General features: G+C 42.4%; 3 protein-coding genes, 1 non-coding gene and 2 pseudogenes across 6 annotated transcripts; 4 read left to right on the top strand and 2 right to left on the bottom strand.

The window, feature by feature from the left end:
* The first annotated feature begins 25,897 nt into the window (after nucleotides 1-25,897).
* On the top strand, nucleotides 25,898-27,064 carry LOC133096991 (heterogeneous nuclear ribonucleoprotein A1-like; annotated as a pseudogene).
* Nucleotides 27,065-66,930: 39,866 nt separating this feature from the next.
* On the bottom strand, nucleotides 66,931-84,352 carry PTPN18 (protein tyrosine phosphatase non-receptor type 18). 3 transcript variants are annotated; one of them, XM_061198978.1, is made up of 16 exons: nucleotides 84,244-84,352; nucleotides 81,989-82,097; nucleotides 81,718-81,753; nucleotides 81,551-81,627; nucleotides 81,376-81,471; nucleotides 81,224-81,262; nucleotides 70,983-71,051; nucleotides 70,177-70,239; nucleotides 69,813-69,955; nucleotides 69,353-69,419; nucleotides 69,197-69,274; nucleotides 69,015-69,104; nucleotides 68,668-68,756; nucleotides 67,787-67,995; nucleotides 67,273-67,347; nucleotides 66,931-67,047 (listed from the first exon to the last, which is right to left on the bottom strand). In XM_061198978.1, exons 1-16 carry the CDS (start codon nucleotides 84,334-84,336, stop codon nucleotides 66,980-66,982), a joined length of 1,401 nt encoding a protein of 466 aa, XP_061054961.1. In that variant the 5' UTR covers nucleotides 84,337-84,352; the 3' UTR covers nucleotides 66,931-66,979. The 3 variants fall into 3 exon arrangements, with proteins under 3 accessions (XP_061054961.1, XP_061054966.1, XP_061054976.1); XM_061198983.1 differs by lacking the exon at nucleotides 81,718-81,753; XM_061198993.1 differs by lacking the exons at nucleotides 81,224-81,262; nucleotides 81,376-81,471; nucleotides 81,551-81,627; nucleotides 81,718-81,753; nucleotides 84,244-84,352 and having other exon boundaries at nucleotides 81,989-82,008.
* Nucleotides 84,353-88,024: 3,672 nt separating this feature from the next.
* IMP4 (IMP U3 small nucleolar ribonucleoprotein 4) lies at nucleotides 88,025-94,895 on the bottom strand. Its single transcript, XM_061199008.1, has 11 exons — nucleotides 94,536-94,895; nucleotides 94,241-94,360; nucleotides 93,987-94,095; nucleotides 92,282-92,365; nucleotides 91,457-91,566; nucleotides 91,246-91,378; nucleotides 91,006-91,160; nucleotides 90,829-90,923; nucleotides 90,636-90,709; nucleotides 90,394-90,555; nucleotides 88,025-88,252 (listed from the first exon to the last, which is right to left on the bottom strand). Exons 2-10 carry the CDS (start codon nucleotides 94,241-94,243, stop codon nucleotides 90,443-90,445), a joined length of 876 nt encoding a protein of 291 aa, XP_061054991.1. The 5' UTR covers nucleotides 94,244-94,360; nucleotides 94,536-94,895; the 3' UTR covers nucleotides 88,025-88,252; nucleotides 90,394-90,442.
* A 117-nt stretch (nucleotides 94,896-95,012) lies between these two features.
* On the top strand, nucleotides 95,013-99,226 carry CCDC115 (coiled-coil domain containing 115). The gene is made up of 5 exons (XM_061199019.1): nucleotides 95,013-95,152; nucleotides 95,224-95,327; nucleotides 95,415-95,497; nucleotides 96,155-96,286; nucleotides 97,828-99,226. The coding sequence occupies exons 1-5, from the start codon at nucleotides 95,042-95,044 to the stop codon at nucleotides 97,938-97,940; spliced, it is 543 nt and encodes a 180-aa protein (XP_061055002.1). The 5' UTR covers nucleotides 95,013-95,041; the 3' UTR covers nucleotides 97,941-99,226.
* Nucleotides 99,227-99,932: 706 nt separating this feature from the next.
* Nucleotides 99,933-100,004, top strand: TRNAE-UUC (transfer RNA glutamic acid (anticodon UUC)). The gene has a single exon. It is a non-coding gene; the product is annotated as a tRNA-Glu (tRNA).
* Nucleotides 100,005-109,364: 9,360 nt separating this feature from the next.
* Nucleotides 109,365-109,884, top strand: LOC133097024 (glycine cleavage system H protein, mitochondrial-like; annotated as a pseudogene).
* Nucleotides 109,885-144,179: the final 34,295 nt, after the last annotated feature.

The following is a 144,179-nucleotide window of genomic DNA, read 5'->3' on the forward strand; positions in this document are numbered from 1 at the left end:
TGACTTGCTGCTCACTTTGTATGTGCTTACCTGTACTATGTATCCTTGGTGAACTTTATGTAAAATATCAGTATGTCATTTTGATGTACCATCCTTTGTCTCAAAAATGTATATGACTATGCCTTCTAACAGACGGAACAGTTCTCAGAGCTTTCTGAGAATCTGCTGCCTGTGTTATAATCCTCAGTTTGGCTCAGATAAAATTCTCTTTTTTCTTCTTAACTTGATAGTTAGTTGAATTTTCATTGACATTTTCTTGGCGTAGTCTGCAGGATATCAGAGGCACCCACCAGAGAGCACCTGGAGTCTACCCCAAACCAGTGCTTGGTACAAGCAGGGGCCCTTTGAGCCTCACCTATTTCTTGGTATCTTTCAGGTGCTTTAGTGAGTTCTGATATCCAGACATCATTACTTTAAATGACGTCCTGAATTTTACTCGAGCTGTTTTTCTTGGGACTTGGAATCCTAAGAGGGTACCAGTAAATTTCCTAGGCAGGGACCTCGGGGGAAATTTGGAGTGAATTGGGTTGGCTGTCCTTTTTAAAAATTGGCTTAAATTGGAAAGATTATGTATATATGGTCTGAACAAACTGCTAGTGAAACGAGAGACTGAGCCTGCTCAGCTCCAAAGAAAAGGGACATCTGCTCCTTCGGCCACAAGGCATTCTCAGGTGACTGAGACCCTAGCGGAAGGAAGTGTCTGAGGATCAATCCTCGTGATGTGTAGCAGTCCCATAGAGAATCCCACCACAACCATTAAGTAAATTCTGCCCCCCAGGGGGCATACTAAAGGATGATCACCTGGTGCCCTGAGCACCCATGGCAGTTTTAGACTGTTGGAGGGAGAAATCGAGACACATAAGAGAGTCAAACCAACCCAAGGGTAACTCCTTGGGGAGCTAGACTCAGAAGCAGCACACGTTTGATTCATCACGCTGTCCTCAGAAAGTTGTTCAGATCATATCTGAATTAGGCTGCCAAATTAATAATGGGAAACCGTGCCTCAAAGGCCGAACAGCTCCCGGACGTGCAGCCACTCACCGGAACTTCAGCTGGCTTCATGGATGGAGCTCTCTTGACATTCTAGAGAAAGCCAGCTTGATAAAACACCTTTTCAAAATTCTGATCTGGAGAAAATAAAAGTATTCCTAGGAGAAAACTTGAAGTAATAACATCACCTGAGACTACAGCCTTAGCTCAATTAATAGAACTTAAAACTGGAAGGAAGAAAAAAAAAAAAAGGAAATGGGCTTTTTAAAACTCAGGCAGGAAAATTATGAGATCTCTGTGTCTCTGGATATATATGGTCTGTGTGTATGTTTTAAGTATGATATGCCCCTACCTTAAGATGGTATTATTAAAATTAATTTGTAAAAGAGCTCTCTTTAACTGACTTAAAAGTAAGTGCTTACAAATTTTGATTTGTACAAACCAAATATTTCTAAATGTAACTTAGGTAACTAAATGTAACATAAACTAGCCCCAAATTGTAAAGGATCACGTGATCTAGGATTATGCTTTAATGAATAAAAACACGTTTAAATCGAGGATTTAATTAATATAAAAGTCCTTAGAGTCATCAACATTAAGTATAATACTTTTATTGTACCTAGGTTTACTGAAAGTCAGTAAGCTCATGTCATCTATGTTGCAAAATTTTTCAACAAAATAATTAATAGTATGATGATATTTTCATAAGTAATAAAAAAGATAAGTGGGATAAAAGCTTTTGGGTGAACTCTTTAATAATAATATGTTATATGGTATGTCTACCTAAAAACAGTTTCTCCAGATTTTTGGCAACTTGAAACTTTAGAGTTCTGCTAAATTAAATTAAATGATGGAAATTAATTGAATGTCTAGATCATTTTTAATAAGATAAAATACTGAAATATTAATTGCTAAAGAAGTCTATGTTTACCTACATTTGATCTCTTATTACAGAGAGACTACATATGTTTGAAACTTAATAAATGTATTTTGTGCTTTATTGAAAGATCGTACTATGAAATGGCATATATTTCTAGAAATTAATTTTTAAAAGGGAATCTTGAGAAAAGAGTTTTATGCATGGTCAAGACTGACTAAAATCAGATTAAATTTAATTAAATAAATGAAATTTAATATTAAAAGTAAAATGATTTAAAACTAGAATTTGTTTTTTTTTCTCTGTTGAGAGGACAAAGTTTCTTGAAATATTGATCTGCTTTCAATAACAGATTGTAAAGTTTCTTTACCAGTAACTTTTTGCACTTCCCTTTGAAAGCTTTTCTTGTCATTTTGGTTATATGAATAAGTATTGTTTCACAGTGACTTATGATCCTATTTGGCCAAATGTTTAAAACCTTTTGATATCTTTGACAACCTTTCTCAAGTCAAATTCTAAATTCAAAATTCTTCTGACCTCCAGGTAACTTTGGGATGCTTCAAAGGGCCCCTGAACATCCTAAAGAGAGGTATTAAACTATTTAGGCTTAATTGGTATATTAAATTACATGGGAAACATTGTCAAATGAGTAATAATAAATCTAAAGTTATATTGTATAGATAAATATTATTAACATAAATGTTCTAGAAATTATGTGAAGTTCCTAAAATTTGAAATGTCCTGGTATGTTGTCAGTCATAATTCTAGTTACCTTAAAATGTTGTATGTCTCAGAAATAGCCAAATTTCCTTGACAATCACATTGTAATTAGGTCTTTAACCATGCTTTGTAAGTCTTTTGTCATTTAGAGACAGTTATTGTCTTATTCTGGTGCTTTTACAAAAATGCTTGTGGATAACTTGCTTTTATGCGCCAAAACTAAATTCGACTTGGTAGCAAAAGGACTTCCACCCTGTATAAGGCTTATTTCAGAAACAGCTCTCTCACGTGAGGCTACTTAAAAGTAATAGGGTCTCCTTTAACAATTTATGTCCCACACTCAGTTGAGTCTCTTCTAAACTTTCACCACACTCAGCACAATTCTGTAAACCAGCTAACTTCTTATGACGTATTGTTGCTTTCTGCACCTAATACTTCCTTGGTTCCGTGTAATAACCTTAACCTTGCAACTTTGCTTCCAGCACTACAGAAAGGAGACAACCACAACTGCATTTTGTTAACACATTACCTTCTTGCTTCCAGGAATGACTTATAATAACCCCAATTGATAAGACTGATCTAAGTTAATTTACAGATGGGTCCTACTTAAAGGATGAACAGGGACGTTATTGAGCTGGATATGCAATAACGTCCACAGTGGACATAATTGAAAACTTTTATTTGCCAGAAACAAAGTCAGCACAACAAGCCGAATTAATTGCCTTAACTCTAGCTTGCCAACTAGCTAAAGAGCAGATAACAAATATTTATACTGACAGTCACTATGCTTTTGAAGTGGCACACAACTTTGGAATGAGGTTTTAACCTCCACAATACAACCTACAAAAAGATAAAAAACAGGTTGCAGAATTATTAATTGTTATGCAACTGCCAAAACAGTTGGCAATTATTAAAACAACAGGGCATTTCAAATCTGACACTATGGAAGCTAAAAGAAATCAGCACGCTGATGCTGCAGCCAAACAGACAGCTTTAAATATTCATCCTGTCCAGTCTTGAGAATGTCCACTGCTCTCCATTAACCCTGCTAACCCAATAAAATATTTCTTTCTAGAGGCTCAAGAAATCACCATTAAAGAAGAGAAACACACATGGCAACAAAAAGGGGGAATTTTGACTCCACCACACAAATATGGTTTAGACCTGATGAAATGAAACAAAACTTATAGTGTCTATTGAAGCCCAATTGCCATGACTCCAACATGTACATTATTTAACCCATTAGGCATCTGAGAACATAGTTTTATGTGGAAAACAATATATTGGAAACTTGCACTCACAATGGTTCAAAGGAAATATATTACATTATTGGCAGGGTCTTACAGAGATACTTAAAAAAATGGTGAGTACTTTTAGAGCAAGCTCCCAGGAGATGAAAATAATCATGGATTACAACCTGGAGATTTTATTTATTGGAAAGAACACAAAATGAAAGATTCTTTGCAGGCAAGATAGAAAGAACTTTTTAAGGTAGCATTAACTAATCCAGGCACAGCCAAAGTGAAAGATGTTAATTCACGGATTCACATCTCTCATTTTTAAAAAAGGCCCCTCCACCTGAATGGATTTTAACCCCTGTTTTTAACACCTGGCTTCAACTAAGACAGGCATCACCAAGCTAGAACAAGAAGACAACAATAGTTGTAGAACCAAAGGTCAGCTGAACCAAAGGTCCAGACCAGGCCTGTAAGATGCATCCTACCAGTTCAATTTTACTGTTTACCAAATGTCTGTCTCTCTATCAATCAAAATTAAAATAACATACAAAGGAATCCCCATAAGGTTATCACTGCTTTTTCAGCAGAAACTCTTCAGGCCAGAAGGAAGTGGCAGGATATACTTAAAGTAATGAAAGAGAAAAAACTACAACCAAGGTTATTCTACCCAGCAAGGATCTCATTCAGATATGACGGAGAAATCAAAAGCTTTACAGACAAACAAAAGCTAAGAGAATTCAGCACCACCAAGCCAGCTTTACAACAAATGCTAAAGGAACTTCTCTAGGCAGCAAACACAAAAGAAGAAAAAGATGTACAAAAACAAACCCGAAACAATTAAAAAATGGTAATAGGAACATACATGTCAATAATAACCTTGAATGTAAATGGATTAATGCTCCAACCAAAAGACACAGACTGGCTGAATGGATACAAAAACAAGACCCATATGGGTCTCCAAGAGACCCACTTCAGACCTAGGGACACATACAGACTGAAAGTGGAGGGATGGAAAAAGATACTCCATGCAAATGGAACTCAAAAGAAAGCTGGAGTAGTAATACTCCTATCAGATAAAATAGATTTTAAAATAAAGACTGTTACAAGATATAAGGAAGGACACTACATAATGATCAAGGGATCAATCCAAGAAGAAGATATAACAATTATAAATATTTATGCACCCAACATAGGAGCAACACAATACATAAAGCAAATGGTAACAACCATAAAAGGGGAAATTGACAGTAACACAATAATAGCAGGGGACTTTAACACCCCACTTACACCAATGGACAGATCATCCAAACAGAAAATAAATAAGGAAACACAAGCTTTAAATGACACAATAGACCAGATAGACTTAATTGATATTTATAGGACATTCCATCCAAAAGTAGCAGAATACACTTTCTTCTCAAGTGCACATGGAACATTCTCCAGGATAGATCATATCTTGGGTTACAAGTCACGCCTTGGAAAATTTAAGAAAACTGAAATCGTATCAAGCATCCTTTCTGACCACAATGCTATGAGATTGGAAATCAATTACAGGGGAAAAAAATTGTAAAAAACAACAAATACATGGACGCTAAACAGTACACTACTAAATAACAAGAGATCACTAAAGAAATTAAAGAAGAAATTAAAAAAATACATAGAAACAAATGACAATGAAAACACGACAACCCAAAACCTATGGGACACAGCAAAAGCAGTTCTAAGAGAGAAGTTTATAGCAATTCAATCTCACCTCAAGAAACAAGAAAAATCTCAAATAAACAATCTAACCTTACCCCTAAAGCAACTAGAGAAAGAAGAACAAAGAAAACCTAAAGTCAGTATAAAGAAAGAAATCATAAAGATCAGAGCAGAAATAAATGAAATAGAAATGAATAAAACAGTAGCAAAGATCAATAAAGCTAAAAGTTGGTTCTTTGAGAAGATAAACAAAATTGATAGACCCTTAGCCAGACTCATCAAGAAAAAGAGGGAGAGGATGCAAAATTAAAAATGAAAAAGGAGAAATCACAAATGACACCACAGAAATACAACGGATTATAGGAGACTACTACAAACAACTATACTCCAATAAAATGGACAACCACGAAGAAATAGACAAATTCTCGGAGAGGTACAATTTTCCAAGTCTGAACCAGGAATAATTAGAAAATATAAACAGACCTGTCACAAGTAATGAAATTGAAACTGTAATTAAAAATCTTCCCACATCAATAGATGCACAGAAAGCTTTTGACAAAATTCAACACCAATTTATGATAAAAACCCTGCAGAAAGTAAGCATAGAGGGAACTTTCCTCAACATAATAAAGGCCATAAAAGACAAACCCACAGCCAACATTGTCCTCAATGGTGAAAAACTGAAACTATTTCCACTAAGATCAGGAACTAGACAAGGTTGCCCACTCTCACCACTATTATTCAACATAGTTTTGGAAGTGTTAGCCACAGCAATCAGAGAAGAAAAAGAAATAAAAGGAATCCAAATCGGAAAAGAAGAAGTAAAGCTGTCACTGTTTGCAGATGACATGATACTATACATAGAGAATCCTAAAGATGCTACCAGAAAACTACTAGAGCTAATCAATGAATTTGGTAAAGTACCAGGATACAAAATTAATGCACAGAAATCTCTTGCATTCCTATACACTAATGATGAAAAATCTGAAAGTGAAATTCAGAAAACACTCCCATTTACCATTGCAACAAAAAGAATAAAATATGTAGGAACAAACCTACCTAAGGAGACAAAAGACCTGTATGCAGAAAACTATAAGACACTGATGAAAGAAATTAAAGATGATACAAATAGATGGAGAGATACACCATGTTCTTGGATTGGAAGAATCAACATTGTGAAAATGACTCTACTACCCAAAGCAACCTACAGATTCAGTGCAATCCCTATCAAACTACGACTGGCATGTTTCACAGAAGTAGAACAAAAAATTTCACAATTTGTATGGAAACACAAAAGACCCCGAATAGCCAAAGCAATCCTGAGAATGAAAAATGGAGCTGGAGGAATCAGGCTCCCTGACTTCAGACTATACTACAAAGCTACAGTAATCAAGACAGTTTGGTACTGGCACAAAAACAGAAACATAGATCAATGGAACAGGATAGAAAGCCCAGTGATAAACCCATGTACATACGGTCACCTTATCTTTGATAAAGGAGGCAAACATATACAGTGGAGAAAAGACTGCCTCTTCAATAAGTGGTGCTGGGAAAACTGGACAGCTACATGTAAAAGTATGAAATTAGAACACTCCCTAACACCATACACAAAAATAAACTCAAAATGGATTAAAGACCTAAATGTAAGGCCAGACACTATCAAACTCTTAGAGGAAAACATAGGCAGAACACTCTATGACATAAATCACAGCAAGATCCTTTTTGACCCACCTCCTAGAGAAATGGAAATAAAAACACAAATAAACAAATGGGACCTAATGAAACTTAAAAGCTTTTGCACAGCAAAGGAAACCATAAACAAGACGAAAAGACAACCCTCAGAATGGGAGAAAATATTTGCAAATGAAGCAACTGACAAAGGATTAATCTCCAAGATTTACAAGCAGCTCATGCAGCTCAATAACAAAAAAATGAACAACCCAATCCAAAAATGGGCAGAAGACCTAAATAGACATTTCTCCAAAGAAGATATACAGATTGCCAACAGACACATGAAAAAATGCTCAACATCATTAATCATTAGAGAAATGCAAATCAAAACTACAATGAGATATCATCTCACACTGGTCAGAATGGCCATCATCAAAAAATCTAGAAACAATAAATGCTGGAGAGGGTGTGGAGAAAAGGGAACCCTCTTGCACTGTTGGTGGGAATGTAAATTGATACAGCCACTATGGAGAACAGTATGGAGGTTCCTTAAAAAACTAAAAATACAACTACCATACGACCCAGCAATCCCACTACTGGGCATATACCCTGAGAAAACCATAATTCAAAAAGATTCATGTACCAAAATGTTCATTGCAGCTCTATTTACAATAGCCAGGACATGGAAGCAACCTAAGTGTCCATCATCGGATGAATGGATAAAGAAGATGTGGCACATATATATAATGGAATATTACTCAGCCATAAAAAGAAACGAAATGGAGTTATTTGTAGTGAGGTGGATGGAGTTAGAGTCTGTCATACAGAGTGAAGTAAGTCAGAAAGAGAAAAACAAATACAGTATGCTAACACATATATATGGAATCTAAGGGGAAAAAAAAGTTCATGAAGAACCTAGTGGCAAGACGGGAATAAAGACACAGACCTACTAGAGAATGGACTTGAGGATATGGGGAGGGGGAGGGGTAAGATGTGACGGGGTGAGAGAGTGGCATAGACATATATACACTACCAAATGTAAAATAGATAGCTAGTGGGAAGCAGCCGCATAGCACAGGGAGATCAGCTTGGTGCTTTGTGACCACCTAGAGGGGTGGGATAGGGAGGGTGGGAGGGAGGGAGATGCAAGAGGGAAGAGATATGGGAACGTATGTATATGTATAACTGATTCACTTTGTTATAAAGCAGAAACTAACACACCATTGTAAAGCAATTATACTCCATTAAAGACGCTTAAAAAAAAAAAAAAGACACAGACCTGCTAAGGAATGGACTTGAGGATATCGGGAGGGGGAAGGGTAAGATGTGACAAAGAGAGAGGGTGGCATGGACAGATATACACTACCAAACGTAAAATAGATAGCTAGTGGGAAGCAACCACATAGCACAGGGAGATCAGCTCTGTGCTTTGTGACCACCTAGAATTGTGGGATAGGGAGGGCGGGAGGGAGGGAGATGCAAGAGGGAAGAGATGTGGGAATGTATGTAAATGTATAGCTGATTCACTTTGTTATAAAGCAGAAACTAACACACCATTGTAAAGCAATTATACTCCAATAAAGATGTTTAAAAAAATTAAATAAAATAGAATATTCCATTTGTAATTTTTGATGGCAAAAGTAATATGTGTTCATTGTAGATAATTCAGAAAATATAGAAAAACATAAATGTAAAAAATTTCACTTGTTATTGCACCACCCAGAAATAATCCCTGAGAAAACTTTGTGGTATTGCTTTCAGATAGATTTATAATTTACACGTATGTTAAGAATGTACCAGAATACACAAATAAATATATCATGAAATTTTCCCACTTTTCACATCATTTATGATGTTATCTTAGTAGTTAAACTAGTTAAACTAGCAGGATTTACCAATATATATTTAACTTATTACCTATTATCTAATTAATATTTTTTTCTAATTTTACATAATTAAATGGATGCATACAAGAATAGCCTTCTAAACAGCTATCATTTGTTAAGCATTTATTATGCTTTAGTTACTATGCTAAACATAGGACATGCATTGCTTTGATTATTTTTTTAATTTATTTTATTGAAGTGTAGTCGATTTACAATGTTGTGCTAATTTCTGCTGTGCAGCAAAGTGATTCAGTTATACATATATACATATTTTGATTATCTCAACACAATTTTTGATTTGATATTATTAGTCCATTTAATGGATCAAGAAAATCCATCTGGCTCAGATATATCCAGTGCCACAGAACCATTAAATAAAGGAGTGGGAATTAGAACTCAGGCTTTGTGATAAAGTCCTATACATGGAATTTGGGGGTCAGGGATATGAATATTTATAAGCCTTTTGAGACATTTAATAACCAAATTGCTCTCCAGATGTGAATTTACACAAGCAGTAAACCAAGTGCTTTTATTTGTAACAGTTTCCAGGGAAGGAGATTCTACAGCATCTCTTGACTATCTCTTGATTGTCTATTTTGATAACACTTCCAGGCAACAGACTCTTCTCTGTAGATCAGCTAAGCTCCACTGCTCCTGGCTTCAGTAATTCTTTTAAAAAGTGAAGGACAAACCAGTTTCCTTAATACTTATTCTTTGAATACTGTAAAACAATAGTTTAAGACATTATGTTCATTTATTGATATATTCACATGATATCTTTTTCTAGAAAATTGTTGGATGGTCTTGATAGTCCTCAAACATTTTTGTTCTATTCTTTATCTTTCTTATGTAGGGTGCATTTCTCATCTCCTTTCATTTTTTTTTCTTTTTAAGCTCAATTTAAAAACTGCAAAGATCTAAGTTAGATATAATACTGTAGGAATTTTGAGACCAAAACTGATGGTAATGGAAAAACAATTTTCTGACTTTTGAAAGTAACTGTCTTTTCACAGTTGCATTTCTTCCTCCTGAGCTCTACCTGTTGAATCTTTATCCTCTGTGCATATGTGGTGCTATTTTTTAATCTCATTCCTGGTGAACTTCATCTTGTTTTTTGGTTTTTCAGGGTTTTCCCCTTTGAATCGTTTGTCTAGGTCATCCAAGTGACTGAATTCCACATCTCTTCCAAGATGTTAACTCCCCTGTCTCACTAGGCAGCATCCATCAAGGTAGATGGGTGTGTTCTCCATTCTATCTTCCAGGTCAGTGACAAAGAAATGAAACCACACTAATTGTGGGGGTGACCCCTGGCCATGGTCTCTGGGGAGTGATCATGAGCCATGCATGGATAACTCAGCTTTGGACACAGAGATATAAAGTTGTCAGCCAACTACAGCCCCATGAAACTTGCTACTGGCAATTCAGATGCTTATTTTCAGAAACACAAGAATGAAAACTTGAACAGCAGTTCTCTCCTGGAGGTAAAAGAGCTCTGCCTGCCACCCCCTTACTCCGTGACTTTGGGCAGCCCAGATCCTTACTGTGCATGAGCTCCTTCCAGCAATTGAAGGGCTTGGATGGCTTTACTCTGAAGTTCTACTTGGTTCTAAAACTCCCCAGTTCCCATTGAAAACCAACTTATTTTTCCAAAGAATACATACAATGGCCAACAGGCCTAAGAAAAGATGCTCAACATCAATAATCACGAAGGAAATGCAAATCAAAACCACAATGAGAGGTGGGGCTAATGGTGGACTCTGGGAGGGCTCACACCAGGGAGTATTTCCCAGAACTGTTGCCGGTGTCCTTGTACTCACGGTGAGCCACAGCCAACCCCCGCGTCTGCAGGAGACCCTCCAACACTAGCAGCTTCCATGGACCCCTGATTGCTGCTTGAGGAGAATTGCCCTGTGAATTTCACTGACCAACGATTGTGATATAAGCAGCCGTGTGGATGACAGGCTCTTGGTGCTACAGCCAGGCGTCAGGGCTGTGCCTCTGAGGTGGGAGAGCCAACTTCAGTACACTGGTCCACAAGAGACCTCCCAGCTTCATGTAATATCAAATGGCAAAAATCTCCCAGAGATCTCCATCTCAATGCCAAGACCCAGCTCCACTCAACGACCAGCAAGCTACAGTGCTGGACACCCTATGCCAAACAACTAGCAAGACAGGAACACAACCCCATCCATTAGCAGAGAGGCTGCCTAAAATCATAATAAGGCCACAAACACCCCAAAACACACCGCCAGACGTGGACCTGCCAACCAGAAAGACAAGATTCAGCCTCATCCACCAGAACACAGGCACTACTCCCCTCCACCAGGAAGCCTACACAACCCACTGAACTAACCTTAGCCACTGGGGACAGACACCAAAAACAACGGGAACTACAAACATGCAGCCTGCGAAAAGGAGACCCCAAACACAGTAAGTTAAGCAAAACGAGAAGGCAGAGGAATTCACAGCAGATGAAGGAGCAAGGCAAAAACCCAACAGATCTAACAAATGAAGAGGAAATAGGCAGTCTACCTGAAAAAGAATTCAGAATAATGATTGTAAAGATGATCCAAAATCTTGGAAATAGAATGGAGAAAATAAAGAAACATTTAACAAAGACCTAGAAGAACTAAAGAGCAAACAAACAGTGATGAACAACACAATAAATGAAATTAAAAATACTCTAGAAGGGATCAATAGCAGAATAACTGAGGCAGAAGAACGGATAAGTGACCTGGAAGATAAAATAGTGGAAATAACTACTGCAAAGCAGAATAAAGAAAAAAGAATGAAAAAAATTGAGGACAGTCTCAGAGACCTCTGGGACAACATTAAATGCACCAACATTCGACTTATAGGGGTCCCAGAAGAAGAAGAGAAAAAGAAAGGGACTGAGAAAATATTTGAAGAGATTATAGTTGGAAACTTCCCTACTATGGGAAAGGAAATAGTTAATCAAGTCCTGGAAGCACACAGAGTCCCATATAGGATAAATCCAAAGATAAACACACCAAGACACATATTAATCAAACTATCAAAAATTAAATACAAAGAAAAAATATTAAAAGCAGCAAGGGCGGGGAAACGGAGGAACCAAGATGGCGGAGTAGAAGGACGTGCCCTCACTCCCTCTTGTGAGAACACCAGAATCACAGCTAGCTGCTGGACAATCATCGACAGGAAGACACTGGAACTCACCAAAAAAGATACCTCACATCCAAAGACAAAGGAGAAGCCACAATGAGATGGCAGGAGGGGCACAATCAGAGTAAAATCAAATCCCGTAACTGGTGGGTGGGTGACTCACAGACTGGCAAACACTTATACCACAGAAGTCCACCCACTGGAGTCAAGGTTCTGAGCCCCACGTCAGGCTTCCAAACCTGGGGGTCCGGCAATGGGAGGAGGAATTCATAGAGAATCAGACTTTGAAGCCTAGTGGGAATTGATTGCAGGACTTCGACAGGACTGGGGGAAACAGAGACCCCACACTTGGAGGGTGCACACAAAATAGTGTGTGCATCAGGACCCAGGGGAAGGAGCAGTGACCCCGGGGGAGACTGAACCAGACCTACCTGCTAGTGTTGGAAGGTCTCCTGCAGAGGCAGGGGGTGGCTCTGTTTCACTGTGGGGACAAGGACACTGGCAGCAGAAGTTCTGGGAAGTAATCCTTGGCGTGAGCCCTCCCAGAGTCTGTCATTAGCCCCACCAAAGAGCCCAGGTAGGCTCCAGTGTTGGGTTGCCTTAGGCAAAACAACCAACAGGGAGGGAACCCAGCCCCACCCATCAACAGTCAAGTGGATTAAAGTTTTACTGAGCTCTGACCACCACAGCAACAGTCAGCTCTACCCACCACCAGAGCCTCCCATCAAGCCTCTTAGATAGCCTCAACCACCAGAGGGCAGACAGCAGAAGCAAGAAAAACTATAATCCTGCAGCCTGTGGAACAAAAACCACATTCACAGAAAGACAGACAAGATGAAAAGGCAAAGGGCTATATACCAGATGAAGGAACAAGATAAAACCCCAGAAAAACAACTAAATGAAGTGGAGATAGGCAACCTTCCAGAAAAAGAATTCAGAATAAGGATGGAGAAGATGATCCAGGACCTCAGAATAAGAATGGAGGCAAAGATCGAGAAGATGCAAGAAATGTTTAACAAAGACCTAGAAGAATTAAAGAACAAACAAACACAGATGAACAATACAATAACTGAAATGAAAACTACACTAGAAGGAACCAATAGTAGAATAACTGAGGCAGAAGAACGGATAAGTGACCTGGAAGACAGAATGGTGGAATTCACTGCTGTGGAACAGACTAAGGAAAAAAGAATGAAAAGAAATGAAGACAGCCTAAGAGACCTCTGGGACAACATTAAACGCAACAACATTCGCATTATAGGGGTCCCAGAAGGAGAAGAGAGAGAGAAACGACCAGAGAAAATATTTGAAGATATTATAGATGAAAACTTCCCTAACTTGGGAAAAGAAATAGCCACCCAAGTCCAGGAAGCACAGCGAGTCCCATACAGGATAAACCCAAGGAGAAACACGCCGAGACACATAGTAATCAAATTGGCAAAAATTAAAGACAAAGAAAAATTATTGAAAGCACCAAGGGAAAAATGACAAATAACATACAAGGGAACTCCCATAAGGTTAACTGCTGATTTCTCAGCAGAAACTCTACAAGCCAGAAGGGAGTGGCATGATATACTTAAAGTGATGAAAGGGAAGAACCTACAACCAAGATTACTCTACCCGGCAAGGGTCTCATTCAGATTTGATGGAGAAATCAAAAGCTTTACAGACAAGCAAAAGCTAAGAGAATTCAGCACCACCAAACCAGCTCTACAACAAATGCTAAAGGAACTTCTCCAGGCAGGAAACACAAGAGAAGAAAAGGACCTACAAAAACAAACCCAAAACAATTAAGAAAATGGTCATAGGAACATACATATCGATAATTACCTTAAACGTGAATGGATTAAATGCTCCAACTAAAAGACACAGGCTTGCTGAATGGATACAAAAACAAGACCCATATATATGCTGTCTACAAGAGACCCACTTCAGACCTAGGGACACATACAGACTGAAAGTGAGGGGATGGAAAAAGATATTCCATGCAAATGGAAATCAAAAGAAAGCTGGAGTAGCTATACTCATATCAGATAAAATAGACTTTAAAATAAAGAACGTTACAAGAGACAAGGAAGAGCACTACATATTGATCAAGGGATCAATCCAAGAAGAAGATATAACAATTATAAATATATATGCACCCAACAGAGGAGCACCTCAATACATAAGGCAACTGCTAACAGCTATAAAAGAGGAAATCGACAGTAACACAATAATAGTGGGGGACTTTAACACCTCACATACACCAATGGACAGATCATCCAAAATGAAAATAAATAAGGAAACAGAAGCTTTAAATGACACAATAGACCAGATAGATTTAATTGATATTTATAGGATATTCCATCCAAAAACAGCAGATTACACGTTCTTCTCAAGTACGCATGGAACATTCTCCAGGATAGATCACACCTTGGGTCACAAATCAAGCCTCAGTAAATTTAAGAAAATTGAAATCATATCAAGCATCTTTTCTGACCACAATGCTATGAGATTAGAAATGAATCACAGGGGAAAAAATGTGAAAAGCACAAACACATGGAGGCTAAACAATACGTTACTAAATAACCAAGAGATCACTGAAGAAATCAAAGAGGAAATCAAAAAATACCTAGAGACAAATGACAATGAAAACACGACGATCCAAAACTTATGGGATGCAGCAAAAGCAGTTCTAAGAGGGAAGTCTATAGCTATACAAGCCTACCTAAAGAAACAATAAGAATCTCAAGTAAACAATCTAACTTTATACCTAAAGGAACTAGAGAAAGAAGAACAAACAAAACCCAAAGTTAGCAGGAGGAAAGAAATCTTAAAGATCAGAGCAGAAATAAATGAAATAGAAACAAAGAAAACAATAGCAAAGATCAATAAAACTAAAAGCTGGTTCTTTGAGAAGATAAACAAAATTGATAAACCATTAGCCAGACTCATCAAGAAAAAGAGGGAGAGGACTCAAATCAATAAGATTAGAAATGAAAAAGGAGAATTTACAACAGACACAGCAGAAATACAAAGCATCCTAAGAGACTACTATAAGCAACTCTATGCCAATAAAATGGACAACCTGGAAGAAATGGACAAATTCTTAGAAAGGTATAACCTTCCAAGACTGAACCAGGAAGAAACAGAAAATATGAACAGACCAATCACAAGTAATGAAATTGAAACTGTGATTAAAAATCTTCCAACAAACAAAAGTCCAGGACCAGATAGCTTCACAGGTGAATTCTATCAAACATTTAGAGAAGAGCTAACACCCATCCTTCTCAAACTCTTCCAAAAAATTGCAGAGGAAGGGACACTCCCAAACTCATTCTATAAGGCCACTATCACCCTGATGCCAAAACCAGACAAAGATACTACAAAAGAAGAAAATTACAGACCAATATCACTGATGAATATAGATGCAAAAATCCTCAACTAAATACTAGCAAACAGAATCCAACAACACATTAAAAGGATCATACACCACGATCAAGTGGGATTTATCCCAGGGATGCAAGGATTCTTCAATATACGCGAATCAATCAATGTGATACACCATATTAACAAATTGAAGAATAAAAACCATACGATCATCTCAATAGATGCAGAAAAAGCTTTTGACAAAATTCAACACCCATTTATGATAAAAACTCTACAGAAAGTGGGCATAGAGGGAACCTACCTCAACATAATAAAGGCCATATATGACAAACCCACAGCAAACATCATTCTCAATGGTGAAAAACTGGAAGTATTTCCTCTAAGATCAGGAACGAGACAAGGATGTCCACTCTCACCACTATTATTCAACATAGTTTTGGAAGTCCTAGCCACGGCAATCATAGAAGAAAAAGAAATACAAATTTGAAAAGAAGAAGTAAAATTGTCACTGTTTGCAGATGACATGATATTATACATAGGGAATCCTAAAGATGCCACCAGAAAACTACTAGAACTAATCAATGAATTTGGTAAAGTTGGAGGATATAAAATTAATGCACAGAAATCTCTTGCATTCCTATACACTAATGATGAAAAATCTGAAAGTGAAATTAAGAAAACACTCCCATTTACCATTGCAACAAAAAGAATAAAATACCTAGGAACAAACCTACCTAGGGAGACAAAAGACCTGTATGCAGAAAACTATAAGACACTGATGAAAGAAATTAAAGATGATACCAACAGGTGGAGAGATATACCATGTTCTTGGATTGGAAGAATCAATATTGTGAAAATGACTATACTACCCAAAACAACCTACAGATTCAATACAATCCCTATCAAATTACCAATGGCATTTTTTACAGAACTAGAACAAATCATCTTAAAATTTGTATAGAGACACAAAAGACCCCGAATAGCCAAAGCAGTCTTGAGGGAAAAAAATGGAGCTGGAGGAATCAGACTCCCTGACTTCAGACTATACTACAAAGCTACAGTAATCAAGACAATATGGTACTGGCACAAAAACAGAAAAAATGATCACTGGAACAAGATAGAAAGCCCAGAGATAAAGCCACACACCTATGGTCAACTAATGTATGACAAAGGAGGCAAAGATATACAATGGAGAAAAGACAGTCTCTTCAATAAGTGGTGCTGGGAAAACTGGACAGCTACATGTAAAGAATGAAATTAGAACACTCCCTAACACCATACACAAAAATAAACTCAAAATGGATTCAAGACCTAAATGTAAGACCGGACACTATAAAACTCTTAGAGGAAAATATAGGAAGAACACTCTTTGACATAAATCACAGCAAGATCTTTTTTGATCCACCTCCTAGAGTAATGGAAATAAAAACAAAAAAAAACAAATGGGACCTAATGAAACTCCAAAGCTTTTGCACAGCAAAGGAAACCATAAACAAGACGAAAAGACAACCCTCAGAATGGGAGAATATATTTGCAAACGAATCAACAGACAAAGGATTAATCTCCAAAATATATAAACAGCTCATTCAGCTCAATATTAAAGAAACAAACAACCAAATCCAAAAATGGGCAGAAGACCTAAATAGACATTTCTCCAAAGAAGACATACAGATGGCCAAGAAGCACACGAAAAGATGCTCAACATCACTAATTATTAGAGAAATGCAAATCAAAACTACAATGAGGTATCACCTCATACCAGTTAGAATGGGCATCATCAGAAAATCTACAAACAACAAATGCTGGAGAGGGTGTGGAGAACAGGGAACCCTCTTGCACTGTTGGTGGGAATGTAAATTGATACAGCCACTATGAAGAACAATATGGAGGTTCCTTAAAAAACTAAAAATAGAATTACCATATGATCCAGCAATCCCACTACTGGGCATATACCCAGAGAAAACCATAATTCAAAAAGACACATGCACCCCAATGTTCATTGCAGCACTATTTACAATAGCCAGGTCATGGAAGCAACCTAAATGCCCATTGACACAGGAATGGATAAAGAAGTTGTGGTACATATATACAATGGAATATTACTCAGCCATAAAAAGGAACGAAATTGAGTCATTTGTTGAGACGTGGATGGATCTAGAGACTGTCATACAGAGTGAAGTAAGTCAAAAAGAGAAAAACAAATATCGTATATTAACGCATGTATGTGGAACCTAGAAAAATGGTACAGATGAGCCGGTTTGCAGGGCAGAAGTTGAGACACAGATGTAGAGAACAGACATATGGACACCAAGGGGGGAAAACTGCGGTGGGGTGGGGATGGTGGTGTGCTGAATTGGGCGATTGGGATTGACATGTATACACTGATGTGTATAAAATTGATGACTAATAAGAACCTGCAGTATAAAAAAACAAGCAAACAAAACAACTAATACTAAACTTTCATTGGGTTATTTGTATGGAAATATGTTAAAATAAATGTTTCAGACATTACATGAAATTTCTAAAAATCTTATATGTTCTGGTATAATGTTATAAGTCATAATTCTAGTTATTACTTTAAAATGTATATCTCAGAAATAATTAAATTTCCTTGTCAATTGCACTATTATGAACTTTCATCAAATCTTTAACTGTGGTCATTTTTAAGTTTTTTGTCATTAACAGACAGTTCTGGGTGTACTCTGATGCTTTTGCAAATATGTTCCTATAAAAGGGTTTCATCTTCAAGGAATTCACAGAAAAGACTCTGACAAGTACAGGTTTCTGGTAACTGTACTGCTGAACTGAATGAATAAGCATTTTCAGAACTCTAATGAAAAACTGATGAACTCATAAAAGTGCTAACAAAAGATCAAGATGAAAAAAAATTTAATTACATGGGACTGAGTGAACTGATGAGGATGATTATAATTTTTGTGACTTTCTGTTTGAATTTTAAAAAAAAATCCCACAAGGACTCAGAGGTAAAGAATATACAAATCAATTTTCACTGCAAAGTAAAGGAGCTGTTACAATGGAGGATTACTGGACTGAATGTCAATATTATGACATAATATGAGTGTGTTTCGTGTTTGGTAATTGCAATCATTGTTGCTTTTGTTGTGGTCATCCATTTACAATGCTTGGTGTCAGTCTATTTATCTCTTATAAAAAAAAAAAAAGCAGCAAGGGCAAAACAACAAATAACACACAAGGGAATCCCCATAAGGTTAACAGGTGGTCTTTCAGCAGAAACTCTGCAAGCCAGAAGGGAGTGGCAGGACATATTTAAAGTGATGAAGGAGAAAAACCTACAACCAAGATTACTCTACCCAGCAAGGTCTTATTCAGATTTGATGGAGAAATTAAAACCTTTACAGACAAGCAAAAGTTAAGAGAATTCAGCACCACCAAACCAGCTTTACAACAAATGCTAAAGGAACTTCTCCAGGCAGGAAACACAAGAGAAGGAAAACACTTACAATACAAACCCAAAACAATTAAGAAAATGGTCATAGGAACATACATATCGATAATTACCTTAAATGTAAATGGATTAAATGCTCCAACCAAAAGACATAGACTGGCTGAATGGATACAAAAACAAGACCCGTATATATGCTGTCTACAAGAGACCCACTTCAGACCTAGGGACACATACAGACTGAAAGTGAGGGGATGGTAAGAGATATTCCATGCAAATGGAAATCAAAAGAAAGCTGGAGTAGCAATTCTCATATGAGACAAAATAGACTTTAAAATAAAGACTATTACAAGAGACAAAGAAGGACACTACATAATGATCAAGGGAATCAATCCAAGAAGATATAACAATTGTAAATATTTATGCACCCAACATAGGAACACCTCAATACATAAGGCAAATACTAACAGCCATAAAAGGGGAAATCAACAGTAACACAATCATAGTAGGGGACTTTAGCACCCCACTTTCACCAATGGACAGATCATCCAAAATGAAAATAAATAAGGAAACACAAGCTTTAAATGATACATTAAACAAGATGGACTTAATTGATATTTATAGGACATTCCATCCAAAAGCAACAGAATAAACATTCTTCTCAAGTGCTCATGGAACATTCTCCAGGATAGATCATATCTTGGGTCACAAATCAAGCCTTGGTAAATTTAAGAAAATTGAAATCATATCAAGTATCATTTCCGACCACAATGCTATGAGACTAGATATCAATTACAGGAAAAAATCTGTATAAAATACGAACACATGGAGGCTAAACAATACACTACTTAATAACCAAGAGATCACTGAAGAAATCAAAGAGGAAATCAAAAAATACCTAGAAACAAATGACAATGAAAACACAACGACCCAAAACCTATGGGATGCAACAAAAGGAGTTCTAAGAAGGAATTTTATAGGAATGCAATCCTACCTTAAGAAACAAGAAACATCTCAAATAAACAACCTAACCTTACACCTAAAGCAATTAGAGAAAGAAGAACAAAAAAAACCCCAAAGTTAGCAGAAGGAAAGAAATCATAAAGATCAGATCAGAAATAAATGAAAAAGAAATGAAGGAAATGATAGCAAAGATCAATAAAACTAAAAGCTGGTTCTTTGAGAAGATAAACAAAATTGATAAACCATTAGCCAGACTCATCAAGAAAAAAAGGGAGAAAACTCAAATCAATAGAATTGAAAATGAAAAAGGAGAAATAACAACAGACGCTGCAGAAATACAACAGATCATGAGAGATTACTACAAGCAACTCTATGCCAATAAAATGGACAACCTGGAAGAAATGGACAGATTCTTAGAAATGCACAACCTGCCGAGACTGAACCAGGAAGAAATAGAAAATATGAACAGACCAATCACAAGCACTGAAATTGAAACTGTGATTAAATATCTTCCAACAAACAAAAGCCCAGGACCAGATGGCTTCACAGGCGAATTCTATCAAACATTTAGAGAAGAGCTAACACCCATCCTTCTCAAACTCTTCCAAAATATAGCAGAGGGAGGAACACTTCCAAACTCATTCTACAAGGCCACCATCACCCTGATACCAAAACCAGACAAAGATGTCACAAAGAAAGAAAACTACAGGCCAATATTACTGATGAACATAGATGCAAAAGTCCTCAACAAAATACTAGCAAACAGAATCCAACAGCACATTAAAAGGATCATACACCATGATCAAGTGGGGTTTATCCCAGGAATGCAAGGATTCTTCAATATATGCAAATCAATCAATGTCAAACACCATATTAACAAATTGAAGGAGAAAAACCATATGATCACTCAATAGATGCAGAGAAAGCTTTCGACAAAATTCAACACCGATTTATGATAAAAACCTTCCAGAAAGTAGGCATAGAGGGAACTTTCCTCAACATAATAAAGGCCATAAAAGACAAACCCACAGCCAACATTGTCCTCAATGGTGAAAACCTGAAACCATTTCCACTAAGATCAGGAACAAGACAAAGTTGCCCACTCTCACCACTATTATTCAACATAGTTTTGGAAGTGTTAGCCACGGCAATCAGAGAAGAAAAAGAAATAAAAGGAAGGAATCCAAACTGGAAAAGAAGAAGTAAAACTGTCACTGTTTGCAGATGACCTGATACTATACATAGAGAATCCTAAAGATGCTAACAGAAAACTACTAGAGCTAATCAATGAATTTGGTAAAGTACCAGGATACAAAATTAATGCACAGAAATCTCTTGCATTCCTATACAATAATGATGAAAAATCTGAAAGTGAAATTAAGAAAACACTCCCATTTACCATTGCAACAAAAAGAATAAAATATGTAGGAACAAACCTACCTAAGGAGACAAAAGACCTGTATGCAGAAAACTATAAGACACTGATGAAAGAAATTAAAGATAATACAAATAGATGGAGAGATACACCATGTTCTTGGATTGGAAGAATCAACATTGTGAAAATGACTCTACTACCCAAAGCAATCTACAGATTCAATGCAATCCCTATCAAACTACCAATGGCACTTTTCACAGAACTAGAACAAAAAATTTCACAATTTGTGTGGAAACACAAAAGACCCTGAAGAGCCAAAGCAATCTTGAGAAAGAAAAACAGAGATGGAGGAATCAGGCTCCCGGACTTCAGACTATACTACAAAGCTACAGTAATCAAGACAGTATGGTACTGGCACAAAAACAGAAATATAGATCAATGGAAAAGGTTAGAAAGCCCAGAGGTAAACCCACGCACATATGGTCACCTTATTTTTGATAAAGGAGGCAAGAATATACAGTGGAGAAAAGACAGCCTCTTCAGTAATTGTTGCTGGTAAAACTGGATAGCTACATGTAAAAGAATGAAATTAGAACACTCCCTAACACCATACACAAAAATAAACTCAAAATGGATTAAAGACCTAAATATAAGGCCAGACACTATCAAATTCTTAGAGGAAAACATAGGCAGAACACTCCATGACATAAATCACAGCAAGATCCTTTTTGACCCACATTCTAGAGAAATTGAAATAAAACAAAAATAAACAAATGGGACCTAATGAAACTTAAAAGTTTTGCACAGCCAAGAAATCATAAACAAGATGAGAAGACAACCCTCAGAATGGGAGAAAATATTTGCAAATGAAGCAACTGACAAAGGATTAATCTCCAAAATTTACAAGCTGCTCATGCAGCTCAATATCAAAAAAACAAACAACCTAATCCAAAAATGGGCAGACCTAAATAGACGTTTCTCCAAAGAAGATATACAGAGTGCCAACAAACATATGAAAGAATGCTCAACATCATTAATCATTAGAGAAATGCAAATCAAAACTACAATGAGATATCATCTCACACTGGTCAGAATGGCCATCATCAAAAATCTAGAAACAATAAATGCTGGAGAGGGTGTGGAGAAAAGGGAACCCTCTTGCACTGTTGATGGGAATGTAATCTGATACAGCCACCATGGAGAACAGTATGGACGTTCCTTAAAAAGCTAAAAACAGAACTACCATATGACCCAGCAATCCCACTACTGGGCATATACCCTGAGAAAACCATAATTCAAAAAGGGTCATGTACCACAATGTTCATTGCAGCTCTATTTACAATAACCAGGACATGGAAGCAGCCTAAGTGTCCATCAGCAGATGAATGGATAAAGAAGATGTGGCACATATATACAATGGAATATTACTCAGCCATAAAAAGAAACAAAATTGAGTTTTTCGTAGTGAGGTGGATGGACATAAAATCTGTCGTACAGAGTGAAGTAAGTCAGAAAGAGAAAAACAAATACCGTATGCTAAGACATATATATGGAATCTAAAAAAAAAAATGGTCATGAAGAACCTAGGGGCAAGACGAGAATAAAGACGCAGACCTACTAGAGAATGGACTTGAGGAGACGGGGAGGGGGAAGGTTAAGCTGGGACAAAATGAGAGAGTCGCATGGACATATATACACTACCAAATGTAAAATAGATAGCTAGTGGGAAGCAGCCGCATAGCACAGGGAGATCAGCTCGGTGGTTTTTGACCACCTAGAGGGGTGGGATAGGGAGTGTGGGAGGGAGGGAGACGCAAGAGGGAAGAGATATGGGGACATATGTGTATGTCCCCACCTATACTCCAATAAAGATGTTAAAAATTAATTAATTAACTAATTAATTAATTTTTTAAAAAAACACAATGAGATATCACCTCACACCTGTTAGGATAGTTTATTAAAATATCAAAAGACAACACGTGTTGTCAAAGATGTGGAGAAATTGGAACCCTTGAGCACCGTTGGTGGGATTTGTAAACTGATGCAGCCACAGTGGGAAACAGTATGGAGGTTCCTTAAAATTTTTTAAATAGAACCACTATATTATCCAGCCATCTCACATCTGAGTGTTTATCCAAAAGAATTGATCTGGATCTCGAAGAGATACCTGCACTCCCGTGTTGATTGCAGTGGTATTCATAATAGCCAACATAGGGTAGCAACCCAAGTGTCCACTGAAAGATGAATGGATAAAGAAAATGCAGTCCATATGTACAAGGGAATATTATTCTGCCTAAAAAAGAAAGAAACCTTGTTATTTGCAACAACATGGGTAGACCTGGAGGACATTATCTCAATACTAAGTGAAATAAGCCAGACACAGAAAGACAAATACTGTATGATTTCACTTATATGTGGAATCTAAAAAAGCTGAACTCATAGAAGCAGAGAGTAGAGTGGTGGTCACCAGGGACTGGGGTAGGGGAAATGGAAGATTCCAGTCAAGGGTATCGAGTTTCAGTTATGTAGGATGAATGGGTTCTGGAGATCTAATGTAAAGCATGGTGACTATAGGTTACAACAGTGTGCAGTATACTTGAAATTTGCAGAGGGTAGACCCTAAGTGTTCTTACCACACACACACACACACACACACACACACACAGTAACCTTGTGAGGGGATGGATGTGTTCATAAGCTTGATTGTAGTGACTATTTCACAATGTGTATATATATCACATCACCAATTTGCACACTTTAAGTATATACAAAAGAAAAATGAAAAAGAAAACTGACCTATGCCACAAAGGTCACTGTCTCCTTGGAGACCCATGTCTTCGGGCTTCACCCTCCTTCCCATGTTTGCATGTCCTTCTCCCTCTCTCACTGTCCCCTCACAGGTGTGAACACGCTCCAGCTCCTTGGGCTTTGCTTCATCTCTGGTTACCACTCTCTCTCTTTCTTTCTCACCTCACATTCTCCACTTGGTGATTTACACTCACTACTGGTCTGAATGTTTGCATCCCCCAGATTCATATGTTGCAACCTAATCCCCAATATGATGGTTTTAGGAGGTGGGCCTGTGGGAGGTGATTAGGTCATGAGGGTGGAGCCCTCACGAATGGGATTAGTGCCTTTATAAAGAGACCCCAGAGAGCTCCCTCACCCGTTCCACCATGTGAGGACACAGCAAATCAGCAGTCTGCAATCTGGAAGTGGGCTCTCACCAGACGCAGAATCTGTTGGTGCCTTGACTTTGGGCTTCCAGACTTCAGAACTGTGAGAAGTAAATTTCTGTTTATAAGTCAAAAAAAAAAGTTATTGTTTTATTTCTAGCTATGTATTTGCCCCAATGTTTAAAATGAAAAGAAAACTCTTTAGTTTTCAAAGTATACTTATTGGGGGCAATTTTACTGACTGTCAGATTTGTCATCACATTCCTTGGTCAATACAAGGCCAATATAAGTCCCTCATAAGTCTTTTCACTGACTTTTCAGATGTTCCCATAATCTATAAAATGTTTCCCCATCAACATATACCTCCATGTTACCACATTCAATTAATCTACTCAATTCTGAAGTTTCTATGATGAGAAAATGATGTTGCAAAACCAAACGGTTCTTGATTTTTAAAACTACTTTGCAGGGGGAAACATGCTATAATCCAGACAATGTTGTGCTTTTATATCAGATGAGTTCTCTAATATAACCATCTAATGACTCACATACAAAATCAAATTTCTGCATTGAAAGGTCCCCTTTCTAGTCTAAATGAAATCTTTGGTAAATGGTTCAGTTCTGGGGATTTGCAGTTTAAATCTCTGCTTCTGACTCTGTTATTGTTGTTGGCTATATTGATTGTGTTCTATATCATTTATAGAATCAATCTCTTGTGCCTCTCAACGTATATTCAAAACTCCAACTAAAATAATAATGTCTAAATGACTTGAAACTATTGATCATATCTATAGTTCTATAAAAAGTAATGGGCATGCACAATGCACATATGGGATAAAATTGGCATAAGTCCTATTGGACAACCTAGAATTGACTTTCAGTCCTTGCCAAGCATTCTACTAGACTAACCCCCTAAAAAGAAAGAAAGAACTGGGGCTGTTAAGACTGGCATCGAGGGACATGATGGATCCAGGGCAGGTAAGCAACTACCCTGGCATCAGGGGACAAAATTATTTGCTCACCTAATGCTTTCTATTGAAAGATTAATGACCAAAAGGGGGAAGATGATGAAATAAAATTTATGTTTTAAAGCAGGACAAGAAAAAATTAAAACATAAAATTCTCTCTCTCTGTTTCTTTGGGCCTCCTCCCTTCCTCCCTAATGTGCAGTGTGTGTCTGCCTTACACATTAACTAGAGTTCCTCAAAGATGGGAGTGCCTGCTCAACTGTAAAGATCAATTTTTTTTCTTTTTTCTTCTGATGCTAGCAATGTTACTTCTTAAAGGAATAGTGTTCTGCTTTCTGCCCGTGGACGCCACCAAGTAAGCATCGTTAAAGTCTCCCCCCTCTACTGCTGTCATGTCTAATTCAGAGTCTCCCAAAGAGTCCCAACAGCTGTGGAAGCTCTTTGTCAGAGATTTGAGCTTTGGAACAACCAATGAGAGTCTGAAGAGCCATTTTGAGCAAAGGGGAATGCTCATAGACTGTGTGGTAATGAGGGATCCAAACACCAAATGCTCCAGAGGCTTTGGGTTTGTCACATATGCCATTGTGAAGGAGGTAGATGCAGCCATGAATGCAAGGCCACACAAGGTGGATGGAAGAGTTGTGGAACCAAAGAGAGCCGTCTCAAGAGAAGATTCTCAAAGACCTGGTGCCCACTTAACAGTGAAAAAGATTTTTGCTGGTGGCATTAAAGAAGACACTGAAGAATATCACCTAAGAGATTATTTTGAACATTTGGGAAAAATTGAAGTGATTGAAATCATGACAGACCAAGGCAGTGGCAAAAAGAGAGGCTTTGCTTTTGTAACTTTTGATGACCATGACTCTATAGACAAGATTGTCATTCAGAAATATCACACAGTGAATGGCCATAACTGTGAAGTAAGGAAAGCCCTTTCAAAGCTAGAGGTGGCTAGTGCTTCATCCAGCCAAAGAGGCCGAAGTGGTTCTGGAAACTTTGGTGGTGGTCACTGAGTTGATTTTGGTGGGAATGACAACTTTGGTTGTGAAGGAGACTTCGGTGGTCAAGGTGGCTTTGGTGGCAGCTGTGATGGTGGTGGATATGGTGGCAGTGGGGATGGCTATAATGGATTTGGTAATGATGGTGGTTGTAGAGGAGGTGGCCCTGGTTACTCTGGAGGAAACAGAGGCTATGGAAGTGGTGGACAAGGTTATGGAGACCAGGGCAGTGGCTATGGAAGGAGCAGAAACTATGACAGCTATAACAACGGAGGAGGTGGAGGCGGCTTTGGTGGTGGTAGTGGAAGCAATTTTGGAGGTGGCAGAAGCTACAATGATTTTGGCAATTACAACAATCAATCTTCAAATTTTGGACCCATGAAAGGAGGAAACTTTGGAGGCAGAGGTTCTGGCCCCTATGGTGGTGGAGGCCAATACTATGCCAAACCACGAAACCAAGGTGGCTATTGCAGTTCCAGCAGCAGCAGTAGCTATGGAAGTGGCAGAAGGTTTTAATTACTGCCAGGAAACAAAGCTTAGCAGGAGAGGAGAGCCAGAGAAGTGACAGGGAAGCCACAGGTTGCAACAGATTTGTGAACTCAGCCAAGCACAGTGGTGGTAGGGCCTAGCTGATACAAAGAAGACATGTTTTAGACAATACTCATTTGTATGGGTAAAAAAAACCTCAAGGACTGTATTTGTGACTAATTGTATAACAGGTTATTTTAGTTTCTGTTCTGTGGAAAGTGTAAAGCATTCCAACAAAGGGTTTTAGTGTAGTTTTTTTTTTTTTTTTTTTTTTTGCACCCAAGCTGTTGATTGCTGAATGTAATAGTCTGATCATGATGCTGAATAAATGTCTTTTTTTAAAATGTGCTGTGTAAAGTTAGTCTACTCTGAAGCCATTTTGGTAAACTACTCCAAGAGTGTGAAGTTAGAATTCCTTCAGGGTGATGCCAGGTTCCATTTGAAATCTATTTACAACGTGCTTGGGTGGAGAAACCACTGTTTTCAAAAACCCTGGTGTAGTTGAACTGACAGTTACTGTGTTGTGACCTGGAGTTCACCGTTAAAATGGTCACCCAAGCAAAGTCATGGAGTTTTTTGGTTATTAATATGATTGTTGGGACTCTTATGCAATATATCTAAATTGAATTATGGTACCAGATAAAGTTACAGATGGGAATGAAGCTTGTTTATCATCTATTATCATGTGTAATCAAAAAATGATTTAATACCCTCTTAAAAAAAAAAAAAGAATGGTGTTCTTTCCCAACTCTGTAAAGGGTCATGATGACTTGCTGCTCACTTTGTATGTGTTTACATGCACTATGTATCCTTGGTGAGCTTTATGTAAAATATCAGTATGCCATTTTGATATATCATCCTTTGTCTCAAAAATGTGTATGACCCTAGCACAGGGAGATCAGCTCTGTATTTTGTGACCACCTAGAGGGGTGGGATAGGGAGGGTGGGAGGGAGGGAGATGCAAGAGGGAAGAGATATGGGAACATATGTATATGCATGACTGATTCACTTTGTTATAAAGCAGAAACTAAACCATTGTAAAGCAATTATACTCCAATAAAGATGTTAAAAAAAAAGATACACAAAAAACAAAAAATAAACAAAAAATAAACAAAAAACAAAACAAAACAAAAAATGTGTATGACTATGCCTCTGACTTCTAACAGGCAGAACAGTTCTCAGAGCTTTCTGAGGATCTGCTTCCCATGTTATAATCCTTAGTTTGGCTCAAATAAAATTCTCTTTTTTCTTCTTAATAGTTAATTGAATTTTCATCAACAATCTGAAGATGGAACATGCTCTGTATGTCCAAAATGGGTATTTACTAAACTGAAGGGTTTAGCAAAATTCCTAGAAGAGTCTGAAGTAACGTTAAGATCTTCATCTGAGACCCAAGGCCTTGGGTCAGTTCTCAGGGAAGCCTCTAGATGTGGAGGGAGAGTCTGCCTCTCGGGTTAACGTAGTTGGTTCCTTCCTAGTTGTGGAATCCTGACTGGTCCTTGAATGGCTCATGTTTCATCTTATCTACCCATGGGTGATGATATTCACCTCTCAGAATTTCTAGGAAGATTAAACAAGATGAGAAAAATCCTAGACATAGGATACCCTTGGCACATTAGTCACAACCAGTTCCCAACCTCCCCCTCCTCTCTCCTTCCCTCTCTCCTCCCCTCTCCAGGGCTGACGTCTCCACAGGACAGGATGCAGAGGGACTGGAGCTCAGCCGACAGGGGATGGGCAGATGTGGAGGGAAAATGTGGCCACCACCTGCACCAGGCCTCCTGGGTCATGTGCCTGGTGGGGACTGCAGAGTTTGTCTCCCCCTCCCTGCCACACTTCCTTCCTGGCCCAGACTCACCAGTCACTAAACAAAGACAGAGACATTCAAAGGATAAAAAAGGCTAGTGTTTCTGTCCCAAATGTTCCAGGTGGAGGGCCTGTGTGATCAGACAGTGGTTTTCCTCAACATCCAAAAAATCCTGTATAATGAACATAAATACAAGGAAAATTATTTCAGCACATGCTTTCTGAATATTTTTTTTGTTATGGAGCTTTTTCTATGGGCTAGATGCTTCACACATATTATCTTGTTTAATACTGTAAGGATACATTTTTAAATGAATTATTCCTGTTGTTAAGAGGGAAGGAGACCTTTCCCCCACCTTTCCTAGACCATTTCTGGGAGAAGCTTAGTGATTGTGAATCTTTTCTCTAATCTTTTGGTATGTGTATAAATTTTTGTAAGGATAAGCCATTTGCCAGTTTGATAACCCAGAAATATTTTGCAGTTGACTGGGGTTCATCCCTTTTGAAATGTAAACACCTGAGAAGGTGACACCTCACTCTCTTGTCACTGTAGAGTTTAACCTAAGTTCCTTTCTTGGAGCTGTAACCATCTGCTAGCAGGGAAGATTGTAACAGAGATTTATTATCCCCTTGGATAAAGGCGATTAACTAGACCAAGTTGTTCCTTGATTTCCAAGTGAGTTTAGTCAAGTCCTCTATGGGAAGGTGAGGTGTGTTAACCATGAGAGTTTATGTATGTCATGGTTAAAAATAGGGTGTCATAGAACAGCTGTGGCAGCTTGGCTGTATAAGTGGGTAGCATATCTGCCTTTGCTATCTCTCTTCACAGATAACCTGCAGTGCACTGTACTCTGATATGCTTATTCACTAGTAAAACTGCTTGCTTTCTTCTCTGTTTTGCAGAGAGCACTCTGTTTTGGTAGGAATTTACTTCCCCAACAATAATCATTAGAGCCTTCATTTTACAGATGAGGAAACTGAGGTGAGGAGGTGAACAGGCCAGGGGGTGTCAGAGCTCAACAAGCTTCCTGAACAACAGTTCACCCAAGGCTTTCAGATGGCCTTGCTGGTTACATTGACAGCACACTTCATATCTCTGTGACTGGACTTAATAAGATCTTCAGCTGCAAAAAGCCTGTGGAAGATTTGCTTTGTAAATTGTGAAGTGCTACAAAAATGTCAGGCCTTCTTATGATGCAGGGCATTAGGTGAACACCATGGACTTGAGAACCCCTTCACCCTGTATAACAGGAAGCTTCCAGGAGGATGGAGAGTCTAGCTTGGGCATTACAAATAAAATCAATAGAATGATTTTATTTAATGATTTGTAATGTTTGTATATTTGTAATTTAATGATTTGTAATAAAATCACACTAATGTAAAGTTAAGTTTTCTTTTAGGTAAGTTACTAAATTTAGCTGGACTTCAGTTTTTTAATATGAAAAAAGTAGACAAATTCTAACACAGCTGACCAGAACCGTATTAGAGGGTTCTAGGTACTTTCACACAAAGCATTTTGCTGCAAACATTTCTGCCTCATAACTAATTGGCCATAAGGCAATTTTGCCATGAAAGATAAAATAACTGGTTGATAGTTTAGTTTCAACGGGTTGAAATCCATTAGCATTTCTTCCAGTTAATGATGTTATAAGTGGCTTTATCAAGCTGAAAGATGACAATGATCTGCCCCAAGGGTTGGTTTATTTTGAAACACACTACACTGGAGGAGAAAGAGGCCAAGGATCTTGAAGGCACAGGGTTGAACCCACATTCCCCATAGAACTTTGGAATGTCTATCAATGGACATGTGACAATATGCAAAGAACAAACACTGTAGAAGATTTCATGATGCAACACAGAGCTCAGGATGCATAAACATGCATCCTAGTGTTTGGAAACTGATGTCTCTCTTAAGGAAGGAAGACATTTTAGTGATAAAGAAAAAAGTGTGATGACAAATGAGAAGACAACAAATAAAAAATATATATGTATAAAACGCTATGAACAAAAGACTTGGAAGACAAGTGCTAAGGTACAACCCACAGAATAAAATCAGTTATTTGTGCAGTATTGCCATGGATCTACACACATTTTATTTACTGCTACTTTAACTTTTAAGGTGAAATTGCCTTATTTGTTATTTGGCAGAAATGTTTGTGGCAAAGATATCTACAGCAAAGACACTTATGATGAAAATACCAGACAGGGTATTAGAAATCCCAAACCTCTCAATTCTCACCTGATGTTCTGATGGTAGACCACATTGTCAGAACTTTGGAAGCCATGAGAACAGAGATAAGGAGACAAAGTCTCCTGACTAGTCATCATCTAGCACTTTCTAAGTAAAAATATGTTCCATGCCTTTCTGAGAATGGCCACACACGTTGGCATCCCATGTGTGGCACTGGTCCCACTCCCAGAGGTCCTGATTAATTGGTCTGAAGTGCCCCTTCCTGTGGGTGTTTTTTAAACCTCTCTAGATCATTGTAACATGCATCTCCTTGCTAAGCAATGTCTGCCCCTCTTCCCGGTGGCTCCCTTCCATCAGAAGGCAATCCTCTGTGAGGTAGTGCAGAACAAACGTCATTTCCAATCTGGCAAATCCGTGATTCTGAGTCAGGACGTGTTCAGGGGCTGACTTAACTGAAAATCTAAGAGGACCAGGGAGGAGACTGGGAGAGGAAGGACAGAAGACCAGCTGCTCACTGCCCAAGGTTTAGAGGCTGTAGATGAGGAGTCAGGCTTGAGGAAGTGACCAGTTTAAAAACAGGCAACTGGGGGAGCTGTTGAGTGGCGGTTGAACCTAAGTCAATCTGACTCCAAAATCTTCCTGAATCCAACAATCACGCAAATAGCCTTAGAAATTGTGAAGCTCTGATGGGCCATTCGTGGGCCTTACTTCCTTGTGTCGGTTCTCCCATTTTATCTTCACCGCAACCCTATGAAATTGGTACTTTGTCTCCATTTTCTAGAAAAGAAGATTGGAGACATTGAGATGTTAGTAACGTGCCTGACAACACACAATCAGGAGCAAGCCCAGAAAGTGTGGCTCTGGAGCCACAGCATCCAGGGTGGCAGCCACCACCCACATGAGGCATTGAGATGTGCTGTAAGTGTAAAATTCTCACCAAATTTTGAAGACTTAGTACTAAAAATAAGTAAACTGTATAATTAGTAAGTGTTTATGTTGATTACATGTTTAAATTATAATGTTTTTGATACATTGGGTTACATAAAATATATTATTAAAAGCAATCCCAGATCCTTCTTTTTGCTTTTTTAATGTGGATACTAGAATATATAAAAACGTGGGTTGAATTCTGTTTTTAGTTGGGTAGTGCTGCTCTGGATCCTGTCCTTCTAATCCCATAGGGCACTCAGAGCAGAGGATGCTGGCATTTCTGGGCCATTTGGCTTCATCACCAAGTAACTTCATGATCCTGAGTAAGGCACTTTATACACCTGAGACTCGATTTCTTAATCTGAAAAATGGGGGAGGAAATATCCTCACCACAAGAGCTGCAAGAACCAAGCATGATAACAGATATACACATGGAGGCAGCGACAGAGCCTGGCCCTGATGGAAGGCTGGCTGTGCTAGAAGCGCAGGACACGCTCTCTTCTGAACAGCACTTGGTGCAGACATCTCAGCGCGGCCAAGTGGTGAGCACATAGCCCAGGACTTATGTGCTTCCCAAACTGCTGGACTCACCTCTGCGAACTGTGAAATCAAGTTATTGGGATGTGACCAGCCTAAAAAAAAACGTTGGAGGGAGGGGCAAGATGGCGGAAGAGTAAGACGCGGAGATCACCTTCCTCCCCACAGATACATGAGAAATACATCTACACGTGGAACTGCTCCTACAGAACACCCACTGAACGCTGGCAGAAGACGTCAGACCTCCCAAAAGGCAAGAAAATCCCCACGTACTTGGGTAGGGCAAAAGAAAAAAGAAATAACAGAGACAAAAGAATAGGGACGGGACCTGCACCAGTGGGAGGGAGCTGTGAAGGAGGAAAGGCTTCCACACACTAGGAAGCCCCTTCGTGGGCAGAGACTGCGGGTAGCAGAGGGGGGAAGCTTCGGAGCCACGGAGGAGAGCGCAGCCACATTGGTGCGGAGGGCAAAGCGGAGATTCCCGCACAGAGGAGCGGTGCCGACCAGCACTCACCAGCCCGAGAGGCTTGTCTGCTCAGCCGCCGGGGCGGGCGGGGCCTGGGAGCTGGGGCTCGGGCTTCGGTGCTAGCCGGGAGGGAGTCCGGGAAAAAGACTGCAGCTGCCAAAGAGGCAAGAGAATTTTTCTTGCCTCTTTGTTTCGCGGCGCGCAAGGAGAGGGGATTCAGAGCGCCGCCTAAACGAGCTCCAGAGACGGGCGCGAGCCGCGGCTATCAGCGCGGATCCCACAGCAACAGGGACGCAGAGGGAAAAACGGAGAGATTCCCGCACAGAGGCTCGGCGCCGAGCAGCACTCACCAGCCCGAGAGGCTTGTCTGCTCACCCGCCGGGGCGGGCGGGGGCTGGGAGCTGAGGCGCGGGCTTCGGTCGGATCCCAGGGAGAGGACTGGGGTTGGCTGCGTGAACACAGCCTGAAGGGTCTAGCGCACCACAACTAGCCGGGAGGGTGCACGAGAAAAAGTCTGCAGCTGCCGAAGAGGCAGGAGACTTTTTCTTGCCTCTTTGTTTCGCGGCGTGCAAGGAGAGGGGATTCAGAGCGCCACTTAAACGAACTCCAGAGACGGGCGCGAGCCGCGGCTATCAGCGCGGACCCCAGAGACGGGCATGAGACGCTAAGGCTGCTGCTGCCGCCACCAAACAGCCTGTGGGCGAGCACAGGTCACTCTCCACACCGCCCCTCCCGGGAGCCTGTGCAGCCCGCCACCGCCAGGCTCCCGTGATCCGGGGACAACTTCCCCGGGAGAGCGCACGGCGCGCCTCAGGCTGCTGCAACGTCACGCCGGCTTCTGCCGCCGCAGGCTCGCCCCGCCTCCTCCGTACCGCTCCCTCCCCCCGGCCTGACTAAGCCAGAGCCCCCGAATCAGCTGCTCCTTTAACCCCGTTCTGTCTGGGCGGGGAACAGACGTCCTCAGGGGACCTACATGCAGAGGCGGGTCCAAATCCAAAGCTGAACCCCGGGAGCTGTACGAACAAAGAAGAGAAAGGGAAATCTCTCCCAGCAGCCTCAGAAGCAGCGGATTAAAGCTCCACAAACAACTTGATGTGCCTGCATCTGTTGAATACCTGAATAGACAACGAATCATCCCAAATTTAGGAGATGGACTTTGGGAGCAGGATATATTAACTTTTCCCCTTTTCCTTTTTTTTGTGAGTGTAGATGTGTATGCTTCTGGGTGAGATTTTGTCTGTATAGCTTTGCTCTCACCGTTAGTCCTAGGGTTAGGTCCGTCCGTTTTTTTTTTTTTTTTTTTTTGGCTTAAAAATTTTTTTTTCCCTAATAAATGTTTTCTTAATAATTTTTTCCTTATTTTCTATTTTTAAAAAAAAATTTTTAATAAGTTTTTTCATATTTTTTATTTTAAAAAATTAAAAATTTTTCTTAATAAATTTTTTCTAAATAATTTTTTTCTTATTTTTAGTATAAAAAATTAATAAATCTATTTTTAAAAAATTTAAAAAAATTTTTTTTTCTTAATAAATTTACTCTTAATAATTTTTTTTCTTATTTTTTATTATAATTGCTTTATTTTATTTTATTTTATCCTCTTTTTTTCTTTCTTTCCATTTTTTCTCCCTTTTATTCTGAGCCGTGTGGATGAAAGGCTCTTGGTGCTCCAGCCAGGCATCAGGGCTGTGCCTCTGAGGTGGGAGAGCCAACTTCAGGACACTGGTCCACAAGAGACCTCCCAGCTCCACGTAATACCAAACGGCGAAAATCTCTCACAGATCTCCATCTCAACATCAAGACCCAGCTTCACTCAACGACCAGCAAGCTACAGTGCTGGACACCCTATGCCAAACAACTAGCAAGAGAGGAACACAGCCCCATCCATTAACAGAGAGGCTGCCTAAAATCATAATAAGGCCACAGACACCCCAAAACACACCACCAGACGTGGACGAACCCACCAGAAAGACAACATCCAGCCTCATCCACCAGAACACAGGCACTAGTTCCCTCCACCAGGAAACCTACACAACCCACTGAACCAACCTTAGCCACTGGGGACAGATACCAAAAACAACGGGAACTACGAACCTGCAGCCTGTGAAAAGGAGACCCCAAACACAGTAAGATAAGCAAAATGAGAAGACAGAAAAACACACAGCAGATGAAGGAGCAGGGTCAAAACACACCAGACCTAACAAATGAAGAGGAAATAGGTAGTCTACCTGAAAAAGAATTCAGAATAATGATAGTAAGGATGATCCAAAGTCTTGGAAATAGAATAGACAAAATGCAAGAAACATTTAACAAGGACGTAGAAGAACTAAAGAGGAACCAAGAAACGATGACAAGCACAATAAATGAAATTAAAAATACTCTAGATGGGATCAATAGCAGAATAACTGAGGCAGAAGAACGGATAAGTGACCTGGAAGATAAAATGGTGGAAATAACTACTGCAGAGCAGAATAAAGAAAAAAGAATGAAAAGAACTGAGGACAGTCTCAGAGACCTCTGGGACAACATTAAACGCACCAACATTCGAATTATAGGGGTCCCAGAAGAAGAAGAGAAAAAGAAAGGGACTGAGAAAATATTTGAAGAGATTATAGTTGAAAACTTCCCTAATATGGGAAAGGAAATAGTTAATCAAGTCCTGGAAGCACAGAGAGTCCCATACAGGATAAATCCAAGGAGAAACACACCAAGACACATATTAATCAAACTATCAAAAATTAAATATAAAGAAAACATATTAAAAGCAGCAAGGGAAAAACAACAGATAACACACAAGGGCATCCCCATAAGGTTAACAGCTGATCTTTCAGCAGAAACGCTGCAAGCCAGAAGGGAGTGGCAGGATATACTTAAAGTGATGAAGGAGAAAAACCTACAACCAAGATTACTCTACCCAGCAAGGATCTCATTCAGATTTGATGGAGAAATTAAAACCTTTACAGACAAGCAAAAGCTGAGAGAGTTCAGCACCACCAAACCAGCTTTACAACAAATGCTAAAGGAACTTCTCTAGGCAAGAAACACAAGAGAAGGAAAACACCTACAAAAACAAACCCAAAACATTTAAGAAAATGGGAATAGGAACATACATATCGATAATTACCTTAAATGTAAATGGATTAAATGCTCCCACCAAAAGACACAGACTGGCTGAATGGATACAAAAACAAGACCCATATATATGCTGTCTACAAGAGACCCACTTCAGACCTAGAGACACATACAGACTGAAAGTGAGGGGATGGAAAAAGATATTCCATGCAAATGGAAATCAAAAGAAAGCTGGAGTAGCAATTCTCATATCAGACAAAATAGACTTTAAAATAAAGACAATTACAAGAGACAAAGACGGACACTATATAATGATCAAGGGATCGATCCAAGAGGAAGGTATAACAATTGTAAATATTTATGCACCCAACATAGGAGCACCTCAATACATAAGGCAAATACTAACAGCCATAAAAGGGGAAATCGACAGTAACACAGTCATAGTAGGGGACTTTAACACCCCACTTTCACCAATGAACAGATCATCCAAAATGAAAATAAATAAGGAAACACAAGCTTTAAATGATACATTAAACAAGATGGACTTAATTGATATTTATAGGACATTCCACACAAAAACAACAGAATACACATTTTTCTCAAGTGCTCATGGAACATTCTCCAGGATAGATCATATCTTGGGTCACAAATCAAGCCTTGGTAAATTTTAAAAAATTGAAATCGTATCAAGTATCTTTTCCGACCACAACGCTATGAGACTAGATATCAATTACAGGAAAAGATCTGTAAAAAATACAAACACATGGAGGCTACACAATACACTACTTAATAACGAAGTGATCACTGAAGAAATCAAAGGGGAAATCAAAAAATACCTAGAAACAAATGACAATGGAGACACGACGATCCAAAACCTATGGGATGCAGCAAAAGCAGTTCTAAGAGGGAAGTTTATAGCAATACAAGCCTACATCAAGAAACAGGAAACATCTCGAATAAACAACCTAACCTTGCACCTAAAGCAATTAGAGAAAGAAGAACAAAAAAACCCCAAAGCTAGCAGAAGGAAAGAAATCATAAAGATCAGATCAGAAATAAATGAAAAAGAAATGAAGGAAACAATAGCAAAAATCAATGAAACTAAAAGCTGGTTCTTTGAGAAGATAAACAAAATTGATAAACCATTAGCCAGACTCATCAAGAGAAAAAAGGAGAAGACTCAAATTAATAGAATTAGAAATGAAAAAGGAGAAGTAACCACTGACACTGCAGAAATACAAACGATCATAAGAGATTACTACAAGCAACTCTATGCCAATAAAATGGACAACCTGGAAGAAATGGACAGATTCTTAGAAATGCACAACCTGCCGAGACTGAACCAGGAAGAAATAGAAAATATGAACAGACCAATCACAAGCACTGAAATTGAAACTGTGATTAAAAATCTTCCAACACACAAAAGCCCAGGACCAGATGGCTTCACAGGCGAATTCTATCAAACACTTAGAGAAGAGCTAACACCTATCCTTCTCAAACTCTTCCAAAATATTGCAGAGGGAGGAACACTCCCCAACTCATTCTACGAGGCCACCATCACCCTGATACCAAAACCAGGCAAAGATGTCACAAAGAAAGAAAACTACAGGCCAATATCACTGATGAACATAGATGCAAAAATCCTCAACAAAATACTAGCAAACAGAATCCAACAGCACATTAAAAGGATCATACACCATGATCAAGTGGGGTTTATTCCAGGAATGCAAGGATTCTTCAATATACGCAAATCAATCAACGTGATACATCATATTAACAAATTGAAGGAGAAAAACCATATGATCATCTCTATAGATGCAGAGAAAGCTTTCAACAAAATTCAACACCCATTTATGATAAAAGTCCTGCAGAAAGTAGGCATAGAGGGAACTTTCCTCAACATAATAAAGGCCGTATATGACAAACCCACAGCCAACATTGTCCTCAATGGTGAAAAACTGAAACCATTTCCACTAAGATCAGGAACAAGACAAGGTTGCCCACTCTCACCACTATTATTCAACATAGTTTTGGAAGTGTTAGCCACAGCAATCAGAGACGAAAAAGAAATAAAAGGAATCCAAATCGGAAAAGAAGAAGTAAAGCTGTCACTGTTTGCAGATGACATGATACTATACATAGAGAATCCAAAAGATGCTACCAGAAAACTACTAGAGCTAATCAATGAATTTGGTAAAGTAGCAGGATACAAAATTAATGCACAGAAATCTCTTGCATTCCTGTATACTAATGATGAAAAATCTGAAAGTGAAATTAAGAAAACACTCCCGTTTACCATTGCAACAAAAAGAATAAAATACCTAGGAATAAACCTACCTAAGGAGACAAAAGACCTGTATGCAGAAAATTATAGGACACTGATGAAAGAAATTAAAGATGATACAAATAGATGGAGAGATATACCATGTTCTTGGATTGGAAGAATAAACATTGTGAAAATGACTCTGCTACCCAAAGCAATCTACAGATTCAATGCAATCCCTATCAAACTACCACTGGCATTTTTCACAGAACTAGAACAAAAAATTTCACAATTTGTATGGAAACACAAAAGACCCCGAATAGCCAAAGCAATCTTGAGAACGAAAAATGGAGCTGGAGGAATCAGGCTCCCTGACTTCAGACTATATTACAAAGCTACAGTAATCAAGACAGTTTGGTACTGGCACAAAAACAGAAATATAGATCAATGGAACAGGATAGAAAGCCCAGAGATAAGCCCACGCACATATGGTCACCTTATCTTTGATAAAGGAGGCAAGCATATACAGTGGAGAAAAGACAGCCTCTTCAATAAGTGGTGCTGGGAAAATTGGACAGGTACATGTAAAAGTATGAAATTAGAACACTCCCTAACACCATACACAAAAATAAACTCAAAATGGATTAAAGACCTAAGTGTAAGGCCAGACACTATCAAACTCTTAGAGGAAAACATAGGCAGAACACTGTATGACATAAGTCACAGCAAGATCCTTTTTGACCCACCTCCTAGAGAAATGGAAATAAAAACACAAATAAACAAATGGGACCTAATGAAACTTAAAAGCTTTTGCACAGCAAAGGAAACCATAAACAAGACCAAAAGACAACCCTCAGAATGGGAGAAAATATTTGCAAATGAAGCAACGGACAAAGGATTAATCTCCAAGATTTACAAGCAGCTCATGCAGCTCAATAACAAAAAAACAAACAACCCAATCCAAAAATGGGCAGAAGACCTAAATAGACATTTCTCCAAAGAAGAGATACAGATTGCCAACAGACACATGAAAGAATGCTCAACATCATTAATCATTAGAGAAATGCAAATCAAAACTACAATGAGGTATCATCTCACACCGGTCAGAATGGCCATCATCAAAAAATCTAGAAACAATAAATGCTGGAGAGGGTGTGGAGAAAAGGGAACCCTCTTGCACTGTTGGTGGGAATGTAAATTGATACAGCCACTATGGAGAACAGTATGGAGGTTCCTTAAAAAACTAAAAATAGAACTACCATATGACCCAGCAATCCCACTACTGGGCATATACCCTGAGAAAACCATAATTCAGAAAGAGTCATGTACCAAAATATTCATTGCAGCTCTGTTTACAATAGCCAGGACATGGAAGCAACCTAGGTGTCCATCATCGGATGAATGGATAAAGAAGATGTGGCACATATATACAATGGAATATTACTCAGCCATAAAAAGAAATGAAATGGAGGTGTTTGTAATGAGGTGGATGGAGTTAGAGTCTGTCATACAGAGTGAAGTAAGTCAGAAAGAGAAAAACAAATACAGTATGCTAACACATATATATGGAATCTAAGGGAAAAAAAAAAAAAAAAAAAAGAGGTCATGAAGAACCTAGTGGCAAGATGGGAATAAAGACACAGACCTACTAGAGAATGGACTTGAGGATATGGGGAGGGGGAGGGGTGAGATGTGACAGGGTGAGAGAGTGTCATGGACATATATACACTACCAAATGTAAAATAGATAACTAGTGGGAAGCAGCCGCATAGCACAGGGAGATCAGCTCGGTGCTTTGTGACCACCTAGAGGGGTGGGATAGGGAGGGTGGGAGGGAGGGAGATGCAAGAGGGAAGAGATATGGCAACATATGTATATGTGTAACTGATTCACTTTGTTGTAAAGCAGAAGCTAGCACACCATTGTAAAGCAATTATACTTCAATAAAGATGTTTTAAAAAAAAAAAAAAAAAAAAAACGTTAAAGTACTTCTCCAGTTAAGGGGAAGAATTGTTCTCAGGAACTTTTGATTTACAGTGTGTGTGTGTGTGTGTGTGTGTTGGGGGGACGGGGAGGGGGGGAAGGTAATGGACTGAGATCCGAAAACCCTTTCTTACTGTGGAGAATGGAAAATAACCTTTGGAAGCCCCTGGAATTGATACGAAATAAACTTTTTACGGGGCTGGCAGAGGAGCAACACAGAGAAGAGACTGATGAAGGGCTGCCGGGAAAGTAGGCGGAGAACTGGGAGAGGGGCTCCTGTGGGCGCAGGAGGGCAAGGGCTGCAGGGCGGGCACCAGGCGGGCCTGGACCATGTCCCCTTAGGTAGCAAGGGGCAGGGGCGACCGGGGCCAGGGGCCAGGCGACCAGGCCAACCCACGGAGCCTCACCACTGACCCTGAGAGCGCAGACTACATGCCCATCCGGCTCTCGCCAGCCCGGCTCGGGGGGCCCGGAGGCCCCGCCCCGCAGACCCCGCCCCCTCAACGGGCCCCTCCACCGCCGGGTCCCTGGGTTGATGGGCCTGCTGTCCTTACAACCACTCCCCCGTTACCTGAAGTCTCTTTCAGGGAGTCGGTTTGGCAATATGGAAGTCTTACGTACCTAGCGGATGAACAGCCGCTGTTCAGAAAGTACCTCTGCCTCCGCGGGAGCGAGCTTCGCTGAGCAGCTCTGGGGGCTCGCATGGAGTCTCCTGTCGGCGCAAGGCGACCGGGCGTGCACTGGAAAACGCGGATGGCGAGAGCTTCTCACAGGGCGTTGCACAGGCTGCAGGTCTGCACGGGAGGCTGTTGCAGCCTGGGTCGCCTGACGGGCAGGGCCGGTGGGCGGGGACCCCGGTGACCTGCGGCACTGGGTGGGAGAAGCTGCCCCAGGGCTGCGTCTCACGGGTCTCCTGGCCAGGAAGCCCTTGCCTGTGGCATGCAGGTGGCCTCCTGGGTTTCAGGCAGGTGTGGAGGGCAGGTGTTGGTGTGACACAAGACCCCATCACTTTGGAGAACTCTTTTGGAAAGATGCAGGGTACCTTAGCATATCAAAGGCTCTTGTGTTTATTTGAAAATACAACTTTTTAACAGAAAACCTCATTCCTCTTTTTCATGTGATAGCAATTGACATCTGTAGTAAGCAAATTAATGACCCCCCCTAAGATGTCCCTATCTGAACCCTGGAACCTGTGAATATGTTAGTTTATACAGCAAAGAGGAAATTATCTAGGTGGGCCCAATGGAATCACAAAGGTCCTCAAATGTGGAAGAAGGAGGCAGAAGGTCAGAGTCAGAGAAGGAGATGTGAGGATGGAAGCAAGGTCAGAAAGAGAGATCTGAAGATGCAGTGCTGCTGGCTTTGAAGATGGAGAAATGGAGAAAAGGACCTCAAAGCCGGAAAAGGCAAGGAAATGGCCCTCTGGAGCCTCCAGAAGGGAATACAGCCCTGCTAACACCTTGATTTAGCCTAGTGAGATCAATGTCGCACTCCTGACCTACAGAACTATAAGATAATTTGTGCTGTTTTTAACTACTAAGTTTGTGGTAGTTTGTTACAGCAGCAACAAGAAACTAAAGCAACATCCTACATGAGGAAACACTGGTCTACAGCATACTCCTGGTCTATCTAATGTCTCAGTCAAAAAGTCAAACAGACGCTAGGCCTGCATGCTCCTGAATAAAGCTGGGTCCTTATCGCCATCACTGCTCTCCGAGCACTCACAAGCCACCATTCACAACCCACGTCTGGGATCCCGCCTTCAAGTCCCTTGGGTGCACAAAGAAAACCTGACTCATCCTGGTTAGTGCAAAGGTCACATTTCACATATAAAACAATGAGCATAGAATGTTCCAGTTGTTTAAAAAAGAGGGTTACACACACTACTTGTACATACTTGAATATTTCTGAATGGATAGATGAAAAGCTTGCTAGAGAGAGGGCCTCAGTTTGGGGTCTGAACTAGGAGGGAGATTCTTTGTACTGCACACACTTTTGTGTGTGTGTTTTTAAGTATTTGTATAGTTTTACCAGGTACCATTTCTTTACATGATCATGTGCTCTTTTTCCTGTAAAACACAAACAGCTAAGGAGAGAAAAGAAGTGCAGAATACAGTGGAGGCATGTGGATCAGGAGCGGCTTACATGAAAAGGCTTGGGGGAGTCCTCATTCAGCTGTGGGTGCCACATGAGCCAACATGGTGATCTATCTGTTATATTTCCACTGGGAGCCTCCCTTACTAAGCCATGTTGCCCTCCTTTGTTGGAAGACATGATATTCAGGGTTCTGCAAAGGCACTGTGACCCACATAAGCATGGTGGTAACTGATGAAACTGCTCCCCTGGGCAGTCCACCTGGGCAAGAGAGCAGGTGTGAGAATCCAGGTGTCATGCTCTCCCATGGACACTCCCTTACAGACTGACAGTATGTCGTCTAGGCCTCCAACTTCTTACCTCAACTTGAGGAACACTGGACACTCAACCTCAAGCTACGATGGAAAATAAGACCAGGTACGAAGCCCAATATGAAAAGCTTCCGGTAGTGAGAGTTTTTCAGCACTGGCCAAAATCACAAAAGGAAGTGGTAAAAATCCACTTCCACAGATCTCAGTAGCAATAAGATAGAGCTTTGCCTGCTGGGAATCTCAGACCTGTGTGTGAGGTGCGTCATCCCCACAGACACCCTTTACTGTGTTGTGGAACCAGCTGCTGCAGCTGTTGTGGACAGAAGGTCAGGAGCTTGTGCTCACTATTTCTACAATGTTAGCTAGCTTTACCATATCCCCGTCTTCCTCACCCTATGATGTTTTTTAACATCACTGAAAAAAAATAAAATAAAAGGTTGTCAATGAAACAGTGTGTGCTAATGCAAACAAACAAATAAAAAAGGTAAAAGTAATAAGTAAAATCTACTGAATGACATTTGTTTAGAGCAGAGCCCTTTTATAATGATGTGTTCTCCAGGCTAACATATCCCTGGCTTTCCCTATATCCACCAACTTTATAGAGGAAAACAGAGGGACCAGATAATATAGAAATATAAGACAGGACTAGTATCCCCACTTTTAGTAGTAGTTTCTTACTTTTTCTAAGTATAAAGCAGATGTGCGCTGGATGCTGGGGCAGCTGCGGCCAAATTTGGATGCTGAGACTGTCACCTAGCATCTGTGCTATTTGCTTCTAAGAGTTCTCCCAGAGTTGGTGTTTTGATCCAGGAGGTTAATTCCAAAGAATATTTATCTTAACACTTAATTTGGGGTAAGAGTCTTTATAAGGAAAGAAACAATCTTTTTCATTCTTGTGAATAAATTCTTGCTAGCCTGTCATCTCTAACCCCTTGGTTTTCTGGCTGGTGTCTGTTGCTGAGAGCCATGCCAGAGCTGGAGGCCCAGCACTTGCTCAGTGCAGCTGCTGGCCATTTGCAGCCTTGCTGACCCAACACAGGGCTCAGAGGCAAAGCCACAAAGAGGTTGTGTCCCCGAAGTACCTCTGCTGATTAGAGTCCTATCTAAACTTAGTTTATTAAACAGAACCAATGTTCCAAGCAAAAATGTAGTTCCTCTAGTCTCCTGTGTTCCCTGGCCTGTGATGTGTGTGATCCTGGAGGTGATGAGTTGATTATGGAGACTTTGATGCAAAGTATGTTATGTTAATAGCTTGGTATTAATTTTTTTTAATTAATTTATTTATTTTTGGCTGCGTTGGGTCTTCGTTGCTGCTCGCAGGCTTTCTCTAGCTGCGGCGCGCAGGCTGCTCATTGCGGTGGCTTCTCTTGTTGTGGAGCACGGGCTCCGGACACGCAGGCTTCAGTAGTTGTGGTGTATGGGCTCAGTAGTTGTGGCTCGTGGGCTCTAGAGCATAGGCTCAGCAGTTGCAGTGTGCAGGCTTAGTTGCTCCGCAGCATGTGGGATCTTCCCAGACAAGGGCTCGAACCCGTGTCCCCTGCATTGGCAGGCGGATTCTTAACCACTGTGCCACCAGGGAAGTCCCAGTATTAATTTTTATATGCATTAAGAAATTATAACTAGCCTAGCAATCCCACTACTGGGCATATACCCAGAGAAAACCATAATTCGAAAAGAGTCGTGCACCCCAGTGTTCATTGCAGCACTATTTACAATAGCCAGGACATGGAAGCAACCTAAATGTCCATCGACAGATGAATGGATAAAGAAGATGCGGCACATATATACAATGGATTATTACTCAGCCATAAAAAGGAATGAAATTGGATCATTTGTAGAGACGTGGATGGACCTAGAGACTGTCATACAGAGTGAAGTAAGTCAGAAAGAGAAAAACAAATATCGTATACTAATGCATATATGTGGAATCTAGAAAAATAGTACAGATGAACCGGTTTGCAGGGCAGAAATAGAGACACAGATGTAGAGAACAAACATATGGACACCAAGGGGGGAAAGTGGCAGGGGGGGTGGAGGTGGTGTGATGAATTGGGAGATTGGGATTGACACATATATACTAATACGTATAAAATTGATAACTAATAAGAACCTGCTATATAAAAAAATAAAATAAAATCCAAATATAAGAAAAAGAAAATATAACTAGCAAAATATTACTATTATAGAAAGAATGATTAGATTCAAAGTCAAATCAGAGAAAAGTGTTAAGAAAAATAGAATTAAAACATAGATAGCCATGACAAACATGACGAGTTATAGGCCAGTGACTGATGCTGGGAAATGCAGGGTGTGTGTATGTGTGGCAGGGCGTGGTCTTTTGCAAGTCTCGCACAGGCCAGTCCATCAGATAGCACATAGTGAGCTCCTTCACTCTGAGGCCCCTGCTTCCACCCTCTCCACCTCCCTACACTTTATCTCTTGATTTGTTTGGTTTAGGGTTTTTCATTAGAAGAGTCTCCTGCAATTTTACCTCTCTTACACACCACTATTTTCAGTTTTCCATATTCCCTTCCAGGAAGAAGCCACTTAAATGAGGCTATTTGCATGCATATTTTTCCATGGTTGTTGTTATCATGCAGATAGTTTGCATATGGCTTTATTTCATTAAATATTATATCAGAAGCATTCTCCATGTTGCATATAGTTTTCATTTTTAAGGGTTGGTTGTTTCCATTTTTTTAAACTAAATATTATTGGACACATAGCTCTTGCCTTCTACTGAACTTTTAGGGGTTTGGGGGAATAAATTCAGGTAAGTGGCAAAAATGGGTCAGAGCATATAAATTTTCATCAATTCTTAATTGTCCACACCCACTAACCTTGAGGCTTCTTAGCCCATAAAAATGATGATCACCTTTGTTCTTATATGCAAAAAACGTTTTCAAAGAAAGGGATAAAAAAACACTCAGTGGAAAAATGACAAAGGATATGAATGTTATCTCAGAGAAGAAGAAATACATTTGGCTAGAGGCATATGATAAATTCTCAACCTCAATGATCGTTAAAAATTTGCAAATTCAAGAAAAAAAAGTTACCTAGCAAGGTCTGAAAAGTTTGAGGAAGGTAAGGTTGGGGAAACAGCCACGTTCATTACATTTTTGCAGACATGTCAATTGACAAGATTTTAGGGGAGGATAATTTGACAATCGCTGCCGAAACTTAAAATGTGTATGCCTTCTGACCCAGCAATTCTACTTCTAAGACGAGATCTTGCAGACTCACAAAAGTACACAAAGGTAAATTAGCAACTGTATTTGTGTCAATATAAGTTTTAATAGTGAAAACTGGAAGGATTTTAAATCTCCACCCATAGGAGACCTGGTTGAATAAATCAGGGTACATGTACTTCAAAAGCACTGCCACAGACAGGAGGAGGGGTCTGCAAGTGTAGTACAGACATTTGCCAGGGTCAAACCCAAGAGACGCCGCTGGTGCATGTAATGTGAGCACAGTTGAGCCCATTTGTATTAGCATGGGGAGAGGGAGGCGTGTATGATTCTTCACTTTATATCCTTCATATTATTTGAATTTTGTATAAAAAGAACATAATACTTTTGAAATATAAAACATTAAAGAAAAAAGGAAGCCTCTTAAGAACAATCAATAACATATATATATTTTTAATGTATTTAGAAGGAGTCACTTGGAAAATTATTGACGAAGGGACCACAGTATTTTCTTTCTCATTAGAACTTGCCAGTGAGCACATTCTTTTTCCCTTAGTGAGGCCTCTAGTGACCAAAGTATTAGCCTAGTTATCAGAAAACTAGCATTCTGCTTCTCTCACTGAATAAGTCACTGGATTCCACACTGTGCTAGAAGCTGGCTGAGAAATTAAAAAATCTTGTCATTTATGGATGAGAAAAATTGCAGCACAAAGAATGCGGCTGACTGCCAGAGGGCGTTGAGAATGCAGTCTGGGAATGCTGGCCAGCACTGCGTCCAGGGTTTCTCTAGCCTTGTTCTCCACTGCAGGGAAACAGGACTTGTGTGCCAGACCCAACTTTATGTGCATGCTAGCCTCCAAGCTCTGGCCACTGTCTACAGAGGTTAGATGCAAGTCCATGTGCAAACATTTCTGTGCCCCCTGTCCTGAGACCCTTTGCTACACCTTTGACTGACTCCACCCAGATCCGTGCCTGCCAAAGGCCAGCCTCCAGAGCAGTGCTGTCCAGTATCACTTCTGACCATGATGGGATGTTCTGCACCTGCATTCAACAGGCTACCACAAACCACAGATGCTTACTGAGCGCCTGAAATGTGGGTAGTGCAACTGAGGGACTAGGTTTGTGGGGTTTTTTTTACTTTTAATAAATATACTTTTAAATAGCCACGTGTGGTTACTGGCTACTGTATTGGATAAGTGACGCTCTAGAAGTGCAGCCTTCCCTGGGGTCTGATTGAGAACTCTGACAAATCCAACAACACCATGTTGGATTGCGGTTAGCTGGACAAAGTAAATCATTTATCAGGGAATTCTGTATGCAGTACAAGAAGGAAGAATAGAAAGCAAAGAAATAATGGGAAAAACAGAAGAGAGGAACGAGAGAGTGCCTGTTTTTGAAGTGTGGCAAAATCATGGGGCCTCCAGGGTTTGTGGTTACATCTGAATGGCCATGGTCAGTGCCCCAGGCCTGTGTGAAGTCTGGTTTTGCAGCCACCAAGAAGGGTCTTTGCTGCTTCCGGCCTCTCAGCATAAACTGTCAGAACTAGAGCTCATGTCTGTGCCTTGCAATGGGATCAGCCTAACCAGCATTCTCTGTACCTAGATATGCAACCCAAAATGTTATTGGATAGTTTGGTAAAAAGAGTCATTACCTCCCATATGATGGCTTATAAATCTTGATGTGCATAGAATGGATTTGCACAAAATGAAGAATAGCTTAGTTTCTCCATGATCCCGTCTGGTGTAGAGTGGGGATGATGCTTGCAATAACAACAATAGGGGGTGGTAGAGGAGTGACCAGCTCTGCCAGTCAGCTCTTGTTTCTCCCTTGGGTTCCTGTACCATCTGTGGTATGCATCAATATTTCCCAAAATGAGCAACGAAGGGGACCATTTTCAAGGCAAGTACTCTTGAAAACAACTGAGAATTCATGCAGGGACCCCATTTGAGACAAGACTTCTCCAATTTGAGAGTAGAATTGTAAGCCAATTTCAGTTTACATATTTTTTCACATTTAAAAAATGCACCCATTCTTATTCATTTGTTTTGGTCACATGTGTAACTTACAAATATAGTCGTTAAGGTAGATGATAGGTATATAGATAGCCATTTTCTACCTTTATAATTTTTTAAATGTTTAATTTTTTAATATTTGTGAAATTTACATTTGTTAATGGTGGGAAAGAGAGCTGCCAATTTTTTTCCCCAAATTTGTAATCAGTTCTCTAAACATTAATCTATTCCTTTTTTCCACCCATATAAGACACCTCCTTCAACATTTACCATATTCCCAGATGTACATAGGCTTTTCCTAGATCTAAGATTTTTGTTCCATTGCTCCATCTATCTCTGCCAATTTAATTGATATAGTTTTCAAAATTCCTCAAACTCTCCTAGTTCATTTTCTCTCCCAGATGAATATTAGTATCCGTTTGTCAAGTTTAATTTTAAAATCCTTTAGGTAATTTGATTGGTGATGTAGCATTTTCTAAGCCTATAAAGAAGACAATATGGTGGGAAGCTAAAGGTTACCATGGATCTTGCCTCCTCCTCCCCTACCAACCACCATTTCCACACAGCCTCCTGCTGACCCTGACACACCACACATCGCTGGCAGAGAACAGCACTCCTCACACAGAGCACATCCTGTTTCTACTCACCCTGTGTTCCACAGGAGGACATCAGGGCCCCGCTGTGACACCAGGCCAGCCCCTGCATGTCATGGCTGCTGTGGTCTTTCTTGCTGCCTTTTAACCCAAGGAGTCCACTTCTGGGGATCAATCCTAAGCAAATACATATTCATGCAAGTGAACATGTATGTACACCTCAACATTATTATTAATAGAGAAAATACCCCCTAAACATAGGCACAGTAAAGATGTTCTGTGAAGCAAATATATGCCACTAGCCATGCTGGGCAGACCAAGTGTGGACCAGCCGGTGGAGTGCTCAGCCATAAGTGGCCACCGTCATATGGAGCTTGGCGCTGCCCTCATAGTGATGTCTACAAAGACTGCAGATGGCCTGGAGACACTTCAAGAATAATGTTAAATAGAAAAGTGAGGCATACAGCTATAGGTATAAATATATAAACGTATATAATCATATCAACAATGTAAAAGGAACTTATTTATTCATTCAATAAATATTTCTTGAGTATTGACTCTCTAGGGGAGGGATCCACTCCTAGTCCATCTTTTTCTCGGTGACTTACGGTGATATTAAATGGAGATGGCACAGAATGACCTTAAGGAGAGGCTAGCTAAGCTCCTGGACAAGGCTTTGTGAGATGTCACCACAAGCTGTTCAGGTCCAGAAACTGGATTTTTTTCCCCAGGTACCCAAAATTGATGAGGCTTCTGAGGACCAAATAATGATGATAAACTAATAAGTCAAGAATTGCCAAAGATGCCTTGTGTATCACTTTCTTCAATGCTAATGCAGACCGAATTCTCCAAAAAGTGGAGAACTCAGTGATTCCTCAGGAGCTTTCTGGTCCCAGAATAACCTAACTCAGCCTTGGAAGAGACCCGGCTGACCCTGAATTGGAGCCAAATGAGTGTCATGGAGGAAAGCCACGCAGGCCCCATTGGATGAGAGATCAAGCCCCGTGGCAGGGCTCCTGATCTAAAAGATCCACTTTGAGGGGGCTCCAAACAGGCCATGTCCTATCAAGTAACACATTGTGTGTTTTACCTCTACTGTGTAAAGCAAATCATCCAAACTTAGAAACGTAAACAGTAACACTCCCTATCTCAGTTTCCCTGAGTCAGGAATCTGGGTGTAGCTTTGCTGGCTCCTCCAGGACAAAGCGGCTCCAGTGGCTCAGGCCACAACCTTGCATTTGTGTCCATACATCATCCACAATGTATATTTTATACTTTGCATACTTATTTCCAGCAAAGCCTTTCCGTGACTAGACATCTAAGCACAGGAAGTTTCAACGCTAGCTTTTAAAGTCTGAGTATTCAAATAATTCCTGACCCGCCCACTGGATTCGATGAGATCCGACCATGCAGATGGCAGGTTAGCACCCTGGCCGCAGTCTGTCCGGTGGGGTCGGTGTGGGTGGGCTGAGTGGGCTCTCCCAGCACCCTGCACAGCATTCCCTTCCTCCCAAGCCTCGCTCAGACGGTAGAGCGTCTTGCTCCTGGAGTGTGCTTAGTGCTTGAGGCCTATATCTCTTAGTGCCAGAACCCTGTCTTACAGACCAGAGGCCAGACTGGGGCAGAGGCTGAGCACAGTCACTCCCCCTACCCCTCCACGCACCACCTCTTGGCGCCCCACGCTCTTCCCTTCACACATCTGAGGCGCTGGCCCTGTGAGTGTGAATGTGGGGACCAGACTCAGCGTGGCCAAAGGCGCTGAAGCCAATTCTATTCCTTAACCTAGAGTACACCCCGTGGAACCAGAAACAAGGCTGGCGACTCTGACACTGGAAGCCCCCCGCCTCTGCTCTGCTCTCCCTCAGCCGGGACTCAGGTGCAGCCTCGCCGGGCGTACTGCAAGAGGCCACCAAGGATGTGGGCTTGTTTCCTGCCCACATGCTGGGAACATCTTCCCTGGTCATCCTCAAAACACACATGAATTGCAGTATAAATAAGACGTGATTAATCAGTCAGTCCTGCTAGCCCTAGACCCACAGGACAATACCCCCTGCTCTTTCTGCCCTGAGGGGCAAAGATGCTCTGTGATAAATGCACTCTGTCTCTATCAGTGTCAGCTGCCAGGAACTCAACTCATGAACCTGATTGCCTACAAGCGACCATCCCGAGTAAGGCAACCAGGCTCCTTTCCAGACTGCATCTGCACTCCCATTGCTGTGCCTTCATCCTCGTTCACATCCACTGATGCCTGTCTCCCAAATGATGTCTTTGTCACCTCTACCTGCCTCCTTCTCTCCCATTTCCCTCATCCAGAAAACATGGTTGTTGCTAGTTCTAACATACCATGATTTTTTATCTTTCCCTTCCCCAAACACCATGCCCTCAATTCCACATTAGAGCTAAAATTACCAATTCATCTTAGAATCACAAAACTCAGTTGCTTAAAAGAAAACAATAACATGGGTCTCTTTGAAAAACTGAACATATCAAGAAACTTAGAATTTGGGGAAAAGGCAGAAATAGCTGTCCATAAAGGTATGGCATGGCCTCAGAAGGACGCTGTGCAGGAGCTCTGTAGGTTTTAGCTTCTCCTCTGAAATAGGAGAGGAAAGGGGGGCACGGGTGACGGCTGGTCCAGTACACACCTGAGTCTCCCCAGTGGGGCGCCAGCTCACCCAGACAAGTCTGTCTTTCATGATACTTCCAGGAGAATGTTTTATTCGGCTGCTTTTAGCAATCACACAGCACTGTCCCAGAGGGTGACCCCCTTCACGGCCAGACCCTCCCAACACCTCAACTCCAGAGAAAACCATTTTTAGTGAACTTTTGAGAATATATCCAGAGAGTAGACTCCTAGTGAACTGGTTTGTTAAAGGGTAGGCATTATCTAATAATTATTGAAAACAGTTACCTCAATATATTTTCCTGTTGGCAATATATGAAAGGACCAATTCACATGTTATGGGGTCCCTGTGGTGCCGTTTCGATGACCAGCTTTCACTGGTAATTAACTTAGCCCACAAGTAACTGAACTCAATGAGTACAGCTCAGCCCAGGTGTCATTTCCTCAGGAGTCCCTTCCTGACCCACTCCTCCTTCCTCATTTTTTACTGGACCAAGATACACTCACCCTTGCTCCCCTGCATTGTTTATTGTACTTTTCATACAGATAGGAAAGTGCTTCCTTGTCTTTCTCTTCCCCTCCTCCCTCTGTCCTGTGGACACTGTAGAGGTTTCCCCCACATAGGACCCATGTTAGTGTCCCTTCCCTCACATCTGAATACATCTGTCATATTTGGGGGAAACAGAAATATGGCTGAGTCTTCTCTCCTAAGCTGTGATGTATTGATCATGAAGATTTCTTCCACCCCCCAGAACAAACCCAAACTGAGAAACAAGAAGCCAACTAGAATATTCAAAGCAATTGTTTCCGATGTGTTTTTTCCAATACCACCAAACAATTCTGCAATTCTCAGCCGACACTGATTAGGTGTCCCACAAATTAAGCTCAATTCTGACATCAACCTGCAGATGGCATCTGACCCCACAGGGTAAGGGCTCAGTCTTACCCAGACTGCCCCCCGACTTGAAATGCCAATCGCAAGTCCAGGCTGCTACCTGTGCTTCTGACCAACCGGTGATCAGTTGGAGGTCCCCCAAACCCCCTACTTGGGCTCAATTAATTTGCTAGAGTGGCTCACAGAACTCAGGGAAACAGTTTACTTACTAGATTACTGATTTATTACACAGGATACAAAAGGATAAGAATATACAGCCAAAACAAAGAGATACACAGGGTGAGATCTGAAAGGGTCCTGAACACAGGAGCTTCTGTCCCTGTGGAGTTTGAGGTGTGCCACTCTCCCAGCATGGGGATGCATTCTGGGTAACCAGTCTGGAAGCTCTCCAAAGCCAGAAGTTCAGGGATTTTTATGGAGGCTTCATTGTGTGGGCATAATTGATTATATCATTGGCCACTAACGATTGAACTCAATTTCCAGCCACCCCCTATCCCCCCATACCGCCTTCCCAGGTGAGAGGTTGGTGCTGAGTGTTCCAACCCTCTAATCATCTGATTGGTTTCCCTGGCAACCAGCCTCTAACCTTAGTTACCTAGGGGTTTTCCAAAAGTCACCTCATTAACCTAAACTCAGGTGTAGTAGAAAGGGGCTTGCTATGAATAGCATGACACCCATTTCACCTTTATGGCCCTGAAGTACCTTCAGGAACTGAGGGCAAAAGACCAAATATTATAATAAAAGGTGCTCCCCTTGCTCTTATTGCTTAGGAAATTCCAAGAGTTTGGGGAGCTGGGAGCCTGAAACAATAGAGAAGTCCAAAATAAATATTTATTACAAATCACAATGTCACATTGTTGATAATTTTGATGTTCCTTGATTTTAAAGCATCCACTGTACATGTGACAATGCAAATTTGAAACATTTTTTGGAAGCTGTAGAGCTGCTGATCCCACACTCTCACTGGGGCCCTTGACCTATTTCAAGGTCAGGGTGGAGAAAGTTCAACTTTAGGCTTTTAGGCATGACTACACTGTAGAGTTCTTTCTCACCAACAGCTCTTATTAAATTCAGTAAATATTTATTGACCCCAAACTCTGCTAAACCTGTGGGGGAACCCAAAGATTTTTTAAACTGAGGTCTTGCTCACCACGATAAGTTTAACAAGATAAGGTAAAATTCCTACGTCTGCCACTTGGAAAAAAGTCATGGTAGTCAGCCTGTTAACGTTGTCAGTAGTCATCAATCCCCAAATAGCCAGCCAGCCAGATAGATAGACTTCTTGGAGAAGTCATCCTCAGAGGGAAGGCTGCAGGGCCATAGGTTTGCCTGAGACCTGTGGAATCCATTGAAATCACTTTTCAAGTGCCTTTGGTATTTATGTTTGGACACTCTTCTTAGCTCTTAAAGCCTCTGAAATTGATTAGAATGCTGGTGTGGCTTTACAAACACTTGTCTTTCTCATATTTTCTTAAGGATTCATGTCCCCTGGACCAGTTTGTATATTCTAAAAGAAATGTGCCGTAAAGTAAGCGAATAAAACAATTCCCACTTACTAGATAATTTATTCATATGTTGACCTTGTATTTGGACTAAATTTAGCTATTATCAAACATTGACCAATGAACAATAGCTGCCTAGTGATTTCTTCCATGACTTTCACCGAGGCTGCAATTGGCATTCTGCAGGCTTTCCAACAAGGCCAATTTGCAGGAACACGACTGAGCAATTCCACTTACTGAATTGAAATCCACACTTACTGAGCACTGCTCTGTGCAGGGTATGCTCCAAACATGTAGGCAGCAAAGAGGAGCAAGATGCATCCCTGACACACAGAACTGTCCTGCGTCCCCAGGATCCTGCCAGCCCAGGGAGGGATATGACAAGGGCTGCCACCAGCTGCTCTGGGGAATAGAAGCCGAGGGGTAGGGTGAGAGAATGCTCCATCCTTCACTGGGCAGGTGAAATGGGAGCTGGGTCCTGTGGGATGAGAGAAACTGTGACTGAAGGAGGAGAGTAGGGAGCCCTGGGGAGACAGTGCATTTTGCCGGGAGTGCTGGCTTTGCATGTGGAGGTGAGTAGAAGGTGAGAAGACGAAGTGGGACCGGGCCCAGGCCAGCCCAGTTATGAAAGGCTGTTAGACTCTCAGTAGCCCCAGACCTCAGCGACCCCCTTCTATGTCAAGATTTGAGAAGTTCGCTGAGGACCCAAGGGCTAAACAGAAATTCTTCAACTCTTTCTTTTGGCTGCATGGGATCAGATATCCACTGCCCAAAGTCCAGCAGCATCTTTTAGTACCATGTTTTGCTTCTGAAGGTAATGAGATACATGTGCATCGGGGGGGGGGGGTGTTGACTGAAAAGAGCATTAAATTAAGAGTTAGGAAACCAAAACAAAGTTTCCATCACTGTGTAAAACACCTCTGCACCACTGGGATTAAAAACAACACATGTAGCCACAGATACAGGGCCTCGTTTTTTTCTCAGCGATGTCACAATCTAAAATAAGAAATAAACACCTTATATAGAGAAGAAGTAAAGTCAGAAGATGTTGAACACAGAAAGGAGGGAGGAATCACCGCGGGGTGTGTGGAGGAGGTGTCACCTGATACCACCCAACTTATACACTGACCACAGTGCATCCGTGTTTCATGGGTGCTGGCGGAAGACATGAGACTACCGATCAGAGACCAAGGGGCCCCCATCATGCTTGCATCCCCTGACCCCACATCCCACTGAGGCACCTGAGAGACAGGTACCACTCACACAAACGGCTGCATCCCAGCTGAGGAACACTGAGCTCAGAGGGAGCCACTGCCTCCCTGAAATTTTCCTGCTGCAAACATAGCTCTGAGAAGGGCTATTCTTGGCACACCCAATATATGAGTTTCCTGTGGCTGCCATAACACATGACCATAAACCGGTGGTTTAAAACAACAGATCTGGGGTCCAGAGGTCTTTACTGCAGGTGTCAGCAGGGCTGGTTTCTTCTGGAGGCTCCACGGGAGAATCTGTTCCGGGCCTCTCTGCCAGCTCCTGGTGTTTTCTTTGGTGTTGCTTGGCTTGTAGATGTGTCAGTCCAATCTCTGTCTCCATCTTCAATAGCGTTTTCTCTCTGTCTCTGTGTCTCAAATCTCCCTCCCCTTTCTCTTGTAAGGACATCAGTCAGTGGGTTTAGGGCCCATCCTAAATCCAGGATGATTTCAGGGCACTTAACTTAATTACACCTGCAAAGACCCTTTTTCCAAATAATGTCACCTTCACACGTTCCCAGAGCTAGGATTTAGACATCTGGGGCAGGGGAGGGGCAATATTCCACTCACAGCCAGCAAAGATGTTCAGGAAAGGAAGAGGCCCACAGAGGACGGCTCTCCCAATGCTGAGTACCTTCTCAACAAGAGGAGGGCTGTGTGTCAGCCTGAGGCAGTCACTAACATGGAAAGGCTAAGGGCACATTTGAGACAAAGTGTGATATTTTACTAGAAATTGGGAAGCTTAGGAATAGTGTGACATAAATTAACTTGCACATCTACTAAGTGCTAGACACTGTTCTAGGAGCCGGGCATAGAGCTGTTAACAAAACAAAAATTCCTGTCCTCATGGAGTTTACATTCTGGTCAGGAGAGACAGATAGAAAACAACATAAAGAGGTAAAATTTCTAATATACTAGAAGTGGAATGTGAGAGAAAAGCTTCCAAGGCAAAGAGAATAGCCAGTGCAAACACCTGAGGCAGGAGTGCGCTTGTGAACAGACAAGGAAGGAGGCCAGTGGTGAATCCATGAAGCCTCTGAGGGTGGCCCTTCCTTGCGAGCTATCAGGTTAGCTGCCCCAGTTTCATCTATATATGACACCAGACCTCTGAATCAGAGAAACAGCTTATCACTCGCAGTAAAAACAGCAGCCAGAATAATCATCTTGAGTCAGTTTCCCATGCCCCTGCTCCCCACAAGGGGATGCCGGTGTCACCTGTGCATGCCAGGGGTTTGCATCACAGGAGAGAACCCCTGAACTAAGGAGGCTTTGAGATTTTATCAAGGGGGCTGCTCCTGACCTGCCCATCCTCTCCCCCAAAAAGAAATCATTCACTGTCCTGTGATGTAAGTATCTTTGGGAAAGAGAGAAAAGGGTCTCTCAGCATATTACACTGGGATACATATATATTACCCAGGGAAAGTGGACTTCCCTCCTGGACAGCTGGGTGGAAGGTGGCAGGGTGGGGATTCACTCCAAGGCACTTCTGGTCCCCAAGGATGTGGGAAGGTGGAGGCAGGAAGGCCAGCCCTCACTCAGAACAGGGCATGACTGTGCTGGACGTGGGACCCTGGGGCACCACAGCAGTGCCGGCAGGACCTGAGCCCACCATACACAAATACCTAAGTGAGGAAGGTCTGAGCAAGTGAAAGGAAGGCAGAGTGGTGGGTGGGAGCACCTGGCCCCCAGAAAGTCAGTCCTCTGTCAAGTTTCTTGTGCTTTTTTTCAATCATACTTTATGCATATCCAAGGAAAACATATCTATATATAAAAATATAAAAATATTTTTTTCTTTTTTTTTAATGTAAGTTAAATCGCATACACTTTTCTTTCTTTTTTAAAAAATTATTGAGATTGGTTCAAGATGGCGGAGTAGAAGGACATGCTCTCACTCCCTCTATCACAACTAAATGCTGAACAGTCATCGACAGGAAGACACTGGAACTCACCAAAAAAGATACCCCACATCCAAAGACAAAGGAGAAGCCACAATGAGATGGTAGGAGGGGCACAATCACAATAAAATCAAATCCCATAACTGCTGGGTGGGTGACTCACTAACTGGAGAACACTTATACCCAGAAGTCCACCGACTGGAGTGAAAGTTCTGAACCCCACGTCAGGCTTCCCAACCTGGGGGTCCGGCAACGGGAGGAGGAATTCCTAGAGAATCAGACTTTGAAGGCTTGTGGGATTTGATTGCAGGACTTCGACAGAACTGGGGAAAACAGAGACTCCACTCTTGGAGGGCACACACAAAGCAGTGTGTGTATCGGGACCAAGGGGAAGGAGCAGTGACCCCATAGGAGACTGAACCACACCTACCTGCTAGTGTTGGAGGGTCTCCTGTAGAGGCGGAGGTGGCTGTGTCTCACCATGAGGACAAGGACACTGGCAGCAGAAGTTCTGGGAAGTACTCCTTGGCGTGAGCCCTCCCAGAGTCTGCCATTAGCCCCACCAAAGAGCCAGGGTAGGCTCCAGTGTTGGGTTGCCTCAGGCCAAACAACAAACAGGGAGGGAACCCAGCCCCACCCATCAGCAGATAAGCGGATTAAAGTTTTACTGAGCTCTGCCCACCAGAGCAATACCCAGCTCTACCCACCACCAGTCCCTCCCATCAGGAAACTTGCACAAGCCACTTAGAGAGCCTCATCCACTAGAGGGCAGACAGCAGAAGCAAGAAGAACTACAATCCTGCAGCCTGTGGAAGAAAAACCACATTCACAGAAAGATAGACAAGATGAAAAGGCAGAGGGCTATGTACCAGATGAAGGAACAAGATAAAACCCCAGAAAAACAACTAAATGAAGTGGAGATAGACAACCTTCCAGGAAAAGAATTCAGAATAAGGATGGTGAAGATGATCCAGGACCTTGGAAAAAGAATAGAGGCAAAGATTGAGAAGATGCAAGAAATGTTTAACAAAGACCTAGAAGAATTAAAGAACAAGCAAACAGAGATGAACAATACAATAACTGAAATGAAAACTACACTAGAAGGAATCAATAGCAGAATAACTGAGGCAGAAGAACGGATAAGTGACCTGGAAGACAGAATGGTGGAATTCACTGCTGTGGAACAGAATAAAGAAAAAAGAATGAAAAGAAATGAAGACAGACTAAGAGATCTCTGGGACAATATTAAACGCAACAACATTTGCATTATAGGGGTCCCAGAAGGAGAAGAGAGAGAGAAAGGACCCGAGAAAATATTTGAAGAGATTATAGTTGAAAACTTCCCTAACATGGGAAAGGAAATAGCCACCCAAGTCCAGGAAGTGCAGAGAGTCCCATACAGGATAAACCCAAGGAGGAACACGCCAATACACATAATAATCAAATTGGCAAAAATTAAAGACAAAGAAAAATTATTGAAAGCACCAAGGGAAAAATGACAAATAACATACAAGGGAACTCCCATAAGGTTAACTGCTGATTTCTCAGCAGAAACTCTACAAGCCAGAAGGGAGTGGCATGACATATTTAAAGTGATGAAAGGGAAGAACCTACAACCAAGATTACTCTACCCAGCAAGGATCTCATTCAGATTCGATGGAGAAATCAAAAGCTTTACAGACAAGCAAAAGCTAAGAGAATTCAGCACCACCAAACCAGCTCTACAACAAATGCTAAAGGAACTTCTCTAAGTGGGAAACACAAGAGAAGAAAAGGACCTACAAAAACAAACCCAAAACAATTAAGAAAATGGTCATAGGAACATACGTATCAATAATTACCTTAAACGTGAATGGATTAAATGCTCCAACCAAAAGACACAGGCTCGCTGAATGGATACAAAAACAAGACCCATATATATGCTGTCTACAAGAGACCCACTTCAGACCTAGGGACACATACAGACTGAAAGTGAGGGGATGGAAAAAGATATTCCATGCAAATGGAAATCAAAAGAAAGCTGGAGTAGCAATTCTCATATCAGATAAAATAGACTTTAAAATAAAGAATGTTACAAGAGACAAGGAAGGACACTACATAATGATCAAGGGATCGATCCAAGAAGAAGATATAACAATTACAAATATATATGCACCCAACAGAGGAGCACCACAATACATAAGGCAACTGCTAACAGCTATGAAAGAGGAAATTGACAGTAACACAATAATAGTGGGGGACTTTAACACCTCACTTACACCAATGGACAGACCATCCAAACAGAAAATTAATAAGGAAACAGAAGCTTTAAATGACACAATAGACCAGATAGATTTAATTGATATTTATAGGACATTCCATCCAAAAACAGCAGATTACACGTTCTTCTCAAGTGCGCACGGAACATTCTCCAGGATAGATCACATCTTGGGTCACAAATCAAGCCTCAGTAAATTTAAGAAAACTGAAATCATATCAAGCATCTTTTCTTTTAAATTTATTTATTTATTTGTTTATTTATTTATTTATTTATTTATGGCTACATTGTGTCTCCGTTGCTGCGCGAGGGCTCTCTCTAGTTGTGGTGAGCGGGGGCTGCTCTTCATTGCGGTGCGCAGGCCTCTCGTCACGGTGGCCTCTCCTGCTGCAGAGCACGGGCTCCAGGTGCACGAGCTTCAGCAGTTGTGGCATGTGGGCTCAGTAGTTGCGGCTCACGGGCTCCAGAGCACAGGCCCAGGAGTTGTGTTGCACAGGCTCAGTTGCTCCGCAGCATGTGGGATCCTTCCGGACCAGGGCTCGAACCCATGTCCCCTGCATTGACAGGCGGACTCTCAACCACTGCACCACCAGGGAAGTCCCCAAGCATCTTTTCTGACCACAACACTATGAGATTAGAAATCAATTACAGGGAAAAAACCGTAAAAAACACAAACACATGGAGGCTAAACAATACGTTACTAAATAACCGAGAGATCACTGAAGAAATCAAAGAGGAAATCAAAAAATACCTAGAGACAAATGACAATGAAAACATGACGATCCAAAACCTATGGGATGCAGCAAAAGCATAACTAAGAGGGAAGTTTATAGCAATACAAGCCTACCTCATGAAACAACAAACATCTCAAATAAACAATCTAACCTTACACCAAAAGGAACTAGAGAAAGAAGAACAAACAAAACCTAAAGTTAGTAGAAGGAAAGAAATCATAAAGATCAGAGCAGAAATAAACAAAATAGAAACAAAGAAAACAATTGCAAAGATCAATAAAACTAAAAGCTGGTTCTTTGAGAAGATAAACAAAATTGATAAACCATTAGCCAGACTCATCAAGAAAAAGAGGGAGAGGACTCAAATCAATAAAATTAGACATGAAAAAGGAGAATTTACAACAGACACAGCAGAAATACAACACATCCTAAGAGACTACTACAAGCAACTCTATGCAAATAAAATGGACAACCTGAAAGAAATGGACAAATTCTTAGAAAGGTATAACTTTCCAAGACTGAACCAGGAAGAAATAGAAAATATGAACAGACCAATCACAAGTAATGAAGTTGAAACTGTGATTAAAAATCTTCCAACAAACAAAAGTCCAGGACCAAATGGCTTCACAGGTGAATTCTATCAAACATTTAGAGAAGAGCTAACAACTATCCTTATCAAACTCTTCCAAAAAATTGCAGAGTAAGGAAGACTCCCAAACTCATTCTATGAGGCCACCATCACCCTGATACCAAAACAAGACAAAGATACTACAAAAAAAGAAAATTATAGACCAATATCACTGATGAATATAGATGCAAAAAACCTCAACAAAATACTAGCAAACAGAATCCAACAACAATTAAAAGGATCATACACCATGATCAAGTGGGATTTCTCCCAGGGATGCAAGGATTCTTCAATATATGCAAATCAATCAATGTGATAAACCATACTAAGAAATTGAAGAAAAAGAAGAAAAACCATATGATCATCTCAATAGATGCAGAAAAAGCTTTTGACAAAATTCCACACCCATTTATGATAAAAACTCTCCAGAAAGTGGGCATAGAGGGAACCTACCTCAACATAATAAAGGCCATATATGACAAACCCACAGCAAACATCATTCTCAATGGTGAAAAACTGAAAGCATTTCCTCTAAGATCAGGAACAAGACAAGGATGCCCACTCTCACCACTATTATTCAATATAGTTTTGGAAGTCCTAGCCATGGCAATCAGAGGAGAAAAAGAAATAAAAGGAATCCAAATTGGCAAAGAAGAAGTAAAACTGTCACTGTTTGCAGATGACATGATACTATACATAGAGAATCCTAAAGATGCTACCAGAAAACTACTAGAGGTAATCAATGAGTCTGGTAAAGTAGCAGGATACAAAATTAATGCACAGAAATCTCTTGCATTCCTATACACTAACGATGAAAAATCTGAAAGGGAAATTAAGGAAACACTCCCATTTACAACTGCAACAAAAAGAATAAAATACCTAGGAATAAACCTACCTAGGGAGACAAAAGACCTGTATACAGAAAACTATAAGACACTGATGAAACAAATTAAAAATGATACAAACAGATGGAGAGATATACCATGTTCTTGGATTGGAAGAATCAATACTGTGAAAATGACTATACTACCCAAAGCAGTCTACAGATTCATTGCAATCACTATCAAATTACCAATGGCATTTTTTACAGAACTAGAACAAAAAAATCTTAAAATTTGTATGGAGACATGAAAGACCCCTAATAGCCAAAGTGGTCTTGAGGGAAAAAAAATGGAGTTGGAGGAATCAGGCTCCCTGACTTCAGACTATACTACAAAGCTACAGTAATCAAGACAATATGGTACTGGCACAAAAACAGAAATATAGATCAATGGAACAGGATAGAAAGCCCAGAGATAAACCCACGCACCTATGGTCAACTAATCTATGACAAAGGAGGCAAGGATATACAATGGAGAAAAGACAGTTTCTTCAATAAGTGTTGCTGGAGAAACTGGACAGCTCCATGTAAAAGAATGAAATTAGAACACTCCCTAACACCATACACAAAAATAAACTCAAAATGGATTGGAGACCTAAATGTAAGACTGGACACTATAAAACTCTTAGAGGAAAACATAGGAAGAACACTCTTTGACATAAATCACAGCAAGATCTTTTTTGATCCACCTCCTAGAGTAATGGAAATAAAAACAAAAATAAACAAATGGGACCTAAAGAAACTTAAAAGTGTTTGCACAGCAAAGGAAACTACAAACAAGACGAAAAGACAACCCTCAGAATGGGAGAAAATATTTGCAAACAAATCAACGGACAAAGGATTAATCTCCAAAATATATAAACACCTCATGCAGCTCAATATTAAAAAAACAAACCACCCAATCCAAAAATGGGCAGAAGACCTAAATAGACTTTTCTCCAAAGAAGACATACAGATGGTCAAGAAGCACATGAAAAGCTGCTCAACATCACTAATTATTAGAGAAATGCAAATCAAAACTACAATGAGGTATCACTTCACACCAGTTAGAATGGGCATCATCTGAAAATCTACAAACAACAAGTGCTGGAGAGGGTGTGGAGAAAAGGGAACCCTCTTGCGCTGTTGGTGGGAATGTAAACTGATACAGCCACTATGGAGAACAGAATGGAGGTCCCTTAAAAAACTAAAAATAGAATTACCATATGACTCAGCAATCCCACTACTGGGCATATACCCAGAGAAAACCATAATTCAAAAAGACACATGCACCCCAATGTTCATTGCAGCACTATTTACAATAGCCAGGTCATGGAAGCAACCTAAATGCCCATTGACAGACGAATGGATAAAGAAGATGTGGCACGTATATACAATGGAATATTACCCTGCCATAAAAAGGAACGAAATTGAGTCATTTGTTGAGACGTGGATGGATCTAGAGACTGTCATACAGAGTGAAGTAAGTCAAAAAGAGAAAAACAAATATCATATATTAATGCATATATGTGGAACCTAGAAAAATGGTACAAATGAACTGGTTTGCAGGGCAGAAACTGAGACACAGATGTAGAAAACAAACGTATGGGCACCAAGGGGGGAAAAAGGCGGGTGTGTGTGTGTGTGTGTGTGTGTGTGTGTGTGAGAGATGAATTGGGAGATTGGGATTGACATATATATACTAACATGTATAAAATAGATAACTAATAAGAACCTGCTGTATAATAAAATAAATAAAATAAAATTCAAAAAAATTATTTATTTATTTTTTTAGCTGCATTGGGTCTTCATTGCTGCGCACAGGCTTTTCCTCTAGTTGCGGCGAGTGGGGTCTACTCTTCGTTGTGGTGCATGGGCTTCTCATTTTGGTGGCTTCTCTTGTTGCAAAGCACCAGCTCTAGCTGCGCGGGCTTCAGTAGTTGTGGTGCATGGGATCAGTAGTTGTGGCTCGCAGGCTCTAGAGCGCAGGCTCAGCAGTTGTGGTGCACGAGTTTAGTTGCTCCATGGCATGTGGGATCTTCCCGGACCAGGGATTGAACCTGTGTCCCCTGCATTGGCAGGGGGATTCTTAACCACTGTGCCACCAGGTAAGTCCCTTTTTTTTCATTTTACCATGTGATTTGGAGATTCGTCCACACCAGTGCATAGAGGAGTTCTCCCTTTTTTAAACAGCTGCATAAGATTCCATCACAGCATTTATTTAACCAGGATCCCAGGGAGAACATTAAAAATGTTTCCAGGACTTCCCTGGTGGCGCAGTGGTTAAGAATCCGCCTGCCAATGCAGGGGACATGGGTTCGAGCCCTGGTCTGGGAAGATCCCATCTGCCAAGGAGCAACTAAGTGCGTGTGCCACAACTACTGAGCCCACATGCCACAACTACTGAGGCCCGCACGCCTAGAGCCTGAAGAGAAGCCACCGCAGTGAGAAGCCTGCACACCACAACGAAGAGTAGCCCCCACTCGCCGCAACTAGAGAAAGCTCGCACAGAAATGAAGACACAATGCAGCCATAAATAAATAAATAAATAAATAAAATAAAATGTTTCCAGTCTTCTGCTACTACAGTGAATAACATGGTGTAACATGGGTTAATATTTTACATTTAAATCTTTGATGCATTTGGAATTTATCTTGCTGTTAGGTATATGGCTCAAACTTCTTTTTTCCTAAATGACTACTTAATCATCTCAATAACCTATGTTGAATAAAACATTTTTCTGCCCACTGATTTAAAATGCAACAGTAATCAAAGACTGGAGCCACTAGATTTTAAGCAGGAGAATGTATAATTAAATTTGCTTTCATTTATTTTTGTCTTGGGTAGAGGGTGTTTTATTGTTTTGTTTTTTGTGGTTTTTTTGTTTGTCTGTTTGGTTGGCTTTCAGGGTTTTTTTGCAGAATCTTAGTTCCCCCACCAGGGATCAAACTTGTGCCCCCTGCAGTGGAAGCACAGAGTCTTATCCTCTGGACGACCAGGGAAGTCCCATGTCTTAGTTAGAGCTTTTGATATAATCATTTCAACTATATGGAATTCTGTTTTATTCTGGGGATAAACCCTGAAAAAATAAGAAATCTTCCCTTCTATGTCCATTGTAAAAATCCAGATTCACAGTCATATACGTGGCAACCCTATGATAAATATAACTTTATTGTCCCATTTTATAGACTGGAAAACTGAAGCAGTGAGAAATTAAGAAAGTTGCTCAATGTCTCACTAGTAAGTGACCGAGTCCAAGCTATTCACCATTATGATACAGACCTGCTTAGTTTAAAGAAACATCAAATGATGGAAAGATGCCTCTTCCTTCTACCATTGGCCCCCTCTACTCTGAGACACTACTGCTTTTTCCCTCTGGTCTCCAGAGTGCAATGACTTAATATTTCTGGCTTTGAGGTTGGTTTACACTCTAAATGACACCTTCAGCTTCCTCTGCTATCAGCAGCCCCGGGGCCTCCTTCTTGCCTCTTTCCATCAAGATCTCCTCCAACTTTCACCTGTTTCCCATTGAGCTGGGGAATCTCTAGTTTCTCTGCAATTCCTGGTTTCTGCTGGTCGAACTGCTTCTTGTGCAGAGACTTTACACACTTGAAAAATTAAGTCACTGTCACTAAGCACTGTGGTCAGGGAAGGCAAGTTTCATCCTCCTTCTACCAACACTCAAAGGGCAAATGATTTGTCTCAGGACCTATATTGAATGCAGGGCCCTGGAGCTAATTATGGCCGAACATTTATTGAGCAGATGGTAGGCTCTTTATATTCTTTCACTGAATTCTCACAGTAACTGTGTGAGGGATGTGGCCTGGCTGAGCAGGTGGCAGGTGGAGGCCTTGGTGGTCCATGCTCGTCACAGACACAGGACAGCTTTCCAACAGCCTGGGGAAGGCACTGTGTTGGGGAGGAATGACTGGGAGTCCGCCTAGATAAACCTGACATTGTCAGACAGACACTGCCAGAAGGAAGATCACGTCGGGAGGGAGGCTTACAGAGCAGCATCAGGATTTTGAAGCATCAAGTGTAAATTTACTCATCTTTTTGTCTACCTGGCGTTCCATCTCGTTTGAAGGTTATCTGGCTGGGTGGCCCAGTGTCTGTCCAGCTGGAGATCTGTGTGGCTCACTGAGTGTCTACCTGTCTAGATGGGGTCTGTCTGGCTGCTGTCTTTCTGGCTGGGGGTCTGCATGTCTGTCCAGCCATGGGTTTGTCTGAGGATCTTCTTTTCAAGTTGGGAGTCGGTCTGTCTGGAGTTTATTTTTCCAGCTGAGTCTACTTGGAGGTTTACCAGTCTATCAGTATGAGGTCCGTCCATCTGACTGTGAGGCTAGAGGGCTGTCTTGCTGGCTGCAGATTTGTCTGCCAAGCTGGTAGTCTGTGTGCATCTGCTGTCCAGCTCCAGGGCTGGAGGCTTGTCTGGCTAGAAGCCTGTGTGAACAGCTAGGGGTCTGACTTGTTGGGGTCCATTCATCTGTCCAAATGGGGGGGTCTACCCGTTCATCTGGTTTGGGGGTCTGTTCATCCAACTTGGGATCTAGCTGGCCAGTTGGCTTGGGGTCCATTTATTTCTCTGGCTGAGGATGGTGTCTCACTGTGGCTGGGAATCTATCTGTCCGACTAGGAGTCCACCCATCCAATAGGGTCCTATGTATCTGAGGGCTAGGAGCCCATCTGGCTAGCAAGGATTCCATCTACCTGAAGGATTTGCAGTGTGTGTCCAACTGGCAGATGGTCTGGGTAGTGGAGGATCTGTCTGGCTCATGATGCTTTTTCTATATGAGGGTCCATCTGCCTATCTGACCAGTTGACTGCCTGAGTGTCCACCTGGCTGTCTTCCCAGCAGAAGATATATCAATTTCTCTGCCAAAATGGGGGGTCTGCCCACCTGTCTGCCTAGTTGGAAGTCTGGCTGCCTGGGTGGGGTGTCTGTGCAATCAAGGGTCTGTGTGGCTAGTATCTGCCTGGCTGGAGTCCAGTTGGCTAGTTGGGAGTCTTTGTGACTAGGTCTGTCAGGCTGTCTGCCCACATGGGGGTGGGTCTGTGTAGCTGGGAGGTCTGTCTAGCTGAGAGGACATCTGTGTCTATTCAGCTGGGGATCTCTTTACATCTACCTGGGAGTCTGTCCAGCCAAGGGTTTATCTGGCTGATGTCTGTCTAGCTGCTTAGCTGGGGGAAGGGGTCTGTCTTTTTGGTGGTCTCTTTTGCATGGGGTGGTCTGTTAGGCTGTTGGTGGGTCACTCTCTCTGGCTGGAGGTCCACCCACGGACTGTCCCTCTGAAGGTCTGGCTGTCTAAGGGAACTGCTATCTGCCTGTCCAGGTTGGGATTCCATCTGTCTGCCTGCCCATCTGGGGATCTTCTCACCTGTCTGTCTGAAATCAGTCTGCTTGGCTGTTGTTATGCCTGGCTTCCATCTGTCTGAATGGTGGAGGGCAACGGGGGTCCACCCATCTCTCTGTGTAATAAGCTGAGTGTCTGAGTGAGGGAGGCTCAGATACTGAGATGAACCAGTCCTTCAAGTGGTGAAGGGGACAGTCTCCAGAAGCCTATCTGTCCATCCTCCCCTTCACAGCCGGGAGCCCTGCCCAGACTCTTGGGGTTGAATTTATTCTTGAATATGCTCAGTGTAACCTCACCAGCCATCGTCAACCAACTACCTCCCCAAGCCTCACGCCTTGAACGCTATGATCACTGAGGCAAAGCCCCCATATTTTCCACACTGAGAAACGTTTATTTTGATTCAGCCCAGCAACCCCATTCCCAACACTTCACAGAGTAGAGCACGGCTCTCAGCAGTCCAGGAACCCATGTGGACCAGGCACCCAACAGGCAGGCAAGGGCGCTGCACTCACACGCGGGTCCACTCGGCAGGCGGGTCCCGGGGTCCTTTAGGCCTTCCAATGCGCAGGTTGAAGCCTGGAAAAGGAAGGGCACCGTAGGGCTCACGGAGAAGCTGAGGTGCAGAGACGTAGGCAACTCGTGGAAAGTCACCCCCAAGCCTCCAGGCCCTCACGGTTTGCTGCAGACACATCCACAGGTCTCCGAGGGCGTGTGTTTTCCTGCCACCATCTCAAAACCCCAAATGCCTGGGATTCAGTTAAAACTGCAGAGAGTCCCAGCGACCCAGGCTGTCTGACTTACCTAGCCCACCAGTCTGAGCTCCATCTACCACGTCCTCGTAGGCGCCAGGCCCTGCTGGGCTTTGGTCAACAGGAACTGCGGGCAGAAAACCACCCCTAACAGGTCGGCTCAGGCCGCCCCTCGAAGTTCCGGAGAGCCGCTGCGAGGCAAATGCGCATCCTCCCAGACCAGAGAAGGCAGGCTGGGGGCCGAGCGCCGGGGCCCAGCGGGAGGGTGCGTGGCCAGGGGCGTGACCAAATCGGAGACCTCCGCCCAGACTAGGTGGCCGGGCCAGAGACCGCGGTTTGGCCTGGGATGCTTCCGGGCGTGACCAGAGGACGGGCGGTTGTCCCAGAGGCGTGGCCGGAGAAGCCAGGACGTCAGCCTCCGAGGCGTGACCGGGCAGGACTCGGTGGAGGGGGGTGGGGGTCCTCCTGGCCTCCAGGCTCTCCAGACCGCAGCCACAGGGGGTCGGGAGACGGAGCAGGTCGGGGCCAGCCCTCCCCAGCCCCGCGCCCGGGCCGCGTCGACTTACCGCGGCCGGGCAGCGGCTCGCGCCCGTCCTCCGCGTGCGCCTGGGGCCGCCGGGCGCGCGGCGTCACCTGGCTGTAGAGGGGCGTCTCCTCCGCGCCGCGCGCCCGCGCGCCCGCCCCTGCCCCGGTGCCCGCGGGGGCCGCGCGCTTCTGCACCACAGCGTACGTGTCGGCCATGGCGAGGCCCGGGGGCCCGGGCACCGAGATGCTCCTGCGGGTGGGGAGGAAGTGAAACGGCGGTGCCGAGGCTGGGGAGGGAGGGGGCAGCGCGCCCGGCGCGCAAACCACCGGCTTCCTTCCCGCCCGAGGCGGCGCGCAGTTACGGAGCGAGGAGGTGGAGGTGGTAGCATCTCTGGGGAAAGGGGTCTCGTCTGTGTGTCCCTAGCGCCCAGCAGGTTGGGTGGATGAAGGAAGGAAGGGGCCAGCCTGGCAGGTGAATGGGGCAAGATATTGGTGTTGAGGATTGGTCATTTCTGTTTAGTTGTCTGTTGAATAAATGAATGAGGAAGTGACATCTAAAGAGAAGGAAGGGAGAGTCTCAAAATGGAGGGCTGGTCTCAGGACCAAGGGCTGAAGTCTCTGCCGCACCCGACATGAGGCCTTACAGTTGGGCGGCCTCAAAAAATATCTGCTGAATTAATGAGTGGAAAAGCGAGGAGAGGGCTAACCTCGGGAGCTAGCCTGAGGGGCAGAGGCAATGGGATCTCTGGGATTAAAGAACCATCTTGGGGAGGGTTCCCAGAGCTCAACTGAGAGAAAGGGCCAGTGAATATTTGGTGAACTGAACGGCAAGGAAGGGGCTGGTGTTTCAAGGGTGAGGAAAGGGCCAGCCTCCAAGAACGAGAAAGTGAAAATGGAAGACTGAGGGGAGGGGGCTGGGTACCTGAGGACCCCGCCGGATGGGCGGGCTATGGCAGGAAGGGTGTGGGAAGTCCGGAGGGAGAAGGCATCATCGTAGAGTGGGGCACAATTCTGGGGAAAGGCAGGAGGGAAAGGCATGAGGCTTCGGAGGACGCTGTCCAGGCTCTTAGTGGCGGTCACTGTGGGCTCTGCGGGGGAAGCTTAAGAGGGGACAGTGATAAGGGAGCACGGAGGAGGACAAAGGTAGATATCATAGTGCGTCAGTCCCCACTCCCGGAGGGAGTCCAAGGGCTGGATGCTGCGCTGGAGGTGGCCATAGACCTCTGCTCTGGGTCCTGGTCTCTGAGGATTGGAAGGGGGCCTTGGTACCTCCTTGAGGTTCTGGTAGCGAGGGCTGGCATTTTGGAGCGCTGAGAGGAACATCTGAGCCACTGTGTGGTACAGGAACCTGTACTGCTCCTGAGGGGGTGGGAGAGGGAAGAGGGGTCATCGAGAAGGGAAGACCAGAACAGGAGGGATATGTCCTTGGAACGAGGAGACCCGGCTCCCACCTCTGTCTGTATGGCTGCAGGCCGCTGCCTCCGAATCTCGAGGACCACATTGAAGAGGCTGAAGTTAGGTGGGATCATCTAGGGCAGAGAGATGGGCACGTGAGCAGGACCTCATAGGCACAGGACCCACACTGCGCTTGTATGCCCTCTTCATACCTGGGTCAGGAGCAACTGTCTCACATAATCCACGGTGCACAGGACACCTGTTCGCCCACAGCCCGCGCTAACAAGTGAGAATCAGAGTGAGCTTGGTCAGGGCCTGCCTGCAACCCCTTTTAAAGGGGGCATTTGGGGCTGGGGGTGAGGACCTTAATGGAGTGTCCCCTGCAGCACTTTTTGATTCCCAGAATCCCAGGTTATAATTTGAAAGGAAAACCTTTTTAATTGCTTATATTTGTTGAGCATCAACTGTGTACTTACTCCCTAGCAGACAGTCTGTGCTCAATAAATACTAACAATTTCAGCTGCAACTTGAGCAAGTGTGGCCTCAGGTTTCTTGAAATAGGCACTCAGACTGTAAGACTGGCTCCAAGCCCTGCACTATCCTCCCTGTCCCCCTCCCCCACCACCATCCCCTCTGTCTCACCGGACCCCCATAAAGCCCATTTTCCTAAACCTGCAGTGGACACAGAGGGGGCTGGGGCCAGATCCCTGGAGGCGCCGGGCTTCCTCCACCATGGCGAGCATGTGGTCAGGATTGCTAGGGACCCCTCTGTCTGGCCAGGACATATACTGCAGCTGGTACACAGAGCGGGATTCCTGAAACACAGGAAATGAGGGGCAAAGAATGAAAAAAGAAAGAAAAGCATTTATTGAGCCCCTATTACATGTCAGCCCTAGTTCTCCACATCCTCCATTTAAATGCAACAGATAATAACTGAAGAGATGGGTACTATTGTTAATGCACATTTTACAGATGAGAAAACAGAGACAGGAAACAGCTCTCCCTATGTGGGAGTCTCCTCCTCCCCTTTCAGTACCTTCTGGAAGGTGACCTGAAGGGTCCTGAGCGTGATGTCTGCATTCAGCCATGTCTCCCTTGTCTGTGGATATGGGGCATGTGAGAAGGGGCAGAAAACAAAGATCACAGGTGCCAAAAGACATATTTACAAAAAACAAAGTATTTCTGATTAAAAGTCAAATACAGGGAGTTCCCTGGTGGCCTAGTGGTTAGGATTCTGGGCTTTCACTGCCGTGGTCTGGGTTCAATCCCTGGTCAGGGAACTGAGATCCTTCAAGCCATGCAGCATGGCCCAAAAAAAGAAAAAAGAAAAATCAAATACAAACAACATATTTTTAAAAATTCACTTAGCCCGAATATCTCCCATGGCTTTTGTGAAGGAAACATTTCACAAAGGGGAGAAAGAGGAACTATGATTAAATATCCAGCAAGCTCATTTACAGTGAAACAAAGAAATGTCTTTTGTTCTAAAACAAAAGTTTCATTGTATTTATTCAATACCAATTGTATTTATGACTTATGAGAGATTTTCCTGAGTTCTTTTGAAATGGTAAGGGAAATAAGAATTTTAAGAACCTAACCAGGCACATGAACATTTACAGAGATAACCATGATAGTAGTTAAAATGCAAAAACAGTGTATAATGAGTTCTGACTATTTGCAATGCTAATACCAGAGAGCTCCCTGCAGTGTGAGGGGGACTGTGGGAAAACTGTTCATCCTTTCAGGCCCAGCCCAAAAGCTTTCCACTCAGAATCATCTGTGAAATCTTCCACAACATCCAAGACTTCATAAAGTGCTGTTCCCACCTCTGCCCCAGCTCACCAGAGTGATGCAGAAAAGCCCAATCTGCAGTGGCTCCTGTTCTTGGGCCCAATAACGCTCACACTTTTTCTGCAAAAGGCAAGGGGAAAAGGGCAGAGAGTGAAGAGGGGGAGTCTGCCTCAGAGTTCAGATCAACACGTGCACACCCCGCATGGGACAGCCCAGGTTGCTGGTGGAAGCACAGACAGCTGCAGCTTCAAAGGAGGCCAGGTGGCAGAACCTCATCAGACTAAACACAGACAGACTCAATGGAGATGTGAGCTTCTGACTGTGCAGGAGGAAGACAGTCCAGAATTGCTCCTTCTGTAAGCAACTAAAAACCTGGACAAAATATATGAGCCACTATTTTCAGACACTGGTCCACAGCCTTGCAGGATTGTGATCACTGAACAACGGGAAACACATGAGTCAAACCTTATGACCTCCCCAGCTTACTGCCAAGAGGCAGTAACCAGGCTGCAGAATGTGGAGAGTTTGATGAGCCCACTGAGTTGAGGAGCCAGAGATCTTGGCTCGGGGAGGCCAAGGCAGAGGTTTGGAGAGAACAGCACTATGCAAACAAAAGCAAAGAACTCCAGAAGTCTGCATAGGGGTCCCCTTAAGTCTTTAGCTGAATAATAATCTGGGCACATATGACACGAAACCCCATGAAGCTAGGAAGGAATAACTTCCCGTGAAAGAATAATAGCTAGGGAACTGTAAGATGAACATTTCCTAGGGCTCACAGTGGGACAGAAATAATTTACATTTCCTCCAGCCACAGTGGAGAGACCTAAGTGATTAAAAGGGGCATTCAGTAGGGAACCTGAAGGATCAAACATTGAAAGTAGAATGAACTTAGTTCTAGAATAAAGGCTTCTCTAGACTCGCCCTAAAAAAGCTTAGAAACAAACCTTAAAAAGATCAAATATCTAAAAGTAACTTAACTGCCTTCCAGAAAAAGTCCAACACTTTTTACAGGAAGGTAACAAAATCCAAAACTTACTTTTGTAAAATTTAAAATATTGAGCATCCAATAAAAATTTACTAGACATACAAAGAGGCAAGAAAGTATGACCTATACCCAGGAGAAAAATCAGCAGAAAAAGACCCAATAGAGATGAGGAAACAATCAGACAAAGACTTTAAAACAGCCTTTATAAATATTATAAACATGTTCAAAGATGAAAAGGAAACCACGAAAGGGATGAAAGTGAAATAAAAGATATAAAAAAGACCTAAATGGAACTTCTAGAGAGGAAAAATAAAATATATGAAATAAAAAATTCACTAAGACCCATGAAAAGATGCTCAACATCAGTAATTATTAGAGAAATGCAAATCAAAACTACAATGAGGTACCGCCTCACACTGGTCAGAATGGCCATCATGAAAAAGTCTACAAATAACAAATGCTGGAGAGGGTGTGGAGAAGAGGGAACCCTCCCACATTGCTGGTGGGAATGTAAATTGGTGCAGCCACTATGGAAAACAGTATGGAGGTTCCTCAAAAAACTAAAAATAGAGCTACCGTATGATCCAGCAATCCCACTCCTGGGCATACATCTGGACAAAGCTATAATTTGAAAAGATACATGCACCCCTGTGTTCATAGCAGTGCTACTCAAAATAGCTAAGACATGGAAACAACCTAAATGTCTATCGACAGATGAATGGATAAAGAAGACGTGGTATATATATACAATATACTCAGCCATAAAAAAGAATGAAATAATGCCATTTGCAGCAACATGGATGGACCTAGAGATGATCATACTAAGGGAAGTAAGTCAGAAAGAGAAAGACAAATACCATAGGATATCACTAAATATCTAACATATGACACAAATGAACTTATCTACAAAACAGAAACAGACTCACAGAGATACAGAACAGACTTGTAGTTGCTGTGGGCAAGGGGGTGGGGAGGGATGGATTGGAAGTTTGGGATTAGCAAATGCAAACTATTATATATAGAATGGATAAACAACAAGGTCCTACTCTATAGCACAGGGAACTATGTTCAATATCCTGTGATAAACCATAATGGAAAAGAATATGAAAAAGAATTCACTGTCTAATAGCAGATTAGACACCAGAAGATCAGTGAACACAAAGGCATAGCAATAGAAACTACATTCAAAATGAAAAAGAGAGAGAAAAAATGAGGAAAAAAACTAACAGAGAATCAGATACCTTGGGAAATATATATCAAGTGGCCTAATGTATGTGTACCTGGAGTCCAGAAGGAGAGGAGAGGGGAGAATAGAAACTATTTTTGAATAAACAATAGCTGGAAAATTTTCCAAATTTGATGAAACTATGAACCCACAGATCCAAGAAGGTCAATGAACCACAGGGAGAACAATCATAAAGAAAGCCACACTAAGGTAACTCATGATCAAATTGCTGAAAAACAATGATAAAGAAAAAAATCTTAAAAGCATCACACATAAAAAAGACACATTACATACTGAGGAATAAGGATGACAGCAGAATTTTGTCAGAAACTCTGCAAGTCAGAGGTCAATGCTGTGACACCTAAAAATGCTGAAATTAAAAAAAAATGACTTTCAGACAAAAGCTGAGAGACTTTATCACAAGCAAAACTGCACTATGAGAAATATTAAAGTAAGCTTTTCATACAAAGGAACCAGGTGGAATACAGACCTACACAAAGGGATGAAGAGTAAAGAAAAACTAAATATGTAGCTAAATGTAAAAGGTATTTCTCATTTTTAACATCTTTAAAAGATAATCTAGTGAATTTTACCAAAAAAAGAGGAATTAATAGCAATCCTTCACAAACTTTTCCAAAAAATTGAAGGAACATTTGCCAACATATTTTATGAGACCAGTATTACTCTGCTACCAAAACCAGACAGATATCACAAGAAAAGAAAACTACTAAGCAATGTCTCAAGAATATAGACAGAAGAATCCTCAACACAATATTAACAAAGGATTTTACAGAGGATCAAGTGGGATTAATCCCAGGAACACATATATGAAAATCAATATATGAAGGTCAATCAATATCATATACCATAATAATAGAAAATAAAACAAAAACACATGATCAACTTAATAGATGCAGAAAAAAAATCTGAACAAAATCCAATACCTTTTCATGATAAAAACATGAAAGGAACTAGACATAGAAAGGAAATTCCCCATCTTGATTTAAAAAGCAAAACCAACAACAACACAAACAAAAAATATCTACCAAAACCTACAGCTAACCTAATACTTAATGGTGAAAGACTGAATGTTTTGCGCTTAAGATCATAAACAAGACAAGAATGTTTGCACTTTTTTGTACTGGAAGTTGTAGGCAGTGCAATTAGGAAAAAAGAAATGAAGGAAGGAAAGGAGGGAAGGTGGGAGGGAGGAAGCAAGAGAGAGAAAAAAGAAAAGGAAAGGAAAGGAAAGAAAAGAAAAAAAGATAGGGAGAGAAGGAAGAAGAAAGAAAGGAAGGGAGGTTACCCAGATTGGAAAGGAAGAAGCAAAAGTATGTCAACTTGCAGATAGAATGATATTATATATAGAAAACCTTAAAGAATACACAGACACACACACACACACACACACACACACACACACACCCATACACACTATTAGAGCTAATAAGTGAGTTCAGCAAGGTTTCAGGATACAAAATCAATACAGAAAAATCAACTGTATTTTCATATTAAAAACACTATTATTTGCAATACCTCCCCCCGCCCCCAGAATTGATAGATTCAATGAAATCCTTATCAAAATCCTAGAAGGCTTTTTGAAGATATGGGCAAGCTGATCTTAACATTAATATATAAACAATATGTTAACATTAATAAATGTGTTGTGGATTCCCAAGACTGCTCTCAGGTTTGATGATTCAATAGGAGGACTCACAGGACTCAGCATAGAGTTGTACTTGTGGCTACAATTTATCGCAATGAAAGGTTACAGGATAAAAAAGCAAAGGGAGAAGGCACACAGGGTGAAGTCTGCAGGAAACAGGGTGCCAGCTTCCAAGGGTCTTCTCCCAGTGGAGTCACATAGAATGTGCTTAATTCCTCCAGAATGAGTTGTGACCACACATGTGAAATGTCCACAGGGACATTTAGGAATTCAGTGCCCAGAGTTTTTACTGGGGGACTCTATGTGGTATGTAGGCACCTCTGACTAGCATGTGCCAAAACTTCAGACTCCCAGAGGGAAAGCAGGTGCTCACATAAACCTACTGTCACATAGACACGTTGTTTGTATAAACAGTTTAGGCATTGGAAATCCAATTTCCAGTCAAGAGCCAACCTTGCAGGAAGTTCTTTTTAAGCATAAGCATTTATGCCTGCTATGTTAACTCTTTTCTGCATGGCAAGTGACCCAGAATAGCCAAAACAATCTTGAAAAAAGAAGAACAAATTTGGAGGACTCACACTTCCTGATTTCAAAACTTACCACAAACCTACAATACCGTGTAGTACTGGCACAAAGATAGACATGTCAATCAATGGAATAGAATTGAGAGTCCAGAAATAAACCTTTACATGTACACTCAGTTGATTTTCAACAAAGTACCAAGACCATTCAATGGGGAAAGCACAGTTTTTTTAACAAATGGTGCTAGGACAACTGGATATCTATAAACAAAAGAATGAATTTGGACCCCTGTCTTACACCATATACAAAAATTAACTCAAAATGAATCAGAGACCTAAACATAAGAGAGAAAACTATAAAACACTTAGAAGAAAACATAGGAGTAAATCTTTTTGACCTTTGGTTAGACAATGACTTGTTAGACACAACATCAAAAGCACATCAAGGGCTTCCCTGGTGGCGCAGTGGTTGAGAATCTGCCTGCCAATGCAGGGGACACGGGTTTGAGCCCTGGTCTGGGAAGATCCCACATGCTGCGGAGTGACTGGGCCCGTGAGCCACAATTGCTGAGCCTGCGCGTCTGGAGCCTGTGCTCCGCAACAAGAGAGGCGGCGATAGTGAGAGGCCCGCGCACGGTGATGAAGAGTGGCCCCCACTTGCCGCAACTGGAGAAAGCCCTCGCACAGAAACGAAGACCCAACACAGCCATAAATAAATAAATAAATAAAATTAAAAAAAAAAAAAGCACATCAAAACAATAGATTGGAAGTCTTCAAAATTAAAAAGTGTTTGTGCTTCAAAGGACACTATAAAGAAAATGAAAAGACACCCACACAATGGGAAAAATATCCCTAAATCATATACTGATAAGGGACTTGTATTCAGAAGAATTCTTACAACACAATAATAAAAAGACAAATAACCCAATTAAAAAATGGGCAAAGGACCGAAACAAATATTTCTCCAAAGAAGACATACAAATGGAAAAATAAGCACATGAAAAGATGTTTGGTAAATGCAAACCAAATCCACAAATCCACCTCATTAGGCAAATGCAAACCAAAACCACAATGAGATACCACTTCCCATCCATTAGGATGGCTAATAAAAACAAAAGTGAAAACAGAAAATTACATGTCTTGGTGAGTGTATGGAAAAATGGAACACTTGTGCATTGCTGGTGAGAATATAAGGTGGTCCAGCCACTGTGGAAAACAACAACAACAACAACAACAAAATTAAACACAGAATTGCTATATGATCCAGTAATTAATTCTACTACCCAAAAGAATTGAAAACAAGGACTCAAAACAGATACTTATGTACTAATGTTCATAGCAGCACTATCACAATAACCAAAAGGTAGAAACAACCCAAATGTCCATCAACAGGTGAATGGATAAACAAAATGTGGTACATACATACAATGAAATGTTATTCAGCCTTAAAAAGAATGAAATTCTGATACACTCTACAACATGGATGAACCTTGAAAACCTGATAAATGAAATAACTCAGACACAAAAGAACAAGTATTGTGTGACTCCACTGATATGAGGTACCTAGAAGAGGCAAATTAATAGAGACAGAAAGTAGAATAAAGGCTACCAACAGCTGCAGGAAGGGGAAATGGGAAGAAACTATTAAATGGATACAGAGGTTCTCTTTGGGATGATGAACAAGTTCTGGAATTGGACAGTGGTAACGGTTTGCAACACTGTGAGTGTACTTAATGTTTCTAAATTGTACACTTGAAATCATTAAAATGGCAAAATTTATGTTATGTATATTTTACCACAACTGAAAAAAAAAAAAAAAGACCCAATGAGTACAACTTCACATCCAACAGGATAGCAATAATGAAAAAGACAGACCATAACAAGTGTTGGTAAGAATGTGGAGAAATTGGAACCTTCATATATTGCTGGTTGAAATGTAAAATGATATAGCCACTGTGGAAAACAGTTTGGCAGTTCCTCAAAATGTTAAAAATAGAGTTTACCATATGACCCAGCAATTCCACTTCTAGGTATATATCCAAGAGAAATGAAAACATACTTCTACACAAAAACTTGCACATGAAGGTTTATAGCAGCAATATTCATAATCATCAAAAAGTGGAACCAGCTCAAATTCTATAAAGTGATTAATGGATATATAAAATGTGGTAGATCCATTCAATGGAATGTTATTCAGCAATAAGAAGGGGTGAAGTATTGATACATGCTACAATATACATGAGCCTTAAAACACAACCTTAGTGAAAGAAGCCAGTCATGAAAGACAACATATCATATGATTCCAGTTATAGGAAAAGTCCAGAGTGGGCAAATCCACAGAGACAAAAATAGATTAGTAGTTGCCTAGGGTGGAGTTTGGTAGGAAATGCAGCATGACTGCTAATAGATACAGGGCTTCTTTATGGGGTGATGAAAAGGTTCTGAAATTCACTGTGGCGATGACTGTATAACTCAGGAATATACTAACAACAATTGAATTGCACAATTTAGATGGATGAATTGTAGCTCAATAAAGTTTTTTTTTTTTTTAAAGATAATCTGTAGGAAAATAATAGCAGTGTGTTTTGTGGTATATTTTAAATTTAGAATCAAACCTAGGGCAACAATAGCTTGAAGCATGGAAAGAGAAAATTGAAATATGCTATTGTAAAGTTCTCACATTTTACATGAAATGGTATAATATTATTTGAACATAGACTGTGATAGGTACACATTCCACTAAGCACACAAGCACATAATACAAAGAGGTATAACTAATAAGTGAATAATGACTGTGAAACAGAGTCATAAAAATTCTCAGTAAAAAAGAAGACAGAAAATAAGAAAGAAACAAAGAACAGATGGAACAAATAGAAAACAAATAGCAAAATCATAGATTTAGACACATTATTGACACATTAAAGACTAAATACTCCAATTAAAGGCAGAGATTGTCAGACTGGACAAAAAAGTAAGTACCCACAATATGCCAGCTATAAGAAACACAGTTTAAAAATAAAAATGGGGAATTCCCTGGAAGTCCAGTGGTTAGGACTCTGCACTTCCATTGCAGGGGGCATGGGTTCAATCCCTGGTCAAGGAACTAAGAGGCTGCAAGCCCCGTGGTGCAGCCAAAAAAATAAATAAAATAAAATAAAAATGAAATAAATAAAAATGAACACAGATAAAAAGTAAAAGAATTAAAAAAGAGATATCATGCACACTCTAATCTAAAGAAGTTTAAATGGCTATATTAATATCAAAGTACACTTCAGAGAAAGGGATATTACCAGAGATAAAAGGGACATTACATATTGAAAACAGGATTGATTCATCAGGAAGACATAATCCTAACTGTATAAGCACTCAATTATAGAGTTTTAAAATATCTGAAGCAAAAACTGACAGAACTGAAAGGAGAAATAGATAAATCTAAAATTAGAGTTAGAGATTTCAACACTCCTCTTTCAGCAAATAATAGGACAAGTAGATGAAAAAAAGGAAGAATAGGGACTTCCCTGGTAGTCCAGTGGTTAAGACTCTGCCCTTCCACTGCAGGGGGCACCCTTCCAGTGCAGTGGGCACAGGTTCGGTCCCTGGTCAGGGGAACTATGATCCCACATGCCACATGGCCAAAAAGAAAAAAAAAAAAAGGTAAGAATAATAAGATTTGAATAATACTATTGAGAAACTTGTCCTAATTTACAGTTATAGAACAGTTGGAGGTTTCAACACTCTCTTGGCAATTGATGGAACATTTAGAGAAAAGAAATCAGTAAAGATATATAAGATACAGTAAAGATATAAAAGATATTAAAGTGTCTTTCAAAAAGACACAATCAATTTGACCTAACTGATATTTATAGAACATGCCACTCAACAAAGCAGAATACACATTCTTTTCAAGTGCACACAAAACATTTACCAAGGTAGATCACATTCATGGCCACAAAACAAGTTTCAGTACATTTGGAATCATATAAAGTTGTTCTTTGACCACAATGGAACTGAAAATTAATAACAGGAAGATATATGGAAAAGTCCCCAAATATTTGGAACTTAAGCACAGCCATGGTCAAATACCATTGGTCAAAGAAGAAATCACAAGGGAAATAAGAAAATATTTTTAGCTAACTGAAAAAAAAGACACAACATACCAGTTTGTGAGATGTAGCTAGAGCAGTGCATAGAGAAAAATGAATGACATTAAATACTGATATGTGGGGACTTCCCTGGTGGTCCAGTGGTTAAGAATCCTTTTTGCAATGCAGGGGATGCCGGTTTGATCCCTGGTCGGGGAACTAAAATCCCACATGCCACAGGGCAACTAAGCCCATGTGCCGCAACTAGAGAGCCCACATACTGCAACTAGAGAGCCCATGTGCCACAACTACAGCCCACGCACTCTGGAGCCCATGCACCACAACTACAGAGCCCACATGCTCCGGAGCCCGCACGCAGCAACTACTGAGCCTGTGCACCACAACTAGAGAGAAGCTCACGCACCGCAACTAAGAGCCCACACACCGCAACAAAAAGATCCCCAATGCCACAACTAAGACCCCATGCAGCCAAAAAATAAATAAATATTTTTTAAAAATACTTATATGTGAAAAAAAATCACGAATCTATTATCTAAGCTTAAGGAACTAGAAAAAAAAAAAAGAGCAAGTTAAACCTAAACCAGAAGGAAGGAAATGATAAAGGGAAGAAATTAATGACATAAAAATGAAAAAAATAGAGAAAATGAATAAAACTTAAAGCTGCTTCTTTGAAAAAATAATAAAATTGATAAACCTCTAGTCCAGAGACTGGCTAACTTTCTATAAATGGCCAGATAATTAATATTTTAGACTTTGTGAGCCATACAATCTACTTAACTTGCAACTACTGAACTTGGCCATTGTAGCATGAAAGCAGGTATACACACTACGTAAACAAATGAGTGTGGCTATGTTCTAATACATTTTTATTTACAAAAACAGGCAGCAGGACAGATTTAGTACAACAACTAAAGTTTGCTTGTCTTTATTCTTGCCAGACCAAGGTAGGAGAGAGAGACAGACAGACGACCAAATATCAAAATTAGGAATGAAGAAGGTACATCACTACAGATTGTACAGACTCCATGATCAGCCAGCCATCCCGCGAGGCAGTACTTGCCCCACCCCCAGCCCTGTCCATGGAGCACGCCAGGATGCAGAAACCATGTGCCTTCAATGTTGACATGCATTCTTTGAGTAACTAATTTATGCTAATGGGCAAAACAAAGATCCCTGCCCTCATGGAACTTTTCTTCTAATCAGGGAGACAGAATAAACAATATACATAACACATTTGTAGATTATCTTGTATGTTAGAAGTTGGTAAGAACTGTGAAGAAAAAAATGAAAGTAGGACAAGGGAAGGAGAGTGGGAGTGCTGGGAGTTCCAAATGGGGTGAGATCCAGGAAGATCTCACTGAGGAAGTAGCATTTGAGCCAAGACCTGAAGGTGGTGATGGAGCAGGCCAAGGGGAAAATGTCCCAGGCAGTGGGAACAAAGCATAGGACTTGAGGCAGAACAAAGGCCAGAGTGGTTGGAGTGGAGTGAATAAGGGAGAGAAAGGTGGAAAGAGAGATCAGAGCTGTACTGGGGAAGCCACAGTTATAGGGCCTTATGGTCTATGGTATGGAATGGGGCAGGAAGACCAGCAGGAGAGGGGTTGAGCCCCATGAATAAAAGGAAAAAGATAACAAAAAAATTAAAGATAGTAATAGTGGGCTTGGCAGAGGTACAGTGAGGGTCACTCCAAGAACTGGGCCATTGAGTCATGGCATCAGGGAAGAGCTAGCAAGATTTCTCCCCTCTCCTCTCTGCACAAGGATATGCATTCTAGGGGCTGAGGACACCTACCCGCCCATTTTCCATCTCCCGACAGGCCATCAGGATCACCTATACAAGAGGGGTAAGGGGAAAGGGAGGAGATTTGGTTTAGGGGGTGTGGTTATCAGGGCCAAGGGAGGACCCAGAATGTTGGCCATACCTCACCCTCCCCCAAAGCTGACCTTGACCCCAAACTCCCAGATCAGGCGCCAGAAGTCTAGCAAGGTGTGAGGCAGGGGTCCTTGCGTGGCGATGTAGGCCTGGCTTCCATCTGTGCCCTGGTAAAGGCTAAGTTCACTATGGAGATCCCGCTGTCACCTCCACCACCTCTGCCCCTTCCCTAACGCCCAGTCTGACCCTGATGAAGTTGCCATTGATGTAGTCTCCATGTCCCTCTTCCTGGAGCAGGGAAAGGATCACTCGTGTCTGATCGTCTGCCAGCGGGAGAGGTGAGAAACGTGGAGTTTGTGGGTTACAGGGGCCTTGACGGCCTCCCGGATGAAAGCCAGCAGGGGACAGCATACCTAGCAGGGATCCCATCGAGGTGCACTTGCAGACTGCTGGGGAGAAATGCAGCCACAGCAAGGCCCTGGGAGGGAGAGTTCTGGGAGCCCAGTGGTGGCGCAGGTCTTGGCTCAAATGCTACTTCCTCAGTGAGATCTTCCTGGATCTCACCCCATTTGGAACTCCCAGCACTCCCACTTACCGGGCTAACGCCTGCACTGCCTCGGGGTGCGGGCATGCAGAGCAGCACCGACTCCCTCCAGAAGGCCCCCACCCCCACCCCCGACTTACATGGCAGCACATCTTTGTAGCGGTTCTTCCTCACGTTTTCTGGTCGACTGCCGGCCTCAGTGGAACCCACGCTGTCTGTCTTCCAGGAGGCTGAGCGGGCCCGGATGTCCTGGTGGGAGGACAGAAAGAAGACCCGGGGGAGGGAGGAGAGAGCAAGAGAGGAGCCAGGTCAGGGTCCTGGGACACTGAGACTCTCATAGGGATACACAGCACGTGGCCTGTGAGAGGTGAGTGCAGTGCCCAGATAGCATAGGGCCTGCTAATTATGATTCCATAATAGTAGCGACTCAGAGTGCCTTCTCTGTGCCAGGCTCTGTGTGAGGGCACTGAACCACCTGCAAGGTCCCTCCGAAGTGGGTACTATTATTGACATCCCCATCGTGCAGGTGAGAAAGCTGAGGCACCACATGTTTGAGTGACTTGCTGAAAGTCCCACCCAGGAAGTGGCACAGTGAGTGAGTATTGAACTAAGACCTCTGAGCATCTACCCCCTGTACACTCAATATGTATTTACATTGTATTGTGAACAATAATTGTAATATATTATGCATTTAAAATAACAAACATGGTGATACACAATATATAAGACAATATACAGTGCATATGAATTATAATGTATAACATTACTTATGTAACTAGATACTATAGGTGCTTTACTACTGTTCCATTATTATAATTAGTGAATAGCATTACCATCATCAAGTATTCATAATCATGATGATAATAAGTAACACCTACCAAGCCCCCTGATGAGTGCAAGCCACCATTCTAAGTGTTCTTATGCTCATCAAGTCATTTACGTCCTCGTGGACACACTAGTGCAGTGGGTAACACTATTAATATTTTTACTATATAGATGAGATGAGGAAACCAAGGCCTAGAGAGGCCCAAAGACTCCTGTGAGTACAGGAGGCTGCTTGCAGGAGGGTGGCCTCCAGCAGCCGGCACTGCTTACTGTCCCAGACTGCACCCAGACCCGGATGGACATGATGTCATGTACTACCTGGATATTATATGTTTACATTTATTATGTACATTTTCATATTGAATAAATTATATATTTTGCATTTATTATGCATTTCTTATATACGATATTTATTTTTATATTTGTGTAAATTTAGATTTATCTTAAACTTCTTTTACCTATTTATTACATATTTTATTACTTAGGAACTTCAATAACTGCTTATTTGATAAATTATAATTCTATGTTGTATTTATGTGTATTCTATTGTTTTAAGAAGTTAACTAATGTTGTTATTGTGTAAATTATAGTTTACAATCATATTTATACATATTCACTATATATTTTCTATTTATTAATCAAATTATTTCATAAATGTTTCTGTTATCTATTTTTATTGTACTCAATGATATATATATAGTCATTTATTAGATACATACATATATTTACCAAACTTATTTCTAAATTTGAGATGTCACCATATATTGTATTTACATATTTGCATAGCACGTTTCCGTGTTATTATATTTAAAATACCTCAGTACATGTAGATGCGATGCCTACGACGCTGCTGCGTTAGCATTCCTTACATACGGCTTGCACTACCCCATTGTAAAGTTTAGAATATTTATAACTAGTGACAAAGGTGCCTACAAAGTGAGAGCTCAAGATGTGCTAAGCGGTTTTTACCCACACTGGTTATTTTAATCCTCAGGCCAGTTGAGTCATCAATGTCCGCATTTCACCCAAGGAGAAACTGAGGCCAGAGGGACCGGATAAAGCGCCCCAGGCCACAGCGCCTATTAGAGTCGGCGTCCACACGCTCGCCGCAGCGGGGCCTCTTGGTTCCTCTTTCCCCAGCCCCTTCCTCCCCAGGACCACAGGAGTGGCTGCCTGGTCGCCTGGAGCGGCCGGGCGTCGCGTGTCCAGCGCAGGTGAGCGCCCGCCCTGCTCAGCAACCGGACGATTCCGGGAGCGCGTCGAGGGCGCAGGGACCCGAGGGCTTGCGCGGTCCCGCCCGACCCGGCCGTGGACATCGCCCTCTGGGACCCTACTGGCAGAGGGTGAAGACAGACAGGGAGAGAGTGCGACAGAGAGAGGTGCTGGGGAGAGAAAAACAGAGAGATCTCGAGGCGAGGAGACGCCCCTGGAGGCCTAGAGAGAGAGAGACAGAGAGAGAGAGAGAGAGAGAGAGACAAAGCGCAGCAGGGCGCACAGGAGAACAGACGTCTGGACCGTCCAGGGCAAGGAGCCGAAGCGCGGCGCGCTGCCGGCCAACTCGGCCACTCACGCTGAACTCGCCGGCGAGGACCGCCCCCTCCCGGCCGCCCCGTGCCTCCAGTTGCTCCAAGAAGCTCCGCGCCGCGTCCAAGCTGCGGCTCATGGCTCTGCCGGCCAGCGATGCCCGGTCCACCTGTGGCGGTCCGCGCTCCCACCTAGTGTAGACTCCGTGGGAGGCTGCCGAGGCCACGCCTCAGATCTCGCCAGCCAATGGAAGTGCGCAGCGGCGGACAGGGCGCTCCCCTCGGCCAATGACACTCAGAGCCCGCCCCAGCCTCGCCTACAGGCTCCCGGACCGGGGCGGCTGCCTGAGCTCTTGGTTCACCCGGGCTGGGCCAGGGACGTGGATCCTGCGCTGGCTCTTCCCTTTTTTATGGCCTCCGCGCGAGCTGGCTGAGTCCGCACGGTCCCATGGCCACTTCCTCTCTCTTGGACCCGGGGTCCGCGCCCAGGCAGGGCGGATGGCTGCACGCCCTCGCCCGGTCTCCCCGGCTCTGTCTTCTGGGAGCTAGGCTGTGTCCGGATCCGAGCCGGGGTGGCGTGGCAGCTGTGAGTAAAGACGGTCGCCGAGACCGAGCCGCAACTCCTGCCTGGGGGACCCCGGGTGGGGACCATCCCGCGCTTTGCGCTTCGGCGGGGTCCGAGGGAGGTCGAGGGAGGTAGCCGCGGGGGAAAATGACACCTGGGCACCTGGGCTGTGAGAAACACTGAATCCGTGTATTTCCTGAGGTTCCTTCTCTTTCTCGGTCGGGCTAGGATGAACTGGGGGCGCCAGCATCCAGTCCTAATTTGAGGATTTCAACCCGCATAAACCTTCTGGGAAACTGAGAGTCGAGGCTCTGGGAGTGGGTTCCAGGGACAAGGTGTTCTCAGTGCTTTTAAGGGGCTTATTTTTTTTCGTCCCCACACTCTTGTCTTCAGAAAAATGTGGAGAAGGCTGGAGGACAGCTGCTGTCCCAGCTCCCAGGGCCACCAAGGGGAGGCTCGAGAGAGCAGAGAGGAGCCTACGGCCCCTGCCAAGGATTGGCCAGTGTAGATGGGCTAGCCCATCCTTCACCTCGGGGGTGAGGAGTGTGGACCTAATTCATCAGTGTTAAGTCAAGAACAGGCAAACTGTTTCTTAAAGGGCTTGGGTCTCTGGTCCTTGTCCCAGCTACTCAATTCCGCCATGCAGGGTGAAAGCAACCATAGGCAACATATAAAGGAATGAGCATGGCTGTGTCCCAAACTTTGTGGACTTTAAATTTTAATTTCATGTGTCACGATTTGTGTGTGTGTGTCCTGCAGGCTGTGGGTTGCTGACCCCAGTTTAAGTGACTGAGAGGTCAAAAAGCCAGTTAGTGGGGATGTTTCACTTATTGAGGGATCAGTAGGCGTCACTGTTGACTCAGTGTTTCTCACTGTCATCTTTGAGAGTTCAAAGGTGGTCAGCAGTGATCACTGAGGATGGACACTGATAGTGAATTCATTGGAGGCCAGTGAGAGTTCCTTGGATGTTCATGGAGACTGTCAGATGTCAATGGCAGTCACTGGGAGGTCAGTGAGAGACTGAAAGTAACTGAGGAGCCATTGGGACTTGGAATGTTAGTTTACTAAATAATTGAGGGGTCAAAAGAGTCAGGGAAGTTCATTGAGGACCCCTAACCAGGGCTCAATAGTGAATGTCAGTGGAATCACTGAGATTTCTTGGTCATGGGTTGTTGGAGACTCAGGGTGGCAGGATACAGAAGTATCAATGAACTTTGAGAAAATATGGAGGCCCACTGGAGGAGTCACAGAGACTTTTGAGTCCCTGAGAAATCGTGGATACTAATGGCAGTCATTTGGGTATAGTGGATACCAGAGTAAAGGGGGAACAACCACTGTGGGATCAAGAAAGGGCTTTATGGACCCTGCTGGTAGTGAATGTCATTGGATGTCAATGATCACTGGAAACCAGTGCTACCTGGGGAGCAGAGGCAACATTGAGGGTCAGTGAGCCATCCATATCACTTATGGTGATGACTGGGAGGCAGGGCAGCTAACCCAGCAACTGGGTTCTGGCACTCTGGGATCTTCTGTTCCACTAGGGGCTGAGGGTCTATTTGTCTGACAGGGTGGGGTGTATATGTCTATCTGTCCCCCTGGCTTAGGGGACATCTATCCTGAGGACCTACCTGCCTTTCTCATAGGCTGGGTCTGTCTTACTGGCAAAGATAAGTCTGTCAAGCTGAAGGTCTGGCTGGCTAGTTGACTGGGTAGTGGAATGTCTCTCCATTGAGTTAACGGTCTCTCTGTACAATTGTGGGGCTCTGTCTATCCTTGAGGAATTCTGTCTCTTGGTTGGCTGGAAGTGGGGTGGGAGGGGTGTCCACGTGTCTGGACACAGGTCTTTCTGGATGCCTGGCTGAGCACCTTCCCACCTGTCCAATAATCTGTCCATTTGTCTGGCTGTCCTGCTGTGGTCTATCTCTCCCTGGGACTCTATCTAGAAGTCTGTCTTGCCAGGGGTCTATGTGTCTGTTTGCCTGCCTGTTTGGGAATCTTTCTGCCTATCTGGCCTGTGAACAGAGTGGCTGAGACTTTAGTCCACCTGCCATGCTTCCACCAGGGTTGGGTGTCTGTCTTTCTAGCTGCACGTCCACCTCCTACTCCACACCCTCCTCTTGTTTAACCGGACCGCCATCCTGACACTGACCATCCCTCCATGTCTCTCCAACATCCAAATTCTCCTGGCTTGCCCTCTGCTCAGCTCAGGCTGGGTGTAGGGGATGGAAAGACCCCCAAGACCTCCTCCAGCAGCCCTGGCTCACCCCTCTCCGTTGTCCCAGAGAACTGCAAGCTGTGTTCTTGCAGTGGGACTCACTGCTGCTGCTGGCCCTCTTGCGCACCCTACTGGCAGCAGTCCCAAGCAGTGGGAGCAGCTGGCACTGTCCTGAAGATCCTGAGCACCCCAGCGCCCACATGCCACATGCCAGTCTGCCACCTGCTTCCCAGCTCAGAGTGCTAGGCCACCCCACAGAGCCAAGTGGACAGGGTGCTGGAAGGTGCTCGGAGAAGCTTTTGCAACACTGTGAAGAACCCAGCCTGCGCTGATGTTGCACAGGGGAAATAGTAACTTTTAAACAATGGAGAAACCTGGCAGACACCACCCTCACCTAGAAGGCTTATGGAGAGAGTCTGAGACTACTGACATCCCTATTGAACAGTTCTTCTGACTTCCTTTTTTGCTAGGCCACAAAAGGGAACAAAAAATTTGAAAAAATTCTCCCACCGCTCCACTCTGTTAAGAACTTTTGGATTGGGTGTGGGCTGACCTGTTGGCCCACCTACAAGTCTGGCATGTGGCAAAAAAGGAAAAGTGCCAGCCTCTCCAGTTACAAGTGGCAGCTTGCATCCACCAGTGATTGGAGGTAACTGCCTTTGGGAGGGCTTTTGTTCCAGTCTCTGGAAACTCCACAAGACAAACCAATTTCCTAACTGAATAAATTACAAAGAAAAAAAATTAAAAAGAGAGAATTCTATAGGATAATAGAGACTTAAAACTTATACACAGGTGCTCATAACAGCATTATCAAAATAGTCCAGAAGTGAAAAACAAACCAAATTTCATAAACTGATGAATAAAGTATACACACGCAATAGAATACTGTTTAGCAATAAAAAAAGGAATGAAGTACTGACACATGCTACAACATGGACAAATTTTGAAAACAATGCTAAATAACACCACATATGGTATGATTCCGTTCCGTTACCGAGTCGAAGCTCATACTGCTTGCCGCACAACAGGCCAATAATCGAGAGACGAGTTGTTGGGACAAGGAATAAGACTTTATTTGGAAAGCCAGCAAACCGAGAAGATGGTGGGCTCCTGCCCCGAAGAAACATCTTGCCTGAGTTAGAATTCAGGCTCCTTTTATACTAAAAGAGAAGGAAGTAAAATCAAACACTTCCTGGTTCCCATCAGCCTCTGGAGAGGATGTGTTAATTTCTTCCTCCCTGCAGTCATTTACAGGTGGACCTGGTCAGGATGTTTCCTGTGAGTTAAACAAAGGTATTTTAGCTCATTACCTGGGAAGCAGGGTTCCCAGAGATAAGCCATTATGTATAACTCAAGCTTATAGGCAACATCCCTTTAGTGATTAGCTTGTAATAGAATACAAAAGGTTCTTCCCTATTACAGTTCCTACGGAATGTCCAGAATAGGCAAGTCTATAGAAACCAAAAGTAGATTAGTGGCTACAAGGGGCTGGGGGCTGAGAGCTGGGAGATGGTTGGAGAGGAATGGGAAGTGACAGCTAAAGAGTATGGAGTTTCTTTTAAGAGGGACAAAAATGCTCTAAAATTAGACTGTGGTGATTGTTGTACAACCCTGTGAATATGATAAAAAAAATATTTAATTGTACACTTTAAACAGGTGAACTGTGTGGGACGTGCATTATATCTCAATAAAGCTGTTTTAAAAAAGACAAAAGGGGGCTTCTCTGGTGGCACAGTGGTTGAGAATCTGCCTGCTAATGCAGGGGACACGGGTTCGAGCCCTGGTCTGGGAAGATCCCACATGCCGTGGAGCAACTAGGCCCGTGAGCCACAACTACTGAGCCTGCGCGTCTGGAGCCTGTGCTCCGCAACAAGAGGGGCCGCGATAGTGACAGGCCCGCGCACCGCGATGAAGAGTGGCCCCCACTTGCCGCAACTAAAGAAAGCCCTCGCACAGAAACGAAGACCCAACAGAGCCATAGAATAATAAATAAAATAAATAAATAAAGGGAAAAAGATGGTTCAATTTTTTAAAATAAATAAATAAAATAAAAAAGACAAGAGACTTGTCAATCATTTGCAATGAATGGACCTAAGTGGGATCCTAGTTCAAACATAACGTAATCAGGGAAAACTGAACATTAACATGTAGAATTCGGAATAATTGTTGATTTTTTAGGTGCGACAGTGGTATTGTTATTCCTGTTGAGTCTTATCTTTCAGAGATATATGGAAATATTTATGGATGAAATGATATGGTGTATGGGATTTGCTTCAAAATAAACGAATGGAGTGGATAAAGGGAGTGGGTGGGGCTATGAAGGAAACCAGACTGGTCAACATTGAGATGGGTTCATGGACTCACCGTACAGTCCTCTCAGCTCTTATGTTTGGAATTCTCCACAATTAAAAGACTTAAAATAATCAATCAACATAGAGGTGAACAACTATTTCTATAAAGAGCTAACAGGTCACAGAGAATACACATACAGTAATAGCCAATGAGTATTTGAAGATGCATAACCTCTGTCATAATTAAAGAAATGCAAATTCAACTGAGGACCCATTTTGCACCTAGAGCTTGGGCAAGATGCAAAGTCTGACAGTCCACAGTGCTGACAAGGACACAGGAAACACTCAGATCCGCTGATAGTGGCTGGGAGAGACAGCCTCTTGGAGGACAATTCTGCAGCATCTATAATCATTTTCAAGACACAATTCCACTTGCAGTAGTCTACTCATCAGATATACTCGCATAAATATGCACAGAGGTATGTTCAATGTTCTTGAAGCAATGTTTGTGGTAGTAAAAACAGGAAACAACTTGAGTGTGCGACCATCAAAGAGTGGTGAACCCACACATACCAGACATCCTAGATAACCTAGAAATATCCTCAGTAATCCAGGGAGAGCCTAAGGAGATCCTTAAAGGGAAAGATGGTCATTATAAAGCTTTCCACTGCTGGTGAGTCCAAGTGCACTGGGTTCTCTGAGGAACTTTAATTACACTCAAAGGAGGCCACAATGAAGTGAATAAATGGTTTGCCTCTTGTTTATTTTCTGCCTGTCCCTGGCTGAGAGCTGGCCCCAGCGCCAAGCCCTGCTCTAAGTGAGACTTCCGTGCTCACATTATTATCCCCACTCTCAGATGATGAAGTCACAGGGCCCCGACTCCTGAGTGACAGAGAGCAGCACCAAATCTCCCAGGGTAGCACCAAACTCTCTGTGGCCCAGGGGCAAGCCAGCACATCAGGCCTGCCTTGTCCTAGACATGATGTCACCACCAGGCCTGAGAATGTCCCAGAGCTATCAGGTCCCCAGCTGAGGAGACCCCAGATCCTTCACGCTCAGCCTGACAGCCCTGTCCTGGCCACTCAGAGGCTAGCAGGGTGCTGTGGCAAACAGACTTTATTCTGACCTCTCCCCAGCTCCCGGGTCCAGGTCCACATCCTGACTGGTGAGTGGGCTCACTCAGCACTCAGGAAGACCCTCTTGTGTGCAGTGTTGGTGTAGGGGTGCCAGCGCCACTCCACGTCTGCTGTGGCCTCCTGTTCCAGCGTGCCCAGACGGATCATGTACACTGGCGGAGGGGAATGAGATATGGTCACTTACACAGCCAGCTTGCCCCCCACCAGATGTGGGATAAAGCCCCAAACTCACACTTCAGCTCAAAGCGAGGCCCAACCTCAGTCAGCTCCACATCGCGGTGGTTGGTCTTCTTGTACACATGGTGCCTGGGGCAAGGGGGGCAGGGCAGGAGTGAGGGGAGGCAGGGAGCAGCTTCAGGGTCAACAACAAACAGCACAGGGACACAAAGGTCAGGACACCACTCGGGCCCAGCCCACTGACCCACCGGAAGGAGATGTAGTCGTGCTGGTTGGCGAAGGTGATGACCCGGCGGCTGTCATCTTTGGGCACAGGGAACAGGTAGCGGAGTATGTCGGAGACCTGGGGCAGAAGGAAGAAAAGTGGAAAATGCCCAGCCTGGCACTCCAGGCCCCCAGCCCTCACCCCATGGCCTCAGACTCACCCGCTTACCCAGGCGGGAGGAGAAGCCATGCATAATCAGATGAGGCTTGGCCTCCGACGCAGTGCCCAGGTCGGGGATGTCATGCCGCATGACCACGTTGCACAGTGTGAAGTACGCGGTTGGGCCAAAGGGCAGGTGGCTGACAATGAGCCCCACTGGCGGGGCCAAGTAAGCCGTCAGAGACCCTCTGCTCCCAGCCAGCCATCATGGCAGCACCCTGCTCCCTCCCTTCAGTCTTACCAGGTGTGCCTCGATGCTCGTGGACAACCAGCAGGTCAGTGACCCCGTTGGCTTTGCAGGCTCGCACCAGCGCCCCTACCTCATGCCGGCCACGGTTCATGCGCTGGGCGCCTGGGAACACCAACTTTAGCTCCTGCATATGAACTCCCTCTGGTTAGGACTGGGGCTCCTGGGGCCTGAGCATCTCCCACTAACCCCCATCGACTGGTACCTTTGCAAACATCTTGAGGCGGGAACTGGGATCTCGGGAAGTAGTGATCATGACCTTGGGATCCTCAACCCCTGCCCATCGATACTCATCATCCATGTGGTTGGTCACACCTGTTAGGAGCATGAGGCACAAGAACGTGACATTGCCTAGAGAAGTGAAGTGCTAACTTGGGGTGGCCAAATCCACCTAGAACAGCACTGTCTGACAATACCTTCAAGGATGGAAAGGCTCTGTACCTGCTCTGCGTCAACAGGGTGGCCCCCAGCCACACTGGCTACAAACACAAGTGTGACCAAGGAACTGAATCTTTATATTTGATTTAACTTTAGTTCATTTACGCTCTAGTAATCACATGGAGCTAGTAGCTACCATGTTAGCACAAGTCCAGATTCTGTTAAGGCCAAAGGTATCAGGCTCCATTCCCTCATAACAAATATTTATGTTTGTGATTCCTTTCACATTTGTTGAATAATGCAGTGAATGAGACGTCTGAGTGCCAATGAAGTGCTGGTAGCTGAGGACACAGCAGTGAACAAAATGGACACTGCTCTGCCCCAGCAGAGCCCACCGTCCTAGTAAGCGGGACAATCAACCGACAAAGCAAAGCAGAAAGTGGGGTAATACTGTGTCATGTAAATGGAATTGGGAGCACTCAGGGAGAGGTCCCCTGAGGTGTCATCTGTACAGAGCCACGAGGGCACCTGGGGGACAGTTTCAGGAGTGGGAGCCACACAACCTTTCTTCAAGGTGTCTGAGGAATGACATGGAAGCCAGTGGGCTCAACTGCAGGGAGTGAGGCTGGCCCACAGGGTCAGGGAAGGTCACCTTCACCGCCGGCATCGTCAAACTCCAGGGAACCCTGTAAGGCCAGAGCCTCCCTGCGTAACTCGGTGGGAATCAGGCGGTTCTCTGCAGAGGGAAGACAGAGGGGCTAGTGAGACACATGCGTGGAGCCTTCAGTTTATACAACACTGAACAAACTTGATGAAAAAATACCCCTTTTACTCCCTTCTGAGCAGAGAGGTGATACGTAACTAGGGGGAGAGGGATGAAACTATTTTTGGCTACATGCCAACCTGCTAACAGTGGTTATAGGAGATTTCATTTACTATGGTTCCTGATTCTCAAGACTTGAAGGGTTTCTAAAATATTTAATCACAAGTATGCACTCCCTTTGTAGTTAGAAAAAAATTAACAATTAATTTTTAAAGAATAAATGGAAACTGTTCTTTCTATACAAAGGTGGACCAGAAACCCTGAAATCCTCTGACAATAAAATCATTAATCGTGATGCTCTGGGTCAGAGGTTTCCTCTGTGAACTAACGATGGACTTGGCAGAGGGGCTAGGCTGTGGGCATGCCCACTTTGGAGCATGCCCTTGAACCCAGCAGGTCCCTCCAACATGCCCTGGACAAACTCTTGCACATGGAAGAGAATGTTCACAGCAGCAGGCCTGCCCCAAACTAAAAATAAGCTCCACACCACCCACAGGGAAATGGATGAAGACCCCGTGGAATATTAACCTGCAGGAGCCCCACCTACACTCAATGGATCTTAGAAACAACACTGAACCAAAACAGAAAGCTGCAAAAGAATACACGCAACCTAATACTACCTTTACAACTAAAAATCAATCAATATGATTTAAGAATACAAACAAGCATGATAATCCTCAAAAAGAACAGCAAGGAAATGGTTCATTTTTAATCAATATTCAATACCGTGTTACCTAAGTTGGGGGAAATATTTCTGAATTTAAATATATTGATCATTTTTCATTTCTTAACACGGGCAGATAGGTCACAGGTGTTTAACTTTACGCTTGACATAAGTATTACATACACATACCTCATATACTTCATATGTCTAAAATCTAAGAAAATCAAAGTGAATCTAAAATAGAGATATGGAGTTGATGTACTATCAGATAGGAAACAGAGCTCCACCAACATGAGAACCAACAAAATACGGATAAATACGGCATTTCCGATCTGGCATGTGTGACAGGCTCTTCATTAGAACGGCAAATGGAAAGCGGGGAAAATATTGCAAAGTTAAATTCCTAATTTACAACGCAAATAAAATTAAGTTCTACATGAGTTAACAGTTTTAAAATACAAGGGACTCATAACAGCACCAAAAGACAATAAGATATTCTTGTTACCTTGTAGTGAAAAAAGTAGCAAGAATAAAAACGACAGAGGGGAAATAAATATAGAACCACGTGAAATGTTTAAATTTGGGAAGACCTAGACACTGTAAATAAAATCACTACGCAAGTTGTAAAATCTGGATACTGCAGCATAAATGACAAGTAATTCACACCATCATGAAAGCGACATTTGCAACCCATCAGGAAGATCCAACAGGAAAGGAAAATGACCAGTAAATACCTGAAAAGATACTCACCACACTAACACAAGTAAATGCTAATTAAACGCGTTTGACACCACTGGCCTTTTTCCCGTTGGGTTTTAACAGGAAAGCCCAAGGGTCTTTACAGTGACTGGGGGGCGGGGACAGACGTACCCTCGAGCGCACGCCGAACCTTGTCCTTCCTCTCCTGGGCCGTTCGCCGAGCTTCCTCACAGGCCTTGCGATACAGGTACTCGCGGCGAAGGCGGGCCTCGCGGCGCAGCTGGGAAACAGCAGACCCGCTCAGACAACCCTTTTTCGCCGCGCAAGGCCGGGCCCCGGAAACACCCGCCCCGAGCCCACGGGTCACATCCCCAGCGTCCGCGAGCCCCCGACCTCCAAAACAGGAGCTTAAACATCCCTCCTACCATCCTGGGCGCAGCTTCCACGTGGGTCCAGGAGTTCTCTTCTGGCGCCGCCGGTACCACGCAGTCGTCGCTTCCGCCCTCAACCGAGAAGGCCGCTAGAGGCCTCACTAGATTCTGCTGCTGCCGAGAATGCCCAAAGTTAAAATGGCGAACAGTGGCTGGGAGTCGCAAGGCGATTGGCCAGCCCGAAGCTGGACCAACTACTAGGAGATGGGGGGGGGGGCGTTGTCAAGGTGCTGTCACGTGGCTTAGAACGGCCGTTAATAAAGGCGTCGGCCGTGGCTTCACTACCTACCGTGCGGAGCGGGATGCCCAGTTAGAAGCTAAAATAATCATAACTGTAGGCTCGAAATAGTGCAGCAACTGTAAAAGCTGCACAGCGATTGACCGGATGATCGCCTAGCGGCCGGTTCTAGAATTAAATTTAAAGCCGCTCCTCCCTTAAAATGGTTGCCGAACAGCTATGCCTCCTTCCATCGCCACTGCGACAGCCGTACTTTTAAAAACGGCCGATTCCAAAAGCGATTCGGAGACACCCACAGATCTCGCCGACTGTCCGGGTGGCTGGTCCCCTTCCGGTGCTCGCGTGACGAGGCGCTAATCACCCCCTCGGGCCGCTGCTCTGAAGGTGCTTATCCTTAAAGGAACTAAGCGAGTCGCCTCCACCCAGTGGGTGTCTCGGCCCAAGGCTGGGAACGCCCCCTCGGGAACGGACCTCGCGCGCCTATTGGCTGTCCTTCTGGCACGGCGGACGCTGATTGGGCGACCTGGGGAGCCGGCTACTGACTGTGTGCGGACTCCATGGCGGCGCGGAATCCGCGAGCCGAGCTGGACTCTCTTCTCCTGCAGCTGCTCGGGGACCTGGAGGAACTGGAGGCGAAGCGGGCGGCGCTGAACGCGCGGGTGGAGGAGGTGGGAGCCTGGGGCGGGAGGGCCGGCACGCGAAGGTTACGGAGTTTCACCGCTCTCCTCTGTCTTCCCAGGGCTGGCTGTCGCTCTCCAAAGCTCGCTACGCCATGGGTGCGAAGTCGGTGGGGCCTCTGCAGTATGCCTCCCGCATGGAGCCCCAGGTCCGCGTCTGCACCAGGTGAGGTCCCTTTCACGCTGCAGCGTGTGGGCAGGCAGGGGCCAGGTCGGGGCCGCCAAAGGTCCAGCCTCCCTTCTCGTTCTTTAGCGAGGCCCAGGACGGACTCCAGAAGTTCTGGATGGTGAGAGCCGGCACCCAGATTCCAGAGGAGGTGGGACCCCGCGAGGCAGGTGAGTCCCCTCGCCCCTTCTTCCCGTAGGGCCCCTTCCGATGTCAAAGACAAAATGCACGGGACAACGGAGGAGATGATTTTATTTAGGCTGTTGCGATAGAGAGAGCACCCCAGGTCTGAAGATCAGAATGTAGAATGTCTCAGCAGAGTGGTTTTTTGCCTTAGACTTTTACAGAGAGAGAGAGAAAGTTATAGGTGAGGTCCTTTACAGTTGGGATTGCTTTGCAATCAGAGGAAGTCTCAGCTGCGCAGAAGATATTTATTTCTGTGTCTAGCTAGTTTCAGGGCGACAAGTTTCTAATCTCAGTTAATCATTCGTGAGACAAAGAACGGGGAGTTGAAGGGTCTGTCTGGCTTTTCAGCATGTTCAGGCGAAATGGGAAAAGTCAGTGTGTGGCTTTTTCACGGGTAAACAAGGGGGGTCATTTGCTGGTTTTGCGATAGTCAAGAGAAAGAGTGGACAGATTCACATGAATCACAAGGGGAAGGGTGGTTCTTTGTAGTAAGCTGTTTTCCAGAACATAAAAGGTTGAGAGGATTTTCCAACCATCGGTATTTTTGGGGATCACGAGCTCAAGTAAAGTTTAACATTGTGTTACTGAGAAAACAAGGGCCAGGTAACAAGACCCCCAACCTCCAGCCTTTCTTTTTACAGTTCTGCGCAGGCGCAAGGGTCTCACGAGGACCCCGGAGCCAGACCCCTCCCCAGCTCCCCAGGACCCTCTGAACTGGTTTGGAATCCTGGTTCCTCACAGTCTACGGCAAGCTCAAGCCAGCTTCCGGGAGGGTGAGTGGACCCTCTATCTACAGGGAGCACTTGAGCACAATGCCAGGTCTGGGATTAGTCTGCAAAGGGCTTTGCAGGTTTTCTCCATTGCAGACTTTTGTTGCACACCTTCTGTTTTTTCAAAAAGCATTTATTCGCTGTTGGCAGAGTTCCAGGTTCATATTAGGTGCTGGCAGTAAACAAAAGGGATAAACACCCTCATGGGATGTTTATTCTATTGAGAGCAGAAAAACAACATGCAAACAAATAAGTAGGCCCTAAATATAATACCAGGTAATAAGACTTGCTATGAAAAAATAAGGTAGAGTATGGAGTGGGCTGGGGAAGCTGTTTTTTGAATGGTAGCCTGGAAAGGCCTCTGAAGAGATGAAGGAGAGAGCTTTGGTGATCTGGGGGAACAGTGTTCTGGGTGCAGGGACCAGCCAGGGCAGAGCTCTGAGGCAAGGTTGTATCTGGAATGGCAGAGAGGAGGCCAGTGGTCTAGTGGAGGGGGGCGGGGGGCGGGCAGTGGAGGAAGGGGTAAGTGGTGGGAAGCTGCACGTTTTTTCAAGTAAAAGCCACAGGATTTGCTGACAGATCAACTGGGCAGTAAGGGAAGGAGAGGAGTGAAGGATGAGCCCACAGTTTCTAGCCAGAATGCCTGAAAGGGTGGATGCCCTCACCTGGAGTGGGAGGGCTGCAGAGCAGCAGCCGAGGGGAAGTCAGGAGTGGTGTGGGGTGTGTTCCTGGTACTGTGTGCTGGAGATTCTGATCAGATGGTTGGCCACATGCGTCTGGAGTCTGGAAGAGGACTGGGCTGGAGAGAGAGATTTGGGAGCCCACTGCATGACACTGGTTTTAAATTCCCAAGTTGCTAACACAGACACAGCATTAAAGTTGAAATGAGATAAGAACAGCAGAGGTCCTGGGAATGTGGACAGGAAGTAAGGGAAAAAAGAAGGGAAGAAACCAGTCGAGGAGACTGAGAAGCAGCCGTGAGGCAGGAGCAACACCAGGAGGGTAAGATGTGCCCTGGAGGGAGGTGATCAGGTGTGTGGCTAGCTCTGCCGCCAGGCAGTTCTGCTGAAGACAGGACTGGCCAGTGGACTGGGTGGTGTGGAGGGCCCAGAGGACTTGACAGCAGCTGTTCCAGGAGAAGCATCAGGTGAAAGCAACGTAGAGGTGGATCCAGAGTGTGGACCGCTCTTGGGGGCAGAGAAAACAGGTAGAAGGAGAGAGGACAAGAGCAGTGAGGGGCTGTGATAATGGAGAAAAGAAGGAAGGAAATAAGGACATGAGACTATATTATGATCTGTGAATTTTTAGTTCTTGGTGGGTGATATAAGGGGGTCAAGGAAGTATTCTGAGGAGGTGACATTTTAGCAATGACCTGAAGGACATGAGGGTATGGGTCCAGTGAGGTTCTTGAGGAGCCAATGCAAGGCTATACCTGGAATGTTTTAGGAAGAGTGTGAAGGCCAGAGAGGCCTGGGGATGTCCAGAGCCCCCTGAGTCATTTGTCACCACAGATACCATGGTGACAGCCTCTCCTCTTCCTCTAGGTCTGCAGCTGGCTGCAGACATGGCCAGCCTTCAGATCCGCATCGACTGGGGTCGAAGCCGGCTCCAGGGGCTGCAGGAGAAACTCAAGCAGCTGGAGCCCGGGGCTCCCTGACCTGCCACCACAGAAGCAAGGCAGTGAGCACAGCTGTTCTTCGATGTGGCTGCATTATCTCAGGCCTTCTTCCTTCACAGATTGCCCCCCCACCTCAGCTATTCCTCCCTCCTTAATACTTCTCTGGTCTGCATGTTTCCAACTTTGTTAGGTGGGGAAGTTTGAAGGGACAAAGTGAGTAATGTTGAAAGTCACTACTATGAAACCACTTCTAGACTTCTGTTGTCTCAGGACATATTCATGTGGGGCAGGCACAAACCTGTTAGGTTAGTTCATATCACTGAACAACTGTAACAACCTGATGCATAAATCAGCTGTGGTTTTTCATTAAAGGATGAAATATTGCACAGCTAGTGGCAGGGAAGGACAAGAAGTAGGTGCTTCAGTTTCACTAGATCCTTAAAAGTGATTTTGATGGAGGAAAAAACCATACACAGCTAACAGATCAGGACAGAATGATTCCTCATCGATAAAACACACACACACCCGAGTAGATGGGCAGCGCTTGGCAGGTTTTAAGCCAGAAAGTAAAAAGGATCGGACTTAGATTTTCAAGGGAAATCTTTCAAGAGACCATTCAGGTTTTTAAAAACTTGCCTTTATCTTTCCAAAAGTGAGTCTTTTAATTTGTTGAAGGGCCAGGAACTCTGTGTCAATTCATATTCCTACTGGCTTGTTGGTATTTTTAGCAGTTTCTAGGAGCTAATTGTTATGTTTGGTGGATGTTAGTTTTTTGTTCATAATATGAGATGTAAATTTTTTTTCCCAGTTTGTCTTTTAATTTTGCTTATGGTGGTTTAAAAAAATAACAAACCAAACTTTTTATTATAAAATAAAACACATTACATTAAACTGCATAGACCAAATGAATAGCTCAAAGAGCAAGGTGAAAGCTATCATGAGCATCTCTCAGGTCTTGTTTTTTTATGTCAGTTTTCTTAGTACAGTTGAATTTATCAATCAGCTGTTGTATGATTTCTTGCTTTGGGATTGTAGTTGATGTGACGGTAAGGGAATTCGCCAGTGTTTTCCTCAAGAACTTTTGTGTTTTCAGGTGAGGTACAGGGTGAGTCCTGCACTCAACTTCCTCTTTTCTACCACAGGTCCACATACAGGGGACCACCCTTATCACCGATTTGTGATGCCACCTTTTTCTTTCGATTAATCCCAATGTTGTATACCCGTAGCATATTCTGGCGGTTCCATTCTGTTTCATTGATCTTAATGTCAGACACAGGAACCACACTGTTTTAATTCTTGAGCCTTTAATACATACTTTAACCGCAGTAGCGCACATTTTCTGGTTGGAGGGAATTTTTTTTTTTTTGGCCGGGGGCGGGGTGGGGGGGGAACTACGTTGAGCTTGAGTTGTCCGTGAAAAAGCCTAATCGAAACACTGAAAAGGAAACGCTGTGACCGGAGGGAAAAAGGGCATCCCTCCACCCACACAAAAGGTTGAATTTCAGACCAAAACCCGTTACCAACAAAGTGCCAACCTCTGAAATCTTCAAGCTAAAATGAGTGAAAGATAACACTCCGTTTTTGCTTTTCGAGGAAAAGATTTTCACCGGGAACCCGGTCCTGGGGCGGGGGGAGAAGGGGTGTCTTTTGTTTTACATGTCAGTTGACATCGAAGGACAAGCAATAGCCCTCCTTTATTTACTGTTGAAGTTGGGTTTCGGTGGCGGCCAGGGTCCCAGCGGGGTGTGCTAGTGCGGAAGGTGACAACGACTAGCGCCCAGCCACCCTCGCGTCTGTTCTTGGGAACACTTCCGGGAGGAGGAGTTCCCGCCCCTGGGGGGGGCCCGGATGTGCCGGCCGGCGCTGCGTAGGCGGGCGGGTCCGTGAAGCCTGGGCTCGCGCAGCCGCAGTCAGCACGGATGTCTACCAGCGGGAGCAAGGCCTGAGGTGCGCAGACGTGGTGTGGCGGTGCTGACGACAAGCTGACGGAAATAATATATGTGGCATCGAGGACAAGGCTTTTTCAGCAGTTCCCATATGGTCTAGCGGTTAGGATTCCTGGTTTTCACCCAGGCGGCCCGGGTTCGACTCCCGGTATGGGAACGTTGAATTCATTTTCTTACTCTTTAAACTTGCCACAGTTTGGCTTTTTTTTCACTAGCACACCTCACGTCAAATTAAATGTCTCTCTCCATTTGAACCTAGAGAAATTGAGGCCCGGGAAGCTCTGGGTCCCATCCGTCAGCGTATTAATGGGAAGCGTCGATTTTCATCACGTCATTGACTAGTTGTTCTACCAGTGAGTTACATGCGGTACCACATCCACTACAGGTGTGAGTAATAGTAGTAGTTACAGGTTAAATGTTTACTCCAGTATGTGAGTATTAGACCACCGCCGTGAAGGGCGCCCCGGGCCCGGCCCCTCCCTCGAGGGCGGCGCCGCCGCAGCCTGGCTCCCGGGCCTGCGGGGAAGGTGGGGCGGCCGCTGCGGAGCTGAGTCCGCGGAGGGGACCGGAGCGTTCCCCGACGGTTTTAGCTCTCTTTGGCCCGGCGGCCGCTGCGTTTGCCCTGTGGTCCAGTGGTTAGGGGTCCTGGGTTCTCACGGGGGCAACGCGGGCTTTCGGGCCGCGCCCGCACGCCACGCCCCCCGCACCCCAGCCCGGGCACACGTCCCTTCGAAAGGGGAGCCAAAGCCACAAACATGAGTCAGGAAACGCCTTCCTCCGTTTTCCATCCCTTTACCCTGTCGGATCAGTTAATCCAGGGAGCTTACGCGCAGGCCCGAGGCCCTGTCCCCAGGAGCGCACTACCGCACGCGTGTATTCATTCACACTTCTGCGCGGGGGGCGGGGATTATCTCCATAATCATATTAATTTTAAGCGTGGAAGTTACAGTAGGTTACAGTGGTTTCTGATCTGGCATGCAGAGAGCTTGGAAGTCATTCCTGTCCTCACAATAAGGAGAAAGCTGAGAAAACTTCAGTTTAGCCACTCGTCTTAGATCATGAGGAAATTGAGGTCGCGGGGCCACCTGCTGCCTCGAAAACTGGAGAGAAGAGTGAGGACAGAGAGTCAGGCCTCACCAGGCTCAGAAGCGGCTGCCAGAGTCAGCAACTTGTAGGAAAACTTGGAGGCTCACTGAGCGTCACACTTGTGGGTTTTACTCCAGGAGCCCTACCAGGTGCTCCGGGTCAGGACTGGAGAAAAAGCCCCCGGTGCTTCTGGCAAAGGGAGGGGGAAAGGAACCGTTGGGAAACGAACCAGCGCAGCCTGTCCTCCCTAACAAAGGCCCATCCTCAGGGAAACTGTTACAGAGCATATCCAACCTGGGGGAAGGGAGATACGGAGCTCCAACCCTCTCTCGCCATCCTGTGTCACATAAAGGGAGGAACAAAAGCTCAGAAACACTTGTGAAGGTCACAGGCCAGGGGCAGATGCTCAGGAAAAGACTAAGCCCTAGCCATAGGATTCTAGACACTTCCCCTCCGCCCAGGTCTTACCACCACATAACTAAAGCTCCTGTGTTACAATAATAGGGGACTATAGCCGAAGGAACTGCTAGGCTCAGAATCTGTGTAAGAGGTCTAATGGGAAAGCCAAAGACAACACAAGACACAAAAATAAGAACACTGGAGGAAATTTTAGCCTCTGACACCTGCAACTAGAGTAAATAGTAAATACAGCCTGGTTCCTAGCCAGAAAAATACAAAAGCTCACACTAAAAGCCTATTTACCTCAGTTCTTTCTACCCGATACATCATGTGTAGCTCTTAACAAAAATTTAAAAGACAGATGATAAAACAGGGACCGTTTCTATGCCCTTGAGCCCCTGAAATTATTCAGACTAGCCAATCCTAAGTCCCGTTGCCCTGCCTCTGCCTCTTGACTTCCCCTTGGTCATACTCTGTGTCCCATGCCTCCACATGCGTCCCTACTCCCTCTCTTGGGAATGCTGAGCACAATGAACTATGTTTTCAGTGGCAATTGTCTCCTGATCTGTTGGCCTTACAGTCCCTAAGTAATAATAATAAGTAATAATAATAAAACATTGAAACAATTGGTCCAGCAAGCAGAATGGTTTGATCTCAGACCGAATGACTGATCTTGACTTTCTAACAGGTCTTCCAGATGGCAGCAGCAGGCACGCTGCTGGCTGGCATGTTGTTGCTGTAGCCAAAGCTGCTTTTTGTTGCCTCTACCAGATGTTGCGTGAATCCCGTTCATAAATTTTGGAACTTGTAAACAAAGTCCTCCCCTAGTTCTTATCTGAGTCAAGGTGTCAAGTGTCCAGGACAGAGTACCCGGGGGTAGTTCAAATTAATTGGCTACTTGTGACAGTTGAAAGGCTCCTCCAAGGAGAGCGAGGGGTAACTCTTTCCAAGTGCCATGGGATGGATCTGAGCAGCCCACTGGGCAACACAGAGAAGTGGTGGGGCCATCAGAGTCATAATATTCTGTAACAGAGTTGGTTTCTTTGGCTTATTCCACATGATGGCGAGGGACTACTCTGAGACTACTGTGTCTCAAGCCATTCGTGGGGTCAGTGTGAGGGCATCCCAGCTACGATGACACCCCCAAGTGTTGCGTAGTGGAGTATTTGCCCTTCCAGAATTTGAAATGAAATCTTTAAAAAAAATTTTATTGTGATAAAATGTACTTCATAAAATTTACCATCATAACCATTTTTTTCTCTTTTAAAAAATTTATTGAAATATAGTTGATTTAAAATGTTGTGTTAGTTTCTGGTGTACAGCAAAGTGATTCAGTTATACATATATATAAATATTTTAAATATTTATTTATATTTTATTTGGCCTTGTGTGGTTTTAGTTGCAGCACACGGGATCTTCGTTGTGGCATGAAGGATCTTTAGCTGCGGCATGCTAACTCTTAGTTGCGGCAGGTAGGATCTAGTTCCCTGATTAGGGATTGAACCTGGGCCCCCTGCATTGGGAGTGCAGTGTCTTAGCCATTGGACCACCAGGGAAGTCCCTAGTTATACATATATATATTATAACAGTTTGCATCTGCTAATCCCAAACTCCCAATCCATCCCTCCCCCACCCTTCCGCTTGGCAACCATAAGTCTGTTCTGAGTCTATTTCTGTTTTGTAGACAAGTTCATTTATGTCATATTTTAGATTCCACATATAAGTGATATCACATGTTTTTTGTCTTTCTCTTTCTGACTTCACTTAGTATGATAATCTCTGGGTCCATCCATGTTGCTGCAAATGGCCTTATTTCATTCTTTTTTATGGCTGAGTAGTATTCCATTGTGTGTGTGTGTGTGTGTGTGTGTGTGTGTGTGTGTGTGCCACATCTTTATCCATTCATCTGTCAATGGACGTTTAGGCTGTTTCCATGTCTTGGCTATTGTAAATAGTGCTGCTATGAACATAGGGGTGCATGTATCTTTTCAAATTAGAGTTTTGTCCAGATATATGCCCAGGAGTGGGATTGCTGGATCACATGGTAACTCTGTTTTTAGTTTTTTCAGGAACCTCCATACTGTTTTCCATAGTGGCTGCACCAGTTTACATTCCCACCAACAGTGCAGGAGGGTTCACTTTTCTCCAACACCCTCTCCAGCATTTGTTATTTGTAGACTTTTTAATGATGGCCATGCTGACCTGTGTGAGGTGGTACCTCATGGTAGTTTTGATTTGCATGTCTCTAATAATTAGCGATGTTGAACATCTTTTCATGTGCCTGTTGGCCATCTGTATGTCTTCTTTGGAGAAATGTCTAGTTAGGTCTTCTGCCCATTTTTTGATTGAGTTGTTTGGTTTTTTGTTATTGAGTTGTATGAGCTGTTTGTATATTTTGGAAATTAAGCCCTTGTCAGTCACATCGTTTGCAAATATTTTTCTCCCAATCTGTAGGTTGTCTTTTCATTTTGTTTATGGTTTCCTTTGCTGTGCAAAAACTTACAAGTTTGATTAGGTCCCATTTGTTTATTTCTGCTTTTATTTCTATTGCCTTCATAGACTGACCTAAGAAAACATTGGTATGATTTATGTCAAAGAGTATTTTGCCTATGTTCAGTCCCCTCAGCTTGGGTCTTTGCTTGAGTGGAAAGGACAGATGCCAGGACCCTAATGATCTTTCTAGCTCTAACAGCCTGTAATTCCAGTTAAATAAAAAGGAAGGAAATCATTTTGGACCCCCTCTCAAAGTTAATTTTTTTAATAATTAGCAGGAAATCTTCAGGACCAGCCCCCAGCATTGGGCTTGTCTTCTGTGGAGGTTTGGCGCTGTTCTGGGTGGACCACAACTTTCAGCCCAGCCTATGCTCCTAGAGAATGTGTGCTGGGCTCAAGAGAATGAGATTAAGTGGGCAGTGAAGTTAGCTGGATCCTCTATAGAGGCATAGAAAACTCCTGGAGGGTGGCCCTTGGCACCTCAAAATCCTTACCAGACCCTGGTCCAGCATCTGGAAACTCTTGTTTCCAATTTTTTTCAAAATTCAAAATTTTTTCTCCCTGTTTTCTACTAGCCTCTGAAATTTCTAAAGTAGAATGTGGACCCAGCTGGGGGGAAAATTTTTTAAGGTACATCTACATCTTGCTTACCCAGAAATAACTTTTCACTTTCATTTCTACCCATCAGAAATATGGTTAAAAAAGAAAGTTCTGAATGTGTTTGGAGAGGAGTGAGCAGTTTGGGGTGGAGGCGTATTTTGGACCAGCATGACCCAGGGGTCCCTGCATCCGAGAGTCCTACTTCATTACTGGAGAGACCAGCCAAATACTCATAGAACAACTAGAAAATGACCAAGTGCTAAACAGGCTTCCAGAGCAAGAGAAAGGCCTGGACTGGACAGAGCTCACAGAGCTCCTTAGGTTTCAATAAGCCTCGAGGGGGAGTGAGAGTTCAGGCAGAGAAGGTTCTTGAAGAACAGCCTCTCAGAACACTGTGCAAGGACAGGTCGACTAGGTAACCCAGGTTATGTAAGGTCTGGGGTCGCTCATTCCTTCTTCATCCAGTTCTGCCTGTTCTGGTGGAAAGAGAAGAAGGGAATGAAAAAGAAAAGTGGGGAAGGGCCCTAGAGCTGGGCTGTGCCCTCTGGGCCCTGCTGGCTCCAGGTGGGTTGGGGCAAGTGGCGCCCTGCAGTAGAGGCTGTCAGGGCTCTGGCTGGGCTGCGTGATGGCCCGGCGGACGCTCGTACGACCAAGGGCCCCAAGGCCCTGAAGTCCCTACCCCCTCAGCCCCAGCAGCTGGACCTCGTGAGCTCTTGGAACCCAGCAGGGCCAGATCCGGAGTATCCCGTGATGGGAGGGCACAGAGAACACCAGGACCTCGAAATGCTGGAGGCCCCTGGTCTCAGGCACACAGCAGGCTGGCCCGCCTCCTACTTTCCAGACACAGCTGGTAGGAGGCATGGGCAGCAGAAAAGCGAGGCCTAGCGCCTGGGCCAGCTGGTGGTGCGCCCAGACCTGGCAAGCAGGAACCTCGCTGTGCCTGGTCCAGAGCCACGTGGGGAGCCAGAGTGGCCAGAGCAGGCCGTGGGCTTCTGGGGCCCTGGCGTCAGAACATATCACCTGGAACCTGCCCAATCTCCCCTGACCTCAGGAGCAGGGTTACTGACCTGGTTATTACTTGGTTTGCAGACCTCCTGGGGACACCAGCTGCTGAAGGCTTTAGCCTCCCACCCCCTCCCTCTCCCGCAGCTCTTTCCAAAGACCCCCCTGTCCCTCCTCCCTCCCCGCCCTCCAGCCACTGCCCTCCCCATCCTAAAATCCCACCTGCCCGCTACATCCCAGTGGCCTTCGGCGGCCCCCTGCGGCAACACTGGCAGGAGGCAGCATTCCAGCCCCTCAACCTCACAGCCCCACCCAGACTCAGGGCAATGGGGTGGGTGGGGGCGCTGACCGAGGGGACCCCTAACGCACAGGCAGCGGGCTCCCTACGTCCTTGAGTTCTTCCTGTACTGGGAGCTCTGAGAAATTCACAAGACAGGGGCTGCAGGCCGCAGCCAACTCCAGCACAGTCATTCCCTTTCCCAAGGGAAGGACATTCCCTTGGCAAGGCAGGGACAAGCCAAGAGGACGACTGTCCTTTTGCGCCTGGACCCCATAGTACAAACTTGTGTGCCCTTAGGTCCCAAGGACACAAGACCCATCTGAGGCCTCAGGCCCCGCTGGCGTGCTCATCGATATTGCTCTTACAGAGCAGCGGGTGGGGCTGGCAGGGCACCTTGCGAGGAGCAGCTGCAGCACTTCCTAGCCCAGCTGGAGCAGACTTCCCTCCCTCGGGGAGCTGCCCTCTCCCCCACAGCCTGCCCTCTCTCTCTCCCTCTCTCTCCCCTCCTCTCTCCTCTTTTGGCCACCTGTGGGCAGGGTTCTGGTCTGGGTGGGTTGCATGGTGGGTTTGCAGGAAAGGCTGGGCTACTGCCCTCTGGACTTCCTGGCTGGCTTCCATTGGGTGGAGCAAGTCTGAGCTGAACTGGAACACAGTACTCAATGCTAGCAAACTGTATGCTCAAAATGGACCAATGGCTGACGTGAAATTTGGAATACTTCTTACAACTACCATTAAATATGTAGTTTCCATGTGCTGAAAGTGACCTCCATCCCACATCTTCAAATTAAGGGGAATAAAATGGTTCATATGTGACTCATACAATTGCAGTGATAAGTGTAGGCAATTTAGTCATGAAGGAGAATGACCCTATGTGATTCTCTTTGTTCAGTTCCATGAGTCTCTGAGGACTTTGTGAAGTGTCACACTTTAAGTATCATTACTGCAGTTCAAGAGATCATTTGAACTGCAATTTATAGATGAGTAAATGAAAGTGTGAGAGATGAGTCCCAGGTCAACAGATCCAAAATAAGAAACCAGATAGTTATGTTTTTTTCAAAGGCATGCATCAGCCACTTGGATACTTGATATGCTAACACTGTCCACCTAGACTTTAAATCCAACCTCACTGACCCATATATGAGGTGGTCGAGAAACATTTGGGTGCTTACTTGAATTCTTATTTTAAAAGTACCCTTTACTGCTGCAACAGTGAAGTACAGTTCCTTAGTACATAACACTCCTTTTTTTTCTGGTCTACATTCTGGTTCCTTGTCACCATCCTGGGTTCCAAGTGAATATGAAAACACAAGGGGAAATAGTTTCCTCAAAATCACTAGTTCAACTGGTTTAACCTATTTACAAAAACAGGAAGGTCTGTCAGAATGAGAAAGTTCTTAGAGACCAAGGAGTTGGTACATGGGCACTCTAGCAGGTGACCACTACACCAACCATTCTTTTTTCAGATCATTATTCCTAGGGGTTTATTGATTTTATAAATCAAGTTTGGGCTTTGTTAATTTTCTCTATGGTTATTCATTTTCTATTTAACTAATTTCTGCTCTTTTTATTTACTTCACTTACTTGGGTTTGATTTGCTCATTTTTTTTTTCTAGCTTCTTAAGAGGAAACTTGGATAACTGGTTTTAAACTTACCTTTTTTCTTTTTTTAATGTAAGTATTTAAAGCTACACATTTCCCTCTAAGCACCACTGTAGCTACATCTTATCAAATTTGATATGTTACATTTTTATTATCATTATTTGAAGTATTATATAATTTCTTTGTTATTTCTTCTCTAAAGCATGGGGTTTTATAAAGTGTATTGTTCAATTTCCAAATATTTAGGGCTTTTCTAGATATCTTATTATTACTGTTTTCTAATTTAATTCCAGTGTGGTCAGAGAACATAATTTGTAATATTTTAATATATTGGTATACATTGACCCAGAATATCTCAGTGAATTTTCCATGTTTACTATGAAAAAATGTTATTTTTTTCTACAGTAGTTAGATGGAATATCCGATAAAAGTCAATTGCGTCAAGATTAATAATGTCATTCAGAAACCTTCTACGTACATATTGATTTTTTGTGTAGATGTTCTATCAGCAAACTTTAATTATGTATTTTATTCTTCCAACTTCTTTTCCAATATACACTTTTATATCCCATGATAGTAGTTCACTAAAATTATATAACTCATATTTGGGATTTCATAAGCAATTTTAAATTATAAACAATAGTTATTAAAATTCAATAAATACATATAGGTGGTAGCCAAACCAACTTAATTATTAATTAACTAATTCATAGTGATCATTAAATAGGTAATGTTTTAACATTACAAAGACCTAATTCCCTTCTAAGTGTTTTTATTTCCAGATTATGGTAACCCAAGTCTTTATAATAAGTTTATGAAATTTCAGTTTCTCATTTGGTCAATCAGTGTTTCTAACAGGGCATTTTCAATTACTATTAAGAAATAATAATAAACTAATGAGGTTGCAAAGAAAAGAAATAACATAGCATAAGTTGTTCACCAACTTCTGTTTTACATCCAAAATATTGACCTTCCTTCAATCCAAAATATTGATAGCCTTTACTTTGTTTTTTCCCCTTTGCTTACTGATATATCTGAAAATTAGATTGAAGGATAGCTGAGCCCCTTACATTTGATCTCTTTTAGAACACTAAAGATAAGGCTTAAAAAATCAACACATTTTCACTGAGTTCAGGTTTTCCTCTATGTCTACAGGGACAAATTTTCCAACAGAATGTCCATGTCTTTTATCCATTCAACTAACATCAATCGAGCATCTAAACTGTGTCTCTTGACACAGTCATGAGCATCTAAACTGTGGAGGGAGGACCTGCACAGCTACCAGCTAAAAGGTCAGAGAGGCCATCCTGACTTCTCCATTTAAATTAGCCTCCTTTCCACATAAGGGGTGTGTAGAAGTTCTCTTTGAGGGAATGATATCACCTGCGGGATGTGCAGGTGATGAGCAGGAAAAAGAGTATTCTAAGCAGAGCGGATAGTACCAGAGATAGGAAAGAACTTGGTGTGTTCAAGAAGCTGCAAGAAAGTTGGCATGATCAGAGTATAGTGAACGATGGACAGAGGGTCAAAAGGTGAGATGCAGAGATAGGATACAAATCAGGCAGGGTATGATCAAGGATTTGTGGATAATGCATTCTCTTATCCCATGATATTCTTCTCATGCATTGGTTTGAAAAGAGACATTTATTTTCTACTGCTGAAAGACAGAGAGAAAACATAAACAGGGAAGAGAATATATATCTGTATGTATGCAAGAGAAATCATAGCATCTCTGTGCCTGAAACTAAGGGATGTGGTAAGATTGAACCAGAAAATGAGAACATAACTCTGCCATCCCATCACAGAGAAAAAACAACTAGCAAGACACTGCAAACAGACAGTTCAATAATTCAGTGCAACAAATATTTATGATTTCGTCTGGGCAGGTCCCTGTGTTAGACACTGTGTGAAATCCTGAAAAGAGTGGCCACAGCCCCTGTGCTCTGGTAAACATTTGTGATGGGGGTTCAGTGGGAAAAGTCTAGCAAGAGGTGGATGGGAGAGACAATTAAGAGAGGAAAACCCATTAGAATCTAGCATTGCTTGCCCCCTGCGAACATGGCGCTGCGAGTGGCGCGGAGCGTGCGGGCCGCGGTTTGCAGCCTGCGGGCCATCTCTGCGCCCAACGCGCCCTGCCCGCCGCGGCCCTGGGGACTGCGGGCGGGCGCCGTCCGGGCGCTGCGCACCGGCCCCGCTCTGCTGTCGGGTCGTAAATTCACAGACAAACATGAATGGGTAACAACAGAAAACGGTGTTGGAACAGTGGGAATCAGCAATTTTGCACAGGAAGCTTTGGGAGATGTTGTTTACTGTAGTCTGCCTGAAGTTGGGACAGAATTGAACATACGAGGAATTTGGTGCTTTGGAAAGTGTGAAAGCTGCTAGTGAACTCTATTCTCCTCTATCAGGAGAAGTAACTGAAATTAATGAAGCTCTAGCAGAAAATCCACGACTTGTCAACAAATCTTGTTATGAAGATGGTTGGCTGATCAAGATGACACTCAGTAACCCTTCAGAACTAGATGAACTAATGAGTGAAGAAGCATATGAGAAATACATAAAATCTATTGCGGAGTGAAAATGGAACCCCTAAATAAACTAGTTTGAAACAACTTAATCTACCATAGTTGTCTTAAATTAGTGGTGGATAGATTTTTAAAAAGCAACTTTTAGCAAAAGAAACTACTTGCAACAATGTTGCCTGAAGAAAATACCCCTTAACTTCCTAATGATTTCACATAGACACTATGCATCTTTTTCACAACACCCTGTGATTTTTAGGCTAGTCTCCAGTTATAATACTCAGAATTCCTGAAATTATCTGTGGTAAAACTAGTTATAAAAACTATGTAATTCAAGGATAACATTGTTATCTTAACCTTATATAATATTGTAACTTGCTTACAGCCATCCCTGGATTTGGGTCAAAATACTCAATGAACTTGCCACTGGAAATAAATGACAGCGGAGAAAATTTGTTAGTTGTATAGTGTCCAGTGAAGAACATTACTATCTTAATTTTGCAATATACTGTGTTTGCTGGTGCTATTTTTATACAGTGAAGCAACAGCCTTGCAGGAAAATAAGAAACAGTTTAATAATAAAATATTCAACTTCTTAAAAAAAAAAAAAGAATCTAGCATTGCTGATTGGAATGCAGCCATTCAAATATAATGAAGTCTGGAGGAAGTATTCTTGGTGGGGATAGGAGAGGTTTGTGTCTCTGTGTTTATGTTTTGGAGACAGAAGGGACAAAGTAGAGATAACAAACATAGTTTTAAAAGTTGAGATCGGCTACATTTTTCTTATCCTCTCGCTCCGAGTTTAGTGGTTCTCATCCCTGTCTTCCCATTAGAATCACCCAGGGGAGACTAACAAAAACAGACAAACAAACAAACAAATAAAGCTTAATATAAGACTCCATCCCATCCCATCCCATCCCATCAAATCACATCACATCACTTTACAATTAGAGCAGTCTCCAGCAGTGTGGCTGGATAGCAGCATATTTAAATATTTACCCTGAGTATTTTAAATTGCAGACAGAGTAGAGAACCATGAGCCTAGCCTCTACTTTGGAAGAAAGTCTAAAATGATGAAAGCCTCAGTATTTGAATTACTTTTTTGGATATTTTTTATTGTTTCTGGAATTTCAATAAATGGTCTCAAAATACATGTTGATGTGACCGACTGAATGATTGCCTTAGAGACTAAAAGGCTTTCAATGCATATACCTTTTACTAATGCTTTTCCCTTAATTTACAAAACTACTTTCTAATGGAAATAAAATCAATGTAGTTCAGATTAAAGTAGACACAAATCTTTCAGTTATGGTATGTATAAAAGTTTTTTACAGTTAAAAAACCCTCCTGATTTTTTAAAAAAACAGGATACTACAGAAGGAGATAAATTGCATAACACAACTTCATCAATTCTTTTCTTTTTCTCCCCTAAGAGCTGGACAGTAATGGTAATAAACTGAAACCAGAAAGGAAAAGATAATTTACTTCTCTTAGATCTCTCAGAGCAAAACTCCATCCCATTAAGGTAATAAAACCAATTGAGATAATCACTAAAATAGTAATGATTATGATAATAGTTATGGATTGAACACTTTGGGCCTCAAATTTACTTTTTTAAGTTAGTTTATCCCTTCACAGAACTATTAGTAACCTCCAGTGTACATGAGTGTATGTGTATGAGTTGGAAGGGGGCAGGATCAGAGCTGGAGGATGAATAATGTATGCACAGCCACAGGGAGCCTTTTCACATATGCAGGTCTAAACACTGGATTACCCGGTGGGGTGGGGAGTGGGGTCTTCTGCACTTTAAAAAGTTAGCTTATTAATTCTGGTACATTTTCCTTCTGTACGGTTGAAAACTACCATTTAAAACTATGAGCCATTCAAGATGAATAAAAATCAAATAACATAAAAATATTTTAAAGTTTTCATTTTAATAGCAAAACTGGGAAAGTCCCAAGCAAAGTGGAACGATCAGTCACTCTAGTATAATCATCTATGGTATATTTTAACCCATATGCACCTTGAGAAATTTCTACTGTGGAGTGATGTCAGCATCATGGCAGAATAAAATGTCTCGTTTTTGTGCCCCTCTCAACAAGAATTATTTGGCATCTGTCCATGGATGCAAGTGCCTTTGAGGGAGCTGTGGAATTCAGCACCATATATCAAGAGACCTGGGAAGAATCTCACCCACCCATGCATTGGGTAATAGGCATACAGACCTCCGTCCTAGCTGTGGTCCTAGCCCATGGATCAGCTCTAAGCCCTCTTGGCCATGGTCCAGTACCCTCTGGAAAACAATATTTTAGACAATGACCCAAGAATGAGAGAGCTTTTGTGGAAATCCAGGTTTCCAGAGGAGAAGTTCCAGCACACCACTGGAACAAAAACAAAAACATATGAGTTTGGGTGCAATGGAGAGGAGTACTGAGTCATGAGCTGCATGAGTGGATGGTGGGAAAAGACTAGGAGAGTGGCAGATGGCACTCTCTGAGAGAATTAAAGGGCCACCGGCCCTACTAACTGCATCACAAGTTCTATCAAGAAGCCTGCCCACAAGCTTCTGGGAGCACCTTGCCTGAAGATACCCCGACTGGCCCACAGGCATCCCAGCACTCAGTATGCCTCACTTTTCCCCTACCTTCACCCCTCCGCCCCTGGGGCTAGCTCCCAACACAGGCACACTCCAGAAAGCAGCAGCAAGAGTGAGATTTGGCAGACAGCTGGTGGGCATGCACAGATAATGGAACCAGATCAGGCCAGGAAGAGACCACAAACTTGAGTTTTAGTGCCACCTTATGGAAAACAAAGACTGTCAAAATCCAGGCTGGTGCATTGCAGGATTGAGGGAAGGCATACAATCTTAAGAATTTTACACTCCCCCTACCACCAAGAGGGAACAAGAGGGGTGGTGAAGGTGTAACCACAGAAGGCTGGAGAAAGCCTCAGAATCACTAGTAGCACTGACAGAAGGTATTTCTCTCCTGAAGGCAGTTAGTAAAGACTGAAGGAGGTGACTACTATTTCAAATGCAAAGATAGCAATGCAAAACTTCAAGTAACATGAAAAATCAAAGAAACATGACACCAGGACTTCCCTGGTGGCGCAGTATTTAAGAATCCACCTGCCACTGCAGGGGACACGGGTCAAGCCCTGGTCTGGGAAGATCCCACAGGCCATGAAGCAACTAAGCCCGTGCGCCACAACTACTGAGCCCATGTGCCACAACTACTGAAACCCACACACCTAGAACCTGTGCACCGCAACAAGAGAAACCACCACAATGAGAAGCCTGCGCACCGCAACAAAGAGTAGCTCCTGCTCGCCACAACTAGAGAAAGCGTGCATGCAGCAGCAAAGACCCAATGCAGCCAAAAATAAATAAATAAATAAATTTATTTTTTAAAAAACAAAGAAACATGACACCACCAAAGGAACACAATAATCTTCCAGTAACCGGCACCAAAGACATGGAGATCTGCAATTTACCAAATAAAATTTCAAAATAGTTATTTTAAGGAAATTCAATGAGCTACAAGAAAACACAGAAGACAATTCAACAAAAGAGGGAAAATAATACATTAACAAAATGAGAAGTTTAACAAAGAGATAGAAATCACAAAAAAATACAAATTCTGGACCTGAAGAATAAAATGAATGACATGAAAAAAAATGCCATAGAGAGCATTAACAACAGAATGGATCAAGCAGAAGATAGAATCTGTGAGATAGAAGACTAGAAATTTGGAATTATCCAGTCAGAAGAGAAATAAGAACACAGTGGGCTGCACCCCTCTCACAGACAGGCCTCACCTCGGAAGCAAGGCAGATGGCTTTCCTGGTACTGATTTGGGAGAGAATGCACATCCTGGGGACATCAACTCTGCAGCAACTCCCGATACATTAGAAATACATCTACACGTGGAACTGCTCCTACAGAACACCCACTGAACGCTGGCAGAAGGTCAGACCTCCCAAAAGGGAGAGGGGATTCAGAGCACCGCCTGGGTGAGCTCTGGAGACGGGCACGAGCCGCGGCTATCAACGCGGACCCCAGAGACGGGCATGAGACGCTAAGGCTGCTGCTGCCGCCACCAAGAGGCCTGTGTGCGAGCACAGGTCACTATCCACGCCGCCCCTCCCGGGAGCCTGTGCAGCCCGCCACTGCCAGGGTCCCGTGATCCAGGGACAACTTCCCCGGGAGAACGCACGGTGCGCCTCAGGCTGCTGTAACGACACACCGGCCTCTGCCGCCGCAGGCTCGCCCCGCATCCGTACCCTTCCCTCCCCCCCGCCTGAGTGAGCCAGAGCCCCCGAAGCAGCTGCTCCTTTAACCCCGTCCTGTGTGAGCGAAGAACAGACGCCCTCAGGCGACCTACACGCAGAGGCGGGTCCAAATCCAAAGCTGAACCCCGGGAGCTGTGCGAACAAAGAAGAGAAAGGGAAATTTCTCCCAGCAGCCTCAGAAGCAGCGGATTAAAGCTCCACAAACAACTTGATGTACCTGCATCTGTTGAATACCTGAACAGACAACGAATCATCCCAAATTCAGGAAGTGGACTTTGGGAGCAGGATATATTAATTTTTCCCCTTTTCCTTTTTTTGTGAGTGTATATGTGTATGCTTCTGTGTGAGATTTTGTCTGTATAGCTTTGCTTTCACCATTTGTCCTAGGGATCGGTCCATCCGTTTATTTTTGTTTTTTGTTTGTTTGTTTGTTTGTTTTTTTCTTAATAAATTTTTCTTAATAATTTTTTCCTTATTTTTTACTTTAAAAAATTTAAAAAATTTTTTCTTAATAAGTTTTTTCTTATTTTTTATTTTAAAAAAATTAACAATTTTCTTCTTAATAAATCTTTTTCTTAATTTTTTCTTATTTTTTATTATAAAAAATTAATAAATTTATTTTTAAAAAATTTAAAAAAATTTTTCTTAATAATTTTTTTCTTAATAATTTTTTTATTATAATAGCTTTATTTTATTTTATTTTATCCTCTTTCTTTCTTTCTTTCTTTCTATTTTTTCTCCCTTTTATTCTGAGCCGTGTGGATGAAAGGCTCTTGGTGCTCCAGCGAGGCATCAGGGCTGTGCCTCTGAGGTGGGAGAGCCAACTTCAGGACACTGGTCCACAAGAGACCTCCCAGCTCCACGTAATACCAAATGGCGAAAATCTCTCAGAGATCTCCATCTCAACATCAAGACCCAGCTTCACTCAACGACCAGCAGGCTACAGTGCTGGACACCCTATGCCAAACAACTAGCAAGACAGGAACACAGCCCCATCCATTAGCAGAGAGGCTGCCTAAAATCATAATAAGGCCACAGACACCCCAAAACACACCACCAGACGTGGACGTGCCCACCAGAAAGACAAGATCCAGCCTCATCCACCAGAACACAGGCACTGGTCCCCTGCACCAGGAAGCCTACACAACCCACTGAACCAACCTTAGCTACTGAGGACAGATACCAAAAACAACAGGAACTACGAACCTGCAGCCTGTGAAAAGGAGACCCCAAACACAGTAAGATAAGCAAAATGAGAAGACAGAAAAACACACAGCAGATGAAGGAGCAGGGTCAAAACACACCAAACCTAACAAATGAAGAGGAAATAGGCAGTCTACCTGAAAAAGAATTCAGAATAATGATAGTAAAGATGATCCAAAATCTTGGAAATAGAATAGACAAAATGCAAGAAACATTTAACAAGGACGTAGAAGAACTAAAGAGGAACCAAGCAACGATGAAAAACACAATAAATGAAATTAAAAATACTCTAGATGGGATCAATAGCAGAATAACTGAGGCAGAAGAACGGATAAGTGACATGGAAGATAAAATAGTGGAAATAACTACTGCAGAGCAGAATAAAGAAAAAAGAATGAAAAGAACTGAGGACAGTCTCAGAGACCTCTGGGACAACATTAAACACACCAACATTCGAATTATAGGGGTCCCAGAAGAAGAAGAGAAAAAGAAAGGTACTGAGAAAATATTTGAAGAGATTATAGTTGAAAACTTCCCTAATATGGGAAAGGAAATAGTTAATCAAGTCCTGGAAGCACAGAGAGTGCCATACAGGATAAATCCAAGGAGAAACACGCCAAGACACATATTAATCAAACTATCAAAAATTAAATATAAAGAAAACATATTAAAAGCAGCAAGGGAAAAACAACAAATAACACACAAGGGCATCCCCATAAGGTTAACAGCTGATCTTTCAGCAGAAATTCTGCAAGCCAGAAGGGAGTGGCAGGATATACTTAAAGTGATGAAGGTGAAAAACCTACAACCAAGATTACTCTACCCAGCAAGGATCTCATTCAGATTTGATGGAGAAATTAAAACCTTTACAGACAAGCAAAAGCTGGGAGAGTTCAGCACCACTGAACCAGCTTTACAACAAATGCTAAAGGAACTTCTCTAGGCAAGAAACACAAGAGAAGGAAAACACCTACAATAACAAACCCAAAACATTTAAGAAAATGGGAATAGGAACATACATATCGATAATTACCTTAAATGTAAATGGATTAAATGCTCCCACCAAAAGACACAGACTGGCTGAATGGATACAAAAACAAGACCCATATATATGCTGTCTACAAGAGACCCACTTCAGACCTAGGGACACATACAGACTGAAAGTGAGGGGATGGAAAAAGATATTCCATGCAAATGGAAATCAAAAGAAAGCTGGAGTAGCAATTCTCATATGAGACAAAATAGACTTTAAAATAAAGACTATTACAAGAGACAAAGAAGGACACTATATAATGATCAAGGGATCGATCCAAGAAGAAGGTATAACAATTGTTAATATTTATGCACCCAACGTAGGAGCACCTCAATACATAAGGCAAATACTAACAGCCATAAAAGAGGAAATCGACAGTAACACAATCATAGTAGGGGACTTTAACACCCCACTTTCACCAATGGACAGATCATCCAAAATGAAAATAAATAAGGAAACACAAGCTTTAAATGATACATTAAACAAGATGGACTTAATTGATATTTATAGGACATTCCACACAAAAACAACAGAATACACATTTTTCTCAAGTGCTCATGGAACATTCTCCAGGATAGATCATATCTTGGGTCACAAATCAAGCCTTGGTAAATTTAAGAAAATTGAAATCATATCAAGTATCTTTTCCGACCACAACGCTATGAGACTAGATATCAATTACAGGAAAAGATCTGTAAAAAATACAAACACATGGAGGCTACACAATACACTACTTAATAACGAAGTGATCACTGAAGAAATCAAAGGGGAAATCAAAAAATACCTAGAAACAAATGACAATGGAGACACACGACCCAAAACCTATGGGATGCAGCAAAAGCAGTGCTAAGAGGGAAGTTTATAGCAATACAAGCCTACATCAAGAAACAGGAAACATCTCGAATAAACAATCTAACCTTGCACCAAAAGCAATTAGAGAAAGAAGAACAAAAAAACCCCAATGCTGGCAGAAGGAAAGAAATCATAAAGATCAGATCAGAAATAAATGAAAAAGAAATGAAGGAAACAATAGCAAAGATCAATAAAACTAAAAGCTGGTTCTTTGAGAAGATAAACAAAATTGATAAACCATTAGCCAGACTCATCAAGAGAAAAAGGGAGAAGACTCAAATCAATAGAATGAGAAATGAAAAAGGAGAAGTAACAACTGACACTGCAGAAATACAAACGATCATGAGAGATTACTACAAGCAACTCTATGCCAATAAAATGGACAACCTGGAAGAAATGGACAGATTCTTAGAAATGTACAACCTGCTGAGACTGAACCAGGAAGAAATATGAACAAAATATGAACAGACCAATCACAAGCACTGAAATTGAAACTGTGATTAAAAATCTTCCAACAAACAAAAGCCCAGGACCAGATGGCTTCACAGGCAAATTCTATCAAACATTTTGAGAAGAGCTAACACCTCTCCTTCTCAAACTCTTCCAAAATATTGCAGAGGGAGGAACACTCCCCAACTCATTCTATGAGGCCACCATCACCCTGATACCAAAACCAGACAAAGATGTCACAAAGAAAGAAAACTACAGGCCAATATCACTGATGAACATAGATGCAAAAGTCCTCAACAAAATACTAGCAAACAGAATCCAACAACACATTAAAAGGATCATACACCATGATCAAGTGGGGTTCATTCCAGGAATGCAAGGATTCTTCAAAATATGCAAATCAATCAACGTGATACATCATATTAACAAATTGAAGGAGAAAAACCATATGATCATCTCAATAGATGCAGAGAAAGCTTTTGACAAAATTCAACACCCATTTATGATAAAAGCCCTGCAGAAAGTAGGCATAGAGGGAACTTTCCTCAACATAATAAAGGCCATAAAAGACAAACCCACAGCCAACATTGTCCTCAATGGTGAAAAACTGAAACCATTTCCACTAAGATCAGGAACAAGACAAGGTTGCCCACTCTCACCACTATTATTCAACATAGTTTTGGAAGTGTTAGCCACAGCAATCAGAGAAGAAAAAGAAATAAAAGGAATCCAAATCGGAAAAGAAGAAGTAAAGCTGTCACTGTTTGCAGATGACATGATACTATACATAGAGAATCCTAAAGATGCTACCAGAAAACTACTAGAGCTAATCAATGAATTTGGTAAAGTACCAGGATACAAAATTAATGCACAGAAATCTCTTGCATTCCTATACACTAATGATGAAAAATCTGAAAGTGAAATTAAGAAAACACTCCCGTTTACCATTGCAACAAAATGAATAAAATATCTAGGAATAAACCTACCTAAGGAGACAAAAGACCTGTATGCAGAAAATTATAAGACACTGATGAAAGAAATTGAAGATGATACAAATACATGGAGAGATATACCATGTTCTTGGATTGGAAGAATCAACATTGTGAAAATGACTCTACTACCCAAAGCAATCTACAGATTCAATGCAATCCCTATCAAACTACCACTGGCATTTTTCACAGAACTAGAACAAAAAATTTCACAATTTGTATGGAAACACAAAAGACCCCGAATAGCCAAAGCAATCTTGAGAAAGAAAAATGGAGCTGGAGGAATCAGGCTCCCTGACTTCAGACTATAGTACAAAGCTACAGTAATCAAGACAGTTTGGTACTGGCACAAAAACAGAAACATAGATCAATGGAACAGGATAGAAAGCCCAGAGATAAACCCACGCACATATGGTCACCTTATCTTTGATAAAGGAGGCAAGCATATACAGTGGAGCAAAGACTGCCTCTTCAATAAGTGGTGCTGGGAAAACTGGACAGCTACATGTAGAAGTATGAAATTAGAACACTCCCTAACACCATACACAAAAATAAACTCAAAATGGATTAAAGACCTAAATGTAAGGCCAGACGCTATCAAACTCTTAGAGGAAAACATAGGCAGAACACTCTATGACATAAATCACAGCAAGATCCTTTTTGACCCAACCCCTAGAGAAATGGAAATAAAAACACAAATAAACAAATGGGACCTAATGAAACTTAAAAGCTTTTGCACAGCAAAGGAAACCATAAACAAGACCAAAAGACAACCCTCTGAATGGGAGAAAATATTTGCAAATGAAGCAACTGACAAAGGATTAATCTCCAAGATTTACAAGCAGCTCATTCAGCTCAATAAAAAAAAACAACCCAATCCAAAAATGGGCAGAAGACCTAAATAGACATTTCTCCAAAGAAGATATACAGATGGCCAACAGACACATGAAAGAATGCTCAACATCATTAATCATTAGAGAAATGCAAATCAAAACTACAATGAGATATCATCTCACACCGGTCAGAATGGCCATCATCAAAAAATCTAGAAACAATAAATGCTGGAGAGGGTGTGGAGAAATGGGAACACTCTTGCACTGTTGGTGGGAATGTAAATTGATACAGCCACTATGGAGAACAGTATGGAGGTTCCTTAAGAAACTAAACATAGAACTACCATATGACCCAGCAATCCCACTACTGGGCATATACCCTGAGAAAACCATAATTCAAAAAGAGTCATATACCAAAATATTCATTGCAGCTCTATTTACAATAGCCAGGACATGGAAGCAACCTAAGTGTCCATCATCGGATGAATGGATAAAGAAGATGTGGCACATATATACAATGGAATATTATTCAGCCATAAAAAGAAATGAAATGGAGGTATTTGTAGTGAGGTGGATGGCGTTAGAGTCTGTCATACAGAGTGAAGTAAGTCAGAAAGAGAAAAACAAATACAGTATGCTAACACATATATATGGAATCTAAGGGAAAAAAAAAAAATCCATGAAGAACCTAGTGGCAAGACGGGAATAAAGACACAGACCTACTAGAAAATGGACTTGAGGATATGGGGAGGGGGAGGGGTAAGATGTGACAGGGTGAGAGAGTGGCATGGACATATATACACTACCAAATGTAAAATAGATAGCTAGTGGGAAGCAGCCGCATAGCACAGGGAGATCAGCTTGGTGCTTTGTGACCACCTAGAGGGGTGGAATAGGGAGGGTGGGAAGGAGGGAGACGCAAGAGGGAAGAGATATGGGAACATATGTATATGTATAACTGATTCACTTTGTTATAAAGCAGAAACTAACACACCATTGTAAAGCAATTATACTACAATAAAGATGTTAAAAAAAAAAAAGAAGAGAAATAAGAAAAAAAGACTGAAAACGAGTGAGGAAAGCCTATTTGATCTAAGGAATGACATCAAAAGAGCCAATTTGCAAATTATCAGAGTTCCAAGGGGAGATGAGAGGGAAAAGGAGACAGAAAGTTTATTTAAAGAAATAGTAGCTGAGAATGTCCCAAATCTGGGGAGAGATTTGGATAACCAAGTTCATGAAGCTCACAGGTCACCAAACAAAATCAACTTAGAGTTCCTCTCAGTGGCACATTATAATAAAACTCAAAAAACAAAGACAAAGAGAGAATCTTAAAAGCAGCAAGACCAAAGAAATTGTAACTTATCAGAGATGAAGAGAACTTAAAGAGATGAAAAAAAGATATTCCATGCAAATGGTAAAGAGAGAAGGAGTAGCTATACGTAGACAAAAATAGATCTTAAACTAAAAACAGTAACAAGAGAAAGACAAATTCTTGATGAATTGACCTCTTTATCATTATATATATAACAGTCATAAATATATGTGCACCCAACATCAGAGCACCCAAATACATTAAACAAATACTAACAGAGCTGAAGGTAGAAATAGACAACAAGAGTAGGGGATTTCAATTCCTCACTTTCAACAATGGATAGGTCAATAAGTAAACATTGAATGTGATCTATACTTTATACCAAATGGACCTAACAGACATGTATAGAACATTCCATCCAACAGCATCAGAATACACATTCTTCTTAATGCACATGGAACCTTCCTTATGATAGGTCATGTGATAGGTCACAAAAGAAGTCTCAGCAAATTTAAGAAGATTGAAATCATACAATGTATCTTTTCCAACCACAATGGCATAAAACTAGAAATCAATAACAGAACAAAAGTTGGAAAGTTCTGAAATACTTGGAAATTAAACAACACACCCCTGAATGAGTCAAAGAACAAATCCAAGGGAAAAATCAAATATCTTGAAAAACTGAAAAATAGAAACAAAAAATATCACAACCTATGGAATGCAACAAAAGCAGTTCTAAGTGGGAAGTTTATAGTGATTAATACCTACATTAATGAAGCAACTGACAAAGATTAATCTCCAAAATTTACAAGCAGCTCATGCAGCTCAATATCAAAAAGCAAACAACCCAATCCAAAAATGGGCAGAAGACCTAAATAGACATTCCTCCAAAGAAGATATACAGATTGCCAACAAACACATGAAAGGATGCTCAACATCACTAATCATTAGAGAAATGCAAATCAAAACTACAATGAGGTATCACTTCACACCAGTCAGAATGGCCATCATCAAAAAATCTACAAACAATAAATGCTGAAGAGGGTGTGGAGAAAAGGGAACCGTCTTTCACTGTTGGTGGGAATGTAAATTGATACAGCCACTATGGAGAACAGTATGGAGGTTCCTTAAAAAACTAAACATAGAACTACCATACGACCCAGCAATCCCACTACTGGGCATATACCCTGAGAAAACCATAATTCAAAAAGAGTCATGTACCACAATGTTCACTGCAGCACTATTTATAATAGCTAGGACATGGAAGCAACCTAAGTGTCCATCAACAGATGAATGGATAAAGAAGATGTGGCACATATACACAATGGACTATTGCTCAGCCATAAAAAGAAATGAAAGTGACTTATTTATAGTGAGGTGGATGGACCTAGAGTCTGTCATACAGAGTGAAGTAAGTCAGAAAGAGAAAAACAAATACCGGATGCTAACACATATATATGGAATCTAAAAATGGTTCTGACAAACCTAGGGGCAGGACAGGAATAAAGACGCAGATGTTGAGAATGGACTTGAGGGCACGGGGAGGGGGGAGGGTAAGCTGGGATGAAGTGAGAGAGTGGCATGTACATATATACACTACCAAATGTAAAATAGCTAGTGGGAAGCAGCTGCATCCCACAGGGAGATGAGCTCGGTGCTTTGTGACCACCTAGAGGGGTAGGATAAGGAGGGTGGGAGGGAGATGCAAGAGGGAGGAGATATGGGGATATATATATATGTATAGCTGATTCACTGTGTTATACAGCAGAAACTAACACACCATTGTAAAGCAATTATACTCCAATAAAGATGTTAAAAAAAAAAGAATGCTAGAGAAACAGAGGCCTGTTGCTCAGTGAAAAGGCTTGCTCTTATCTTGAAAGCTGGGGATTGTCACTGAAAGCTTTTAGCACGGGAGTGACATGATCTGTGTTGTAGAAAAATCACTTTTTCTAAATGTAAGCCTGGCTTGACAAGAGGAAGACCGGTTAGGAGATGGTTGCATCCAGGTGAGGATGGGAGTGAATGAAGTAAGTCAGGGCAGAGGTTTGAACAGGAGCTAATATGAGAGCCACTCAAATCTTCAGGTTCTGGCATTGGGTTGGGCAAAAGTGGTGAGAGGGAGGCACTGAGGACGACCCTGAGGTTTCTGGCATGGGCAAATGAGTAGTGTAGGATGGTGGGTGAGACCTCCAGCCTGGGAGTCAGAGACATTTGGTTCTGTATACAAACTTTAAAAAAAAAAAATGGATCCCTGTCCTGGTGGGGGATACAGACTGAAAAATACTCACTTTCAATACCAAGTAGTCACAGCAAAGATAAAGATAAGTACAGGACCCAGCCTGGGATGGGGAGGCGTGGCGGGAGAGTGGTTTAAGGCATGCTTGCTAGAATTTTACGGCATTGGAGTAAAGAAGGTGAGAAAGGTGCTCAGGATGGAGGGGGCTACATGCCTAAGACACAAAGGAACAAACAGGATGGTGGCCTGGGAGATGTCCTTGACTCTCTGGCTTGGGTTCCACTCACCTGCTAACAGCACCCAGATCTACATTTCAAGGCAGATTGCTGCCTCTGTCCACTGGCCACCGCCACATCAAAGTCCCACCTCAAAGCAGTGTATCCGGTGAGTCTCCCCTGCACGTGCAGCCCCCCATCCTGAAGTGCCCACTCAATCTGCTCCTCATCTTCCTGACCCGCCTTGCTCAGTGACGCTCCCATTCACACAGGCTAACGCTTCTGGGATCCTGAGAACCAGCCTCGACTCCTCTCTCTCATGCCCCATATCCAACCTGTCACCAAATTCTATTCCATTTTTTCAAAAGTTCTGGAACCTGCTCCATCGCCATTACCATCTTTATTCCAGTTTCCAGCAGCCATAGGAGCACCTCTCTCTTTTCACATTATTTTAATTGAAATATAGTCTACATACCATAATATATCCTTTTAAAGTGTCCGATTCAGTGTTTTTTTAGTATTTTCACCATGTTGTGCAGGCATCACCCTTATCTAATTCCAGAACATTTTCATCACCGCAAAAGAGAAGCTCTGTACCCATCAGCAGTCCCCATTCCCTCCTCCCCCTTCCCTCTGTCAACCACTAATCTACTTTATGGCTCTATAAAGTTCCCTGTTATGGACATTTCACGTAAAGGAAATCATACAATATGTAGCCTTTTGTGTGTTTGCTCAAGAATCCATCTCAGGAATTTCTCGGATTTCTTCAATATTACGGCAGTGATTTCAAAGCCTGCTTCACCGTGAATTTCATATCAAAATGAATTAAGCATAACGTTTTTAAGTTTCATCTATGTTGTAGCATGTATTAAACATGTTTTTTATTTTCTGTTTTCTGATGCTTTGATATCCGGGGCCTTGCTGACTCTGGAGGGATGGCCTCTCCCAAGGCTAGCTAATTCTTAGAGATAGTAAATGACTCCTCTGCAAGTGCACCTTTCATTTGCAAACCAACCAATTCACTACCCACCTCCTTTATCAGGGTCAATACTAATATCCACCTGTCCTCATCACCCCAGGTCCAGGTACCAGACAACTAGGGACAGCCTCTATACCCCAGAGCCCACTGAAATTATTCAAAGTAGTCAGTCTTAACCCTGCTTCCCCTGCCTTGCCCATTACTTCCCATGGAAACCACAATAAAGTTTCTTGCCCATGTTATCTCCTCACTCCCTCTGCCTCTTGACCAGCGCTGTGCTTGTGTGACTCCCTGTGGCAGGGTGTGCCCCCTTCTTTTGGGAATTGTGAGTAACAATTATCTTTTCAATGCTAATTGTCTCCTGATCTGTTGCCCTTACTAAAAACCTCAAAATTTCTACTAATACACTGTATTTTTTAACAGTTGGAAAACCACTTATCCTTATTATCAGTGTCAGGGGTCCACCTTCAAGAAGGTGAGGCTCATCTGCATCACATCAGGATCCCCAAGTGCACCTAGGTACCTAGATCTGAACTTCATTTGTTGAACTTGTTCCAGGAAAATCCTATGGTTTCTTCTTTTGCTTCCTCAGCCCTGATTAACCTGGACAAGAGCGAGGTTTTAGTCACTCTGGTTTGTGATGGAATCCAAGATTGATTCAAAATTCTTCGTTCTCACCTCTCCTGCACTGACTGACCCAATCAGTCACAATTTGTTTATTTTGTTTTCCAAGCTGGGCTCTAGCACCATCCTGGTGGAGGAAGCACCTTAGCAGACTGTCCAATCTGAGTACGAACGTGAAGTAGTCTTCCCTTACAGCTGACACACAGCTATCAATGCAGTATATAAATGCTGCTACTTTGCAGCCCGCTTTACCCTCTCTCCAGGGCAGCCAGGGAAGTGAGCGGTTCCAAAGCAGAGGTCCTAGGGACACTAAGTCAGCACACAGTCTTCAGGCTGACCTCCATCCACTCACACAGAAACACATTTCCCTCCTTCAACAATCATCATCCTTGTACCATTTCAACGGTGTGATCTAATCATGACTCAGCATGCTGTTTGTCTATTGCTATGTAACAAACCACCTCCAAATTTGGTGGCTTGAATTGAAAATAGAGTCTCAAATACGTATTTCTGTACCCATATTCATAGCTGCATTATTCACAATAGCCAAAAAGTAGAAGCAACCCAAGTGTCCATTGACAGATGGATGGATAAACAAAACGTGGTATATCCATAAAATGGAGTCTTTAAAAGGAAGGAAATTCTACACATGCTACAACATGGATGAACCTTGAGGACATTATGCTAAGTGAAATAAGCCAGTCACAAAAGGACAAATACAGTGATTCCAGTTATATAAGGTACCTAGAAGAGTCAAATTCATAGAAACAGAAAGGAGAATAGTGATTGCCAGAGGCTTGGGGGAGGGAGGATGGGAAATTATTGCTTAATGGGTCTAAAGTTTCAGTTTTGCAAGATGAAAGAGTTCTGGAGATGGATGGTGGTGATGGCTGCACAACATTATAAATGTACTTAATGCCACTGAACTGTACACTTTAAAATGGTTAGGATAGTACATTTTATGTTATGCATATTTTACCACAATTTAAAATTTTTACTGGCTTAAAACTATATTCTGTTATTATTTCTCATAGTTGTGTGGACTGACTGGGCGGGGAGCCATATTTGGAGACTAGCTACCACAATCCATCTCAGGGATTTCTTAAGTTTATTCTTTTTTTTTTTTTTTTTTGGCTGCGTCAGATCTTATTTGCATCACATGGGCTCTTCCTTGTGGTGTGCGGGCTTCTCTCTAGTTGTGGCATGCGGGTTTTCTCTCTCTAGTTGTGGTGCACAGGCTCCAGGGTGCGTGGGCTCCGTAGTTGTGGCACGCAGATTCCAGAGCACGTGGGCTCTGTAGTTTGCTGCAGTCAGGCTCTCTAGTTGAGGCACAAGCTCAGTAGTTGTGGCGCACGGGCTTAGTTACCCCGCGGCATGTGGAAACTTAGTTCCCTGACCAGGGATCGAACCTGTGTCCCCTGCATCGGAAGGTGGATTCTTTACCACTGGACCACCAGGGAAGTCCTTCAAGTTTACTCAATATTACAGCAGTGACTTCAAAGCCTGCTTCATTGTGAATTTCATAGCAACAGCCAAGTTCCCAGAGAGCTTGTTTCAACTTATAAAGCACTGGAAAAGTTGTGAGCTCTTCTTGGCATATCTGCTACCAACCTCCTTTCCCATTCTAGAAAAAAAAATCTCAATTTCTTATGAAACTATGTGTCCTTTGAGATTAGGTTAGAAAAGTCAACTTCTAATTGGTAATTCATGAAGGCATCTTTTAGATAGGGTAACCACTCATATTTCAGAGTATACTTTGTGTTTCTATTATCAATGCCTGGCCCTTTCTCAGTTAGCATCGAATTTCCTGCATCCCAGGAAACCCATCAGCCTTAGGCAAACCAGGATGGGTGGTCACTCTACTTTTAGACCTTCTCAATTTTATGAACTCACCTAATGTTACATAAGGCTGATATTCTCAAACCATGTATATGTCTTAAAATTGTGATTCCAATCTTGAGATCTCTACAAAATTCCTTTGTCTTTCTGGTGGTTGTCCCAATCCATGATGCTTTGTGTCTGGTGCACTTGACTCCAGAGCTCTATAAATTCAATAATCTGGCAATAAAGATGCATTTTTAGGTTGGGCCTATGGTGATTATTTTAATCCAAGATACACTTGGACACCATATCTTAGATCCACATTCTCATATGGTAAGCCAAGTGTTAAAATGTAACGCATATAAACCGGGGAGTTCACACAACCCAGTCTTGATGGGGTTGCCGTAGTCACAGAACCAACAATTTGGCAGGAAAATATAACAAAAAGCAATTCAAATTTTATTTGGCTTGTGAATACTAATAAACTACTAGTTTTCTCCCCGTTATAATAGCATCAAACATCATAAAGCAGAAAGATTTCTGAGTAGACTAGAATCCTGCTGAGCGGCTCTGTGCCCTGGGTGAGGACAGTGAGGAAGGATACCCAGCTCTGCTCCCTGAGGTCCTCGTTAGAATTAGAAGACCCCTCAGAAATCAGTCAGCATCAGTCTCTTTTAGTAGTTTTCTATGATGTCTCTATTCAATAAATTCTGGATGACAATGTTCTTGGATAAATTTAATCTCTCTTAGCTTCAATGCCTAACATATTTCATATTTTGGTAAAGTTATGAGCATCTATATTCTAAGATTTTAAAAATATAGATAATATATTAAAATTTTAATGACAAAGCATGATGATCCTATGGGAACTTTTCCATACGATCACTCTTTTTCATGACTACATTGGCTTCAGCAATATTACGTTTGGAGATAGGCTCTACTTTGACTCTTTGTGTTTCCATTATCAGTACATTGTCTTATCCATAACTGACCCTTACGTCACCTCATCATTTTTGACTCAAGGAGGCTGACAGGAGCCCACAGGAGGGTAGGTATAGCTGAATAGTATGAACCTCAAGGGAGGGAGGCTATTGCTTAATGCAAGGTAAATGATGGCTTGAAAGTGAAAAGGGGGAAGGAGAGAAAGACAACAGCCCTGCTGGGCTCATGGAACTTGGGAATATGCGGAAAAATTATCAGGACTTGTTCCAGAGGACTGCAAGGGAACAATACCCTCAGGGAAAACCAGGAGGTAGAGCAGGACTTTAGGAAATTGGGAAGGACGTTGAGGACAAGGAGAATTTCAATTGCAGGGAAAGAAAGATTTAAGAGGGCTCATTGGAGCATTGGGAAGAAGAGCATAGTGAGGTGGTGGTGATCCCACAGGCCTGATGTTCCCCAGGACTACAGGCTTTCTCCTCCACCCATGGCCCAAAGATAGCTGCATCACTGGAGAAGCTGCTTCCTCCTCTTCAGAGACAACTTGAAGCTCCCACCAACCCCATGCTGAGACTGAGGCATTGCCAAGTGCGACCCAGCCCCCAGGACCTTGAGCTTCCCACCTAGGCCATTGAATACGATGTGCTGTTCCAAGTCCTCTTTGCATCCTTCCACCCTCACAAAAACATCCCCTGGCAACAGAGAACAGTAACTGAGATCAGAGGCTTTAGAATTAGTAGGACTTGACACATAGCAGCCACAGAACCTACAACAGGTGAGTTACTAGCCATTCTAACCCTCAGTTTCCTCATCTGAACCATAGGGATAACCGTAACTCCTTATAATAGTACTGGCCTCTTTCACTGAGAACTTAATTTGGTTTGGGCGGTGGCGCTCTTGTAGAATGTTGAGGTTTGGGCTTTCTAGCACAGGTATGCAAACTCTGCATTCACAGCCCTGCGCCCTCAGGAGCCTCTTCTCCTACCCGTTCTTGCTGTCCTTCATGCCTGCCCACTTCAGTTGTGCTGAGGGGAGCACTCGTTTTTGGACTTACTCCCATTGGCTGCTTCCATTTTACTAATGCCTTTTTTTTTTCTCTTTCAGTCATTTCTTTTTTTTTTTTTAATTAATTAATTTATTTATTTTTGGCTGTGTTGTGTCTCGTTTCTGTGCGAGGGCTTTCTCTAGTTGCGGCAAGCGGGGGCCACTCTTCATCGCGGTGCACGGGCCTCTCACTATCGCGGCCTCTCTTGTTGCAGAGCAGTCTCCAGACGCGCAGGCTCAGTAGTTGTGGCGCACGGGCTCAGTTGCTCCGCGACATGTGGGATCTTCCCAGACCAGGGCTCGAACCTGTGTGCCCTGCATTGGCAGGCAGATTCTCAACCACTGTGCCACCAGGGAAGCCCTCTTTCAGTCATTTCTAATGGAGAAACATATGCTACAGCTGCTGCCACTTGATGTTACAGAGCCAAAGGAACTGAAAACCATACTATGATTATGTGTGATACGAAGACAGGCAAGATATTTCTACTTATTTTGGTGCTTACATAGTACTCACTGGTAGATATAAAATGGTTAAGCAGTCATCCTCTTGGAGCCCTTGCAGAAGACAGCGGGCGGGGATTTTTTAAATGGTATTAAACAGAAAATGTTGTGATGTCCTTGTCTTTGACGGGTTTTCACGTTCAGCTCCTACCCCGAATTGGGAAATTTTTTTTCCTACCAAAGAGTGAACCAGATAAATCCTTTCCTTCACCACAGTACAATAGGAGTTTCACAAAAAGCAGGAATGGCTGGCTATAGGGTCAAACCTCTGACTTCAGCCTCAGGGTCAATAATACAGGGGAGGTGGTGGACACAGAGAGATAGAGGGGGAGAGAGAGGAGGAGACATAGGAGAGAGAGAGACAGAGAGAAAGAGACAAAGACAGAAAGAGGGAAAAAGAGAGGCCACTCCCTGGAGAATAAGTAGCAACAAACCTTTGAAAGAACTAGTAGAAGCAGATTTCTCTGTAACACCACAGGTTAGGACTCTGTTCTTAAATTCTGAGCAAACATATAAGCAGAGGCACAATACAGAAACATTCATTAGGAAATTGGAATTGAAACCAGAATCTCTGGGAAAATTGTTTATAGTATGTCTAATATTGTTTCCAAGTTAACTGTACGGACAGTTGCATGTAGCTCCCATTCTGTTTGAAGGCTCTCAGCCACTTTCAACTAATCCTTTTGTTGTCTCCATAAAATCCCAAGTTAAGTCCCCACTCCCTGGATATGCCTTAAGCAGACTAAATATGGCCTCATTATCCCACCTCAAATTCTGATAATAATCTCTGTGCTCTACTGACTTGTCACTAACAGAAAATTATTAAAGTGGCTATTCACATATGGCATGTATTCTGTTTTCTAGTCTAGTTAACTTCTTACCTTAACCCAGGAACTAAAGCCAGGATGGCTCTGACCTCACAGCTGTGGTTGGTCATCACTGAATCCCAGACTGAGTGTCTCTGCAGGAGAGAGGGAGGTGGTGGGAAAGGAGGGAAAGTAGTCAGTATTTACCACGTGACTGCCTCGTCCCCGGCCCTGTGCTACCATGGATGTTCTGATTAATTGTCCGAACCACTCTATATCTACCTTCCAGATGGGGAAACAGGCTTAAAATGTTTGAGTAATTTGCTCAAGATCCCAGGTTAAGGACAGAGAAAAGCCAGAATTCCAACAGAGCTCTGTCGTATTCCAGTGCCTATGGTCTCTTCACGGGAGATTTGTGCAAATATCACCTAATCTCGAGCCTTTACTCTCAGTCTCAAATCACACAGAGCATTTCCAAATACACTTCTGATAATAGCATTATTCTAAGGCATGCCAAGGAGTCATGGGAATGATGTTTCATTATGGGAAGAGACATAGAGATGGAAAGAAGAGTAGACAAAGGCAGACAAGACTGAAGCGGTTTTACCGGGATAAAGCCAATGTACCTAAGATTGCCTCAGACCTGTGTATCCTGTACTGCCTGGCCATCCCTCAGGCTTTGGCTCAAAGGCTGCCTGACCCCTGTGCTGTCTTCACTTCATACTCCCCACCCCTGAATCCCCTTGGCTCAATTAAAAGGCATTCATATACCTGACTGCCATCCCAGGGTGAATCTATTCCACCATGCCTTCCTTCGCCCCACCCCACAATGCCCCAGGCAGAAATAGCTTCTAAGTGGGTAGAAAGGATCCTGAGCTATGTAGGCCTCTGTCCCCATGCCAAAATGAACTCAGAGGTTCAGCTTGTGGCTTCAGTTCAAGGGGGCTTCAGGAAGGAGAGGACCAAAGGGGACCTACTAAAATGTAACTTTGGAACAGGCAAAAACTGTGCTCATCTTGCCAGATAAACCTACTAGTGTTACTCCCAGACTGGTGGTTCTTAAACTCTTTGAAGCTCTAGTAGTAATAGTAGTAGTAGTAAATACTCCAAAGAGGTTTATGTGAGTACAAGAGTTTAGCCAACTCTGAAATTAGAGGGAACACAGTACACAAGATTTCCCTTACTTCTGTCAACAACTGCAAGTTTAGGGGTCCCTAAGATCACCCTTGGGTGTGATATTTCCCTGGAAAGACTCACAGAATTCACTGAAAGCAGTTATACTCATGGTTATAGTTTATTACAAGAATACAGATTGAAATCATCTTACTGAAGAGCACAAAGGGCAGAGTCCAGGAAAAATACCACACCTGGATCTTCTACAGTCTTCTCGCCATGGGGTCAGGATGTCTCACCTTCCTGGCATGTGTGACAGCATGCACAGAGTGCTACCTACCAGGGGGGCTCACTCAAGTGTCAGTGTTCAGTGTCTTTACTGGGGCTCTATTAAATAGGCATGGGTGATCTCAGGCTCCAGCCCCTCCGAGGGTGACACAAAGAAAGACCCCACTCACACATTGATAGTCTTTCTGGTGTGGCCAGCGCCCGGCCTAAATCATATTGTTAGACTATCCAGTGTGACCCAAGGCTTGCAAGCAAACAAAGGTTATCTCCCGGAAGCTAAGCGCAAAGGCCAGACCTTTCTTTGGGCAAGGTTAAATTCTTAACTATGCAGTAGGTTATATCTATGGATGTTTACTAAATTAGAAATTAAAACAAAAGTTTTAAAATATTTACTGATTTGTGTAAAAAATATATACCAATTACATGTTAACATAAAAAAGTAATTTAATGAAAAGCTATTTTCCCAAAACAAAAAAGAAATCAGTAAGAAGAGTTGCAATGTTTTAAATTTTTGCAAATCTCTTTAATGATTGGCTTACTTTAACTTGTCTTTTCAGGTAGCTGTGGATACTCTTCTTTGATATGACACTAAAACAAAACTAGCTGTAGTTTCTTAAAGGTTAATTACAGTGTGGAATCTGAAGGCTTAACAATGAACTTTGTGGATTGTTATATTACAGTTTGGCTTATCTTGCACTTTAGATGGATTTTTTTACCCATAAATGATTGTAAAACATCACTGTGATGGTTAATTTTATGTATCAACTTGACTGGGCCACAGGGTGCCCAGATATAAGGTTAAACATTATTCTGGGTACGTCTGGATGAAACTAACATTTGAAGCAGTAGACTGAGTAAAGCAGATTGTCCTTACAATGTGGGCAGGCCTCATCCAATTCACTGAAGGTCTGAATAGAACAAAAATTTGAGCAATAGAGAATCGCTCTCCCTGCCTACAGTCTTTGAGCTGGGACAGTTCCTCTGGTCAGACTCGGACTCAGACTAGAATTTACACCATCCGCTCTCCTGGTTTTCAGGTCTTCAGACTTAGACTAGAATGATACATAACTCTCCTGGGTCTCTCTCTAGCCTGCAGATCTTGGGACTTCTCAGCTTCCATAATCGCCTGAGCCAATTTCTTCATAAATATTCTGTTTCTCTGGGAAACCCCAACTAATATAATCATGCACTGATCATTTGAAAAACATGGGTTCACTGAGTTATGCAGATATTCCAAGTATTAATATACTTCCTTATCCAATATCAAAAATCACATTTGCTTCACTGTTGAATAGAAAAGACTTTAAGCACTGGGAAGTCGTCAAGCTCATGGTAAATACAAGTATTCCAAAATTATAATTTTTCCTTCCAAGCCCAGATTTTAACACTGGCAACACATTCTTTCAGTTGTTTTCCTTGAAGTCAGAGACTCACTTTGATTATTTTTAAAAAATGACTACCAAACACCCAAGTTTGACTATTCATAGAGTTACTGAGTCTAAGCTCGTACTGCTCACCGCACGACAGGCCAATAATCGAGAGACGAGTTGTTGGGACAAGGAATAAGACTTTATTTGGAAAGCCAGCAAACTGAGAAGATGGTGGGCTCGTGCCCCCAAAGAACCATCTTGCCTGAGTTAGAATTCAGGCTCCTTTTATACTAGAAGGGGAGGAAATAAAGTCAAACACTTCCTAGTTCCTATCAGCCTCCGGAGGGAAAGTGTAATTTCTTCCTCCCTGCAGTCATTCACAGGTGGGCCTGGTCAGGATGTTTCCTGTGAGCTAAACAAAGGTATTTTAGCTTAATGCTTATTACCTGGGAAGCAGGGTTCCCAGACATGGGCCATTATGTATTATTTAAGCTTATAGGCAACATCCCTGTAGTGATTAACTTGTAATAGAATACAAAATGTTCTTCCCTATTACAATACTTTATCATAGTTGGTCTTCTGAGTAAAAATGGTGTTTCATTAAAAAAAAAAAAAGTTAGTACAAATCACAACTCAACAATCACCCCAGTGTGTGCCTCAAGAGCCCATCTGGTCTGGGACAGAAGTAACAGGCACAAGGCTGGCAACAAGGAGCCACTGACCTCAACAACACTGCACTGCCCAAGCACAGGTCACGTGAACTCACCTAGCAACTGGTACCTAAGCACTCAGAGATTAGGGGCCCATGATGAGCACCCCATTCTCACAAGGGAGCAGAGTGGGGCTGCCCACTTCATGCCACCGAAGGGCTTGATCAGCTCACTGAGCCACCAGCAAGCAGCTGGGCATATCTGAGTCAAATTCTAGTTTCCTGTTGCCTGTTCTGATGGAGCGCTGGGAGACTGCCCACAGAGCATCTGGAAGCCCTGAGTGGTCCACGGGGCACCTTTTCCCTGGGATTTGATAGGGCACCTTGGGAAAGAAAACAGTGTTGTTGAGGCCAGCAGTTCCTTTGTTGTGTTTACAACAGTGGAAACTCAGGGAAAACTCAGCTTACAAGTGCTACAGTTAGGGTGGAGGTCATGGCAAAACCTCAGACAAATAGCAAACGGTGGCAGTGGTCAAAGCACAAGCACTCCAGCAGGGAGTGATGCCTTCCAGGCTGCCTCCACCGTTCAGCAAATCCTGTTAGTAAGGCAGGAGCAATCAGGTGTCATCTGTCTCTGGGGACAAACCACCCTGCTCACTGCACTGATGGTTTTAACCATAATACCTGGGGTGAGGTATGGTAAGGTCAGGGGCAGATCAAGGGAGAAAATGGGAAGAATTTTACAGTTTGTTATATTCAGAGTCCCCTGAGAGAACGTGCATGCCACACAGGCCCATTCAGGGGAAGCACCGGGTTCAGTCGGGAGGCAGAGGGAGATAGAGGAACTGTGGGCACTTTACTGTGGTTTCCACAGGAACGAACAGGCAGGGCAGAATAAGCAGGCTCATTAGCTAGTTTGAATACTTTCACCGGCTCTGGGGCGTAGGGGCTGTCCCTGGTTATCTGGTACCTGGGTGATCAGGGCATGTCGATAGTGAGTCAGAGTGTGAGAGTCAGATAAGGTAGGTAGTTGGGGGTGTGGACTTCATTGGCTGCTCAAGAAGGGAAACTGACCAGCCTCTAGCCAGGGCCTCAAAACTAGGTCAAGAAGGCATTTATAAAAACTTTATTACAAGTGGCATTGAGTATATTCACAATGTTGTGTAACCATCACCACCATCTTTTTCCAGGACATTTTTATCATCCTAAACAGTAACTCTGCACCCATTAAACAATAACCCTCCACTCTTCTCTACACACACACCCCCAGTTAACCCCTATTCTACAATACTTCTGGCTCTATGAATTCGCCTATCTTAGATGCTTCATATAAGTGGAATCATACAATATTTGTTCTTTTTAATGTTCGAGGTTCATCCATGTTGTAGCATTCTCTTTGGTTCCTTTATGATTTTTATCTCTTTACTGATATTCTCTATTTGGTGAGAAATGTTTCTCCTGGTTTCCTTCATTCCTTTGTGGATGGTTTCCTTTCATTCTTTGAGCATATATAAGACAGTTGGTTTAAAGTCTTTGTCTATTATGTCCAATGTTTGAGCTTCCTTGGGGACAGTTTCTGTTAATTTCTTTTTTCCTATTAACGGACCATACTTTCTTGTTTCTTTACATGCTTCATAATTTTTTTGTTAAAAACTGGACATTTTGAATATTATAATGTGGCAAATCTAGAAATCAGATATTTCCTCCTCTCCAGAGTTTGTTGTTGCTACTTACTGTAGAGTGTTTGCTTAGTGACTTTTCTAAACTATATTTGTAAAGACTATATTCTTTGTTATGTGAAGTCCCTGAAAAGAAGAAAGAAAAAAGAAAAGCCTCTTTACAAACTTTTAAGATTCTGGCAGGCAGAGATCTACACTTGTCTTATGGGCCCTAAGACAAGCCTGGTATGTAAGTTCCCTTGCTTACGAAACCTGTCACTTACCAGTCTGGAGTGGTCTGCCTCTTTCTTCAGTTTCTCTCTGCCCTCCACGCAAGGGGGCAGGTTTCAGATTTTACCCAGGAAGCCCCTGAGTGTGTGAACCAACGAAATGCTAGCAAACATAATTTAACAGACTATTAAAAGGATTATATAATGGTGGGAAAACTGGATATCTGCATGTAAAAGAATGAGGCTGAAATCTTACCTTACACTACATACAAAAATCAACTCAAAATGGGTCAAAGAACTCAACATAGAGCTAAATGTATAAAACTCAGAAGAAAACACAGGGGAAAACCTCATGGCATTGAATATGACACCAAGAGCATAGGCAACAAAAGGAAAAAATAGACAAATTGGACCCCATAAAAATTAAAAACTTCAAAGTTTTGTTTATTTTTTTATTTTAATAAATTTATTTATTTTATTTATTTATTTTTGGCTGAGTTGGGTCTTCGTTGCTGCGCACGGGCTTTCTCTAGTTGCGGTGACCGGGGGCTACTCTTCATTGCGGTGTGTGGGCTTCTCATTGCAGTGGCTTCTCTTGTTGCGGAGTACGGGCTCTAGGTGCGTGGGCTTCAGTAGTTGTGACTCACGGGCTCAGTAGTTGTGGCACACGGGCTCTAGAGCACAGGCTCAGTAGTTGTGGTGCACGGACTTAGTTGCTCCGTGGCATGTGGGATCTTCCCGGACCAGAGATCGAACCCATGTCCCCTGCATTGACAGGCAGACTTTTAACCACTGCGCCACCAGGGAAGTCTCGAAGGAAAGTTCTTATGAGACACTGTTTCTTTGTGAGAGGCTCTACCTGGAAAAGCACTCTGCTAGGAGGTATTGCTTTATGGGGATATATTGTGTTTCTGCCCCCTTCCAGAGCTGAGACCTCTCTGGAGGCCTTAGGGGTACTCTCTCCTTTGGTTGTGTCTGCCCCAGTGCCCAACACCTACCTTCCAGAGTCACAGATACATCTAATTCAAGTGGTACCCCTGACTGGGAGGTGCTTAGAGCTTTAACCTGCTTCACTAGCATCTTTCCCTTGTCAAAGGTGGCTTGTTGCTCTGATACCCAGTCCTATATGTGCCTTTCTTTACCAGATGGTGAGAGATGGAGGCATTGTGCCAGATGGGGAATGAAAGTCCTCCAAACCCCAAAATTCCTACAAAAGCTTGCACCTCTTTTACATTCTTAGGGATTGGATAGGTTTGTACCTTACCAATCACAGCTTCTGAGACAATGTGCATCTTATCCAACAAAACAACTCCCCAAAACTTTACCATGTTGCCTGGGCCTTGAATTTTCTGTGGGTTCACCACCCATCTTCTCCCTTGCCAATGTTAGCAAAGTCTGCAGAGTGTCCTGCAGCAGAGGCAAGTCTTCACATTCAACATTATATCACCAGTGTAAGGGGCCTGTTTTAGTGATGTGGGAAGGAGAACAGGGGCAGGTCTCAGGCTACCATCCATGACATATGGTGGGGCTGTGCAGGCAGCCTTGGGGAACCACTTGAAAGGCCCACTATTGTCCCTCTCACATGAAAGCAAATTGATCTTAGTTACAGAAACCTGTATTTGTCGGAGTCTTTTCCATGAATCTCCGTGAAGATGAAGCACTTTTGCAGGAACTTTTGCAAAAGCAACAAAATAAACAATAACTGTCTATATGTGAGAAAAGACTTTAAAATAGCCATGGTTAAAGATCTGATGAGAGTTCATTATAATGCAATTGACAAGGAAACTTCGTTATCTCTGTGACATACAATTAAAAATTATGAATGATAACATCATACAAGGATATATCAGATTTTTAGGAATTTCATACAAATATACCCTAAAGAAAGTTTAGCATCTGCTTCCCAGGTAATTTAACATATAAAATAAGCCCAATTCGTTTAATATCTCTCTTTTATAAGGAAAAAGAACATATCTTTTGAGATATTTCAGGGGCCCTCGGGAAAATCCCAAAGTTAGTTCAAGGTCAACAAGACCTCATTTAGAATTTGATTTTGGGGAAGCTTGTCAAAAATATCAAAAGGTTTTAAAACACTTGATTAAATAGGATCATAGTTCACTGTGAAACAATACTTAGTTATCCATTTAACTAGGCAAATATAGAAAGTTACATAGTTGTAAAAAAAAAGTAACTCTTTTAACAGTTTTCTTAAGTAATCAAAAACCTGATAAAGACAACATGAAGCACAGGAAATTATTTTACTAGAACACAGAATCTTTGTTTTTAGGCAAATTACTTAAAAGGTAAAAAAAAAAGCAGTTCCAAATCCCATCAAGAACAGACCAATAGTCCAATAAAAGTTTGTGCTTCTAGCAGATGAAAGAAAATTAAGTTCTTAGTTTTACATAAGTGCACAATTGATATCAAAGCTTATTTTTCCTTTAAACCAATTAGAGATCTTTTACAAATTAATTTTGGCAATACCCTCTGAAGGTTAAAAAAAATCACATATACATAACATATAGCCATAGACATACATAAACGTAGAGACAGACACGGAGACCCCATAGCATTCATTCCAAAACCTTAGCCATACATCAGGTATAACAATACAAAACTCACTAGTTTATAAATAACAGTTGAATCCAAATTGTATCCCTGGCAGGCAGAATGAGTTAAGGCTACCCATTCATACAGCTAAAGATTTTACTAATATTTATGGAGAAGACTTAATATTTGTATTTGCTCATGACAAATAATCTTATGGAGGCTGTGGACTAAATCTGGGGTGAGAAAGCTCCTGTATTTTAAAAAGTCTCTTTACCCCCTTTTTCCCTGAGAATCTGTGGGCAGTGTCTTAGTTATCTCCTGGCATGTTTACATTTCAAAGACATGATAAGATTAACAACTGCAAAGGACAGAGAAACAATGAGGTTTTCTCCCAAGAATTTTGGGGTATATTCCTCTACTGTCAGAAGTCTAGGGCAATTACTATTTAAATTTTCCCTTTGTATTAGGGCACAGGGCGCTCCAACCATTTCACTGTTAATATAACAATTCACCCTCCTCACTTTCCCAGGTATTTCACTTCTTAGTGTCCCAATCAGGATTTATCACAAATGCTTGGATTTTCATCCATAGCAACTTGCACCCTCCTAGCTTTGCAAAACAACACACTAAGGTCTGCAACTTATTATCCTGCTTTCCCACCTAGTCTGCTAACCCTGAAGCCAGCAGAGCAGTGGACACCACAAGTCATTCTCTAACCTCAGCTCTTCTTCCAACATTCTAGCTCGACCTTCAGCTTCTAGTTGGGCATTGGTGGCCAGCTCACTGTGCAGCCATGCATTCCACTTCTCTGCCACAGTGAGCTCTGCACAGTTCCTCAAACAAGTGAATTAGACCAGCCAGCATTTGGTGCATCCCCATGTTCACATGGCAGTCCACAAGCACCTAACATATGGATCACCCTCCCCACATAGAGACTGATGGCCAACTCAGGATTTCCCCTGAGTATGCCTCTTTCCCAAGGCCCATTTCTTTGGTCGCCTGGCTGGCTCACTAATTGTTGTTCACACACTCAGGAGTTTCCTGGGTGAAATCTGAAATGGGCCCCCAGATACAGATGGTACGGAGAGACTAAAGAAAGAGGCAGATACTCTAAATTGGTAGGTAGCAGATTTAATAAGGAAGGGAACTTGCATACAAGGCTTGTCTTGGGCAGCCACAAGTAGACCTCCATACTCACCCACCAGAATCTTAAAAGTTTATATAGATGTCTTAACTGAGTTCCGTCAGACGTATGCCATCCAGATGGTCTCAACAGCACTTTACTATCTGAAAGCTGTGTCCCTGTGGCAACTTCTAGTATGGGGAAGGCAAGTGGATAAACAATCCAAGGACTGTGTAGGGGGTGAGGAGCCTCAGATTGCCTGGGTCTAGCTCACGGGTCAACCAGCCGTGACGTCTTCTCAATGACTTCCTCCAGCACATTTTGTGGAGAGTCTTTGCATCAATAGTCATAAGGAATATTGGTCTGTAGTTTTCTTTTCTTACAGTTTCTTTGTCCAGTGTTAGTATAAAAGAAATTCTGGCTTCAGAATGAGTTTGGAAATATCCCCACCTCTTCAATTTTTTAAAGAGTTTGAGAAGGATTGGTGTTTATTCTTCTTTAAATGTTGGGTAGAATTCTGCCAGTGAAGTTATCTAGTCCAGGCCTTTTCTTTGTTGGGAGGTTTTGGTGATTGTTTAAAAAATTGTGGTAAAATACATTCTTTGTTGGGAAGTTTTTGATTACTGTTTCAATCTCCTTGCTAGTAATAGGTCTATTCAGATTTTCCATTTCTTCATGATTCAGTTTCGGTAGATTGTTTTTCTAGGAATTTGTCCATTTCGTCTAGGTTATCCAATTTTTGGCATACAACTGTCCATGGTACTCTCTAATAACCCTTTTCATTTCTGTAAAATCCATATTAATATCCCCACTTCCATTTTAGTTATTTGAATTTTTGTTTTTTGTTATCTGAGTCTTCTTTTTTCTTAATCTAGCTAAAAAATGTTTATCACTTTTGTTGATCTGTTCAAATAACTAACTTTTGGTTGTATTGATCTCTCTACTGTTTTCCTATTTTCTATTTCATTTATCTCTGCAGTAATTTTTATTATTTCCTTCCCTCTATTATCTTTGAGTTTAGTTTGTTCTTCTTTTTCTAGTTCCTTAATGTGTGAAGTTAAGTTGCTGATTTGAGATCTTCCTTCTTTTTTAATGTAAGCATTTACAGCTATGAATTTCCCACTGAGCACTGTTTTTGCTGCATTCCATAACGTTTTTTTTAATATGAAGTTTATTTATTTATTTATTTATTTGTGGCTGCGTTGGGTCTTCATTGCTGCGTGCGGGCTTTTCTCTAGTAGCAGTGAGGAGGGGCTGCTCTTTGTTGTGTTGCACGGGCTTCTCATTGCAGTGGCTTCTCTTGTTGTAGAGCATGGGCTCTAGGCACGTGGGCTTCAGTAGTTGTAGCACATGGGTTTAGTTGCTCCGCAGCATGTGGGATCTTCCTGGACCAGGGCTCGAACCCATGTCCCCTGCATTGGCAGGTGGATTCTTAACCACTGTGCCACCAGGGAAGCCCCTTCCGTAAGGTTTTGTATGCTGTGTTTTTGTTTTATTTTGTCTCAAGATATTTTCTAATTTCCCTTGTGATTTTTTTCTTTGACTCATGGGTTGTTTGGAGTATGTTGTTCAATTTCCACATACTGTGAAATTTTCAGTTTTCCTTTTGCTATTGATTTCTAGTTTCATTCCACTTCAATCAGAAAATATACTTTGTATGGTTTCAATTTTTTTAATTTTTAAGATTTGTGTATCCTAACATACGGTCTATCCTGGAGAGTGTTTAATGTGCACCTGAGAAGAATGTGTATTCTGCTTTTCTTGGGCAGAGTGTTCGGTATATACCTGTTATGTTCTAACCATTATTGAAAGTAGGGTATTGCAGTATCCAACTACTGTTGTAGAACTATTTCTCCTTTCAATTCTGTTAATGTTTGCTTCATATATTTAGGAGCACTGATGTTTGGTGCACATATATTTATAATTGTTAATATCTTCTTGGTGATTTGACCCTTTTATCAATATATTATGTCCTTTTTTGTCTCAAACAACAGTTTTTGACTTAAAGTCTATTTTGTCTGGTATTAGATAGCCACCTCTGCTCTCTTTTGATTACTGTTTGCACGGAATACATTTTCTATCCTTTCACTTTCTACCTATACATGTCTTTTAAACACAGGTATGCAGGTCTAATTCAACAAGTAATTGATATTTGAAATATCAATGTAATTCATCACATCAACAGGCGAAAGAAAAAATCATATGATTATATCAATAGATGCAGAAAAAGCATTTGACAAAATCCAACACCAATTTTTTTTTTTTTTTTTTTTGGCCATGCTGTATGGCTTGTGGGATCTTAGCTCTGTGACGAGGGATTGGACCCGGGCTCTCGGCAGTGAAAGTGTGGAGTCTTAACCACTGGACTGCCAGGGAATTCCCTAACACCAATTCATATTAAAAACTCTCAGTAAAATAAGAATAGAGGGGAATTCCTTAACTTGATAATAAACATCTACAAAAAAACCTACAGCTAACATCATACTTAATGGTGAGAAACCAGATACAAAGAACTCTTAAAACTCAACAATAAGAAAACAAAAATTCAATAAAAATAGGCAAAAGATCCGAACAGAACCTCACCAAAGAAAATATATAGATGGCAAATAAGCACGTGAAAAGATGCTCAACATGATAACTGCCAAAAATGGAAAGAGGTGAATGTCCTAGGTGAATGGATTAAAAAAACTATGATGCACACATACAATGGGATATTATTCAGCAATAAAAAGAAATGAGCTATTAAGCCATGAAAAGACATGGGGGAAACTTGAATGCATATTACTAAGTGAAAGGAACCAATCTGAAAAGGCTACATACTGTGTGATTCCAACTATATGATATTCATGAAAAGACAAAACTATAAAGACAGTAAAAGTATCAGTGCTTGCCAAAGGTTTCCAGGAAGGGAGAGGTGAATAGTTGGAGCACAGGGGATTTTTAGGGCAGTGAAACTATTCTGTAAGATACTATAATGGTGGACAAGTGACATTACACATTTGTCAGAATCCATAAACTATTTAATGCAAAGAATGAACCCTAATGTAAATGATGGACTTTAGTTAATAATAATGTATAAATATCATTTCTTCAATTGTAACAAATGTGCCACACTAATGCAAAATACCAATAAGAGGGAAACTGTGTGGGGGTGAGGAGAGATGGGGTACACTTTCTGTACTTTCCCTCATTAATCCAGAAATTCCACTCCTAGGCGTATACCCAAGAGAAATAAAAACATATAGCCACACAAAAACTTGTACACAATTATGCATAATTGCATATTAAGATTATTCATAATAGCCAGTAAGCAGAAACAACTCAAATGTTCATCAACTGATGAATGGGTAAATAAAAAGTGGTATCATAAAATTACTTGGAATAAAAGAAATTAAGTATTGATAGTTAATACATGCTACATGGATAAACCTAAAAACATTATGCCAAGTGAAAAAAGCCAGTCATCAAGGACAATTTATTGCATGAATCCATTTATATGACGTGTCCAGAATAAGCAAACCTATAAAAACAAAAAAGTAGATTGGTGGCTGCCTAAAGCTGGAGGGAATGGAGGTTGCGAGATAATAGCTAAGAGATCCAGGATTTCCTTTAGAAAATTAAATTTTCTAAAATTGTTTATGGTGAGGATGCACAACTCTGTGAGTATACTAAAATAGCCATTGAATCATATAGTTTAAATGGGTGAAGTATATGTAGATGAGTTATATCTTACTATAAATGTTTAAAAAAAAAGAATGGCAGATGAACCTATCAATACAAAAATAGGTTTAAAACTGACAGATGAACAGAAAGATAGTTGAAAGATGGATAGACAGTCAGATAAACAAATAGTGTAAAGGTAGACAAAGACAGATGGACAAGTGGCCACATAGAAACACATACAGAAAGAGAGAGAGATGATAGGTAGATAGATAGATGGTGGGTAGATACCTATATACTTGCATAGGGAGTTAGATAGAGAGACAGGCAGATGGCTAGATAGAGGGATAGATAGATGGACATACAAACATTCACACAGACAGGTAGGTAAATAGGAAGAAAGAAACAAAAACAGAGATTATAGAAAGTAGGCATAAATATACACAAAAAGATAGGTAGAAAGCCAAAATGACAAACATACAGAGACCTGCAGATAGACAGTTACTAGGATTGACAGACAGAAAGACAGATCTACTGATAGTGCAAAGACAGACAGAAATATAGACTAATGGACACTAAAAAACAGAAAGATAGAAGATAGACATAAGCACACATAAATATATGCATACATAGACAGGAAGATGGACAGAAAATATAAAGACAGAAAAACAGACTGGCATGAAGACAGACACATGGACAATTAGACCGATAGAGAATTAAATATACAATTATTCTACTAATAGTAGTAAGACAAACAGAATGACAGAGAGACAGATACACAGAGAGATACAGAAACAGAGAAAAAAATCAGGAAAAAAAGAGACAGAAGGACAGATCAATATTATGATAGAGTGATATAGATGATGAAATGGATAAATAGACATATTGACAGATTGACAGAGAGACATATTGACAGCTATATAGATAGACAGGGAGCAGAGAGAGACTTAGAAATAGAGAAACAGAAAAATAGGCAGACAGAGAATCAGACAGAAAACCAACAGAGTAAACAGATGGTCAGATAGGTGAACAGAAATTAAGACATCTAATCAGTCAGAAGACAGACATATTGAAGGAGATATAGACAAATAGATGTATAAATGGATGGACAGAGAAACAGACTATAGACGCAGATAAATAGAATAAATAAGCATTCAGACACACAGACAAGTAGATAAATCAGGAAGAAAGATGGACAAGGGTTCCACTTATGTGATGCTGGCATGAGAGGTTCTGTGGGCCAGCAAAACAAGCGGAGCTGTGAAAACATTTAAAATATCTGAAAATAGTCCTAAGGACATACTGTACAGCAAATGAAGAAACTTTTTTTTTTAATTTTTGGCTGTGCTGTGTGGCTTGCAGGATCTTAGTTCCCTGACCAGGGATTGAACCTGTGCCCTTGGCAGTAAAAGCTCAGAGTCCTAACCACCGCCAGGAAATTCCCAACATTTATTTTTTAAATCAACTAACACTCAATAAAAACAGCAACAGTCTATAGTGTTTGAGGCACAACCAGCTCTCTTCCTCCCCAGCCTTCTCAGGGTGCTGAAAGCTCCTCTCCAGGTGGTGGCCAAGAA

This window comes from Eubalaena glacialis, chromosome 1 (genome assembly GCF_028564815.1).
Source record: "Eubalaena glacialis isolate mEubGla1 chromosome 1, mEubGla1.1.hap2.+ XY, whole genome shotgun sequence".
Taxonomy (NCBI): Eukaryota; Metazoa; Chordata; class Mammalia; order Artiodactyla; family Balaenidae; genus Eubalaena; species Eubalaena glacialis.

Bases quoted from the DNA above. Each gene is read 5' to 3' on its own strand.
- PTPN18 (XM_061198978.1), bottom strand. From the start codon at position 84,336: ATGAGCCGCAGCTTGGACGCGGCGCGGAGCTTCTTGGAGCAACTGGAG. The intron at 81,472-81,550 runs GTCAGACTGGGC...AGCCTTTACCAG, and splicing joins TCAATGGCAACTTCATCAGG to GGCACAGATGGAAGCCAGGC. The intron at 67,048-67,272 runs GTAAGTCAGACA...TTCCTTTTCCAG, and splicing joins AGCTCAGACTGGTGGGCTAG to GCTTCAACCTGCGCATTGGA.
- IMP4 (XM_061199008.1), bottom strand. The intron at 91,379-91,456 runs GTACCAGTCGAT...GTTCATATGCAG, and splicing joins GCCTCAAGATGTTTGCAAAG to GAGCTAAAGTTGGTGTTCCC. The intron at 91,161-91,245 runs GTAAGACTGAAG...TGGCCCCGCCAG, and splicing joins CGAGCATCGAGGCACACCTG to TGGGGCTCATTGTCAGCCAC.
- CCDC115 (XM_061199019.1), top strand. From the start codon at position 95,042: ATGGCGGCGCGGAATCCGCGAGCCGAGCTGGACTCTCTTCTCCTGCAG. The intron at 95,153-95,223 runs GTGGGAGCCTGG...CTGTCTTCCCAG, and splicing joins TGAACGCGCGGGTGGAGGAG to GGCTGGCTGTCGCTCTCCAA. The intron at 95,498-96,154 runs GTGAGTCCCCTC...TTCTTTTTACAG, and splicing joins GGTGGGACCCCGCGAGGCAG to TTCTGCGCAGGCGCAAGGGT.